The 134,932-nt window shown below is 42.7% G+C and overlaps 2 protein-coding genes across 7 annotated transcripts in view; both read left to right on the plus strand.

Moving 5' to 3' along the window:
* The first annotated feature begins 16,063 nt into the window (after positions 1 to 16,063).
* ptch1 (patched 1) lies at positions 16,064 to 81,674 on the plus strand. 3 transcript variants are annotated; one of them, XM_017714774.2, is made up of 24 exons: positions 16,070 to 16,769; positions 17,688 to 17,880; positions 34,757 to 34,946; positions 35,800 to 35,869; positions 35,990 to 36,081; positions 37,308 to 37,506; positions 37,750 to 37,871; positions 38,878 to 39,025; positions 40,444 to 40,575; positions 41,309 to 41,464; positions 41,841 to 41,939; positions 46,264 to 46,389; positions 53,282 to 53,400; positions 56,638 to 57,124; positions 58,088 to 58,397; positions 62,460 to 62,602; positions 66,519 to 66,702; positions 70,353 to 70,633; positions 72,670 to 72,807; positions 72,914 to 73,056; positions 78,166 to 78,265; positions 78,795 to 79,076; positions 79,763 to 80,330; positions 81,181 to 81,674. In XM_017714774.2, the coding sequence occupies exons 1-23, from the start codon at positions 16,602 to 16,604 to the stop codon at positions 80,327 to 80,329; spliced, it is 4,449 nt and encodes a 1,482-aa protein (XP_017570263.1). In that variant the 5' UTR covers positions 16,070 to 16,601; the 3' UTR covers position 80,330; positions 81,181 to 81,674. The 3 variants fall into 3 exon arrangements, 2 of the variants coding, with proteins under 2 accessions (XP_017570264.1, XP_017570263.1); XR_005129819.1 differs by lacking the exons at positions 79,763 to 80,330; positions 81,181 to 81,674 and having other exon boundaries at positions 16,064 to 16,769; positions 77,922 to 78,265; positions 78,795 to 78,844; XM_017714775.2 differs by lacking the exons at positions 78,795 to 79,076; positions 79,763 to 80,330; positions 81,181 to 81,674 and adding an exon at positions 77,922 to 77,981 and having other exon boundaries at positions 16,064 to 16,769.
* Positions 81,675 to 117,643: 35,969 nt separating this feature from the next.
* Positions 117,644 to 134,932, plus strand: part of fancc (FA complementation group C) — a 39,191-nt gene continuing 21,902 nt past the window's right edge. For 2 of the 4 annotated variants that reach the window (XM_017714770.2, XM_017714773.2), the window contains exons 1-4: positions 119,333 to 119,618; positions 126,051 to 126,216; positions 130,936 to 131,023; positions 131,363 to 131,457. In XM_017714770.2, the coding sequence (XP_017570259.1) occupies positions 126,061 to 126,216; positions 130,936 to 131,023; positions 131,363 to 131,457 (339 nt within the window). In that variant the 5' untranslated portion in view covers positions 119,333 to 119,618; positions 126,051 to 126,060. Of the gene's footprint in view, positions 117,873 to 119,332; positions 119,619 to 126,050; positions 126,217 to 130,935; positions 131,024 to 131,362; positions 131,458 to 134,932 lie in introns of those variants that run through there. The other 2 variants (XM_017714771.2, XM_017714772.2) reach the window with 2 other exon arrangements.

Below are 134,932 nucleotides of genomic sequence, written 5' to 3' on the forward strand. Positions count from 1 at the left end.
ACCTTCATCATATCTGCTCATCCAGCTTCTTTCTCTCCCTTTCCTCATTTCTGTTTAGTAATATGTTAATTTATGTTTTTATTTTCTTTTTTGTTTTCTCAAAATCCCATCTGACTGGCCTTCAACAAAGCTGCTGTCTCTTAAATTCCACCCACAGTTTGAGGATCTGAAGAACACAAAATGAGTTATGATCAACATATTAAGATTACGTAACCCTTATTAGTCCCACAACGGGGAAATTTCACCTCCACAGTCTAACCCATCCGTGTAACAAGACACCGCATACACACTAATGAACACACACACACTACGGGGCAGTGAACACACTTACCCAGAGGGGTTTGCAGCCCTATCTCCAGTGCCCGGGGAGCAGTTAGGGGTTAGGCGTCTTGCTCAAGGGCACCTCAGTCATGAACGGTCGGCTCAGGGGACCGAACCAGTGACCTTCCTAGGCTGGTTCCCTGACCTCCAGCCATGATTGGCTCCGTACAACCTTTTCCTTGACATTAACTTACTGTAAACAACAATATATGACAAATACTGGTGTCGTTGATTCCCAATACAAAAGAAAAACATCAAAGCAAAAAATATGAAAGGCTGTAAATAGTTATTTCTATCTCTGCAGCTATACTGACTATTCACACTGTAACTACTTACTGATTCACTCTGAATATTATAGGTTTTAAATGAGGTCTAATGTGTATTTTAGTGAACTTTTAGCCAAAACCCTGTCACAGTTTCAGACGAGACCTCCACCAGGTCTGATATGATTGGCTTAATACTTATGAGGTGTGATATGTGATATGATTGGCTCGCAATTTATGAGGTCGGATATAATGGCCGAGCCGTTAGTTCCTCTTTCCGCATTAGTAAATCTCTGGTAGAACAGCAGGAGTATCTCTGCCTTAGAGCAGCAGCAGCAGCGCCTCTCTCAAAAGATGGAGGCTTGACAGCACAGGTCAATGATGAAGAGTGAATTAGAGTAAACTATTGATGATTTGAACCAGTAATGTACATTTTTGGGGAAGGAGGGGTGCTCAAGAACATTGGGGGAGTGGACTAAAGCCCCCCTAAAGCTGGTCTGCGGCCTGCCATGGACATAACGGAGTCAAAACACATTTCCAGACAAAGTCATTTAGAGTGGTTGATGTAAAATACGACTTTCTACAGAAACTTACCGAGTCAAAATCGTTCCGTGGTTTAGCGTTTGATGCCAGTTAAAGCTCCTCACAGAAAGTTATTACGTGAAATGGCTACATCGGCTGATGGCGGAGATATTGCTTTAGCACAGCCTGGAGAAGGTTTTGGCTCAAAACATATTTTTAAAAATCTATTCTTGGTGGAAGTGTTTATGCATATATATTGGTGTGTGTGATCCACTCAGACCAGCACAACACACACCACCACCACTACCATCATCGGTGTTACTGCAGCGCTGAGAATGATCCACCACCCAAATAGTACCTGCTCTGTGAGGGTCCATGGGGGTCCTGACCACTGAAGAACAGGGTAACAGAGTATCAGAGAAACAGATGGACTACAGTCTGTAACTGTAGAACTACAGAGAGCAGCTATACAGTAAGTGGAGCTGATAAAAACGGACAATGAGAGTAAAAACAAGGACGTGGTCTTAATGTTATGCCAGATTGGTGTATAGTTAGAATAAAGCATGGAATACAGAGTTACAGTACAACACAGTCTATATAGTTACAATAGAATATTGTGTATATAGTCACAATACAGCAGGGCATATATAGTTACAATATAGTGTAGTGTATATTCTTGTAATAGAGGTTAATATATATCCTTACAATAGAGCACAGTTACAATACAGCATAATAGTGTATACAGTTATAATAGTGGATACTATACAGTTACAATAGATCATAGCAAATAAAGCATCAACACAAGTCATCACACCAGCTTTGGATTCTGGACTGGTGAATTAAAATGGTCCAGTTGTGAGGATTTTCTGTCTCCCATGCACGTAGACGCTGTCTCAGCTGACATCCCTCTGTAAATACCACCACCTTTGAACAGAACTGTGTAACGTGAATTAAAAACATCAGTTTTATAGCGCTCTATAAGTGCCTTTCAACAAAGCCATCATCCATTAGTCTTTTTTCTCACTGACAGGGAGTGCTATGAAGAAAGGCTGACTGCACTGTTTCTCCAGTCACTGTTATATCAAGCAGAAAGCAGCAAACGGGAGATCATGAAAGACGGCAGGAGGACCTGGTGCCAACACTCTCTTTTTTTGTCATCCATGAGGCCCCTCCAGGACTCTCATTGTGCTTACAGAATGAAAAACGACAGGCATCTGCTTAACAAATACAAATGTAAGAAGTGTTTATTTTCCCAAGATTTTCCCCTCCGTTGCTGCACACGTGCGAGGGCCGCCAAAGCACATGTGGCCGTAAGTCTTCCAGAATGCTGTGTTTGACAGTTAGAAATAATCACTTTTATAATACAAACACTTTCTGGCACTGGCTTGCTCTCTGTGTAAAATTTGCCTGAAAGACAAAGGGTACTTTCTGCGATGAAGCTTTCCAGGTTTTTCAGTCATTCGTGAGCAGAGCAGAATCTGTGTCAGATTTAGAACCCACAAATTAGCTGTGGATGATAGGAAGCACTTGAACAGGAAGGAATGAAAGCTCAGATTCATAAGTTGTTGTCATCAGTTGTAATGAAAATAGTAGCTTCCGTTCAAAAAAGTTGGACTAGTATGTGAAATTAAGAAACAAAGTAAGATGCGAATAAAAACACAAAGCAGTGATGTGTAAATCCACCGTGACGTATTTTTTTTAAAGCACAAAGACAAGATATTCGTTTACTTTATTGGTTTTATTATTATTTATTTTTTTGTAAATATGCGCTCATTCTGAAATCGATGCCTATAACACGATGCCTGACAATTTAAGATGAGACACGCGGTGAAATGTAAAAAAAAAACAAAAAAACATCTTGAACAGGTGATGCAAACATGCTTGGGTATAAAAGGAGCGTAGAGGAAAGGTTTAGTCCTTTATGAGCAAGGATGGGTCAAGGCACTCCACCTTGCCAAAAAAATACAAAAGAGAACAGTCCAATGTTCCTCAAAATATCATGGATAATATCACCAAAAGATTCAGGGAATCTGGAGAAATCGCTGAGCACTGAGGGTAAGGTCACAAACCACAGCTGAATGCCTGTTACTTTCATGCCCTCAGATGGCAGTGCATTAAAATCCGGCATGTTTTTGTGACCACATGAGCTCTGGAATATCTTACCAAACTGCTATCGGTAACCCTGTTCATCGCTGCATCCACAAGTTCAAGTTAAAACTGTACTATGCACAGAGATGCCATATGTCAACAATGTCCAGAAACACTGCTGACTTCTCTGGGCTTGAGCTCATCTGAAACGGGCTGATGCCCAGTCGAGAGAGGAGAGAGGTTTTGTGGTCTGATGAGTCAACTTTTCAGACTGTTCATGAAAAAACACATGCCTTGTTCTCTAAGCTAAAGAAGAAAAGGACCATCCAGATTCTTACCAGCATGAAGATCAAACGTCAGGGTCTGTCATGGTATGGGGGCTTTTAGTGCCTATACCTTGGGTAGCCTGTACATCTGTGAAGGTATCATTAACAGCGAAACATGCATACACATTTTGGAACAACATGTTACCCTCAAGACAAAGTATTTTTCAAGGACATCCATGCTTATTTCAACATAACAAAATCAGGCCACATTCTGCATGTGTTACGACAGCATAGCTGTTTAATCAGAGAGTTCCGGTACAAGATTGGCCTGCCTGCAGTCCAGACCTGGCTGCCACAGAAGATGTGTTTCATTATGAAGCCCATATTTCAACAATGAAGGCCTCATAGGGTTGTAGAGGTGTAGAGTTGTATAACAAAGGGCTAGGGGAAAAATCTGCCCCCAAATGACCATTAATGTTCTTCAAAGGAAAGGTAATGTGCTAAATGTACCCAACCTTTTTGGGAATGTGTTGCAGGCATTAAATCTGGAATGGTACAACATCAAATATTCTGTTTTTGTACTGTTTTCAAAGTAAAACGGCATTTAGTGATCAATGTTTTCCATTTTTTTAGCATTTCACATAATATCCCAACCATTTTTTTTTGGAATTCTGTTTTGTACCTATACCAAAAAAATGGTGCAACTAAGCAGAAGTAACAGTAAAGATCTTCAAAGAAAGTTCCAGTCAAAAAGTGCCTTTGCTTTTGGAATAATGCTCACTCAAAGAGCTATTATGGCAGGCAGAATAAGGAGCTGAGTTTATGTCTTTACCTACAGTTTATGGTGTGTGTGGGTGGGTTTGAGAAGTGTGTGAGACTCTCCATTATGTTATGATCTATAGGTCTCTGTCGTTCCTTGAAAACCCAAAATATTTTTCCATATTCGCTGAGGTCCCACAACAGTGCAGGTCATCACTGCTTCATCATTTACCTGCTTCACTGCTTAATGGGATTGCCATCTGAGAGCATCCAATCATGTTTGCTTTCTCACATCTCACGTCTGTCATAATAGGAAATGACTGCAGCTGAAAAGACCGCCACCTCACAGGGTCAAAGGGACATGGGAATCCGAAACCAAATAGAAACGATGGAATAGGAATGTCTGTGCAAGAAATAATGTAAAGGTGTTTCTTTTTAGTTTAGTTTGGTTGACAGTAACACACAGAATGCCTCTTAACATGTTAACACAAGAAAGTCCCAGAACTGTTTCCACTGGGGTCCAGCATATGGTCAAAGAAAGACTGGGCTATTTTTCTAAAGCCACTTATTTATTTTCTTGCTAAAACTGGCAGGATTCGTTTTACATTTGGCCTTAACAGGCAGGCTGTTTCATTTAAACATGTCTGAATATTAGATTATTAATCTAATTATTAAAATTAGTTCTTTACTTCTTAGCCCCTTTCTGGTGGAATGGAAATCAACTTGGATATTTTCAATTAATATAATCAAACACAATATTTTTCTCCATGACTCTGTTGTCAGATTAACTAGGACACTCTTGGCTCTTTGTGCATGAAATGTGACTCTGTGTTGAGCTGCTAATGAGCAATGGGGGCGAAAAGGGAGGGATGTGAACCCCCAGCTGTGAAAACAGTTCACACCTCTCCACAGAACTGCCATGCTGAGGTCGAATGTACAGCACAGCCGCAGCTGCAAAAATAGAGGGACCCCCCTAAAACAGGCGGGGCCAGCGTTTACTGACTCCGCCCGTTAACTCGACCTAAGTGATATTTAAAAACCCAGCAGATAAACGAGTCGGCTGTATGTCATGACCGGTTCAGAATTCTTTTCCAAAAATGTTTTTTGGTCTTGGGGTCATATTTTCTGTTAATTGTGTGAATTGTGTAATAAAAAGTTCTTCTAACTTATAAACTTCTTAATTAGTTACTCTGTAGCTTCACATCTGCTTATATATGGATCATTCTACCGAACTGCTGCGAAGTCAGGGTTCAAATCTCATTTCTGTCTTTTAAACTCAGGATACATCTAAACGTTTCAAATTCACTTAAAAATACTTTTTTAATTGTTAAAAAAAAAAAAACACCCTCCCCCCAAAACATTAAGTATTATTTCACAAGTTGAAATGTTAGGGTTTGGGACAGCAGCCTTCCCATAGAGAGTATCCCATACATGATGACTTTGTGTATAATTAGCTTATTACTATATCAACCCATGCCTTGGGTTTAAATAGATCATAACACAATGCTTGGAAATATCTAAGCTGAAACGTAATCTGAACCTTCAGTTTTTGTAAGTAATCTACACATTTTTGGAACCACTGTTGTACGTGGATGTTACGTGACTGATGGTAACCTGTGCTCATTCCTGTTATGTTTCAAGTGGCCTCTTTTATGAATGAGGTCTGACAACAGGGCAGGCGCTGTCGACATTTTGTGTATGTATATATAAACGCACACGTTCAAGTACGCATGTATGTATAAAGCTAAAGCATCTGATGCAGTGCAGGCCTGCACATTTTGTGCTTCAGGTTTATTTTCAAATATTTACATAAACATAATATTTTTTATGCATTCATAAATGACATCATGGTAGGAATAAAGATGAGTTTGCATGGAGCTCGTTTATCATGTTCTGTGTTGAGATTGCCTCTGTACTAAAGAATGCAGACCACCTTGTGGACATCAAAGAACACATAGCCATGTTTTTAGCCATATAGATGTGAGACAATAAAGCAGGGATCAGTGGTCAGCCTTACTCAATAGTTCTTTGACGGCTCTATTATTGTAATTGACGGACACTGTGGCTTCAATAACATCCTTCTTGTAAAAAGAGGTCTTGTAAAAAGTGTAAATCACATGAAGTCTGGATAATGTGCTGACTACAAGTCCGCTACTTGTAAACTTTCATCAAAAACTGATTCCAAACACAGATGACCACACCAGCATCTGCACCATAGCACAGTCCAGCCTCTCTCGCAACTGGCCAATCAGTGAATGGTGTACGTTTTGTCGGGGGTGACTTCATAAGTGTTAACAGGCACCGAGTGTCATCAGCCGCTGCGTTTATTGAGGACAGATTGGGCGAGCCATTAATCTTTTAAACACTGTAAACAGCGACTCAGGCGTCTGTCTGAAAGAACCTTGAGTCTTGTGTATAAACAATGCACATGCTGAAAGCCAAAGGGAAAGAGAAAGGTTGTGTACTTGAGGTTATATAAAATACCATGATGCAAATACTGGAATAAACACAATGTATCTGGCAATGAAGTTGAAGTAAATAAAACAGCAGAAATGAGGGATTTTTGCACAAATAACTGTTGTCTCTTTCACCGTCATGCCGTATTCCTTCAACATGGCCTGGGGTAAGGCACTACAGCTGTGTTCCAGTTCAGAAATATGGCCAAAGACAGATGAGAATACAGATAGTTTAGCATCAGGAAACAGTCAGGCATGTCTATATGTGTACAGGTCTCTTTCAAATTCGTACAATGTCTGTATGAATGTGATACAAACGGGTCTGTAGCAGTGTTTTGTAATAGGTAGCATACGGAATACCGATTGGTTCTGTTCTACGGATGCCGGGTCACAGAGTGCCTTCACTGTTTGAGGCGTTCTCCAACATGTAATGAAGGACTCTAGCCATTGCAACAAATCGACTGGAGATTTAATACAAATAAGCAGTTTAAGCAATTTTACAGTGCTTGGAAGCGGCACTCACAAGGGAATCCTTTTCATATCTTCGTCTGAGATCCATCGCGTAGCAGTTTTACCATTATCACACACTGTTAGACATGAAGGTACAGTGTGGGTACATGATTCGTTCATCAAGGTACAAACACTGTAAATGTTCCCTCAAAGGTGCAAAAGGTGGTTTTAAGGTCCAGTTGTGTACCCTGAAGAAGTTTTTCCCAGTGGAAAAGTAGATATTTGTATCTTTTTATAAACTAATGTTTTAAAACAGAACCATCTAGTAAAAAGCCTGGAGGTGAGATGGGGGGTGGTGGGGGGGGTGGAGTCAGTTAAAATTAGAACATATAATTTCAGTGGATTATGGTTCAGTTATGTTCCCTGACTAAAGGTACCACCGCAGTGACAAGAACGATACTGCCCCAGTGACTTTATTTCTGAGAGTGCAGTTTGGTGGCTTATTGAAGAATGAAGTACAACACAATACAACTTCCACAGCTGGCTGGCCATGTTTTGGTATCACTCCAGTCCCATTTCTTACTTTTACCTCTACTACTTGTTTTCCAGTGTCACACTGCCCCGTGGAACTGAGTGAAAAGGGGTCAAATCTTCCCTTATGAAATGGGGCAACATTAACAGGCTACTAGTGGTGCTCTGTGGACAACCTTGCCAGTCTGCAGCGACAGCGGTAAAGTTCAGTAACCTCGCTGCTGCTAGTTAGTTAACTTTAGGGCATCATATGCCATCAAAGAGATTATTATCGCCCACCCAGAATTCTTCAGTGATATAAAGCTGAAATGAGCTATTCACCTAGCTATTTAGCTAGCTAGGTACTGAGGCATTAGCATACTATGAGTGATTTTTATACTTGTTATGAGAAAAAGAACCAAAATACACTGAAATGACACTAAACTAAGATAATGCAACGGTTATCTTGATGTTTAACGGAGAAGATATTCACATTTGTGGGTTTCTTTGGTCGCTCACACAGCCATCTTCCGGTTTTTCTTTTTTCTCATAGCACTCCGTTCGGAGTGTACCTCTGAAAAATCTCCGTTTGGTGTCACGATTGGTCCCAGTCCTGTCCATGAGCTCGTGTTGTGTTTTGATCTTGAATGTGCATTTGTTTTGGTTTCCTAGTCCGCCCCCTTGTTTTGGTGACAGCTCCCCTGATTATTCTCACCCTCGTTGATGGTCTTTGCTTGAACCTCGGTCTGTATTGTTGGTGTTATCTGCTGTGGTGTTTGTTCTGTTCTGCTTGTTCTGGGAATTCTGGTGTCTGTCATGTCCGCCCCACGATCTCTCCGTATTGGCTACTTGAACCTGGACTGTTATGACTATGACCCTGGATTTGCCCTTAATAAATCTCGCTTATCTCAGCACGTGCGTCCGCCTCCTCGCTCCCCGTTACATTTGGAGGGCCATGTAGCCCAAACGCTTCAACCTACCCCCCTATCTCAACAAAATTGGGACACCTTACACCTTACAATGCGCAAAACAGAGGGCTAAGGGCTAAGTGGTAGGGGTGATGGTGAAATTGGATTGGTCCTAATTCTGCTATATTATGCATGAAACAACATGTTTAACACTTTTAATGTTATAATATATGCCAAAGGTAGAGATCACCCTCCATATATTTAATTTTCAGACAAAATGGCCATTAAGTTCCACATTTTTCAGATGTTTCTGAAGGGATTTGATATCAGATAATCTATTTGCATAAGGAAATGGGACAGGCAGAGGAAAATAACTGAAAAACAACTGAAAAGCTCCTGATAATCGTGCAAGACCTGGTAGACCACCAAACCCGTCACGGTCAGATAAACAGTAATTAAAGCTTTCGTCTTTGAGAGATCAAGCTCCGTTCTTGATTCAGATCTTAAAGGATGCAACGCTGAAAGGATGAGCAGCTGTAAAAGTGGTTACAGAGAAAAGGAAACAGAAGACAAAGAACATTTGCACTTAAACTGAAACTGGATGTCTGACATGTGGAGTAAGGTTTTATGAAATGGGTTTAAATTGGCAGTTGGATCACGAGAAGCAGAAAATGCAACAAACGTCTTGGACGAAACTTTGGAGGTGTCTACAAGAAGCATGGAAAATACTTCTTTTAAAAACTGAAAGCAAGCACACTGAACAGAACAGAAGCTGTAATAAATGCAGAGGGTGGATACTGGTGGAGAGAATGGATACACACTAAATACTGAAAATGATGTTATATTTAATTGATGAGACTTCTGTATAATTTTCTGTTACGTATGTTTTCTGAGGCTGAAAAATGTAGGTATTTAATTGGTTTTCACTGGAAATGAAATGAATGAAGGGTGGTCTCTGCCATTTGCACAGTATTGTATAATCCTACGCTGGTAAAATTGTTCAGAATTAAACAACTCTGGCACAATAACTTCAAGCACTGCCATGTTTTGAAGAACTTTCCACGAGAATATAGTTCTGTCAAACCTACAACGCAAACCTGTCCATACAAAACATCCATTCATTTTTTTTGACAATAAAAGCTCCTTGTCAGAGACAATATGCCATTCAGACACTCAGTCAACTTCACAACCTTGTATACATAACACATTTTTGGCCGTGGAATTGAAGTCAAAGCAATAATTATGATGCGGCCAATGAATTCACTTATATTACCGCCAGCTGTGTTTACATTATAATTGCCAATCTGAGGATGTGAAGGAGTTTGAGGAACAGAAAGTTCTTTTGGACTGGTAAAGCTCCGGCCTGACTGAGAGTGGCTCGCGTACTGTGCCGTGTTAGATACATAAAGGGCTCGATGTCATCAGCTTAGGAAGCTTCGATGTCCTTACTAAGTATATTTTGCATAATATAGATGGTCATAAACAAAAGATTGCCTGGGGAACACATGTGCTTGAAGAATTTACGTTCATGAAGACCTCACCAAAAAAGCCATATCGACTATTACGGCTGTTTCGCGAGACAATGCTGCAGCCCTCTGAGGCTTCAAATCTCTTGTGTGGCACAGAAATTATACTGTGAACATAATTATCTGTAATGAATGTCTGAACTGCAGACAGTGAGCGCTTCAACAGCACATCACAAACATGTTCTTGCTCTGTAAGAAGAACTGAAATAGGCCTACTAAAAGAAGCAGTAGGACAATAGTGCTACAGTCTTTAAGCTTATACAATCCCATCTGTATGATATGGAATAAGTGATACACCACATTTTCGATTGACACTGCAACTACACTTATTAAAATAGGCAGCGTTGAATTAAATCAAATATTGAGTATGAATGTTACACACACACACACACACACACACACACACATACACACACACACCCACATCTTATCTAAGCCTTATCCTTCTGGTACATGGGGAGTGCTGGAGCCCATCCCAGCAGTCATTGGGCGAAAGGCAGGAAATGCCCTGGACAGGCTGAAAGTTATATATCGCTGCTGTCGGGAGAAAACCTCTTATCTCCGTTTTTGTCATTTTCCAGTTTTTGACATAATTTGAAAATGCATGTTGCCCTTTATGTTGCTTGTACTTTTCATGACGGATAGACCGAAAGAAACAGCCCAAAATGACTTGGAAAAAATTCTGGTTCCATTGACTTACATTAAAATACACTGCCCTAAAAGTATTCTGTAATGCATCCTGTTACAATAGGTGAAACAATAATGCATTTAGAATACATCTTGACAAGGCACATGGAGAAAACTGCAGCTGTGGTTTTATTTAATGCACGCTGTTTCTAGCTGTTACTGGTTTGCAGATTTTTTATTATTATTATTTAATAACTCCGCTGCTCCCACACTCGTGGGAAATAGCAGTAATTTTGTGCAGGGCAACAAAACATTTAACCAAATAACTAGACTGGACAGTTTTACTCTAATTCTTGTGAAGAAAATGGGAAGCTATACGATGTTTAGTTAATGACATATAGGTAACACGGCATAAGACGTACGAGAGTCAAGCACAACACTGATGCTGCGCTATTACTTGGATACATGTCCACTACTGAGAAGACCACTCAATTCAATCACCCCTCAAAAGAGTTCAGTTACACTGAGATAAATGACTGGCTCATCGCATTGATTTATCTACTCACGCTTTGGCAGCAACTTCAGTGTTTATCAAAAAGACGTTTAGAGTCCATCTACATGCTGATTTGAAAATCACTAATAAACGAACGTTGGTGGTGTTTCTTTTAATGATTGTATGTTTTCTATGGAGGGTAAGTGTGGTAAGTTTTCTGAACACTGCATTTTCAGAACATAATTTAGAAATTTCATCATTTCTGTATTCGAAATATATATTCTGACTGCTTCTATTCTATTACATTTACGGCATTTGGCTGACGCTCTTATCCAGAGCGACTTACAATTTGATTATTTTACACAGGTAGGCCAAGGTGGCGTTAGGAGCCCTGCCCAAGGACTCTTATTGGTGTAGTGTAGGGTGCTTGCCCTGGTGAGTATTGAACCCCAGTCTACAGTGTGGAAGGCAGAGGTTTTACCCACTACACTATCCAACCACTATTATAGTTCAGCCTCATTGCACTGCAGTGTCAGTGTATTCTTTTTTGTTTTACGACAATGTATATACTGTGAATAACCTTCCGGTTTCTAGACAAGCGCTGAGGCTGTTCGGGCTGCACATATTACTTTCTTTTCGTTATTTAATCCACCTTATTGCAGACAGGCCTCCCACGGAATTAATGGGCATGTTTATAAAGGAGCGTACCAGCCGTGTAGGTTAGAAAAAGAATGTGTGTTATTCGTATTTCCGCGATTGAACATTTCCAGTTTGAGAACCAAAGTAAATAGTTCTCTTTTTTTTGGTGGAGTGTTCTACTTTCCCCAGTGTCACTCTGATTATACAAGAGTCGCACGATCGCAGAGGAAATTGGAGAGTGTAAACACTGGCAGAGCAGTGCTCATGGCTGTCAAACACATCCACATGATTGAGCACAACCTTGTGCTGCAGAGTAAACATAAAGGGAGAAGGCATGGGTGCGTCGGCCATGATGGACCTTGGGAGCGCCAGGAGTAACTGGGTAAGAAGGAGTGTTTAAGAGAGATCGTATAACTCAAAGGAATCCAAACTATGATGAAGGCTTAGAGTTCAGGGTGTTCCTACGAATAAAGAAGATTATTCAAATTTTCTATAAACAGGGGAACTTTGTTCGGAGGCTATTCTTTTTAGACTGATGAAGAACGGAAGACGACTATTTAGGAGGCTTTGGTTAAGCGTGTTAAAAGACCAAGAAGCCATGAAGAACGCAGCTACAACATCTAATTTATGAAGAACACCGTTTGGCTGACACAACGCATGGGCTGGGAAGGCAGTGGGTGTTGAGCATTACATAAGAGTTCATTCAAAGTTCCCAAGTGGGGAAGATACAGCTTGGTTAACATATGCATACAACCTGTGATTCTGATATGAACATATCCTACAAACATGTAGTTTGTAGGGCCACTCAAAATCTTGTCCAAGAGAAAGTTTAATTTGGCCCCTGTAAAGCCCTAACCAACCCCCCCACCCCCCCCCACCCCCACCCACCCAACCCAGTGAGAGAACAAACACACTTTTATACTATATATCTTACTGGATTTTCTTTTTCTTTTAAAATTGTATAAAAATAGAGCAATGCTGTAAAATACTTTTTTTCTACCTTCTTTATTTGTCGTTTTGGCCCTTGGGCCACCTCAAACGTTGCACTGTGCCCCTGACCCTCCCAGACAAGAACTTTGGGCAGCCCCAGTATCTACAGTGTTTCACAGAACTATGATGAAGGCTCTGAATTCAGGTTGTTCCTATGAAAGAAGAAGTTGGATATTTTCTGTAGAAAGGAAAATGTTTTTCTGAAGCTTGGAAAGAGGAACTTTGCTCTGGAATGATCCCTTTTTGTTGTTGTTGTTTTTGCTGTTTCCCTGTAACTCTTCTTGGTGATAACTGATGAACACTGGTCTGTGAGCTGAACTGTATCTGTACCGTTTTTATGCTTTGTTATACACGCACCGGCCACAATATTAGGTACACCTATTCAATTGCTTGTTAACACAAATAGCTAATCAGCCAATTACACGGCTGCAACTCACCGCATTTAGGCATGTAGAGGTGGTCAAGACAACTTGCTGAAGTGCAGACAGAGCATCAGAACGGGGAAGAAAGGGGATTTAAGGGGCTTTGAACGTGGCGTGGTTGTTGGTGCCAGACGGGCTGGTCTGAGTATTTCAGAAACTGCTGATCTACTGGGATTTTCACGCACAACCATCTCTAGGGTTTACAGAGAACGGTCCGAAAAAGAGGAAATATCCAGTGAGCGGTCAGTTGTGTGGATGAAAATGCCTTGTTGATGTGAGAGGTCAGAGGATAATGGGCAGACTGGTTCCAGATGATAGAAAAGCAGCAGGAACTCAAATAACCAACCAGAATCTCTGAGGAACGTTTCCAACACCTTGTTGAAACTATGCCACGAAGAAGTTGGTGGGCCTAATAAAGTGGCCAGTTTACAAGTTAAAAAGAGATTGGTGAAAACAGAAGACGACTTAGAAGCTTCTGGTTAAGCATGTAAAAACTCCACCTGAGGATCAAGAATCCATGAAGAACCCAACTACAACATCTAACTCAATCCACACATGAAGAACTCCATTTGTTATGAAACAACAGAGGTGCTGAGGAGGCCGCACAGGCATGGGTGTAAACTATTGCTTTGTTATGCATTACATATGAAGTGGGCAATGCTTGGAATGATCGGTTTAATGAAAAAATACAATGAATTCTCATGTTTTGGCATGACCTTGGCATGAGAACTGTAATCCACCTGCGGACCATAAAAGACAGCACTCATTAAGTGCTTTTCTCTTTTCCCCCCCGGAGCCAGTACTCCAAGAACGGCATAGCTCCAGACTCCAGACTGCCCAGGTGGGAAAGATACAGGATGCACACAACCTATGATTCTGATATGAACATATGCTGTAAACATGCAGTTTATCCCAGTGCATCAGAATCCACTTATAAAAGCTGTTTGAGGCTATAATAGGGCTGCCAACACTGTGTCTGTATTTGGCCCAAGAGAATGTTTAATTTGGCCCCTGAAGAGCTGGTCTATCCCCATCCCCATCCCAATGACAGAACAAACATACTTTATACTAGCTATATATCTTATTGGACTTTTATTTGCTTTCAATTTTTTTAAATAGTGCAATTTTATTATTATTTTTTGTGTCATTTTGGCCCTTGGGTCACCACAAAGAGATGCACTTTGGCCCCCAAAGACAAAAACCTTGGGCAGCCCCATAAATACAGCAGTTTTCATTCAGAGCACAAACGAAAAAGGTTTTTTTTTTTTTTACCTCAAATTGTTCACTCATACATGCATGTGACGTTCAAGTATTAATTCATTAACCAGAGCTGGACGAAGTTCACAAATCATGTCCTTGAGTTAAAGTAGAGACCCCCAAGGTAAAATATTCCTCCAGTAAAAGTAGAAGTTCCTCCCTTTAGACCTCCACTTGAGTAAAAGTACTAAAGTATTTACCTTCAAATGTACTTAAGTATAAAGTAAAAGTACTAAAAGAGTAATTCTGGCTCTGATCTGGTCCTGTTATCATTTTTATAACCAGACTGGCTTCATGAACTCATTTCAGGTGAAAGTCCTCCAGCGTCTCTCTTGGTAAACCAGTCTTTTAATAGAACGTCATTAATTAGTGACGCTGACGTCTATTAAAATGATCAGAAGCACAAAACACTGAAGGTAAACAGTTTCCATCAGGGAGAACCGAGTGGCTCTGAAATCACTTTTTACACACAAGCAAAGTTTCAGTTTCAGATTTATTTACAACTTAGTTCCAAGTTTAAGTTGAATAAAACCTGCTTTAAACTCAGGATCACAGATGAGCTCCTTTACTATGTTGATCTGTAGGCGTCTGTTCATAAACATAAACCAGCCCAAACTCATTTACTATAAAATGAACTGGTGTTTGTAGAAATTCAGAAAAAAGCCGCGTCAGTCTCGACTGCATATGTGGACATATTTCTATATTGAGCTCTATTTACACAAAGTTAGGTTAGTTCATCATTTATGTTGAACAGACTCTCCCAAAGTTTTACGCTGCTGCGCTGATGTTGAACCGCGTGCTGCACTGGGTCGGTATGACCAACAGGTCAAAACCAGCTCTAAACAAAGTGACCGCTGGGCCCTGATTGGTGCTCTGGCTTTGCGCTTCTTTCGTTTTGACATGTTACGTTTTTATACACACAGAAACCAAAAGGAACGACAGATTTCTCAAAATGTAGGAGGAAAAAGTCGATATTAGACTCTGAAATGTAGTGGAGTGAAAGGAAAAAGTCGCCCAGTAATTGAAATACTTAAGTACAGATACACGAAAAAAATACTAAAGTACAGAAACTAATTACATTTACTCAGTTACTCAGTTACTGTCCACCACTGCCTCTAACTGGCCGTTAGCACATGGCCACACAGGCTCGGCTTTGAGCCGAGAACTTCGCTGCCTTCAACTCTCACGACCACGAACGCTGGAGCTACTGCGTGGAAGCCGTCGGCGGCGTTACGGGGAGAGCAGAGCGAACAGCAGCGTCGCTTTAAGAGACGGGAGAAGACCCCCAGTAGCCCCCCGCGTACCGTCTTAACACACTTATTAGCGTCGCTCATGAAATAATGAAGAAAGCCGCCGCTAAATAGGTCAGCTCGCTCCTCGAAACCAGCCTGGGAAGGCGTCCGAGCTGGAGCCGAGCGCTAGCGGCGCTAACCCGGAGAGGGGCCGGGCTTCTTTGAGGCTCCCCTGAAGTTTGAGACGCACACGCGAGAGTTTCTCTGCTTGGGTGGTCTCTCTACTTTGGTGAGCTGTTGCTAAGCAGCTAATAATAGTCGTGTTTGCTGAGTAATTTTTGCCCTTCTGGAACCAATCAGAAGCGAGAAACCGCGGCCATCTGACAGAGCTGGAGGCGGGCTCTCGAGCCTTTTCTCTTTTTTTCCCCTCGGCCTTACCCCTCCTCCTCTGTCTCCGAATGGAGAGTGCTCTTTTTTCTCATCTATTCAATCTCAGAGATCGCCGTGTCCCGCGGCCTGAGCCACACCGCGCAGAGCCCGCAGAATGCGCCGAGCGCAGAGCGACCGAGCCCGCCGCCGCCGCCGCCGTTCGCCCAGAGAGCGCCGCCTCCGCCTCCGCCTCGCCTTCTGAGCCCAGAGCGTGTGGAGAGGGAACGCGGTGGATGCGGGAGTCGCAGGAGAGGAACCTCCGGATCGCGAAATGTTGGAATGGAAGGCGCACACTGTGACTCGCCGTCCCAAACAGGAGTATGAAGTGCTTTGTGGCTCCGGGAACGCCAAACGAGAAACCCCGCTTCCTTCGGATAGCCAGACGCGCTTACGGGGGGATATACTAACGTGGATAGCGAGAAGCCCAGCGCAGACCGTGCAACATGGCCTCGGCTGTTAATGTCTCCTCCGAGCAGGAAAACAGGGACCCCGATCGGCCGAGGGTAGCGCGGAGGAACAGGGGCAGCAGTCGCGCAGCCGCCTTGGATTTGGAGTACTTGCAGCGGCCGAGCTACTGCGATGCCGCGTTCGCGCTGGATCAGATCTCGGAGGTGCATTTGTTTGCCTGGCTCTGTGTTTTTTCATGTCTTTGCTGCGGAGACGGGTCGCTGGGGGACAGCCCTGAAAACTCACCCAACCTCGGTGAAGTCTCTGTGGGTGACGGTGTAGCGAGGGAGCCGACAGGGCAGCCCCACACCACCACCACCCCCCCTCTGAGATGAGGACGCCGAATAGCCGCTTATCCCCGCTGTTTTCGCTCCGTGGCGCCTCCGAACAGACGTTCATTCAGGTTTTCTACGAGCCCAACTGTCAGACAGGCGCGAGCTACACTCCGCTGCCCGTTAGCCCCACCTAGCAGCCCGTGTGCTGGTCAGCGCGAGACCACGCTAAACACACTCCACACACACATACACACACACACACACGCCTAGTCAAAGAAGCCCAGACGCTTTTTTTTCCGCGATAGTGTCTACGCGGGGAGTACTTTCCCCTCCCGTGAATCCACGCGGCTGCCCTCTTCCGTTCGCGGATATTGTCGAAACTCCCCCCGCGATGGCCGCTTCGCTTCCCCCTTACACGGCGTCGCGCGGCTCTATGGCAATGAGCGTAACCCACGTGCACCTCCGCCTTTACACGGTCCAGCTCGCAGCCAGCGCCGTTAACACGTACAGAGTGGCCGTAGAGAGGGGTGCCCAGACCGTGTGTGTGTGTGTGTGTGGGGCACAAGCCGCCCTCTCTCCCTCCACGCTGGAACACGAGAGCTGAGCCCGGCCCCCGTGTGTGGAGTCGGGCTCGCAGCTCCGAGCTCGCCGTAAACAAAACACGCGTTAAACAGCCTCAGCGGTTCGCTGGGCGCTCGGACCGCCAGTCCTGTCACCGCCGACCGAACCTCTCAGGTGTTTCACACTGATTTACAGCCACTGTCCAGTGAAATGGAGCATTAATGTTGTTTTCTTGTCTCGTCGCAGGGCAAGGCGACTGGAAGGAAAGCGCCGCTGTGGCTGAGGGCTCAGTTTCAGAGACTTTTCTTTAAACTTGGCTGCTACATACAAAAGAACTGCGGGAAGTTTTTGGTCGTGGGCCTTATAATATTCGGAGCTTTCGCCGTTGGTTTAAGGGCAGCTAATCTGGAGACGGACGTGGAGAAACTCTGGGTGGAAGGTAAGCGCTCCCCTCCTCTTTCACTCTGGTCTTTGCCCGGGTTGGTTTCAGCGCAGCGCCGCGCCGCGCCGCGCCAGCGGGCGCAGGGCTGGAGCCGTGGGTGGGATGGTGGTGAGGGTCCTAAGTCGTGCGCACTGTTTGTTGTGTAGGAGCGCTGGCGGAGCTCCAGGGGAAGCGTGGAAAAGCGCCCGCTTTGTTTTGGTCCGCGCACCGGCGCTTCGCCGTAAACCGCCGCGCTCGGGCGAGAGGGGTCGGTGGGCGCGCGAAGCCCGGCGGCGGCGTTTCCTCCACGGCTCCTCGGAAAGTCGCGATATCGCGTGTTTTTTTGTTTTTTTTAAGGGGAGAAAAGTTTGTCAAAGCCGCCATTTTGTGAGTGTGTGCGAGTGTGTGTGCGCCTCCAGCAGCGGAGTGTGTGTGAGCCGCGCTGCTCGCTGCCTGTGTGTGGTCCTGTTTTTTTGGACAGCTTTCAAACCTTTCCACAAAGATTTGTCTGAGGGTTGAAGGAGGAAGAGAGGAACGCGGGCTCAACGCGCAGCCCCCCCCCCGCCTCCCCGCCTCCCCTCACCCAGCAGAGAGAACGGTGTGAAGTGTGTGTGTGTGTGTGTGTGTGTTGTGAGGGGGCTTCGGGCCCCGTAGTGCGGGTGGTGGTGATTTCTTCGCGAGGGGAGGGGCGAGCTGCTCCTTTGATCCACATTCCAGCGTTTCTGAGAACTTTCAACAGCGCCGATCGGTCAAAACGTGGAAACGCATTTTCTGAAAACACCCCCGTTTTAGTGGGACTCACACTCTGCGTCCAAATCCGCGCAGTATCACACCAAAAACGTCCAAACACACTTCTCCATCTCCAGGGTACCTACTGTGTGTGTGTGTGTGTGTGTGTGTGTGTGTGTGTGTGTTAGGGCTGGGCGATAGGACCGTGTGTATATCGTTATCGTGATAAATGATGTAACATCATTTCTCAGCATATCGTGCACATTGTTAGTACCTGTAGAGCTCTGACCAGCGGCTTGTTTCATCCTGAGGATAGCCTGATTTCTTCCGTTTACGGCAACACGGAACACCAGATATTCAATAAAAATCGTTGTTTTTCGTGGTGTTTTTTAAAATAATGCTTCTTTTCTTCGTTTTACGCGGATCACGTCTGAATATCGTGTTGCGTGTAGTCATGGCAGTATGTTTTGGCCGTATCGCCCAGCTCTGCTGTATTCCATGGTTTTGAACCCAGTCGTCTCACACAGCGGTAAACAGTAGAGGTGTAAATAATATGAGGAGCGTGGGCCAAAACAGAATTCCAGGATTTTCCATGTACACATCTGTCAATGCCGATACGTAAGAATTTATAAAGTGTAGAAATTGGGACGACGTCTGTTTAGCAGGACTGCGCGATATGGAATCTGGGAATAATTTCGGATATGCTGACATTTTAGCCGGTCCGAATGCATGGCTGCACGAGTCACACACACACACACACACACAAAAATCAGTCTGGTTTAAGCGCGAGAAATTGTTTCCATTGTTTTGAAGTCTGTAAATGTGCACATATGAGGAAATACTGCTGTCGCTGGTGTACTGAGCGCGTGCAGTGGCTTTGCTCTAAGATGCGCTTTCAGCTGATGGGCGAGGGCTGCTGGACACACGCGCGCTGCCCCTCAGAGATCCAGGTTGGGAGATGCAAGAGCTGCCAGATGCAGGAACACTGAAATCTGTTTGGATGGAACTCCACAGCTGAGGGATAGATCAGCCCTGGCTGTCCAGGGTTTTGGGCTGGGAGACGTCGGCGCTGCGTCCATTAGGATGCATGTTTATGTTTCGTTTGGAACAGTCTCGCTGGCGACCTCCGAATGACCCTGCAACGGAGCTTTGTCTCGTACCTTCCCCTTAAGTTCAGGTTGAATGGGATTCAGTGTGATCTCATCTTGGCTTTCATCACTTGCCATTTAGGGCTGTGTGGTCCAAGAAATATAATTAGTTTGGTTGCTTTACAAATTTCACAGCTCAGATTGATGTGATTTGTGCCTTCGCGGTGTTATCGGCTCGTCCGCTCGTCCTCATCCACTCGCACCCTCTAAGAAGATCAGAGGAGCGTGTTTGTTGTTTGTTCCAGCTTCTGAGGTTGGCGTGAGCGGATGACAGGGATACCGTAGGCTGAAAGACAGGAGCAAATCGTGGACCACGTCCTGTAACCCCTTGTGATACATATGACGATTGCGCTGTTCTGCTTTGTGTTGGGAATGAGATTCATTGTGGAGATTGTTGGTGCATGGATTTTTACATACATCATCTAGAAAAATAGATTCCACATGCACGACTGCAAGATCTCCAGAAAGGAAGGTTTATTGGTGCGTCTCAAATGCACCAATGTTCAGTGTTCACGTAGACGTGTTATGAGCGTCTGTTAAAGCAGAATAACGATGTCTCCGACAGCATCGGCTTTTAAGAAGGCTGCACCTTTTGTTCGCAGCAGGAAGGCTTGTGAAGACTGTCTGAACCAGCTGATAGAGAACTTCAGAAAGATGGAAATCAGACATCGCCACCTGACATTTGGGGGTTTTTCTCTGCCTGATGAGCTTCTTTCATACGAGATGGAGTGGAAGTTGTTTTTGACTTTGCCGCATCACAAGGACTAGTTAACGCTTACGGAATTTTAAATGGAATAGCTGGATTAGACATCCTGAGTGCTCACATTCTTCAGATTGTCAGTTTTACAAGCTTGTAGAGTGATCCAACAATCCATAAATGTCATCCAGAGCTGGAAACAAGGATGTTGTGGAACAGTGGAGTTGTGGCAAACACTGGAGCTCAAGATTATATGAGCAGCAGCCATATTTGTGCTTTCCAAGTTTACAAAAACACAGGCTCGTTTTTTTTTTTGTTTTTTTTAAAGAAAAAACGGTGCCGTCTGAATTTAATTAAAACAGTTTTACATAAACATTTGCCTTCCTGTAGGCCACCCCCCCCCCTTGGTCAGTTGGTGGAAAGGAACTCCCCCTGCAGTGAAATCATTGAGATATTGAGGCTTGGGCTGTCCCATTCTCTTCTAAACGGGAGAGGGGGCCACGAGGCTGTGTCCCTCAGGGCCCGAGGTCGTCAAGTGGAGTCTCCACTATGTAGAAGCTAATCTGATACTGGCTGAAAGAGCCTGGTGCAGAGTGAGGGGTTCCAGCATAGGCCAGAGATGGATCGAGAGAAAACCATGAAGAAGAAACAAGCGCCATTATACAATATCTGCTTAATTGTTGAATGACCTTTATAATTAAGAGCAGCCAGCAAAGTATTAGATGTACCCAGCAGAGGGCAGTATGATTTTGTTAGTGATTATGATCAATATGACTGTCACAGATTTCAGAACCGACCACGGATTGCCCCGAGTCAGTGTGGTTTGGCTTTTAAACCTGGTGGGTTCCAGCAGGACTAAAAGCCCACCTCTTGCAGTCCTGCAACCTACTGCTCCTGTATTTGACAGGTGGCGAGGAGAGCATCCGCGAGCCTTTTCCGCTTCTCCATTCAAAACATGATGGCGAGTGATGGCTGGCTTGTTTTCCTGGTATTACTTGAGTGTTTGAAATATGATGCATATGGTTAAGAAAAAACATGTTCTCTTTTAATGTGGATGAAGCAGCCCAAGAATGCAGCCTCCCCATTCTGTGGCGAGGAGAGTGGGATCCGATTGAATTATCCCTGTTTTGATGTGCACGGGAAAGCTTCGCCACACATGGTTGAACTGGAAGAGAAGTATGCAGAGCCCTCGGGCCTTCAGGTCTTAAGCCCGGCAAGGAGGAAGTTGAGGAGGAGGCTGGAGCAGCCTGAAGCTGGGTGGCCCCCGACTTGGTGGGTTTGTGGGTGTATAGTCTGCTTATGTCCTTGACTCACCCGTTTGGCTGTGCTGACATTAAGCGCTGCTCTCTCTTTTGGAGTGGGTGGCGAAGGGTTCTTTGCGTAGTGAATGGTCTTCTCCAGGAATACACTCGATTCCTTAAACGGCAAGGTCTAATACAAAGGCCAGTTCAGTTCCTCAGTCTCAAAGTTACACATCAGTTTCATGGTAGTTGCAGAATAATTCATAGTAGATAACACGGATATAATTCATAGTAGATAACATAATTACACGGACAATAATCTCTATACTTGAGAAAGAGCGAGGGGTTATTTTTGGTGCTAAATCTGCTGCAAATAAGGGTCAACACTCTCTAAAACCCACCCCCTAATTCCATGTTCTTATTACCTATAGAGTAATCAATAACATTGTTGAGTGATTCCTGATATTGTCTGCAAATGTAGGACACGTCTATACTTACTGTAGTTGGTGCATTTTAGCCGTGCTAACTTAGGTTCTGCCCTGCGATGGACTGGCGACCTGTCCAGGGTGTATCCTGCCTTCCGCACCAAGACTGCTGGGATAGGCTCCAGCACCCCCCACCCCCCCGCGACCCTGACGGAGAAGCGGCTTAGAAAATGGATGGATATCTTAGGTTCATCAGTGGGCTAACGACAGGCCCGTTGTTTATCAGACGGTGTGGACGAGCGCATCGTCGCCCCTTACTTTGAGCTCCACATTCACTGGGCATTGGACTGGTTTAGAATTTTACACCCAGTTTGTCCTCACCCTATTAAGACTAGTCCAAACCACATTCATCCCAAAATTCTCCTGGTTGTCTCTGGTCTGCGAGATTTATGCTGATGTAGGTTCCCAATGACTTCAATTACGAGGCGGTTTTGTGTCAACAGGCTTTCTGTTCTTTTACTAGAGCTCTCTTCTGTGGTTCAAACCCATGCAACAGCTGTGGCACGGAGCTATAATGCTGAGAAACCGTAGTGTTTTTCTATGATTAATACATGAGTAATAAGCCTTGAATTACCAGTTTAATACAGTGCAATGTTGATAGTAGACTCAAGAGTTTGACCTGCAGCATTTATTGCCATCCCTCACCGGCATAGCAGACTGGTGTGGTCTCCACAGGTGATATTGTATTTGGTATTGGTTTGTTTTCATGACTTCCCTTCCAGCGTGTTTATTAAAGTTTTGCCCAAAAGTGGATGAAATAGTTTTAAAAAGATTCCAGTGTGGAAGACAGGGACAAATGTAGCAGTCCCCATTCACAACCGGCATCCTGACAAGCCTCCAAGTCCTGTGTTTATGTTCTGCATACCTCCGCCTGGTGTTATTCAAAAACCAGAGACACCAGAATGTCTCTCTCTCTCTCTCTCTCTCTCTCTCTCTCTCTCTCTCTCTCTCTCTCTCTCTCTCTCTCTCTCTCGCTCTCTCTCTCTCGCTCTCTCGCTCTCTCTCTTTCGTTCGCTCTCTCTCTCTCTCTCTCTCTCTCTCTCTCGCTCTCGCTCTCTCTTTCGCTCTCGCTCTCCTTCCCTCTCTCTCTCTCTCTCTCTCTCTCTCTCACCTACCCCTGCCTCCCACCTCCCCTTCTCCTCGCTTTTCTTCCGAAACGTTTCCCCACACTAAACACCCTCCCCCTATTCCCCTCCCCTTGTGCACCCTTCACCCCCCCTAAAACCCTCCTCCCACCCCTCCTCTCTTGGGAGTCCAGCCCTGGGATGCCAGATGTATTACAGAGTGAAGCACAGCAATGTAAACACTGTGTCTTGCCACGGATGCCGGGTGGTCCAGCCCTCCCCCTCTCCTCCCTCCTTCTCGTGGCGGTCAAGGGGCGGAGGGGTTAGGCAAGAGGGAGAGAGTGAGAGAGAGTGAGAGCATGAGCGAGAGGGGGAGGGTAGTGGAAGGAGCATACTAGCTATAGTGTTATGTGTTTTGGCTACATGGCTAGCTTTTCCAATCTGGTACTTGACTTAATACTTCACACCGTGCAGAATGGGTCAAGACGAGAAGATAGCGAGGCGGTGAAGTGGAACTAGTGGATGAAGACCCGTCTTAAGCATTCCATTCACGTGTTTTGATATTGTGCGTCCAGTGTGAACAGACGTGCAGTTCAGATGTTGATGTGGAACCATAAACCATGGAGCTCAGGAACTTTTTTTCATGAGCAAAACAGTTAACATTGTTGGTGAAAGTCGACCTCGTCTGACTTTGTGGTGCGTTTGTGACAATTGGTGTTTCTGTCTTGCTGAAAAGGAGCTGTTTAATCGTCAGGTTGCAGCTCGAATAATTAAGCAGCATAAGAAGATCTGAAGAAGATCTCTATGTGCCTATTGAGCTGAAACCTGGGCAACTCAGAGATTAAACAAAACAAAACAAAAAAAAATGATGTGTTCTGTTTGGGTTTTGTTTTGATGAAGTGGGTACGATGATAAGGTATTATGCAAATGAAGGGCTGATAGCTAATTACACTAAAGTATCTTACTTTTGTCAGTTCCAGGACGTTCGGATGCCTGCTGCTCCAAATGATATCTTATTTTGCTGGAACTCGCGGAGTGTTTGGGTAGGTGCACACTCGGAATCCTCAGTAGTTGGGGCACACACACATTCTCTCCCTACTTTTCTTTTTGGGATGCGGTGCGATCTGGTTCATTTGAATAGTTTTTTTCTTCAGGGTAAGGGACCTGAATGAAGCCAGCAACGTGGAAAAATCTGGCCATTCAGGCTGCTCTGAATGTACATCTCTGGATTGCAGTAAGCTTCATTTGTAGGCAGCGGACTGCTAAATACACCCATTTTTTTGGGCGCAGAGCTGGACAGGTGATTAGCATAATTAGGGGAGAGCAGGCCATACATATGGTAATGCAGTGTGGAGTAAATGGCAGCTGCGGTGTAAAATTTGTGTCAGGGGTCGAGCAGGCTGCTTGGGGGCATTGTGCCACAGCTGCGGGTCAGGAACTCTCTCTCTCTCTCTCTCTCTCTCTCTCTCTCTCTCTCTCTCTCGTTCTTACACTCTTTCACTCCCTCATTCGCTAATATCGCATCCCTTCCTTCCCCTCTTAGCATCAGAAAGCTGTGGTGTGTGGGCAGTGGGTACAGGACTTGGTATGCAAGGTTGGTTCGCTGTGAGCGCCACTTTCAATTGAATTGAAACTCTAATTACTCAGCATAACATTAGCAAGAGGTCTTTAGCACATGCTTATGGACACAAATAAAAAAAACTGGATTTCTCACAGTTAATTAGCTGTATTATAAAAGTTTTATTGGTCAGGAAGAAGTTTACTGAATGTTATCAACTTACTGTATACGCTTCAGTTATCTGTTTAATGTACCAAAAGCATTTAGTCATATTTTATTTTGCAGCATTATACTTGATTAACTTCATTGGGGATCAACGAACGTTGTTTAGGAGCTTGCTGTTATCGGGATCTGCTGAAAAATGGTGTTGGAAGTTAAGATGATTTAAGCCAGCTGCGTGAATGAAAACGAAGGTCCCAGAATAGGTTTTCTGCTCAGTGGCACTTTTGATTGCTTCACAAACAATCCACTTCATGGGGGGTTTCTGTACTAATTCCTAGAACTGCGCATCCCAACCAAGAACCATTCAGGAAGAGATGTAGTGTGGAAGCAGGTGCTGCGGCAGCGCCACGCAGAAATCAACCGTGTGCAGTGTAGTATTGGTTCGTGGAGTGGAGTGGGCCTGTTGGAGGGAGAGGGGAGTTGGTTCGCGGCACTCTGACCCCGCTCGGGGACTTCCGTGTGACCGCAGGGGGTCTCTCTGAGTTGGGGTCTAATCCAGCTAATCCCGCCCGCAACACAGTCATAAAAAGTGCTTCCCTGTGCCGCCACTGCCACACACACTCCCTCCCTGCCTCGGCAGCCCCCAGAAAGAAACCAAGCCACCTCAGCGCCAGGCAACCGGCAATCCAGAGCCTCCAGGCTACAGGATTGGCCAGAGCGGGCATAGTCACCAGGGCTGGGTGGAGGGAGGCGGAGGGGGAGTGGTGTGGAGCTATGATGTGATATAGTAGGGGGGGTTGTGGGGGCTTCCTTTTGTGAGGAGCCCCATGCACCCCTCATGGGCAGGCCAATCAAAAGCCACTCTGAAGCTCAATGGTGAGAATGGCTGTGCAAAGCTTGAAAAACCAGGGGGCGATGGCAGGCCCCTTCCAATCCGTGCTCCCCCATCGGTGAAAAGGGAGGTTCAGGGGTTAATGTTATGCAACAAAGTGAATGGGCCTGGTTCAGGCTCAAACACACACTGACATGCACACCCAGTTCACTTGCAGTTCTCCCTCTACTGCATTACTGAACGTGCACGTCTAAAACAGAACATTTTTATACCTGTATATGTTTATTTACATTTGTACATCAAATCTGATTTCACATTTCTCAGTATTTAGTGTGTCCACCCTTTGCCTTTATTGCAGCTTCCGTTCATTTCAAGGGACTTTTTTTCACTTGTTTTTCCACACTTCCAAAGTTCAGTCTTAGAAGTTGGTTGTATTTTCTGCCTCTCACAATCCAAATAATCCCAACACATTCAGTGATGTTGTATCTGGACACCAGCAGCCTCTTAGTTCAACTCGCATTTTATTAGTTGGCTCTATTTTCTTTTCTCACCAACAGCTTCTTGACAGCCGCACATCCTTTCTGACTAACTTCTGACAGTGCAAAGATGGACAGAAATGATGGATCTGAAGAAAGAATGGTGTTGATTTTCTTCTGTCTCTAAAAGATGAAAGTACTGTTTATATGATGGTGGTAGGTGTGGTGGTCTACCAGGTCTTGCATGGTTGGTAGTTGTCCCATTTTCTCTAGATCTCTATATATACTCATACCATGGATAACTGGCCATTTAGACCTTTTCCCAATATGACAGACAGACAGACAGTTAGAAAATAAAGCCTGGACAAAAGCTGTTTGATTATTTTGCTCCAGTTTTCTCCCAAGTTAGTCATAATCAGTTTCCAGTGCAGTAGGTTTGTGCCATATCACATGGCAGCACTGCTAGTGTGCCAGGACAAAGGCTCTCTGAAGGTGGCCACCAGATCTTTTTTGAAAGAGTTGGTGGCATTATCAAGTGCCTCAACACTCAAGTGACCAAGCAACTATGCAGACACCTGACCAACTCCGGGCAGGGTTGGGTATCATTTGAAACCTGCAGTTTCTGACAGCACTTCCCTGAAAATGGCCAAATGTTTTGAAAAATGATTATAGAGGGAAATAAAACAACAGCAGCTGGAGGAACATAAGGCATTATACATGTTTATTATCAACGCATAACAAAAATCTGAGGATTTAATCAGGACAAAACAGCAATCTTAGAAATGTAAACTTTGACTCGTCTTGTTCTGACATTAGCATCTTAAGAAATAATTTGCTTATGTAATGAAATCATAGCATTTCTTCCATGAACGTAATCAAATCAAATCAATTTTATTTGTAGCGCTTTTTCCAACGGATTTTGTCACAAAGCAGCTTTACATAATTCCAGAAAAGACAAAGTTTTAACAAGAAACTAAAAAATGTAAAAAACCCCCCCGGTGAGCAAGCCAGGGGCAACAGTGGCAAGGAAAATCTCCCTCAGAACTGAGGAAGAAACCTTGGGAGGAACCAGGCTCACCAGTGGGGACCCGTCCTCCTCTGGTCAAACTACCTACAGAGTTATTATATTACTAATATTAATAGCAGTAGTATTAGTAGTAGTAATAGCTGGGAGTCCATGAGAACATCAGCGTAGGGTGGGCAGCTCGTCCAAGGCAGGTGGTGGTAGCTGGGGCGTGGGCAGCTGGTCTGAAGTGGGCAGCACGAGTGCTCGGCAGTCGGTCGTCCTTCAGTGTCCAGCCGGACATGTGGGTGATTGTATACTCGGAAAGAAAGCAGGGAGAGGGAATTAGTTTTATTCTATCCGTTTGTACATAAACAGGGAATGTGAACATTTCCAGAGTGTGGCTAACGACTCCGGCAGATCTGACTATGACAGCTTAACTAACAGGAGAGAACCAGAAGGACACACAGACACGGCAGCACTCTGAAACAGTTCGGCATCCCTCCGCTCCACCGTCCACAAACCTGAGTGACCGCGTGCGAGCAGCGGGACGACAGCACCAGCGTCTCAGTTTACTATAATTTCCATGGAATTCCCTGGAAAGCAAACAAAAATGACATACATGCAGTGTTTCTTTTACAGTAAATCTGGAAATTGCTTTGCTGTGTTCTTCAGTTTTCCTCTGCACTGCCATTGTAAAGGGGCTTTACCCCTAAATAATGGCCTGACACTCTGATAACAAGATTGGTCTCATAGCTAAATGAGTTTTAGTAAAACTGACATTAACAGTGGCTGTGCTTAAGGATAAAATAGCCCTGGTGTCGCCCGACTGTATGTACTCCTTGGCCAACCCGGTCTCAAGCAGTCTGCCCTCAGGGTTATGCTGTGTTGTAATACGTGTTGTCATGCTAGATGTTGCGTGATATTGCTCGAGGACACCTTCATTCTGCTTTTCTGCTGCATTTTTTCTGCTGTATTCATCCTTCTCAGCTAGGCTAGTGTGTAGCTCACGGTATCACCACAGCATGGAGGTGTATGTGTGAACATGCACTGCACTGCCTGACACACAGAAATAACATCTGAAATGCATAAAATAATCTGCTTCTACTCCAGTTTAAGTTTTGGACTTGCATCAAATTTGTGAAGCTAGGGCTGCGCGATGATGTCAGAATCATATCGTTATCGGCCGATATTTCGATATTATCGATGTTTTTACTTAAAAACATTTTGGAGGTGTTTAGATTTGACTAATATTTCAAAATGACACTTGATGTAGAAGAAAGTTTAAGCAATGCTGGTCATCTCTAGGTGGATATGGTCTCAATATCCATTGTTTAAATGCTTGTGTATTGACATCAGTATTGGCATTGACATGCACTCACTGGAAAATGTGTTAGGTACACCTTGCTAGTAAAAGACTGGACCCCCTTTTGCCTTCAGAACCAGATTTTGGTTGATTATTTGAGTTCCTGCTGTCTTTCTATCATCTGGAACCAGTCTGCCCATTCTCCTCTGACCTCTCACACCAACAAGGCGTTTTCGTCCACACAACTGACCGCTCACTGGATCTTTCCTCTTTTTCGGACCGTTCTCCTAGAGATGGTTGAGCGTGAAAATCCCAGCAGATCAGCAGTTTCTGAAATACTCAGACCAGCCCGTCTGGCACCAACAACCACGCCACGTTCAAAGCCCCTTAAATCCCCTTTCTTCCCCGTTCTGATGCTCGGCCTGCACTTCAGCAAGTCGTCTTGACCACCTCTACAGGCCTAAATGCACTGAGTTGCAGCCATGTGATTGGCTGATCAGCTATTTGTGTTAACAAGCAATTGAACACAAAACCCTATATCGATGGCTACCTAAAGCTGCTGTGAAGTCATAATTGAGAGTCAGACCTACGTACCTACCTGGGTCATCTTGCCAAAACCAATACAGACATTTTTGAGACAGTGGTAGTTTTTGAAAGGATAGTATAATTTCTGATATACTGTGTAGAGAAATGAGGTTCGGGTTTGTTTTGTGTTCATAGCATTTGAATAGTTTTTTGTTGTGTGTTTGTGTTTAGAGTGAATACAGTCATATACTAAAGTTTGAATCAGATCCAAGTTTGACAAGTTTTGTTCATTTGCGTGAAAAAAAAGTTGCCCCCCCGCAACAGTAAGGGTCATTTTAAAGATGACCTTTGCTTCCATTGGTCTTCCATAAGCCTGCTTAATTGACAGAATGAGATTTAACAGAACAGGATTCGTATCTCTTCTTTAAAAATAGACAAAGGAGTGAAGAAATTCTGTTCCCTGTTCCGTCTGATCTTTGCTTCCTCTCTCTTTCTCGTTCTCGTTTTTGCTGCGACGGCGCAGGGGTGTTAATTTCACACCTGAGGCTCGGCCGTTTTGACCCCAGACTCTGCGCCCCTCCAGACGAGTATAGAATTCTCCTGGGTTCCAGCCATAATGTGACGTTTCCTGTAATACGGACCTCATCCCTGTAAATTGAGTGATGTGCATTGTTGTGGGCCCTTCCTGTTTCCTGGGTAAATCTTGGCCAACATCTGAGGAGCCTTTCACCGTTTGAAGGCTACTCAGCTCACATTCATCCAGTGAGGAGATCTCTGCTGTACGTTCATGGCTTTCTTGTTGACATCTAAAGCCGTTTCTTCTCCAAAAATCTGTTGGTGTTCCCTGGGCCTCTAAATAGGGAACATGCTAAGCCATTTTAAGATGTAATGGACCTGGCCCCAATATCCATGTTGAAGCCGAGTTCGGGCTTGGTCAAAGCTGCTATTAATGATGGATATTATAAACATGCCCCTAAAACAAGATCAGATGTGAGCGTGTTTTGGGCCTAGGAAGAAAGACTTCACTGCATTGTCCTAATGCTTGTAGACATTTTCCTCCCGCTAGTCTTTCTTCACTGACTGGGTGGTCTGGCCTCAGAGAAACACATGGTTATTTTCATGTTTAATTCACTCACAATGGCTTCAAAAAGCACAACTTATGTCTCTCTTGTGAAATGAAAGCCATTGTTAAATTGAATTAAAGTTTATAAATTGTAGCGTATTCTTTCCAGCCCGCCCAAAAAATCCCGAAGTGAAGCAGGTTGATCTGAAAACATTTTGTACTCCCGTTTCTTCTATCAAGGTCCATGAAGCATGTCGAAGATGTCAGGATGTTTATCCACTATAAAGATAAAAACACAAAACACAAGCTTGCCTTTTGCCATAAATTGCTGTTGTGAAACATGTTAATGGTTAAAATGGCACAGCATAGTCGACATATAAAAGATATACACTATATTTCCAAAAGTGTTCGCTCGCCTTCGCACGCATATGAACTTGAGTGACATCCCGTTCTTAATCCATAGGGTTTAATATGATGTCGGCCCACCCTTTGCAGCTATAACAGCTTCAACCCTTATGACAAGGCTTTCCACAAGGGCTAGGAGTGTGTTTATGGGAATTTTTGACCGTTCCTCCAGAAGCGCGTTTGTGAGGTCAGACGCTGATGTTGGACGAGAAGGCCTGGCTCACAGTCTCCGCTCTAATTCATCCCAAAGGTGTTCTATGGGGTTGAGGTCAGGACTCTGTGCAGGCCAGTCAAGTTCTTCCACACCAAACTGGCTCATCCACGTCTTTATGGACCTGCTTTGTGCACTGGTGCGCAGTCATGTTGGAACAGGAAGGGGCCGTCCCCAAACTGTTCCCACAAAGTTGGGAGCCTGAAATTTGGTGTTGGTTGAAACTTGGTGCTGAAGCTTTAAGAGTTCCTTTCACTGGAACTAAGTGGCCGAGCCCAACTCCTGAAAAACAGCCCCACACCATGATCCCCCCTCCACCAAACTTTACACTCGGCACAATGCAGTCAGACAAGTACCGTCTCCTGGCAACCGCCAAACCCAAACTGGTCCATCAGATTGCCAGACAGAGAAGCGTGATTGGTCACTCCAGAGAACACGTCTCCACTGCTCTAGTCCAGTAGTGGAGCTTTACACCACTGCATTCCACGCTTTGCACTGCGCTTGGTGATGTAAGGCTTGGATGCAGCTGCTCAGCCATGGAAACCCATTCCATGAAGCTCTCTACGCTGTTCTTGAGCTGATCTGAAGGCCACATGAAGTTTGGAGGTCTGTAGTGATTGACTCTGCAGAAAGTTGGTGACCTCTGCGCAGTGCGCACTATGCCCCTCAGCATCCGCTGACCCCGCTCTGTCATTTTACGTGGCCGACCACTTCGTGGCTGAGTTGCTGTCGTTCCCAATCGCTTCCACTTTGTTATAATCCCACTGACAGTGGACTGTGGAATATTTAGTAGTGAGGAAATTTCACGACTGGACTTGCTGCACAGGTGGCGTCCGATCACGGTACCACGCTGGAATTCTCTGAGCTCCTGAGAGCGACCCATTCTTTCACTAATGTCTGTAGAAGCAGTCTGCAGGCCTAGGGGCTCGGCTTTATACACCTGTGACCATGGAAGTGACTGGAACACCTGAGTTCAATGATTTGGATGAGTGAGTGAAGACTTTTGGCAAAATAGTGTATATTTATTATTTTGATATTAGAGAGAATCAGTCTTATTCTCTACCAATTGAATAATCTTAGTGCAGAGCAAACCTGAAGGAATTTGCATGAATCAGCAAGCATGAATAGTTCCGAACAATTTTGCTTAGCGCTAGGAGCGATTTTAGTGGTAACACACTTTCCTTACAACATCTTTTGTACAAAATCCAGCAAAATTGCCCTCATAGATATAATTTCTAGTCTTTGTGATGTCAAGTTGATTCATCCTTTTCCAAAACCATTTAAAGTAATTTAGCTGTGATAGGTTTGAGTAAGTAAGTAACTGTGGGTAGGTCTGCTGCAGCATCATACCATACAGATTTCACAATGTAGTATGTTTTATGTTTGTTTTTTTATGCACCACAATATAATATAATACATTTTCAATACAGAAGTTAAAAACAGATGGCATCATTCATTTTGCTTGACTTTTTTTGGTCCGTGAGATTCCCAAAATAAGACAGCACGGGGTGTTGAATGCATAATTAACTTAAAGAAGCAGTTTTCCTAAAAGACAAATAAACAGCACACACCCACATTGTGTGGTATTGTTAGCTGTGCATTGTTTCTGTGGGGTAGATTGATAGTCTACTTTTAGATGCACATCTTGAGTGAAGTGATTCAGTTAAAAAAGGCTAATTCCAAAGCTTGGAACTTGGTATTGGTATCGCAAAATTCTCAGTATATTAGTTTGAGTATATTGGGAATATATTTTTATTCTTACTTTCATGTTCATCTCCATTAGAGATATCATGAAGCATGGAAACCGGTTCAATTCGTGTCAGTATGTCCAGTATCGTAAATAGCACGAAGTCTAGCTGTATTGTTGTCTCGCCGTCCCAATATCCACAGAAATGAATATCATTTGTAACACCCCTTCAGGATGTCAATTCAAATAAATATCAGTCAGAGTTTTTAGAATCGGTAATGGATCTGCCGTATTTGATTACAGTGAATTGGCCCGGTTTCTGGTGTGATTGCTCTGCGGTGAGTAACTGGGACGCCCGTGTGAGCCATATTGCCAGCTTCTCTGAGGTCCTTGATCCTGGAAATGGAGAAGTTTTATTTTCTCTGTGGGGAGGTAGAGAGAGCATGAAGAATCGACAGCTTTGAGAGGCAGACTTGGACCGCGTTCAGCAGGACTCTTTGAAAGGCGGCTTTTGTAGCAGTGTGGGCTGCGCATTCGTGTACCAGTCTTAGGTGTGCCACATGAGGACTTCTCTGCCCAAGCCTAATTAAGCATCTCACATACACATGCATGCGCGCACACACACACACACACACACACTCAGACATACACACACACAGACATACACATGCATATGCATACACATAGGCTCAGTTCCACTGATTACACTCATCAATCATGTGTGTCTGTTTGAGATCTGGCTACCTGTGTATGTGTGTGTGTGTGTGTGTGTGTGTGTGTGTGTGAAGCTTTTAAAAGTCAGGCTGTATGTTCCGTTTGCCCTGGAATAGTTTGTGCTTGTACTTGCGATGCACCAAAATGAATATTTTCTGAAACCTAGAAGCTCGAATAGCTCAATCAATAACTTCATGCTAGGAATCGACTTTCCTTTCTGCTTCTGTTGTTCTGCTCTTATTCTGCATCCCATCTGTAGTGGAGATGCTGTAGTACATGATACCCTCCTTTCATACTTATGAACAGGTGTAAACAGTGATTACTTAACTCCTGTTCCTTGTGCAAACTGTGAAATAGTTTCACACGCCGGTCATTTCGACTCTTGTTCTGCCGCTGCCCGGTCGGTTTAAACTCCGGCCTGCGGCTTTTCTAGCTGAGGAGTGGAGAGCAGGAGAGTGAAAGGAGCAAACAGCGTCTTTATCACTTGTTTTCACTAGTCTGAGATTTTTTGACACTTCTTTGTAGACTTAATTTTTTTTCACCTTTCTCTTTCAGCTAAAAACCGAAAGTGGCATCTGCAGCTGTTTTCGGCCAAAGATGCCAGCGGCTGAAATGTCAGCGCATCGTTAATCGGAGAGTGACGTGTCTTTTTATTTTGCCCGTCTGTGTGGCTTTATAAACCTTTGTAATATGTTCCATGTTAACAAAATCGATCCACAGAATATTTAATATTTAAATATATTTAGTTAATGATGTGGCCTTGAACCTTTGCAATACTGATATGTTGAAGGGCTCCAACATGCAAATGAGCTCTCCAGCCACAAAATTTTCGCTGTGTGCCGTGAGCATTGTTGAGCGTCGGAGATGGGTTTTTATGGGTGTTGGGATGAATCAGGGCAACTGCGTATTTCAACATAACAATTTGCTGAGAAGTAATGCAGGAGCTATACGTCACAGCAATTGTTCATCTGTGTGTTTTTGATGCGTTGTGAGGCAAATCTTAATGGCAGTATACAGTCATGTAATTACAGCCTCTATATATTGTGCAACCCAAGTTGATAAGGGTGCAGCAGTTTTAAGATGCACCCTGTGGTCTCTTCTGAGGGCCTGTCCTTTGCTTTTGTTGCACGGTATGAAATAGAAAGAAACAGTATCTAAGTGATAGTCGCTCTGTGCTTTTCTCGATGTTTATATTGCAGTTTTTGTGTAGTTTGTAATTCAGTTGCGCTCTTTATCTCTCGCACGATGACATGTTACTTTGCCGTTTGTTCTATTTGTCAGAACAGAGGTACCCTCTTTCATTTATTCTGTAATTCCTGCGCATAACGGCAGCTTTCAGTTTCAGAATTCATGTTGGATTACGGTCTTTATCTTTGTATGTTGTCACTAGTTTGCTGTAACTTGTTATTGAAATGTTTGTATTATAACAAGAGATTCCTGTACTTGGTTTAGGAACAGGTTTGTTTTGAAATTGGAAAAAAAAAAACATGGATAAGCTGTTCGCTGTAATATATCGAGCTCCGGCCGCATGCGTCTCATACGTTTTGCCTCGCTGTCCTTCTCTCTCTCTCTCCCCTACTCTCTACAGTGGGTGGCAGGGTGAATCAGGAGCTGAAGTACACGCGACAGAAGATCGGGGAAGAGGCCATGTTTAACCCTCAGCTTATGATCCAGACGCCGCGCTATCAGGGTGCAAACATCCTGACTGTGGAGGCACTGAAACAGCACCTGGACTCTGCCATCAAAGCCAGCAGAGTGCATGTTTCAATGTACAACAGGTACCGTGCAGCCACTTGCTGTTATCTGTCATCTAGATCTGATCTCAATATAGCGCTGAGCCTGCAGCCCAGACCTTCTACTGCAGGCCTTATATTTCACTTTGACTTCCCAATATCCAGGGTTTTTCTTAACAAGCATAGCTATTTGGGGTAGATTCAGCAGCGCTCAGTTCATGTTCATAACATTTTTTTCCTTGGTATGAAGAGCAGTTTTGCCTAAATGACGATTTTAAGTGTTTTGTTTTGTCCAAATTATGAAAAGCACATACTGGAAATTTCTTAACACAGAGGTAGTTTAAGCCTAAACTATTTTCTTTTCAGTTCTCTACAAAGGCGAAAAGACCCAAATAGTTTTCTGTGTAATATGCAGCTGTATGCAAAAGGGCACCCCTATTCAAATGAACACATCCCCTACAAAGAAAACACATCAGCACATTTTAATGCACAATTACTGTTTATTTGCTGAATTTAACACAACATAAATGTGGAAAAGATTTCAGCACCTTTGATATTTTATGCTAAAACTGTGATATTGTACACAAAAACGTGCAGAAAGGTTTCGTGTAGAGGATGAGTTAACTTATTTTCACTTAGAAAATCAGCAAAAACATGTTATTTGACCGGGGTCACGGGGGCTGTTCAGATGTCTGCATGCAACAGTATTAAGTTGATTATTGCAAACCTACAAAGCCGTCGTGCTCACAAAACCCGGTTAGTGAATCTCCGATGTGTCCAAACTTCTGACTGTCCGCCTACATACATTCCAGGCATAATTCATGTTTTTTATATTCCTGAGCAAGGTTCGATGTCCATGTGATGCTAACTGTATTGTTTTGCTTGTCGTTCATCGTAGGAAATGGAAATTAGAACATTTATGCTACAAATCAGGAGAATTCGTTACAGAAAACAATTTTGCTTACCAGGTGAGGGAGGCGCTTGAAATATTATTAAAATTATTATTATTATCGAATGTAGCGTGCTAGATGGGCGCTGAGAATAAAGCTGAGCTGAATAAAGCCCTTGTTTTTTTTTTTCCCCCCCAGATAATTGAAAATCTACATCCCTGCCTCATCATTACACCTCTGGACTGCTTCTGGGAAGGTGCCAAGCTACATTCGGGCATAGCCTATCTCCCGTAAGTGGCATTCACACATCTTTTAATGTTGCTCCAAGAACATCTGTTTTAGGTCGCTTTTTCAAAGTTGTTCTATGAGGAAATGACACATCAAGGTGATGACAAAATCTCTGAAAACATGCTTCAGCTCAAATAATGGAATGTGCTTATGAGTGAGCAGCGACGGTGGTAGGAGGATAAACGGTGATTTGGCTGGATTGCTTTGTTGTGTTTGTGCATGAGACTCGCTGAAGGCATCCATTGTGATGGCTCTCTGGCCTGGCCAAACTGCTCTGGGCCCCCACGCAATTGTTCCCCTTCTGCTTCTAATAGCTCCTTGCAACAGTTACACTCAGCAGACTTCCCTCCATTCCAGCAAAAGCAGAGCTCTCTGTTGCGGTCTCTCTCTCTCTCTCTCTCCCTCCCTCCCTTCCTTTTTCTCTCTCCATTGCGGATGGTAAATAAGGATTTTACTGTGTTCTGGTTGGGGAACTTGGAATAATGACCCAAGCCTGGTTAGGCACATACAATGTGGTCTCAGCCATGAAGGGCCAGCCAGAGAAGCCTGCTCTGAAAGGAGGGAGAGTTGGACATACAGAGAAATAAAGAGAGAGATGCAGCAGAGATGGAAGGACAGCTGGTTTGGTGGAGAGTTGACAGGGGGCCGGACGGCGTGGTAGGAGTGGAAGAACGATAGCACAAGGTTGAAAGGAGAGAGGGAGTGGGGATTCTGGGAGCAGGGGAGGACATGTGAGGATAGCATGTGGACAGATTTACTGAGGAAACAGGAGGGATCTGGCAAGGCCAGCCAGCAAGAGCAGGGCAGCAAGGAGACCAAAAGGGAGAAGATGGCATTAAAAAGTACTGGAGGTCTGTGAAATGACTCAGAAGACGCTTAGTTGTGGGGAGGTGGCAGGCCATAAGCTCGACCAGCAGCATGGTATAATTAGTGCGGATTTTCCTCAGATGATTGGGCTGATGCCGCGGTGCAGGGCTGTCATTATAGTGGCAGGCTGAAACTCAATCTCTGCTTTAATGGTGCCACCGCTGTATGAGGCAGAAGCTAGCCTTAAAAAATTCCATCAGTTGCCCTTTATTTGTTCAGTTTCCTGTGGCCAAGAGTGGTCCGTCTTCAGAAGGCTCAGTTCTCCTGCATTCTCGAGTCAGATGCTTTTCAGGCATGCTAAATAGGTGTTTGTGTGAAATGCATGTAGAGCCCTCTTTGATTTAAGGCTGGCTTCCCGCAGTGGTGAACCCCCTCTGCAGTGGGTCAACTTTGACCCTATGGCGCTGATTGCTAAGCTGAAGGCAGTGACCAACCTGGTGGACAGTTGGGAGGAGATGCTGGTGAAGGCTGAGGTAGGACATGGCTACATGGATCGACCCTGCATCAACCCCGCAGACCCAGACTGTCCTGTATCTGCTCCCAACAAGAACTCTTCACGGGTAAACCTAACAAACGCAACACAGACCTTTTAGAAATCTTTCTGTAATCCCAATAAACTGGTTAAAAGCCCCATATGTTGGTACTGTATATGATATATTACTACATAATATTGTCTTATTGCCTCAGTTATGTGCAAGACCCCATAAATCCCGTAGTATTCATTGCCTGATTTTAGTTTGTCAAAGATTCTAATCTTGAGGTGCTGTCACATTGTTCTAAGACGTCACTCTTGTTTCTACTAGCCGTTGGATATTACCCGTGTCCTTACCGGCGGCTGCTATGGAGTCTCCAGAAAGTACATGCACTGGCAGGAGGAGCTCATCATCGGAGGGACCAAGAAGAACAACAGTGGGAGACTTCTTAGGTAAGACCAACCACATGCAGATATATCACAGAGAGAATCAGCAACACAGGCTGTGTAGATATGGAGAAGAAATAAGTCGATTCATTTGGCAGAAATATTAACAAGCTTGTTTTGGCTGGTCAGGGTCATTAGTGATGCATGTACATGTATTAGCAAGGCACAATGAAACTGATGTGTTTACCTTCACATGCCGTTTCCAGACGGTGGTGATTTTGCAGGCATAGCTTGATCCATGCTATGACAGAGAGTTGGATTAATGCAGATAGTATAGAGATAATATAAGCTGGTGGTTTGGTGGGAATTAGTCAAGGTGTTTGCAAGTATCTTTTCACCTCTTCTCTGGGTGAAAGGAGATGCAAAACCAAGGAGTGGTTCTGATTAGAGCTGGGTTAGCCATCTCTAATGAGAGTACACTTGAGGGAGCCTGTACTATGTGCTCCAGGAGATAAAGGCTTTGTTTTTGGCTTGTTTTTACATTTGAGAAGTTTGAATGAACCCAAGATAAGCTGTTCCGTGTAGTGTTTTAGGCCTGAACCAAAGTTTCAGGCGAAGGGTGAAGGGTCAAAAATATGTAAAGGATATGTAAAGATTTTCTTTAAAAAACAAAAAGACTTTACAAAAAAATTGAATTGTAGTGAAAATTAAAAGTAGTGGTTAAAATAATGTTTTTTTTTCTCCTCTGCTGGTTCAAGGAGTTTGAGCTGCAGGAAATCAGCACCATCAGCGTTGATGCCATCTCTAGCCACATGTTTTGAAATGCCAAAAAAATGACAACAGAGTGCAAATCTGAGTATAAGTAAAAAATACTAATAATTCATTGCCCTGGGTGACCAGCTGTTCTCTGCAGTTGAAGACGTTTGATTTCCTGGCGCATACTGTAGTCGTTTTTACGTGAACCGTGTCTTGTTTATTGTCAGCTTTATTTCAGTTTTCAGTGTTTCTGCCGTCTGTATCCTTCATTTTGGTTTCAGGTGCTATATTGCATACACTTTTCTCTGTCTCTCAGTGCCAAGGCTCTGCAGACCATGTTCCAGCTCATGACCCCCAAGCAGATGTACGAGCACTTAAAGGGCTATGAAGCAGTCTCTCACATGAACTGGAACGAGGACAAAGCAGCTGCCATCCTGGAGGCCTGGCAGAGGAGGTACTCCGAGGTAAATTCTTGCTTTTACTATGCATAACTCTTAAGACAGAGCAAGTTCAGCTGATCAAGTCCGTAAAGCTTCTGGAGTTTCTGTAGCTTATTTGTGGGGGGGTCTCAAAAAGACGAATAAAGAAGAGACCGCTGCAATTTTGATATGGCATTGATGAGAGCTGAATAGCGAGAATATAGCCATGGGCTTTTTGCTCACGCAGTCACGTGAGTTTCACCACGTACAAACGTAGGAAAAGTCTTTCCCATGTGACATATGAATTATTCTGACATATTGTGACATGAATGCTTTTGGAAGCCTTCACCAAGCATGACCCCACCTGGAACTAATATGCAAATGGGATTTTATTGACCTACATCAAAGCCTCTCACACCACACTCCATGCCCTGACGCGCACACACACACACACACTCACTCACACATATACAAGCTGAGTGTGAGGTAAGGCATTCCTCCGTCATAAGTAAAGTACACATTCCTCAGTCTCTCTCTCTCTCTCTCTCTCTCTCTCTCTCTCTCTCCCCCCTTTTCTGAAGGTTAGAGCCCAGCTGTTTGGGGCTTCAAAAGGAAATCCAGCCCCCTTTTTCTCCTCCATATTTAAATGCCCGCATTATGTGTGAACTTGGGGAGGTGCATCTGTAAGGCCAGGAAAGGTCACATTTACATCCTGTAGAGCTCTAGCGCCTGTGCTTAAGGCCGGCCACTCTTTTATAGGAAATGACAGCATTATGTTGCGCTCCTCTGGGCATGCGGATAGAATATACATGCCACGTCAGTGCCAGAGAGTATATGATTTATAGGGAAATTTTTAGAGGAGACGAGTCAGTTTTGTGCTTAATTTTAGTCGACTATGGACCTAAAATATGTGCCTCTTTATTGCAAAAGCAGAACAAGTTCTATCAGATACAAAAAGGGACCCCAACGAAGATATAAGCTCTTAGCAGTGGTGGCCCCAACCCAGCAATGTGTGTGAATTACCAGTGTATGCGTAATGTGGGCCTGTCTGGAACACATTAACCCGCACAGAGCTCAATCTCTTTCACAGCTGCCGTCCCATTGGTGGTTTCTGTGTGACATCATCTGGTCAATGTTATTTAGACCCTGACCTCTGCTTGGCATTGGGTTACCCCTTAATGTGTGTCTGCGTGGGCGCCTGTATTTCTGTGCGTGTGTGTGTGTGTGTGTGTTAGTGCAGCCACTTATTGAGGTGAAAAACAGACTGATATTGTGTTTCATTCTAATTTACAGCAGGTGAAAATCTAAAAGTTAATTGTAGAATATTGTTAAGCTACTGCTGTTGGTCTGTGATATACTGTAACCTCAACAATAGAGGAGCTTGATTGCAGTCATGACATTGTTTAGATTGCTATGAAAGTGAAAACAGGTTTTTAACCCTCTCACCATAATCTTGTCTTCAGGTGGTCCAGCAGAGTGTGTCCATCAACTCTTCTCAGAAGGTGCTGACATTTACCACCACCACTCTAGAAGACATCCTTAAATCCTTCTCCAGTGTTAGTGGCATCAGGATTGCCAGTGGCTACTTGCTCATGGTACATAAATACACAGTGTTTCCTTTGTCTGACTTTACTAATAGAGGTTTTCAGTCCTTATTACATATAAACTGACATTTTTTACACCAGCCACAAAAAAGGTTGTGGAGCATGTAATGAAAGACAGTACGGTTAGAGCTCAAATCATCAGTTACCGTGTAGTGACTGTTACTGCTGTGATTGGATCAGGGATAAATAAAACACATCAAATAATATGGTATAATAATCAGTTGTCTAGAATTAAGTTGAAATCCAGCTTTAACAAATTTCTTCATCAAGCAATGCTTTTGAACATTTTATACATTTTGCATAAAAGTAATATTTTCTCAACGAGTTACTCTCGTTGTGCAGTGCTGATATACCAGGATGGTGGCCTTAGCCTCCCTTTCTTCACATAGAACATGTTATTATAACATATTGAACATAAAAAGTACTTCAGAATATCAGTGCATCAGTCTGAAGGGGGCAGTTCTGCCATTGGTTATTGAATGCTAGAATCAACTGATTTGAGCCAAATGATCCTTAACCTGTTATAATAATATTCACTTATTATAATATATTATGTTACTGTATGTATGTATATCTATATTATTTGTTCATAAATATTTTCCAATCATACCAGAATAATGTAACTGAACTGAATCATCGTCAATCTAATTGACTTATTCTGAGAAAAGAGACTGTCACTCCAAATACTGATCCTTGTACTGGTATGTCTGTCACTTGTGTGCAGCTTGCCTATGCGTGTCTGACCATGCTGCGCTGGGACTGCGCTAAGTCCCAGGGGGCAGTGGGGCTGGCCGGAGTGCTGCTGGTCACTCTGTCTGTCGCAGCTGGACTGGGCCTTTGCTCTCTTATTGGCATCTCCTTCAATGCCGCTACTACTCAGGTACGCAACAAGCAACACAGTGTACATGTGCAAATATTGTTACCTCAAGTGTCAACATTGGGCCTTATATGCCAACATATATATATATTTTTTTTTATTTATTTTTTTTTTTTTCTTGAATGTGTTCTTGAGAAACATCCTCAGGGTTCTTAAACCGCAGAATTGCTTAGATCTTTGTGCTCTTCTGTGTGTGGAGATTCTATTCTTACCTAAGACCAAACCCTAAACAAGAACACATTGTTGAATGTCAGAATCCTCATGAAGACTGATTAAGTGGGTTTTAAGAAGCAGTCTTCTTAGGAACAATTGGTGAATGAGACCCATTGTTTTTAAACTTTGTTGATGTTTTCTCATCATGATGTTTATCTGTGCAAAGGTGCTACCATTCCTTGCCCTAGGTGTGGGAGTGGATGATGTCTTTCTTCTTGCTCACGCCTTCAGTGAAACTGGCCAGAATAAGAGAATCCCATTTGAGGTGAGTGAACCTTCCCTCTCTCTCTCTCTCTCTCTCCCTCTCTATCACTATCATACCCTCATATTCCCTAGAAAACAGATTAAACATCTCTCGCTCGATCTCTAACAGTTTTCATTGTTGGCTGTACATAACTTTCGGACAACAGATTGTGTTGAGACAAGATCGTGCTCTGCTGTAGGAGAAAGCTGAGTTGATATCGTGGGGGAAGGGCCGTGCTTTGCCCTCATGCTATCCCTCACGTAAAGGAATGTGTGTGTACCTGCCCTGGCCTGTGATGTAAGTTCAAAAAAGCCCCCCACTCGGCTTTGATGTGCGGCAGCATCACAGAGAGGCTCCTGGGGGCTCTTGGGGACCACTACCAGAAGTGTGTGACTGTGGAAGAGCTTGAGAGTGGGGATGAGAGGATGCAGTTGATGACAAACCCACACTCGCAGCAGAGTGTATGCAGACGTCCATGCGTGTGCATATGTGACTTTTTCTCTCATTATTTGAGCATCTCTGCTTTAAGAAATAGCTGTGAGGCTAATGTAGGTGACAAGTACTGGGACTGTTCAGCCTATTGATTAGTATGAGTACAAAGTCTGTGTAATCAGTATCTGATTATGGATTTGCTCTTAATAAAAGTCGCTTATCAACCATTGGTGGCAGGTCTTTCTGTAACGCTGGGGAGCGAGGAGGCGAACGCACACGCTGAGGTAAGCGACTTTAATTAAGGGCAAATCCATAATCAGGGTCAGAGAGCCAATACGGAAAGCAGGAGGAACAGACATGACAAAAATTTAAACAGAACTCCAAACAGGCCAGAAAACACTTCAAACACAAACCTTACATCAAACAAAAACCTGCAAACACACAGGGGAAAACACAGGGCTTAAATACATGAGGGGAAACAAGGGACAGGTGGAAACTCAGGTGGAGACAATCAGGGGTGGAGTCATGAAAACCAAAACAGGAGCACCTGGACAGGACTTGGAGGGGCCGATCATGACAACTGTGTTGCTTTCCTATATTCTTCCATCAGAATGTAATGATTTTGGCCCACATCAAGTGTTTGATTATGTCACTGTCCACCTGCTTTTTGCAGCATAATTCTGTCCATTTTTATAGAGGAAGGTAGGTCATATAGCGTCAACCACATAAGCAAATCTGCTTTTGCTCATAAATCCTTTGTGAACTCTTGCATGTCATTGCTGCATTTGCAAAACCTTGTATCTAGTTTTATGACTGCTGCCCTTTTCATTGTGTTAAAATATCAATCAATCAATCAATCAATCAACCTTTATTTTGACTCGGAAGTACATTGAGGGCAACCCTCATTTTCAATGTAGCCGAGCGTTTACAAAAACAGGGATTGACATGACAAAGAAAATAATAACTACATTTAATCATTTTAAATTAAAAGAAAATTGAAAATAACAGTGAATAAAAGATAAAAGTAGATAAAAATAGAACTTGAGATTTAAATGGTAAGAAATTAAGATCAAAAATAGATAAGAAATTAGTAAGGTAATAGTACAATGTCACAAAAAAAAAAGGAATGATAAAATATATATATATATATATATATATATATATATATATATATATAATATAATAAACGGACCAGTGAAAATAGTCCAAAATTACTTGGAATAAATCATTTCAGTGAAAGTTAATGCAGTAGACAGGAGCTTGGTCTCGTATGAATGGAAATAACTGCCGGGCGGCATTGCTAGATTGCCATCAAGTGGACAGACTTTCCTGTAAGGACTTTGGTTAAAGTTGCACAGTTAGCTGTTGCAGGTAGGGCATGCATAGAACAGATAATCTATATAGAGGAAACGTGTATGTTAAATACATTGCATGTAATAAATATTGCTCTGTTACAGAGAAATGAGTCACAGTAGAAATTAAATTCTTACTAAGTCACTAACTGTAATGTGATTACAGCTGTACTGGGTTACACTGCTTTGTGACAGGCAAAGTAATTACATTACCTACAATATATTGTACCACATTTTTCCCAACACTGACTGTATATACGTCTTGTAGTTATGAGAGTAAGTGTGTGTGAGTGTTCAGGTTGTTGTGGTGGTGGAGGTGGGAGGGATGGGGTGGTGTTGAGGCATGTATTTGCTTGTGTTTGTGTGCGATTGCGCAGTGCTGGGTGCTTTTTGTGCAGAAAGTAAACAGCGCGCTGTGGGGGGAGAGCGCAGAGCCGTCTTGACTTAAAACACACTCTGTGTGGTCCTGCACGTCCTCAGAGCTTCACACACAGCCCGCACTGCTTTCCCTCCCTCTCCCTCTCTCTCTCTCTTGCTCTCTCATTTTTTTTCTTCTCTCAAACTGAATTTTTTCCTTCCTTTCCCACTACACCACCCCCCCCCCCACCTTACTCTCGCTCTCCACCTCCGTATGCGTGCGTGTGTGTGTGGAGGTGGAGTTTGGAACAGTTTCTTATCCTTCTCAACACTCTGAATGGCTTTGAAATGAAGAGGGAGAGCTTATCCTAACAAGACAATGAGCCAATCATGTTTCGGTGGCCCCAAGCGGCTTTGTTTAAAAGGATATCTCCTGCCTTTGATGGAAAATATTTCTGCGTGAGCGAGGGATAAGGAGAGGGAGGGAAATAAATCTCTTTTCTTTTTTTTTTTTCCTTTTTTTTCTTTCTCTTTTTTTTGCTCTCCTTCAGAGAAAGCCACATAATAGTGGATTAGAAAGGAAAAGCTTTTCATCAGGACTTCAGCTCATTAAGTTGTCATGGCAGATTCAGTGATTGCAGACTCTCTCGCTTGGAAATAGCAGCTACACAGCTTTCACAAGTTGGGTCTTAAACAGGGAAAGATAAAGCGGGATCCCTTAGCAGCACTCGTGGTAGATAATGTGCCTTTGATAGAGCGAGGCTTGTTTATGACGGAGGTTTAGTAAATCTTGTTTTCATACGAGCGATGCCCTTTCAGTGCTATTTGGGCTGTTTAGGGCTGTTTAGAGAGCGTTACACGATCCTCTGTTGTCATGTGCATGATGTCCATTGCAGAGAGCGCCATGAATATTTATGATGATGTACTGATCATATGTAAATATTTTGTCCAGCAGGAAAAAGACATTTTTGTCATACTTTGTTCAGTGTATTCAGACGTATAGACTGCGATGTATACTTTATTGAATATCATTATACTCAATTTCAGTCCATGGCCTCCATAATAACAGGGGTGATCAAGTATCTGAACCACCACAGATGCACCACCACTTTTTGACTGATCTCCAGCTGCTTATTTTGAAAAAGAAAACTACTACTGATCTATAGATTTTGCCTCACCTCTTTTGGAAGTGTTTGGCCAGCCCTGTTATCAGTTTTAACATTACATAATCCGTGAAAAAGAACCTTCAGATTGATGCATTATGCTTTGATCCAGTCACCTTCACTCTGGGTTTGTATTTGCAGGCTAGAGAGAAACAGGTGACCAGTCATTTCCTAAGGAAGTTGGCAGTTTGTAGCTGCAGCAGCTCCAGTTAATTCCCAAACCAGTCATACTCGGGGATCGGAGATCTCCACCCTGTGCTTTCTGAACTTTCTGTTCCACATAGCATCACACAAATGATGGAAGAGAATCGTATAAACCTGTAACCTTATAACCGTATTTCTTATTTTAAACCAAACGGCAATACATAGAGAACATGCAAGATGCTCACGAGATGTAAATTTGTCATCAGTGACTTCTAACCTCCTAATGTGAACATACAGTTGGTGAGTATATGAAAAGGTTTAGGTGCTGCTGGTCAAATGACGACATGTTTTGTTTTGTTGATTTTCCAAGTGAAAGTAAGTTCACATGTTCTCTACAAGGAACACCCTTCTGCACATTTATTACTGTTTATTGCTGAAAACAAAAAAAAACAGTGCAAACGTTACGGCACATTTTATATTTTGTTGTTTTATTTTTGCCAGTGCGTTAAACTTTAATTTGTGAATCACTGAAATTTGCAGAAATATTATGGTCATATTTAAGTTTGTTGAGGACTTACTTTCAGAATCAGAATCAGAAGAAGTTTTATTGCCATTGTCAATGAACAGGATTCACAGACTAGGAATTTGCTTCGGCATGAAGATGCAACATAAAAAACAAGTAGTAATAGCCATGCAAAATTAAGTCCACATAAATAAATACTCTAAGCAAATATAAAATATAGATAGAATGAATAAAAATAAAAATACAACAAAACGTGTAATTTTTCTTTCAGCCATACAGGCTGAATATGCAGGGAAGCTCAGGTTTGACTCTGTCCACTAGTAGGAGAGTGCTTGTGTGAGCTCACATGCTCATTATGTCTCTGTCCACTACAGGACCGTACAGGCGAATGTTTGAAGAGAACCGGGGCCAGTGTGGCTTTGACCTCCATCAGTAATATCACTGCTTTCTTCATGGCTGCCCTCATCCCAATCCCAGCACTGCGGGCCTTCTCCCTACAGGTATGTAGAGTGTATGAGCGCCTGCTTTGTTTATGTGAATGTCCCTGTTCTTTAGTTCTGTTGGAGGTTTCTGTATCCCTGTTAGACCTGTGGGTTTTTTGTGTGAACAGAGGTGCCTGTGCTTGTGGGGCCTTGCGCTTTTTCTTCAGCCTTCATTGGCTCCAGATTTCTCCGGGTGACTTTTATTGATTTCATTCATCAAACTGAGCGTGTGACAGGTTGAGGGTTGGCGTGGCCCGTAACCCCCCCACTGAGCCTGATTAGTGGTACGGCCCCCGTGTGTCCAGATTGCGGCCTGAGTACACGTAACTCAATCCTGGAGGGGGGTGACGCTCTGTGGCATCTGTGTGGGAGGTTGTTAGAGGCTGGGGCTTGGCAGGGGTTAGGGTGCGTATGTGTGTATGCACGTGCGTTCAAACAGCTGTGGTTGATTTGTGTGGGCCTGGCCGTGGAAGTGGGGCAGGATCAGGGCCGAGTAGGGGAGCTGCCCACAGCCTGTTACTGAATTGGACTAGGTGAGGTTGCCCTGTCCCACTCTGCAGCAGCAGCAGCTGGAAGCTACACAGCCTGAATCAGCCTGAATCAGCGCTCAGCATGGTGGCTGCATACCAGCCACGAATGATCATGTTCATTCAGATATGCGTGTGTCACATTAAGCGATATAGTGACACTGTGACACTGTAGAAATAAACACTTTTCTACACTTTAAAATAGTGCGACTGAGTTGTTTATGTTAAATTACATGTGCTTAAAGCAAAGTTACCATATCAGAGCTGACCCTGTGACCGGAAGGTCGCCGGTTCGATCCCCAGGGCCGACAGTCCATGAATGAGGTGTCCTTGAGCAAGACACCTAACCCCCAACTGCTCCCCGGGCGCCGTGGATAGGGCTGCCCACCGCTCCGGGCAAGTGTGCTCACTGCCCCCTAGTGTGTGTGTTCACTAGTGTGTATGTGGTGTTTCACTTCACTGATGGGTTAAATGCGGAGGTGGAATTTCCCCAGTTGTGGGATCAAAAAAGCATCACTTAAAGTTTTTTATACATAAAATAATTGTTTTTGTTTTTATGTGTCAGTATTCAGAATAAGTGTATCTGTATATTGGAGTATTATTCTTTTGGACTCAAATCTAAAACTGAACACAAGTCAAATTTAGATGGAATTAATGAAGGCAAGACTCTTCAGTTGATTTTGGTCAAAAATGATTTGGTCATTTTTTTAGATTTCTTGATAGATAAATGTGTTTTAGCGTTTGCAAGTGTTTGCTCTTAATCTTTGATTGTAAAAATGTCTAAGCTTATGGCCAAACACGCAGATATGTTCATATTGGCATATTTTGTTGATTCACGTTGCATTATGTCTAATATTTTCTAAAAGTTGGCTAGTTTAATGAAGGCTTAGCTCCATCCAAAACTTTCTACAGTCAACTTGTGTTATATATCACTGTAATGACAACAGTGCATGTTGTTTTCTTAGTTAAATGCTAAAACAGTGATTTTAACTGCAGCTTATAAAGGGCCTTTTTTTTTTTTTTAATATGCAAATCGGTGCATATTTAATGTGAGATATCTGCTTATATAAATGTGGGTTTTTTGGAAAGTTTTAAATGAAACAATGTGTGTAGAGTTGTCAGCAATCAGTTGGCAGAAATGTGTTGTGATGTCTGTTGTTTTGAAGTTACACTAGATTCACCTGTAGTCTGTAAGAAATTCACTATGTAAATAACTGGTATCGCGTTTAAATATTTACATAATATAAATCACACACTCTCACCTTGCTAACCTTTTCAGTTTAATCCTGCATGTGGGCCCAGCCTACACACTGACTCACACACACACCCACACACACACACACACACACACACACACACACACACACAACCTACAAATGCACACATGCTACTTAACCCCTGACCTTTAGGTGAAGTAATGTTGCTGTTGTCAGTTTGCGCAGCTGTGTGAAGCATAGATTTGTGCTCTCCCTCCTCACTGTGCTCAATAACAGCTTTCATATAGCTATCAGCATCACACCTGGAGGAACACACCTGGTGCACTCCCCCTCTAACCCACAGCAAGGACCACCTGCTTACCCTGGTGCTGCAGTTTGTGTCATACGCTCTAGGCCTTCACCCAGCACCTCAACTGTAAGCAGTGGTGTCTTAGGATGAACTGATAATAGACTTTTATATAGAATTTTATAATAGATAAAAGCATAAAAGAAACAAATTCATTCATTATTTTTTAAATATTATTATTAAATAAAATATTAATAAAATAATAATAATAAATAAAATATAAAAAATATAATTTTTTAAATATTATTATTTTTATTAATATATATATTTTTTCTGTACATTACATGTTCGCTGCTGCTCAGACTGTTTGAACACATCTACACTGACCAGTACAGGAGGTCCAAAGAAATGAACAGTTTTTAAGTTTATTTAAGTCTTAAATTTTGACACTTCATAAATGACCTATTTAACCTTTGAGTTTTTTCAGCCAAACTTTTAGGCTGGTTTTCTCTTTAAGGCAAAAACTGAAAGTGCCAGTTACAGTTGCTATTTATTGGAGGAGTAGATGGGAAAACTGGTTGTGCCCCTTTGATTGAACTAATTTATGACGTTTTCTTTGGTAGTGATGCACCAAAATGAAAATTCCGACACTATGTTTTTCAATTTGTTTTTAAAGAAACATATTAAATCAAACTAATAATGAAAATACACTTTCAGTTGGACAGCACTACTGACAGTAAATGAAAACAAATGTGCAATTCGTCAGTTTAACGGTATTTTACAGTAACGATTGACTGTTTGTCGGCTGCATTATGTGCCACAACATAAAACTTTCTCAATAACACAATGGCTGGTCATCCCAGACATTTCCATTTTTTAATTTAATTAGTTTGATTTTTGCTCTTTAGTGATGACATCAATTTTTTTTTTCATCAATTAAAAAACTAGCAGGAAATTTCTGCTTTCGTGGTTTTGCTAAATTCAGTGTATCACGTGGGATGGCATGTTTTTAAATGGTATCAAGCCTGTAATGGAGGCGTTGCTGGGCATTCGTTTCCTCTCTTAATTATAGGCATGAACAGAGATCATCAGTAGCTTGTCTAATGAGAAAGCAATAAATACAGCAGTTCCACACAGTTGAGGTGTTCATAGTTGATCTGCTGCTGCTCACACTGTTTGAACTTGTGCACAGGCCCAGGAAAGCTAAGGGAATAAACGTGTTTTTTTTATTATTTCTCATTTTTAAATTTAACGTAGGCCTGCTTAATCCTGAAATCGGTGCATTCCCAGTTTATGGTAATGTGCGTTATGAAGACCAAATGGCTGGATGGCAAAAACTGGTTGTGCCTTTGTGGTTGAATTGATGTTTGGCCGTTTTCTTGCATTCCCTTTGGTGGGTTTATATGTGTGTGTGAGCTTGAGCTCGCTGTATTAGAATACGTGGGATCTGGCAACAGCATATGCGAAATGTGTAGCGCACACACATAGAGTAAATCTGGTATTAGCATCTGTGGATGGATGGATCGCACAACGTCTGTCAAACTCCGCACTGTTTATGCCTGCAGTGCAGTCCAACTGGCATCTATTCGGCAGCACACACACAAACACGCTGTTCCCAAGTCTCTAAAAGCTTCCAACAGCCTCCAAAAGATTTAAAGATTTCTCGCTCTTACTAGAATGCTGGAATTCAGAGCTTTTTTCCCTCCGCTTCACCTGCATGCTGGAGAGAAACCAAGAAACCAATACATGACATGTAAGAATGCACTGTTTTTAGAGATGCTCACCTGCCTGTATATACGAGTTCATTGCTGCGATGGACTTGGAGTCAAAACACTCGTCCCTATCTCCCTGTAGTGTTTTCCTCTCGCTCTCTTTCCCTCTGGCTGTCTGTCTTTCTCACCCTGCGGTCTCGGCCTTATCTGTTTCCTCCTGTCCGGATAGGCGAGAGATAAGGCAGAGTCAGAGCCGCGCTATCGATCTATGACGACTTTGTTCAGGAGTGAGATGAATTGTCCACATGACTTGGCCTGTCAGAGTTGCCTTTACAACAGACTCCACCATAGCGTGAGAACCCTTCCTCTAATGCAGTCGATCAGCCTACGTTCCAGAGTGTGCTTTGCTTTTAAGCTTTGCACTTAGGCTAGTTGTGAAACAATCTCAAATAGACTTACATTCTGACCGTTTTCAAGGACTCAACCAGAGGACCCAGAGGACTTTTGCGCATGTCACCCAAAGAAATAACTACACGTTGTTTTAAAAAGCCATTTAAATGTTTTGCAAATGATACGCGCCGCTGTTTCTGTAGTTGCATCTCTGTTTAACTGGATCTAAATTGAATACAGTTGTTCGCTCACGGGATTGCACTTAATTACAGGCAAATGAGAGTTTTGCCTGCTATGTCAGATCATTCACATCAGTGTTTTGCCAGCTTATTCACATCAACAGTGTGTTCTCTGTCAAGTTTCATGCACCAATGTGACAAAATGGCTTCGGTATACTGTTCTATTTTGCATTAAGTAATACAAACGAAGAGCCTTCATAGGACAGTGCCACTGAGCATCCACCTTTTTGCTGCAGCCTAGCTATTGGAATATAGCTTGTATGCCCACAAATGTCCAGCCTACTACAGAGTAAATTCAGCTATGCTGACAAAGGTGCCCAATAGTGCGCACATAGCTTATGGCCAGTGCCAAGAAGGGTGAAAATTCCCTCCCTGGAGTGCCATCCAGTACCTTTGGGATATGCGGGAGAACTAATTATCCAACATCAGTACCTGACCTCACTAATGTTGAATGCAGTTGGGTCGTCACAAAGTGTTCCAGCATCTAATGTGAAGCCTTTCCAGAAGAGCCGAGGCTGTTGCTGCAGCACGCTGCTTGTTAATGGGGCTGAATGATTTGAGGGAAATCTTCTGATTATTGTCTCTAAATTAAGGCCTCTTTCCAGGCCACTTTTTTGCAAATTATGATGTATAATACATTTGGACTTGCTGAATGTAATGTGCCAGGCTGCTAGTTCACAAGCTCTGCATTATAGCACATATAGCACATGCTGCCGCCTCTCTGCATTGCCTCCTGTGCGGCCGTGGCCGAACGAGCCAGTAGCAGGATGCCACAATGGAAAAAGCACTGGATGAGCAGGTGTGTACATGTGTTTAGGTATGTAGTGTAGCAAACAATGTCAGAAACCACATAAACAAGTCTATTTTATAGTATTACCTGTTACTATAATCTCATGTAAAAAGGAGACGCAGTTGAAGTCCACATGCTACACTCCACTCTGTGTGGATCAGTAAGAGAGAGAGAGCGAGAGAGAATGTGTGTGTGTGTGTGTGTGTGTGTGTGTGTGTGTGTGTGTGTGTGTGTGTGTGTGTGTGTGTGTGCCAGCCTTCACAGAGCCTCCTCTGTAGAGCTGTTCTCTTGCAGACAGACTCGTTCTTTATCCTCCGTCTCTCTCTGGATCCCTTCATTAGTCATTTAGCCGCTCTCTTATTCAGCGTAAAACAGACACGTTCCTCACACGTCAGTTCAGCGTTTTAAGAGCCTGGGAAGACGTATGATTTGCTGTTGATGTGTGCGGCCGGGGAAGTTAAATGAGAGATGGAGAGAGATGAGTAAGGCATTGAGGATGTTGCGTGGTGTGTGTCTGGCAGTGGTGAGCAGGCTGGGAGGTGTGTGCTGAAACGCAGACCGCTCTCAGCACCTTCAGGCTGTGCTGGGCCGCTGCGCTCGCTGGGTGGTCTGGCAGTCAACCACACAGCCAATCTCCACCCAGGAACAAAAAAACAAGCTAACCAGACCAGGCATGCTACAGTGTGTGTTCACTCTTTCTCTCGCCTCTCTCTCTCTCTCTCTCTCTCTCTCTCTCTCTCTCACCCCTTCTCTTCTTTTGATTTCTTTCCTTCTTTCTTACATTCTTTGACACACACACACATATATATACACATATATATTCCTATCCATCCTTCAACCACGAGAAGAGAAGGTGATGGCTGAGAAGAAAAATGGTTTTGTAGAGTTTTGTGTTGTGACGAGTCTAAATTTGTAATCGCAGCCTCTTCTAAGACCGAATTTTAGAGGTGTGGAAAAATATATCCCTGATTTCTTTCACTGGCAGTAAGCCTCCCAAAAAGAAAGAAAGGTAAACAGCAGACGTAATAAAAGCTGGAAAATGGGGAATTATATTTAATTGTTGAGTCTGTTGTCAGATATATGGTTTTCTGAGTAACTTTGTTTTTGGGTACAGGAGTAGCTTGTACTTTATGGCTGTTTTAACTGATGAATAAATACATGAAAAGGTTGTCTTGGACTTTTGCACAGTACTCTTTACATTCTCTATGCTATGGAAGTTGCACATAATGGCATGGATGCATAAACCTCCTGTGTTTTCATTCTTGTACTTTCTCTTGGAGAACCTTCCATACGTATACATATACGTATACATATGTGTATATATAGAGAAAGAAAGAATTTCCACACCAGATCTAAACACTGGTTTTGCGTGCAGCTCTGTAAAGCTGTGGGATCTTATCTGAATGTGCGCCTCGGGCTCCAGTGCAATATTTCGTTGTCTCCGCATTTGTTTAATAGTTGATTGCCAACTCTTTTGAATTAAAGCGCTGTCACCCGAGGAGTTCCAAAGGAAGCCTGGGTGGTGCGTGTGTTGTGTTTTTTATTTGTGTATAGTTTTTCACTTTAGACTAAGGCAGTTGTTTTGAAACTGAATTTGTTCAGTCCTTGTGGTTTTGGCATTGACTGTGACCCAGATGTGTGGTTTTTTGTTTGAATGCGTCTTTGGGTTGATGCGAGTGTGCATTCGTCTAACTCTGTGTGTGTGTGTGTTTTTGTGTGTGTTTGTGTGTGTGTGTGTGTGTCTCTCAGGCTGCTGTTGTGGTGGTGTTTAACTTCGCCATGGTGTTGCTCATCTTCCCTGCCATACTAAGCATGGACCTGTACCGCAGAGAGGACCGCCGCTTCGACATCTTCTGCTGCTTCGTCAGGTGACACACACACACACACACACACACACACACACACAGGCGCACATTCATAATCCACTGTCACTTCCAGCCATCCCTCCATTAATCTCTCGTTGCTCCAAGACATTGTGGTATTGCTTGGAAATTCTCATTAGCTCCAGCTGTAGGAGCTTCATTTCAACAGTGTGCATTAAAGCAGAGCTGCACAACTACACAGCAAGCAACGTTTATTGTTTCAATGATATATTTCATTCAATCATACGTTTCAAATTGAACTACATCTTTTTTTAAAAGTCTCTCACGATATTGGAAGTGAAAAGGTTGATAAAGCTGTCAGATATCGCCATGACAGAATTTCTATTAAAGTACTGCGTCTCTGACTGGAAGTGATTTTTTTTATTGGATGCTTAAACAGAAATCAACCTCTCCTTTAAGCACAGGAAGGCTGAGAAACAGCTTTTTCAGTAAAGACTATGCACATAAATTTATGGGCCACATATGGGGCAGTCGTGGCCTGGAGGTTAGGGGTCCAGCCTCATGACCGGAAGGTCGCCGGTTCGATCCCCAGAGCCGATAACACATGACTGAGGTGTCCTTGAGCAAGACACCTAACCCCCAACTGCTCCCCGGGCAAGTGTGCTCACTGCCCCCTAGTGTGTGTATTCACTAGTGTGTATGTGGTGTTTCACTGCCCAGATGGGTTAAATGCAGAGGTAAAATTTCCCCGTTGTGGGACTAATAAGGGTCTCTTAATCTTATTTTTAATTAGGCACACAATGTTTTTTTTTTTTTTTGCTGTATTATTGAATGTTTGTTGTGACAGTAGCCGTTACTGCTTTGCACACTTATTGCACACTACTCGACGTGAGAATATTCCTAATGCCTGTCATCGCTGCTCTGAAGACATGTTCGTTGTGGAAACAATATCACAATCTGAATACAAATCTGATTTATCGTACACCCCTAAATGGAAGTAAAAATTCTGTCACTACAGCCAAGTGCAAGTCATGCACCAGCAATATGCATGTTTATAGTTATATTCTGAGCTGTAAACCGTAGTAGTGCTGGTGATCATTTCATATTTATTTCAATTTTAGCTGCTTTTTCCTATTATAAGCAAATACATAAGGGTCAGTAAAAAAGTACCAATATCATACATGTAAGGCAATGATTTCAGTATAGATTGGTGCTTTTTATAGGTTTGAGGTAAACATGTAATGACACACAGTGGCGTCTCAGTAAATGTTTGATACAGCAAGAAAAAAAGGAATGCCTTAATATGTGTCTAGTGTTCCTGTGTTGAGATGTTGATGTTTGCACCGTGCACACAACTGACATGAATGCGCGCTTAAGGGTTTAACAGTGCACCTGTTTTCAGGTTTGATGTGATTCTTAAGTCAAGATATTATTCGATTTTTGTTATTTTGTTTGTTAAAAGTGTCTTGAATCTACAGAGCTCTGCATAAAGTACACAGATAGGTTTGGCTTAGGTAAATAAAAGTTCGCAAATAGAACTTTTTTAACACCTGCCGCACCACCTTGTAACAAAATAAGCCCCCCCAAAATCACAGCCTGTACCCTTATAATTAAAATGAACACATAAGACCTCGTGGTGCAACAGTAGCGCGTCTGACTCCAGATCAGAAGGTTGCGTGTTCATATCACATCGGGGTCAAGCGTTTCTTGAGGGGGGCAGTCGTGGGCTGGAGGTTAGGGATCTGGCCCTGTGACCGGAAGGTCGCCGGTTTGATCCCCAGGGCCGACAGTCCATGACTGAGGTGTTCTTGAGCAAGACACCAAACCCCCAACTGCTCCCTGGGCGCCATGGATTGGGCTGCCCACCGCTCCAGGCAAGTGTGCTCACTGCCCCCTAGTGTGTGTGTGTTCACTAGTGTGTATGTGGTGTTTCACTTCACAGATGGGTTAAATGCAGAGGTGGGATTTCCCCGTTTGTGGGATCAAAAAAGTATCACTTAACTTAACTGAGTGTGTTTGTATGCATAACATAAGACCCACCCACTATACATTATACTATGATAGGCGGCACCCAGATACCTGGTATTGATCATTGGGTGTGGCTTCTGCATAGAGGATGGTGATATGGTAAAAATGTAATGTAATGAAAATTGAAGAAGTTTTCACAACACACAATACATCACGATATTCATTCATCTGGCATCTGATGAGCTGAAACAAAGTAATATTTTAAGAATACTATTGAAGCTATGAAACCCGTCATTTTTCTTCAACATTTTTACATGCTATCCTGCAGTAAATCCAATTAAACAGGGCTAATTATGCTCTCTTTTTAGTTAAACAAGCAGTTGGGAAGTGTGTAAGTGCTGATGATATCCACAGCATGCTCAGAAAAGCATGTTGTGACACTTCATTTATTACAATAATTACAAACATTGTTCATATTGCTCAGCTCTGTTTTCACAACAGATGATAAATGTGAGCCCCTCGGATATAGATATAACTTTTGATATAGTTTCAAATTCGATTTTTCAGTATATTGAAATAGTTACAGCCTTAATTTCAGTTATACTGATAGAAAAGCTGATTTTTTGGACACTGAGAAATTGTCACACTGTGTAAAACCTTGTTTTGATAATTGTTTGGCGTCTTTCCTGCATTTATTTTCAGAATGTGGGTTATTTTACGGGTTATTGCTTCATGCCGTTTGAAGGTGTCGTAATCTTCAGCGTGTGTGTATTTGTGTGGTTATCTACGTCTGGGGCCCTCACGGAGGGCATGCTTTTGGCTTCTTCTTCATGCCGCTTTAACATTCTTTGTGTGTTGTGAGGGAGGGAAAGCAAGAGAGAGAGAGACTCTTAAGCTTATGCACGCACTATACTCTCTTCGTCATGGTCCCAAACTCATGCAGGAAATTGAACCTGAAGCCTCAACTTTAACCATAGCTGAAAAGCTTGCCTCCCAGTCAGTAACGTTAGCTGCTTTCCGCCTTTTAATTGCTCCCGACTGGCATTTGATTGCCATCAGTTTTGCATACATTTGTACAACTGCTCAGAAGCACCAATCGGAAACACCGGCAAAAAGCGTCCATGCAAAAGTAGATAAGGGGAATACAGATGTGCTTCCCAGAAGTCACGCAATGGCACAGACACATACATATTTTATGAGACTGCATTCTCCCTAGCCCTCCGTGCAACAATATAACATTGCATTGTATAAATAATAAATATTGCATTGTTTGGCTCTGCTGTTTATCTTACTCTCTCTCTCTCTCCTCTGCAGTCCGTGTGCTAACCGGGTCATCCAGCTGGAGCCCCAGGCAGCATACGGTGACCCATCAAGTGAGGCGGGCCACTACAGCCCCCCTCCATCCTACAGCAGCCATGGCTTCTCCCAGCAGACGCAGATCACAATGCAGTCCACGGTGCAGCTTCGCACGGAGTACGACCCACGCACACAGGCCTATTACACTACAGCCGAGCCGCGCTCACGCATCTCCGTCCAGCCTTTCCCCCCAACCACCACCAATGTCAACCACCACAATAACAACAACAGCTGGGCTGGCGCCGGGCCGGGGGTCGTGCGGGGAAACCCGGCAGGTGACACAGCGTCCTGCCGGAGCACGGAGGGCGCCAGCTCCACCAGGGACCTCCTGTCCCACAGTGGGGAGACAGGGCCGAGCTGCGCAGAACCGGCCTGCTCCCGCTGGACCTTTGCCTCTTTCGCCGAGAAGCACTATGCGCCTTTCTTGTTGCAGCCAACCACGAAGGTGAGAGAGTTGGACTGGGTGATTGTTTTTGTGTTATTGTGTTATTTGTGTATGTATTTGTGATCAATTACATCACTGTATGCTTTCCTGAGCTTACCTGAAGGAATCCTCAGTATTTATAGAACCCTGGCCAGTAAGAATGTAAACAACAGTCAGTGGTGTGACAGTTAACCAATTAAAAGCACACAAAGAAGCTAATTGGGTGTTTGCTTATTACACCAGTACCTATTTTAGTTTTGCACTTGTTCCTGATTAAATAGAGACATTGCTTATTTAAAATACATTGACTCTTGGTTGCATAAACGGAATTAGAATGCTCTTTAATCTTTATGATTAATGCAGTACAATATAGCACTCGTTACGGGTCACACTACTTCTGTCATTTCAGTCCTCCATAGTTGCAGAACCTTGAATGATGGGCAAAAAGAGATGAACTGAAGAACGCCTTATATTTAGATAAACTGATCGTTCATTTGGGTAGCAGATTGCAGAAATAGCCATTAGTTGTAGCCCTTGCTTTGTTTGAACTCCAGTCAGAATGTCGTTTTTCCCCTTACCAACATGCATGAGATCGTTCTGCTGCCTTTGATTACTTCAATCAAGTGTGCTAGAGTAGAATGTATGAACCAAAAATACAATAGAACATCCGAATAGACCAACACTGTGAATTGGCTAGAGGGGGGTCTCTTAAGGGAGCTGTCTTGGCCGTCTTTGGGAATGGACATACTAAGACTCAGCTTACTTTGCCAGGTTGGAGAGGGACAGAGGGAGAGAGGTGAATGGAAAGCAGCTGAGGTTTTTAGCACTTGTGCAACTGTTCTCTGAGTCAGACCCTTCTACAAAAACCGCAAACACCTTTTGAGTCAGAGGGCCAGTCATAAAGGTGCAGTGAGAGCCACAGCTCTGATTACAGCCAAATCCTGACTCATCCATCTCTCTGTGTGTGTATGTGTGTGGTCCCAGGCAGTGGTGATTCTCCTCTTCTTGGCCCTGCTGGGCATCAGCCTGTACGGGACCACCTGCGTGCGAGATGGTCTGGAGCTGACGGACATCGTGCCGCGGGAGACGGCTGAGTACGACTTCCTGGGCGCTCAGTTTCAATACTTCTCCTTCTACAACATGTACGTGGTGACGCAGCAAGCGGAGTACGCCCAGGCCCAGCCACTACTCTATGAGATGCACCAGCGCTTTGGTGCAGTCAAGTACGTCCTTCGTGAGGACAACGGCCAGCTGCCTCTCATGTGGCTGCACTACTTCCGTGACTGGCTGCAAGGTAGTACACAATTACACTCAAATTCAGAAATTGTGGTTCAAAAATAGTCTCTTTACCAGTGTGGTTAGTGCTTGGTATTATTTGCAGGTGTAAAAATGCGTTCATGTATTACAATTCCCCGACCTGATGTTGCCAATACAAGTGCATCAATTTTAGAGTGATAGAAATAATGAGAATCATGATTACATAATGATTATGATTATGGTAGTGTTCACCAGAGTGTCCACTCAATTCTCTGGCTATTTTCAAATGTAAGATTCTGCATTGCCTGTTTAGTAATTGTACCAAAACAATTGAATCATGGAAAATTTTGAGTCAGACCCTGTCAGAATTTTACACCCCTAGAAATCAGTGATGCAGTGAAAGTTCACAAACTGGCCGTCCAAGGCATCGAATTACTTTTAAACTTTTAGATAAACTTTACACTTTGATTTTTTTTTTTACTTTTATTTATTTATTTATTTATTTTATTACATTTATAAAATTTTATGTATTTATTTTTCACATTTCAAAAATGGGGTACGCAGATGGCGTCTAAGCGCTAGCTGAGACTTTCCTTTCAGCTTCTTTTCTGCGATATTCGGAATAATTTAGCAGGATGTCTTGTTTCCAAGTGTTGATGGACCTGATGGAGTGTTGTCTTAATACTTGGTATTAACAGTGCTAATAAATTGTTCCTTGTAGAAACCTTAAAGTGGCTGTACACAGCCAGTGTTTTCACTGTTGATCTGCTGCCATTCACACTGTTTGAATGTGAAAGCAGAGAGCAAATAGCATTTAAAATGTTTTGCATTTTCATTACTCAAAAAATGATTTGTAAAGTCTTTGATTTTTACGGTTCATTGTGCTGTTTAATCTTTGCTTTTTCTGGCAATTTTTTTGCCTTTCTGCACCTTCCTTTCCAGCTGAAAAGTTAAAAGGTCACTTTTAAAAAGGGCTGAACTTTCTGTGCATCCTTACTGGAACTTATTCACTATTGAAATCCACAGTGTTTGTTTGTTCTCACTCTTGGCTGTCAGGTGCTGTTTGCTGCTTGACTGTTGTCACTGTGTAAATGCCTGAAGGTCATCACTTAACGTTTCTTAGATAACTGACAGCCCAGACTGCAGACGTTGTCTCACTCTGTTAGTGTGCGAGTGTGTGTGTGTGTGTGTGTGTGTGTGTGTGTGTGTGTGTGTGGGGGGGGGGGGGGGGGGGGGAAGAGAGAGCGGCTTTTGGAGAGATCCCTCCTTCAGTCTGCCATCATTAGCTCATCTGTTTTTCACAAATATCAATCACCCTCCAAAGCCTCAAATCCGTGACACGTTTAATGTCTTACCAAAGATAGATTAATATTTCAGAGAGAGGAGGAGAGAGACAAAAAGAGGAGAGGGAAAGTGAAAAAGAGGGGACTGTCAGTTAAGGAGAAAGGAAAAATGGTGCACTCTTAGAAAATCTTTCAATTAAATTAAATTAAATTGTCACTACGGTGGCAGACCCCCTTTAGTTAGAGGACATTATTGCACCATATTCTGTAGAAATTATATATTTTTTAAGTTTCATTGATTCCGTATGCCCCGTCGTGACTCCAGGCTTTTTATTTTATTTTTCTAATTTACATGAGATTTACATAACTAAGTTATGAAAATATGCACCTGTCCTCTGGGAAAGTGATCACAGTATACCTTTAAAACGAAGGTACACTATTAGAGTGAAACTTCCACAGACTTATCCACAAAATGTACATAATAATTCATTGGTTGAGATGTAAACACATCATAACCATTTATGAAGCACATTCATAACCATTTCATGTAATAGCTTGATGTGAGCTTTTAGAGGCGGATGTCCGGTTCCTCTCGCCATCACTGTGCACTGTTCTGACTCTGTCCATTTCTGTAGACCTGAGTATTTCACATCAAACCAATCTCACTGGTTTTATTTACATTTGAACCTTTTGCTTCTGCGTGCATGTTGAGAAATTGGTCGAATTCCCCTTTAAGGACAATGGTGTATCGTTTGAGCATTTGTGTGTACGTTTGTGAACAAAAATATTCCTAAACAGTACCTTTTCCAACAATGTTTTGAGAGGGAAAGTGAGAGAAGAAAGGAAAACAGAGGGAGAGAGTCAGAGAGAGAGAGATGGCAAGATAGAGGGCATGTCCCTACAGCTGCTGTGCTTTGTGAAAATGTTCCCAGACGCTCTTTGCAGCCACATTGTGTATGTGTGTGTGTGTGTGTGTGTGTGTGTGTGTGTGTGTGTGTGTGTGTGTGTGTGCGCGTTTGTCTGGCTTTTAGCATTCCAGGTAATCCTAGGTGGGACGCATTCAAAGCTGTACCCCATTCTATTTTCCTTTCTTTCTTTTATTCTGTAAAGCCCTATGAGTCAGTGTCTCTGTGATAATAGCATACCTGCCTATAAAGCCTGGGCTGTTTGCTCAGAGCCTGACTGGCATCGCGCCTTTTAGCTTCATCGTCCATAAAGTTAACCATCATTCATGGTTTTGATTCCCCACTTTATGGTCCCTCTGCTGAGCTATTTTATTCGAGCCTGTGTTTCCATTGGGTGTATGGCGATGGGTGCGTGCATGTGTATGTCTGTGTGTGTGCTGTGTGAAGGCCGTTCCAGATAGGGTGGAGAGAGCTGTCTTTAATATTGTGGTTTGAAATGGCTCGACAAATTTTACACAGACAGTGAGGCGAGGGAGAGAACGAAAACAATGTGTCCCAGAAATGGGCTGCTGCCGATGGGGGGGGGGGAGGGGAAAGAGAGAGAAAGAGAAGGACAGGAGGAGTACAGTAAGGAGGAGAGAGAAAAAAGTAAGGCGAGGTAGACGTAGGGCTGCATGAATGGATCAGGGCAAGCCCTCAAAGCCTTACTCAAAGAACAAGAGGAGTTTAGAGAACCTGGTAAGTCTCTGGGCAGTCAAGCAGTGTCGTTTAATTCCCAGCACACCCAGCCCACTTTCTTACCCATCCAGCTCTAACAAACAAGAGATTCAGGGACCCGTAGAAGGATTCAGTTTGGTTCAGTTCAGCTTTATTATAATTAAGCCAAAAGCTTTGATACTGTTCTTTTTTTTTATAGATTCATGTTATAGATTTCAATAGGAAAATTACTAGGCAGTACACAGAGTGCAGTGCAATGCTGGACAGTATATGTTGCATAAGCTCACAATAACAAAATCATGATGCATCCTTCTTGTATTTTCCTTATAGTTCATTGAAAATCCTCTCAGAATTAGGTCATTTTTTTCAAACCACGTTTGTATTCATAAACAGAAAAGTTTCAGCACGCTAGCGATGTCCTCATAAAAATTAGAGAAAGGCTCATTTTTATACACCTCATGGATTAGTCCGTCCAGCTTAACCACGTTATGATGAAGGGCATCTGGCTTAACTGCAGCATTTAAGGTGGAGCCCAGCGCACTGTGACAGAGCATCTGTCAACGACCGAGCAAAAACTGTCACTCACTTGTGTGAACAGCTCATTTTAAACACAATGGGAGCATTTTGGTTGGTCATTGTCCCTTGCCTGGGTTGCTTGCTGCCGTTATAGCTCTCTTTAGCAGGATTATTACTTGTAATAAAGTCGTGGCAGTTTTTTTGCTAGTATGTTGCAGGCAAATAAATCAAATAGATTCGGAATATATCGGCACTCATAGAATGCCTGTCAATCACTTTGTAAGGTAAGAGCTTCCTGTGGTGTAATTTATTATGATAACGCTTTGATTCAAAGTTATTGTTAGATGTGGGGGGGGGGGGGGGGTGATGGGGGAGGTTGTTGGGGGGGGGGGGGGGGTACCTGGAAGCGCATGACATGACATGTAATTAAAGTCAACCTGAAATTTTTATTTACATTACAATGCTTGAGTGAGCAGGAAAATAATCAATAATATTATGCATTGCCTCTTACTCCCACCAGCCCCACCAACTGGCTAGGTCGGGGACCCTCCCTAATACCTTGTTCCACTCAGAGAGTAATAATTCTAGACCTGTAAGAATTAAGAAGTATAGATTAGTTGCTAGTAGTTTTAAGTTGCATTCTGAGTTGTTGTTATTGTTGTTGTTGTGTTTGTGCAGGTCTGCAGGAGGCTTTTGATAAAGACTGGGAGGCGGGCAGGATCACTCAGGGGAACTACAAGAACGCCTCTGATGACGGAGTCCTGGCCTACAAGCTCCTGGTGCAGACCGGCCGCAGAGACAAGCCCATTAACTACAACCTGGTGAGCAGTTAACCAATCAAAGTTCAGCTACTTCTCCATTTCCCTGTAGGCTCAACCTATAGAGTAAAGAGAGAACCGCCCCTAGATATCCAGGCCACGCGGCGGGTCTTCAGAAAAACGCGGTGGAACTTTTCAGCAGCCGCCCGGACTGGAACCCCATTCATCCGTGTCTCTTTAACTGGAGCATTACTTTCCACAAGAAGCGCTGACAGCATGAAAGCACCTCTCCCCACTGAGCTTTAGAGAGAAAATAAAACTCCTATATATCTGTCTTTATGGTGCAGCATGTGGCTGTGCGTGGAGAGGAACTCTAGAAGAACGTAAGACCATACCGCTACCCTGAGCATATTTCGCACATAAGACTGCAACTTAGAAATCCTATAAGTTTTAAACTGTGCTCAGTAGAGTCAGTTGGGGTATTTACATCCTACATGTTGCATCTGGACATATGGTGAGAGTATTTGTATTCTAGCTGTTTGAATAGTGTTTAGCGTATCTTGTCCCTCTCCCAATGGTCCCAATGTGATGTAGAACCATCTGTGCTGGAGGTTCGATGATGGGTTGCGTATATTATTGCATAGACCAGTGGTTCCCGAACCTTTTACAGCCCCTTACCCCCTTAGACATTAAACTTCCTGCTGTGTATCCCCTCTCTGTCACACGTACACACACTTATATTGCGTGATGGATATAAGACATGGAGGTGTCTATCAGTCCACCATAACACATTATGACGTGATGACACAACACACCAGATGTACACATTGAGGGTACATTTACATTGTGCCTTGTACCTTGGTGAACAGATGTGCACTTTTATAGCATCTTTTTTTTTGGACAATATTAATGTTTACCTTAAAATGGACAACACTAGATAAATAAACAATAGTAGGGATGTTAATATGCTGCTGTATTATAGGTGTGGGCCAGTCCCCGTCCTGTTAGAGCTCAGGGTGGCAGAGGACACTAAAAGGTCACTAAAACTGCACTCTAAAACGCATCGGCGAAAGAAACCAACTCATCTACTCGACTTACAAGCATCATACAGGCCTTAAAAACAGTCAGTAAAGGATGCACACTATAATCACGCATCACAGCAGCACGTAATAAACTGAAATAACTCCTGAACTCTCAGAAGTGGCAGGAGTGGTAAAATGATTTGTGATAAAAGGCTAAAATACCAAACTGTTAGAGCATGAGTTTTGCAATATGCTTGAAGCTGTTTGTGTCGCTCCTATCAGAAGTACCTGTGTGACTGTGCAGCCGGCTTTATAAATAAAATGAAGTATAAATGAGTGCAGGAACGTTATTTGACCAAGTCCCAGTGTCATTCAGTATAACCTTGAGGGTATGCATACCACAGTTTGGGAAACACTGGCATAGATGAAGCAAATATTTTTGCTTTTAGCGCAAGTGTTGGACTTATGAATGCCTAGTTCTCCATATATGTCTCTCCCTCCCTCTCTCTCTCTCTCTCTCTCTCTCTCTCTCCCTCCCTCTCTCTCTCTCTCTCTCTCTCTCTCTCTCTCTCTCTCTCTCTCACGCTGATTGCTTTACCGAACACAGGAATTTGAAGCCCTCCATGGGGCCACAACCCGCCTCTGAAAAAGCAATTAGCCCTTCATTTAAAGCATTTTGTCCCTCTCGCTCGGCGCAGGCATGCGATCCCACCTATAAGAGGCAGCACAGGCTCCTACATCATCAGATGCTTCTCTTCCCGCATAAACACGCACAGCACAACATTTAGAACGCTTCTAGTCACTGCTCAGCATGAAATAGCAGGCGAAAGGCAAATGTAAACAGGAGATGTCAAGAGAGTCTGATACGCCGGAGGGTCTGGATGGGTGGGTGGCGAGGGGTCGAGGGGGCAATTGAGCAGACACTCTTGCGCACCGTCCTGTCTGTCTGCCGACTCCTCTGCAAAACACAGGCTGGAACAGTCCACTTTTTTTCTCATTTTCGAGTGCAATCGTCGTACTGAGCACTCGCCAGAGAAGCAGAGGGGGTAGGGGAAAAAAAGAAAAGGCAGCCGGCCTGTGTTGGTGTGCGGCCCCGTGATGTCATTTCCTGTGCTTGTGAGGGAAGAGGGACGGCAGCCGGCCAGAAGGCCGCCGGCCTCGCACTGTGGGCTTCCCATGACAGCTTGAAGACATACAGTTGTTGCGTATCCTGCTGCTTAATTCAATCCAGATCTTTGGAATCCAAGTTCACTTTTTTTGCCTTTTTTCCCTCCCCCAGCCCCCCCACACACCCCCCCTCCTCCCAATCTCTCTTCTCTTCTATTGGAACTGCTGCCATGTCCTCTTTGAGTGGACAGAGCAGTTGTGCTCTTTTCTTTTTTACTCGGCAGTTTTATTTCACTCAAAGTAATACATAATAATGCAGATTATAGCTATAATTTATTGTTTCTTTTCCTTCTGTTTTAAGGGTATTTTATAGTTTTTATTTCTATATTTTAATGTGTATTTTAAAACTGATTTTTGTTTTGATTTTTGATTTGATTGAATTTTGACTGGTATTTTTTCCTCTTATGCTTCACCTTAAAAATTTCCCAAATTGCTCAGATTTTCCCTAAAACTGAACATGTAACATTTTCCATTCACCTTAAACGTGGTGTAGGGATTTTTCAAATGATTTTTTGCATCTTGAGCTTTCGTAAAATGTCTTAGGTCATTTTATAATGGCTATCAGGAGCCCCCTTTCCGTCCTCCAGGCAGGAACCGTCTGTGGCGCCGGGCATTGTAAGTATCCGTAGGGGTCAGGAGAAGCAAGTGTTAGCAACATTTGTACAGATGTTGTGTTATTTTTATAGCTCTCCTCCATTTGCTGGGTGGCATTTCCTCCTGTGTTAACAGCGAGGTTAACTGCACACAGGCGCGCCCAGGGACTCCGGCCAATTTTTTTATTGTTACGCTAACTCAAGCAAATTTCTCTCTCTCCCTCTCTCCACCCCCACCCACCGTACATATACACACGCGCATGCCGAGCCAACCCACCTCCTGACTGAGAAACTGTGGATTTATTGTCCTGAAAAGTGCGTATGGCACAGAGCATCATACCATAATGGTTTTACCTTCACAGGAGGTGGCTGACTGGGGCCCCCTGTAAGGAGGGAGGAAGAAAGTAGAGATTAGTTTAGAGCTGGTGGGCATTCTTAACCTATATAAAACGAAGCACAGTGGTTCATTTGTTTGCCTCACATTTCATTATTTCTTAATTGAAAATGTCAGTATTTACGTAGTACTTAGTGCTGTGCAATTGTAAACGTCTCTGGATACTATTATTAACTATTATTAGTACTATTATTAACAGTGGATCTCTGACCCCTGAGTCTTTGACGCCAGTGTTATACGATTATATACTTATACTTTTGGAAGCAGTGCATGAAATTTTGCCTTGATTTTTTTTCCATATTGGTGTGATTCAGGTTTTTGTTTAAAGATGCTGTGTATCATAACTGTCACGCAAAAGTATTGTATTTCCATTTTTGTGGATTTTTACTTTTTCGTGCAATTCTAGTTCCCCTTTTCATGTATAAGAATTCCTTCATGGACCAATAGAAATGGTTTGGCATAACTCTGAAAAATATTGTTACATTAGCATCCATAGCAAGTTAATAATATTAACATAATATTTTTTTCTTTCTCCTGTAAAGTTAAAATTTTGAAAAGGTTTTGTTCCCACGATGACGACATCAAATAGTAACAATGTGTAGAATAAAACAAGAAACTAATATTGTACATATTGTATATTGTTACTTGAGTAGTTGTAAATATCATACATTGTAAAATTTCTAGTAATGCTATTTGTGAGTTGGTTAAAAACAGTTTTGTGATGCTGTTTTATTTCTTAAGCATGAGTAATTTCTTTTCTGCTGTTGATATTGAAGCCTCTCATGTCCCGTTCACCCCACCAGCTCACCAAACATAGACTGGTGGATGCAGATGGGATCATCAACCCCAGCGCCTTCTACATCTACTTGACCGCCTGGGTCAGCAATGACCCGGTCGCCTATGCTGCCTCTCAGGCCAACATCCGTCCTCATCCTCCAGAGTGGATCCATGACCGCACTGATTCTATCCCCATCAACAGCTTCACCAGTCAGTATACCTTATGATTCGATACTGTTTGTGCTGGCACTGGACCAGTGAATGAGTTTAATTTATCATTATTATTATTATTATTAAAAATAAGAAGAAGAATAATATTATGTGTTGTATTATTGTCTTTTAGCTGTACATATTAAATGCAATTAATATGTACATAATTACATCATTAACTGAATATTAAATTTTTCTTTAATATATACTTACTTCATTACTTCATTAATTAGTTATTCATGCTTTTTTCTTTTTTCTCATGCCAAAAAAGGACAAAATCATAGCTTTTGTTTTTATATTTCCACAAAGACTTTATATATAAAAATGGCTTTTCACCAAATTCAGATCATAATAATATCCCCCCTTCTAAACAGCAAAGCTAGACAGCTGTATTACTGTATTGGAGGCTCGGTTCAAGTATTGAAAGATACATATTATTGGAGTATTAGGAAATATTAGGCTTTGATTTTCAACATTTCCATATGCTAAAAAGTGAAACATGAATTTTCATTTTGGATTGGATGGATGGATGGATGAGGAAAGATGCCCATCCTTGGAATATTGTAATATTTCATTCTAGCATTGAGAATTTCAAATGTATATATTATGTCATGTGGAAAATCTTTACATTTAAAAGAAAACATCTCATCTTTAAAGAGTGATTCATTGAAAAGTCGTTTTGGGAACCAAATGTGTGTTTTTTTTGTGGCATCGCTCCAGAAAACCCACTTTGGCACCTTTATTTGTGATTTGAGGACTGGCCTCAGGTTTGTAGGTTAACTGAGAGCTGCAGTGTTAGTGTAGTAGAGTGTGGATGTGGGTAGCGAGTGGGCTGTGCACAGGGGGTGCTCAGGAGTACATGATTGGATAACAAGCCGAGACGGCTTCTCCATGTCGGAGCTCCTGCAGCACGGCTGGCTGCCGTCCAACTCCCGTCTTAATGGAAATTTATAGTGGAGATTATAATGGGGCAAAACCATGTTTTAGCAAGTGGTCCTGCATGACCCTGTGCGGAACACACACTAACCTACTCCCCAGACACGCGCTCGCACACACCTCCATGAGAGGTAGTTATTCTGGGTCACATTCTTGCGATTTTATTTGTGGTTTTAAGACCGCCACTTATCCCAGTCCAGCAGTAGCAGTGATGAGTCATCGGTGGGGAAGCTGATGAAAGCTCCGCGGTGGAGAGAAGCTTCAGTGACAGGTGATAGACTTAAGTGTCAGGGCAAATCCTCTTCAGTGTTTTCAGACACGTATGAGGAGTCTCGGCCTTGGCTGGGAATCAAAGAATAAACGTTTATGACGCTAAAGGACGTGTGCGGCGTACGGGCCGTCATTGTTGGGCACGCTGAGATGTGGTTAGCAGAGCTCTGAGTGATTGACAGGCTGTACGGGTGTGTGTTCTGAGGAGTAGTGAAGGGGGTTGATTTTGACAGCGTAATTACAGCAGATCACTGTCAGGGATGACAGTCAGCTGCAAGTTGAGATTTGATAGCTGCTAATTTGCCCCCCTTTTTCCCCCCAAGGCTGTGAGGAAACCATTGTGTTTAAAAGCCGTCACCCCCGAAATAAAGGTTTTTGGGCTGCTCATTGACTGTAGAGGTACAGTGTAGAAAACTGGTGTAAAATCGTTGCAGGAATTTATTGTTTTCCTTAAATACAAAATATTGCTATGCAATAAGGATTCCTGATCCTGATCCTGGAGATCTACCAGCCCGGAGAGTTCAGATCCAACACGCCTGGCGCTTATATTCCGATGCTCCTTAAGGCATTCATTACCTGAGTCAGGCATGTTAGATTAGGGGTGGAGCTAAACTCAGTCGGCTGGCAGCACGAAGTCAGCCTTTGTGTCTAGGAAGGTAAATAATGGGATTTTACTTTATTTAGTATTTAGTTTTTATTTGCTAAGCATATTGGGAAAGTGAGGAGTACTTTGTACTCGAGTGGGGCTGAAAGATCTGAGGAAAATACCAACATTGTGGCTGTGATTATTTTCTTTAACTTGCGCTGCCAGAAGACTAGAATATCCACTTTTTCTATAATGCGTCTAGTTCCTGCCAGTTAGTTGTGGTTGTGCTGGATGTTTGGTTGCTCACTGGTCTCCACACCTCCTCCTGTAGATCTGCTTTCCTGCAGAGTTTAGTCCCAACCTGATCTGACACCCCCCCCATTACCGGGTAATGCATCTGGTCACTCAAGCCAGTCAAGGATTTCTGAAGAAGTTAATTAGCAGGAACAAGTGCAGCAGTGCAGTGGTTGGGACTACAGTCTGCAGGAGGGTAGATTGGCTTTACACCCTGAGTGCGATTTATTCATTCGGTTTCTTTCTTTGTTGGTCCCTTGTCTGATTTTTTGCGAACTTGCCTGCGACATCAACTTACTGACCAAACAGTGTCGTTGGCACGACGACAATTAAGGTGATGAATTGGCTGAAACTGGAACATCCTGCACAATGTCAAGACCACTTCGTGAGAAGCAAAGGACTTTGCCGAAATGTAAAATCCATTGTGTGAAAAAAATCAAGTCTGAATATTTCGCATAATATTTTCTTGTCCGTTTTTTCTTGTTGCATTTGGTGTGTAACACATTTTCTGTTATGATGTTAAACATCCCACTTAAAACACATGACTACGTTGTTGACGTAAGGGCCAAAATTAAAATAACATTTCTTACAATTTGAGAAATGGACTCAAATAGCAACTCTCTCTGCTTGGTGTTGTGATGGGGGTGGAGCTTCCAAACATTTCTTGCGGTTTGTTAGTTTGAAGGTGTGTTTGATTCCACTTGACTTGTTCAGGTATTCCAACCATGATGGTGTTTCGTGTTTCAGTTAACCCGTTAAATGGCCTGGGCCCACCCACGAGCCTAAACGTCTTATTACACATTTCTGTAACCTCAGAATAGCTCAACCCGTTTGCATTGAAGTCCCTGTAGTTACTGACTAATAAGCCTTTGTAAGTACTTACTTACTTAAGTACCTTTGTAAGTTACTGCCTTATTTGTGGTCTTTATGTCTCACTGTAATGACTGATAAGCAATACTAGACTGTTGAAAATATATATGCGGTCTGCACATTGAAACATCTGCTATGAAAATACAGCTAGATGGATTTGCTGTTTTCCTATGTCTCTACATGTTGTACTGCATAATGTATCAAATCTTAGCGTCCTTGGGCAGTGGTGGGAGCACATCTGTAGCACGTATGAGTTGTACGTTAGAAAAGCAAAGAATTATAATTGTGTAGGACCAAATATGAACGCTGAAAATAGTAATTCACTGCAGAAATTGCCAGTTAATTACAATAATTTAGTAATTATAGTAGTTATACACAAAAAGGTTTTACTGTGTAGTCAAAAAGAAAGTGAAGTTTGCCCCAGTTTGGCATCGTAGATCGCCTGTTCGGTTCTCGGATACTTTTGTCCTGGTATCGTTTTAGAATAGTTTTAATGTATACATCAGTTAAATAGCAGTGAAAACATGAAGGGATAGCACTTTATTTTGATGCTCTGTGGAGGCTTTGTAAATGCTCACCTGTGGTGGAAGATATCTGATTATAAGAACAAACAGAACAATAATTAAATAAATTCACAGTAGAAAACGTGAGAAGCTTCAGAGGCTAAAGGCACTGCTATTATTTTGCCTTGCAGTTCCTGCCGCAGAGCCCATCGAATATGCACAGTTTCCCTTCTACCTCAATGGGCTGCGCGAGACGCCCCAGTTTGTGGAGGCCATTGAGAGTGTGCGCTCCATCTGCAGCAACTACAGCCGGCAGGGTCTGCCCAGCTACCCCAACGGTTACCCATTCCTGTTCTGGGAGCAGTATGTGGGCCTGCGCCACTGGCTGCTGCTCTTCATCAGCGTGGTGCTAGCCAGCACCTTCCTGGTGTGTGCTATCTTCCTGCTCAACCCCTGGACTGCTGGGATCATCGTGAGTTTACATCTTTAAACCGTTTTACACTGTTGTTGTGTGTTGTTGTTTTACATGTTTACATATTTACAAATCTCTTTACTCCTTTACACCTTACTTTACTTTGGCTTTTCTAAGAACTTTTTTCTACCACTTTACGTTATTTTTTTAAAACCTTCACATTTTTTGTATCATTATAGTCCATATTCCACTTTAGCCTTACACCACTTTACACTTTACATTGTTTATTATTGCCTTCACATCTTTACACTGCTTTCCCGTGTTTTTTGCACCATGATATTCTACTTTGACTTTGTAGTTTTGCAAACAAATCTTTTTTTTTTTTTTTTTTTTTTTTTTGCACATTCACACTGCTTTACATTGCTTTATTCACTCGAGTCTTATTTGTAACACTTTGCTTCTTAACACTGTTTTCTTACCTCTTTTTGTGTAAGATTTGTCCTACAAATGTAAGTCGTATCCTGATTACTTCTGACAGATTAAGCAGCATGTTTGGTATCATGCTGTATTTAGGCCTTGAGGGGTGGAGCTTCTGCTGAAGGTCTAAGAAATAAACATTAAAAAGATGTTCAATAGGCCTATTGCACCAAAGAGCTTCTTTTCTCTGTCTGTTTCCCTCTTGTTCTCCCATGAGGGAATGTCATGGTTGGAAGTTGGGGAGTAATTGAAGTGCATTTTATAAGGCAACGCGAAGCAGGGAGGGGAGCCAGGCTCGGTCCAACAGAACCTGTGTTTTTACAGCCCTCTTCTGTGTTTATCTTATACTGTCAGAGCCAGTTTGTTTAGTCTATATGGAGCTTTTTGGGACATTTCTGTAAAATAAATGAGTGGGGGACAGAGAGGTTACCACGGCAACCACAACACTGTATAAAATCGGCCTAGTGCTTGCTTTTCCTTCTCCGCGCTGTGTCTGTGTCTCTGTACATGCGTGTCGGTGAGGAAGCAAGTGTACCTTTCTTTCCCACACCCCTCCCCTTCCCTGCTGGCTGCTGTTTTACTACAGCTTGTGTTTTAGCCATCTAGTCTCTCTAGCCAGGTGCGACAGGACAGCCGCTTCATCCTCCTGCTTTACAGGACAGATGAAAGAGAAAGTTACTGCACCGCTTCCACTTTTACTGCCTAGCTTTTGTCCGGGGCCACCAGTGGCCCCCTTAAGCCCATCTCCCCATATGTCCCCTGTTTCCGGCCCCCTCTCTCTCTCTCTCTCTCTCTCTCACTCTCTCTCTCTCTCTCTCTCTCCTGTCCTCTCCAAAACCCTCCCCCAATCATTCTTCAAAGGCAGCAGGGCCCCCCAGTAACATGAGCCTCATCAGCTGATTATGGCATCTACTCTCCTCTTTCTAAGTACAATTTAAGCTCCACACGGACGAAGTGAGCCAGCCCACTTTTAAGGTCGATATGTTTTCCAGGATTCCAAAGTGCTCACCTCATTCTTCACCGGATTGAAAGCGTTGAAAGCGGTGATCTTCACCCCCAAGAAACACTGATTTAGTTTCATGCCGAAACCAAAATCTGTCATCTGTCGCACATCTTAAAAGACCGCATGACAGTTAGTCTAAAAACCTGGAGACAGGTATAACATTTATTTCATTCAGTTGATCGATAAAATCGAATATGAATAGAATTTGAATTGTTATTGTTATACTGCACTAAGTGCTAATAAAATATTGAGCATCGATGTTTAAAAGGCCTTTTGCCTGTCGTACTGAGTCAATATTATTATTTATTAGCATAATTAATGAAATAGCTATGAAATGGCTGAAATTCAAAATTACATTCTGCATTGACAAGTTGGCAAGAATTGTTTCCATTTGTTTTGATGTCAATGAAAAAAAAAAGTTTGAACACAGATGTAATGCAGGCTGAGAGTTAATGATCCGCGCATTGACTGTCTTCCCTGGTTTTAAAAAGCAACAAGTTAGAAATAATTAAATAAAACATGAGCCGCGTCCGGGTGTATCCGCAGTTTAATGATCGATCTAAATCTTTTTGGAACATGAATGACGTTTTTAATGTGTTTGGGGGGGCTTTGGCAGGTGCTGGTGCTGTCTCTGATGACTGTAGAGCTGTTTGGTATGATGGGACTGATTGGAATCAAGCTGAGCGCTGTGCCTGTGGTCATCCTCATCGCTTCAGTGGGCATTGGTGTGGAGTTCACTGTCCACGTGGCCCTGGTGAGTCCCTCCCTCCCTCCCTCCCGTCTATCAGTGATTCACTTGCAATCCCTGAGAGCATTGGTGTGGGTCTGGATGTGTTCTAACAGTAGTGTGCTCCCTGCAGGCCTTCCTCACTGCTATAGGGGACAGGAACAAGCGGGCAGTGCTGGCCCTGGAGCACATGTTTGCGCCTGTGCTGGACGGAGCCTTCTCCACCCTGCTGGGAGTGCTGATGTTGGCAGGCTCCGAGTTCGACTTTATAGTTAGGTAAGGACAGATAGCCAGGATTATTCCGGAACATGTGCTCCATCGCATGTATCAGAAAGTGTGCTTTGAATCTGAACAGTGCCAGTTAAATCAGGCTGTAGAGTCTACAGTTATCACTGCCGTTGTGCTTTAACATCATCATTAATTATGTAATGAAGTGCATCATTAGTTATGTACTGAACTGCATTTACATGTGATTTACATTCTGTTTGTTTCAATATCACGAAATGATAAAAACATGACAAACAAGACTGTACACACCATATTTTATCAGATTCTAATCATAACATAATGTCTGCAGTTCTGCTTACAAGCACAAGTTATATAAAAGTATATAACGCATACTTTGAACAGGTGGGACATATTTAAGTTAACATAAATGTTTTGTTAGTGATAATACTAATAATACTGCTGGAGCTGCTCTGCTTGCTCTAACCACTTTCCTTTAATCAACTTCTTTCATCCTCCTTTCCTGATATGTGAAGTGTCAAGCTTTAGCCTTTGTTTGTCCATCTGCCTGTTTTCTTCCCCACCTCTTTTTTTTTCCTTCCAGTAATATCTCAGTCTCCTTGTCCTGGTTCTGTTTCACATTTTTATTAAGCGTTATAATTAAGGCGCTAGTGTGGTGACCAAAAACTACTTACAAGGCATGTTTTAGTCTTCATCCAGCAGTCCATGAATCCTTGGCAGCAATAACATCCTCTGAACAAATTACTACTTTTTTTTATGAGAGGAAGAATTGTTTATTGTGAATATTATTAATTCTAACTTGGAGTATTTATTGAAAGGTTGTGCATTTATAAAATTTTATATTGTCACTGTTTTATTGAAGCAATGAGCCACATGAGGCCACGCTTTACAGTGATTTTGCCGCGGGGGGGGGGGGTTACGTATTCCTTACCTGTGATAAAACCACACGGCCTCTCATGGATAGTTGCTTTAATAGACTTACCTGTGTGGTTCCTGACACAGTGGGTGTATAGTTGTATGCAAAAGTTTGGGCGCTCTTGGTAAAAGTGTATTTTGTTGATTTTCTAAGTGAAAATAAGTAACACATCCTGTACAGAGAACACACCTCTGCATATTTTGCTGAATTGGACCATGTAGAGCATAACCTTTTCCAGTGAAATTCAGCATATAAATAGAAATAGTGCAGTAACGTTTTCAAATTGTGAGTATTTAAGTATGTTTTCTGCAGAGGATGTCCGTGTAAGTACGTAAGTACTGGGGTATTCAGACTTTTGCATACGACTGTACATATGTAGCTAAAAACATTGCTAGGAACCCCTCCTGAAGCCTGAGTTTTGTCCAAACTTTTGAGCAAAATTGTGTAAAGTTGCTGTTTTTTCCCTTTTTTTTTTTGCTGAACTAAATCTTTAACGCTGGCATGCCTGAGGTCATGCAGTGCTGGAGAATGATGTGGTGCAGTGTAGTAGGTGCTGATATTGGAGTAAGGCAGTAGCAGTGATTGCCTTTAGAAAGGCACAGACAGTCACCCCAGCCTTCTGCTCTCAGATCACTCTGGATTTAAGTAGCGTGCCAGTGAATGAAAGCGCACACAAGTTCAGAGCACGCAGCCCCCCACACACACTATCCACCTCTCTCCACAGACCGCACTGGCGCTCAGTGACTCTCACAAGCTCCCACTGAAACACAACCACTGTTTTTTCACCAAACAAACACCCCCCCCAACACACACACACACACACACACACAGCCCCCACCGATAAGGAAAAAAACAAAGAAAAAAAGCATGGGCTGTATTTTTCTAGCCTTGCAGAAATAAATGTTTCCCTGACTTTCCCCTGTCAGGGCTGCGAATGTTTTGAGTCCAAACAGTTTGGGACGTGTAGCTCGGAGAGGTATGCTCGCGCTCGCTTTCCGCTGGGGAACCGCGGCTCTGGAGCGCCCGCTAACCCACAGCCCAGGAACACTCTGGTCCACGTTTCGTTAAAGAGAACCTTCGCAGTTTACGACATAAAAGGTCTTTGTCGTTTGACTCCATCTGTGGGAATAGCACTCATCTATGGAAAAATCACACTCTGAAGTAAATCACTCCTCATGCCTCGCGTTCACTCAGGGGGCACTGACCTTCTGACCGCCTCAGAGAAGGCTTCCATTTTTCAGTCCTGAACGTTTGGGCTCGTCAGTCGTTTTGATCTTTGTCGTAATGCTGGGTGAACTCGCCGAGGCGCAGACGCTTGTCCGGGTGTCTAATTCGAGGCAGTGTTTAGTTCGGTTGAATAAATAGTAAAGGTCAAAGATTCGGAGCACTTCCGTAAAACTTGGTTTCCTCTGAAATAAAGGCCCGTATGTCCTCCTCTTCACCCTTCAAGAAAAAAAAAATGAAACCCAAATGTATTTGATCTGACAAAACTTGTTTGGTTTCGGAAGTTTACTTCCGTAGTTTCGTGCTGTATCAATGAGGCCAATGTAGCTAACAAATGAAAGAGGTTTATAGCTTCCACTTAGCATTGTGCAAGCTGCATGCCTAAAGCTGGGGTAAGACATGGTATGAAACACGTCTGTGTGCAGAAATGGACAGTAGTATGTTGTATAGCTAATAACAGTGGAGTTTCCTAAACAAACAAAAACACTAAATGAAATATAACACCTGCATTAAAGCAGCACTGTACTTCAAATGACCGAACTACTTGTAAATATACTTAATAAGAACTCGGTCATGAATTACAACTTGATCGGGATTGCGGTCAGTGGCAAGGTCTTAATTGCAGTCAGTGGCAAGGTCTTAATTGCGGTCAGTGGCGAGGTCTCAGAATGGACAATGTGGCGATTAGGACCAATCGCAGTCAGGGGACATCTCACAATGATTGACAGGGTGATTAGGAGTTCTGTAGTGCAGAAACTGCATAATATGTCTAATAAATAGCCATTTGGGATTTGGGACATGTGCACAGTTCTTTGCAAGACAAATAGTCCAAATAGTAGAAATCAAAACTTCATATCTGACTGTGGTGTGTAGGGAGCCATTTATTGAGATTCAGACATTTTTCTTCAAAAGGGTTTTTGTTTAAAGCATACTGCAGCTGAAATAGCACGTTGTGTGGTTCTAGCTAAATCCACTCTTATACAGTGTTGCTTCTTGGCCACATATATTTCAGCAGTTTCTCATAACATAAATTATTTATATGATACCGAAACTTAAAAAAAAAATAACTTCACACGCTGACAGATCGTCGATATGAAATATCTTTTTAAAAGTGCTTTTTTCTGAGGAGATGCTGAGACATGTCATCTACACACCGTGCCATGCAAAAACAGGGTTTAAAATGCCCACCAAGAGAAAGTCTGACCAGGTCAAGCTTTTTGTGTCGTGTCATTGTAAACTGAGGAAAACAGGTTGGTTAGCCTGGGGCAGCAGAGGGTTATATGGTGTGTGTCATATGCAAGCAGTTGGGCATCGCTGGTGAAAGGATTTGTTGACTTTCTAAGTGAAAATGAGTTTAATCACCTTGTACATTTTAATGTACAGTTTATTTTAAAGGTTATGGGAGCAAATACAAAGGAATTGCGTAGTAAAATCTGAAAGAATTTAAGTTTGTTCCCTGCAGAGGATGTGTTAATTTGGTTAATCTGACTGTAGATGTTCTGGCTTGTGGGTATGATTATAAGCTTCCATTGTGTGGCCTTGTAACTCCAGTGCAAATGTAAATAAGCGAAGCCCAGACACCAAAATGTCTTGCCTGACTATATTTGTTTGAAACTGTGTACCTTAGAGCAGCCACCAAGGCCTGTGAAGTCTCCTGCAGGGTCAAAAATAAAGTCATCTCACAGATGGGTACACCCAGGGCCCATCTTGTGTGGCTGTGAATAGACATTGTTTCGAGAGCGAGAGCCTGGTAGTAGAATGCTGGTGGCGGAGGCCAGCACTGCAGAGCCGCATCAGTTAGAAAATGTGTCCGTGAGTTTAGTCTGAGGCCCAGCTGTGCTGCATACCAGCTGGCAGGAGATTACACACACACACACACACACACACACTCAGGCTTGTGAAAATATGTTCTAAACACACATTCATTCTCTTGCTGAACCCCACTGATGTTTCTGGCTCGGTGTCACCAATTCCTCAATGGTTTGCTTTAGAGACCGTGGAGAAGCCTTTACCTTTACGCATCCAAGCTTGGGATGGTAAAGGAGGGAGGGAGGAGAGTAAGGCCCAAATCCGCTCCCCTCCTCTCAAATTGGGCAGATTCTTTTTTAAAAAAAGCTTCTTGTGGGTCCCTACATTTCTTTAATGAGGTAAAAGATGGCAGCTGCAATTTGAGCTGCTGCAATTTGCACAGATGCATTTCTGGCCTGGCGAAAGGAGGGAGCGCTAGCCATAATGAGGGGGGGTTTGTCAAGGAGATCGGGGGGGGCGGGGGGGGTTCTTACCTGATACTCTAGAGATTTAATTAGACCGAGGGATTGTGAAAGGCAGGAAAATTTCACAGGGGCTTAGAGAGAGAGGAGAGCGAGAGAGAATGAGCTTGAGGCCAGGCGAGAGGGGCCTGTAGTTTTTCCTCCTCTCTTCCTTCTAGACTAAATTGTTTAAATTCTATACCCTTCACTTCATTTGTTTGCTTCTGCTTTCTTTCGTTCTTTCTCTTTCTTTCTTTCGTTCTTTCTCTTTTTTCTTTCTTTCTTTTTTTAAGAGCGAGGGAGAGGCCCCTGTCCCTTTGTGATTCATCTCTCTCCTCTCCTCTCTCCCAAGCCCCCTACTCCACATTCCTTCCCGCTTTGCTTTAGCCTGTGTTTGCTTGTACTCTGCTCACCCCTCGAAAAAAAAAAAGGAAAAGAAAACTCTGCCTCTTTCCTTCCCCCCTTTTTTCCATGCCTTTGAATTAACCAACTAATTATGTCTCCAGCTTTTCTGTGCTGCTCTCTTAAAAGACTAGCCTTCTTTGGAGACTTTTGTCTGGCACAAGGTAAAACTAGTTTTCAAACTTAATGAATTCTTCTTGTGTGTGTGTGTGTGTGTGTGTGTGTGTGTGTGTGTGTGTTTGGTGCAGGTGCTCAGGTGTGTTTTGCAGATTGGAATGTTTTCATTAAACACTTACTTTGTGTGAATTCTTTACTAATTGCTACATTTAAAAACATTTTTTTCCCCAGATATTTCTTTGCTGTATTGGCCATCCTCACCGTATTGGGGGTCCTAAATGGCCTGGTGCTGCTCCCAGTCTTGTTGTCCTACTTCGGCCCTTATCCTGAGGTAAGAGGTTTGCTCCTGTTGAGTTATCCTCTGTGGCACCACCGCATACCACAGACACAACTATGCAGAGCTAGCAGACAGAGACGTCCTCAGTAAACAGAGCTCAGCCCCGTCTAAAAGACTCTTCCCAAATCAGCCCATGCCCCCTACCCCTAACGACCTGTTCATCCTTTTCATGTCTGCTAGAGGAAAGTCCACACCATATTCTTAGTTGCCATATTATTATTATTATTATTATTATTAGTTGTTATATTAATTCTAATGCGCACTGAGTTTCAAGGAGTCTGTATGGCTTGATCGTGTTTTCTAAAACCCCTACATTATAAACCCATTTCAGTTCCTTGCGCTCGTAAGATTACTTCCATATTAGTTTCAGAGTCACTTGAAAGAATAGTTATTCCTTCATAAGCCTTAGTATTAATAACTGAATAATAAGCATGAAGTTTAGAGGGAAAAAATGCTAAAAACAATAAATACATAAATAAATAAATAAATCCAAAAAAAAAAAAACATTTTCTTGTGTATTAAGGTGTCTCCGGTGGATGGGCGTAGCCGACTGCCCACTCCATCTCCAGAGCCTTTTCCACCAGTGGTGCACTTCACCATGCGGCCCAGCCACACCACCCCTGGGACAGGCTCAGACTCCTCCGACTCAGAGTACAGCTCTAACTCCACATTCTCAGGCATCAGCCAGGAGCTCCAGCACTATGACCTCCAGGCCAGCAGGGGGCGACCCACCAGGCCTGAGGAGGTGCGAATTTCCACTGGGCCGAGACAAGGCGGTCATCATGTGGAGCCGCCCAACTACTCAGTAAGTGAAGTTGGGTTTTTTCTTTGTTTGTTTGTTTTTGTTTTTTTCTGAGGTTTAAATCTCCAGGCATCTTTATGCAGGCCTACAGTTCAGTTCGTCACTCTTACAACTATGTTATTTTGTTATATACTAGTTTCTGAATAGTTTGTAGTAATTACAGTATTAAATCTTAAGCTCAGTAACTGAATAGCACGCCAAATGTCTAATGGGCTAAAATACTTTAGAATTTGTTTAATATTAGCTTTTACAGTAATGGTAATTTCAGAACATTATTCATTTATGTTCTGAATGGTGGTTGGTTAGTGTAGTGGTTAACACCTCTGCCTTCTACACTGTAGACTGGGGTTCAATCCCCACCTGGGTAAGCACCCTACACTACACCAATAAGAGTCCTTGGGCAAGACTCCTAACACCGCCTTCGCCTACCTGTGTGAAATGATCAAACTGTAAGTCGCTCTGGATAAGAGCGTCTGCCAAATGCCGTAAATGTCATTTAAGCACAATATTAGGACAGGGAAAGGGTGCAGATTGTCACCATTATTTGTTCATATTTAACCCCTAAAACACATATAGACCCATACTTCACCTTCATAAGTTACTCATTAGTTTAATCATAGTTACCAGATGAGTCCTAACAGTCAATGAATAATAAGGCTTAAGGTTAATCTGTGTCATCTCTTTCTCAGACTGGGCCAGCTGATGCCAGGCAGCAGCAGCGTCAGCAGCATCGTTATCGCTCCGGTCATCCTCCTCGCTCTCAGGATGTAGGACCTCAGTCTTCCCGTCGACAAAGCAACAGGGACCCTAAGAGGGAAGCGGGAAGTGGACACCCCCCTCCGCCTCAGAGGCCGCGAACGGACGCTTTTGAAACCGCTAATGAGGCTGGTGGCCACTTCGGCCCCAGAGAACGTTTGGCTGGGCGCCGGCCTCGCTCCCACAACCCTTACCCTCACCCCACCCACTCTGCCTCAGGCCCTGTCTACTGCCAGCCCATCACCACGGTGACGGCCTCAGCCTCCGTGACGGTGGCCGTTCATTCAGGGATGGCCGGCCAAAGCCCTGGCTACCCCTGCTACCCCTCCAACGACAGCTATCGCACTTCAGAAGAAACCTACCCCGACACCCACTTCCCTGACCCGCATGTGCCCTTCGATGAGAGCTGCCACAGTGCAGATCCCAAGGCGGAGGGCATGGAGCTGCAGGACCTAGAGTTCCACTCTCCCAGCGATTGCCACACAAGACCTTCCAGCTGAGGTAGAATTCACTTCTTTCATTCTTTTAATGCTTCATTTAATTTCTATGACCCTTAAAATTTCATAGTTTTGCCAAGAAATTCCAAAATTAGGGCAAAAATGTTTCCACAAAACAAAACTCTACACACAGTGACCCTAAATTCAAACCATGATAATAATAATGTTAAGCTCTTGTATATAGCTGTGTGCAAACGTTTGAACACCCACAGTCAAGAGTACAAATAAAAAAACGCATCTGGTGCGAGAAACAAACATATTGGGGGGAAAACATAAAATATAAAATTTGCCAAAACTTTTTTTTTTATGTTTAATTTGTTTTCGCAATGTGTTAACTTTAGCGAGTAAACAGTAATTGTGTAATAAAATTAGCAGAAGTGTGTTCTCTATAGAACGTGTACTTATTTTCTCTCAGAAAATCATCAAAACGTATAACACAAACAGCAGCGCTCAAACTTTTGCTTACGACTTTACATAAACAAATGGATTGAAACTGTTTTTAATATGCCATAAAATTTCGACAGAATTTCCTTAATTGTTTTCAGAAGCAATGTGTGAGCAAAAAACGTTAGACGGGAACTTTTGCTTTTATCACCGTGACTCTTAAGCACCGATGGAACTACTACCTTAAAGATGGAAGCAACTCTTACAAGCGTTTAGAAGTTTTAAAGCACGATTCTGTGTTTAATGATCTGAGGCGCTTGATTCAGTTGAATGAGCGATTTAGCAAGCTGGTGTCACGATGCAGACACAAATGCGTACATGCACATAAAGTAATGACAGCATTAACATATGTCCTAATCATGCGCTGTTGACAATATAGCTAACTGTGCTTTCACTCTTCCTCCCCGCAGTGGTTGAATGTTGAAGCACAAATGGCCAAAGATGGGACATCGCCGTCTGCTAGTGTGGAAGAGACATGGTGCTGCAGGGTGGGGGCACTTGGACCAGCAGCGCCTCTGTGGTGCTTGACTCTGTTACTGTATAGCTCTAATGTATGTCTGTCTTAGATATTTCTATAAGTATTTAAAAAGAAACGTGTACACAAGTGTAAATATGAATGAGAGTAGCTATAATTGGACCAGTCTGGGGGTCATCAGACTGGTGTCCATGTGTATGATTTTGTGATTACTGTCCACCCATCATCTGTGTATCTGTGCCATGAGGAAGCTTCATGTTTGACATACTTATCAGCATACAGATGTTGCTGCTTAAGATGTTGTAATGTACCTGTATTATTCTATGCAATTATTTTGATGTTAGTGTGTGTGTGTGTGTGTGTGTGTGTGTGTGTGTGTGTGTGTGTGTGTGTGTGTGTGTGTGTGTGTGTGTGTGAGCGAGTGAGAGTGTACATATGTGTGTGTGTGTGTGTGTGTGTGTGCGAGCGAGTGAGTGTGTACATATATGTGTGTGTGTGTGTGTGTGTGTGTGTGTGTGTGTGTGTGTGTGTGTGTGTGTGTGTGTGAGCGAGTGAGAGTGTACATATGTGTGTGTGTGTGTGTGTGTGTGTGTGCGTGTGTGTGTGCGTGTGAGAGCGAGTGAGTGTGTACATATATTTGTGTGTGTGTGTGTGTGTGTGTGTGTGTGTGTGTGTGTGTGTGTGTGCACGCACCCTGTACAAACATGATGGGTCACTCCAGACCCCACAGGTTCATGTCAAGTCCTTTGAAGTTCGACTATGGAACAAACCAGGTGTCATCTTCACCTCTTCATCTGTATCATTTTCACTTTTTTGCGTTTTCTGCAGCTCCTACATTTTAATATGAATATACTTCTCTTTAGGAGTTTTATTTGGGGCCTGGCCGATAAGACAATTTTGTGGATGATATCGATATTTTGATACCAGTGCAGATTTTCTGACACCGCTTTTGCAATACAGATAACTGATAATATCAGCTGATAGAATTGTGTATTCATATTTTTGATAAATAGTTTATTGACAGATATGATTGTCACTTCTCACTTCTCACAATTCTTAACAACAGACGCATGATCTAACGTATTGTAGCCCTGGTGCAGAGCTGCCCAGAATGTTTGCATTTTTGGTACTTTTTGATATTTTTCTTTAGTTCTCATCATAAAAAAGTGTGTGTGTGTGTTTTATGACGTTATTCTTGTGCTGAGGATTAAGTTTGGATGCATGGTCTGTGCTTTTGTAATACTTTTATATTTTGTGTTCAGCTTAACCAGTTCAGCCCGTATTTTTAATAATAATATTTCAGAGAGTGACTCATATTGAGCTGTTTAACGTTTTGCTTTATCACCAGGAGGTCACAAATTTGACTTGACGGCATATTATCGGCCAATGCCGATAACGCTGCAGGTTGCTTATACCAGTCAGGCCCTAATTGTATTAGTAGGTTTTGGCTTTATAGAGCATATTCAGTGTTTTAAGTTGTACAGTTATACAAGTGATCAGGTCTTTCCATGCATTAATGTGTGGAAGCTGCAGACAAGCACCGTGTGTTTGTGTAGGTGTGCGTGCGTGACAGTGTGATTTGTGTATACTGAAGTAAAATGTATGCTTTATTCAGATGTTAATTTGCTTATCACAAACCTGTGGTAGTTGAAAAGGAAAAAAACGATTACTGTTTAACGTTGAACCACGCTATGCGTGAAAATTTAGATATGAAGAAAGTGTAGGGAGCGTTTGCGTGTGGCTCTGCTGTTCTTGCTCTACGTGGGAACTATGCTTTGCTCTTCTAGCTCGATTCGAGTTATTTTACTGTAAAACGGCCATTTAGTGTCAACCCTTGTTTGCTCTCAATACTCATAAGCGGATAAGTGGGTAACAGTTACACGGTACGGGCGGTGTTTTCTCGTGACTGGCGCTGGTGCTGTTTTATCAGTTCTGGGGTTTACTAGGTGAACCTGTTGGCCTCTGTAGCATCACTCTCTTATCTTTTACATCAGAATGGCATTATTTTTTACTTTTACTTCCAAGCTAACAGGACGGTCTGTTAAGACCAAAACGGCGAAACCTCTCATTGTAGCTACGCAGCTGACGTCTTCCCTCACTTCACACGTTTTGATAAGCTACGTTGACGAGCAGGCCGAAGGGTTCACCGCTAAATGGCCAAAGGAGACCAGCGTTTTCTGTCTCAAGGTCCGTCGACCTCCTCACTGACAGGCCGCAACTACTGGCCCCAATTTAGCACGAGCAGTTTTCTCCTCTGACCTCACCTCATAAAGTTCCACAACACAACGCCATGACACTAATTGGAAGTTCCCCCTCGACTGCCAAATGGTGCATGCGAGTGCTTCTAGGGTCAAGGGTCACAGAGCCCCCACTTCACTCTGAGTCTGGTGTGTGTGTGTGTGTGTGTGTGTGCGCGTGTGTGTGTGTGTGTCTGCCTGTAAGTAGGTCTATTTGTGTGTACGCCTGACCGTGTGTGGTTCTTTTTGCCAGCGCCCCAACGCCCCCCCCCCCCCCAACCACCCCACTTCCCCACCCCCCACCCCACATCCCCCCAAGTCTGACTTCCTGTCAGACACATGGAGTTCTGTCTCTTTACTCTCTTTGTTTCTTCGCTGAGGTTGCTGTCCTTCTGTCCACTGCTTGTGTGAGCTGTTTGTTTGTTTGTTTGTTTGTTTGTTTGTTTTTGTTTTGTGTTCTCCTAAATGTCACATTGGCAGAAACAGGAGAGAAACATGGCTGGCAACTATTGTTATTCGTTTTTATATTCTATTATTTTTTTACATTTGTTTTGCAATATTTATATTTTTGTATTATAAGATGTTTTCTTGTTCAATAATGGTCATAATGCCAGTTGTTAACAATGCAGGGATTTTTATGTCTGTCTAAAAACACTATTACAGTTTTTTTTTGTTTTTTGTTTTTTTTGGTGTTCTTACATTAATGGATTTTGATGTGTATAAAGTGCTTACTAATGTTAAATAGGAAAAAAAGAGTATATAACATTTACATTACAGATTCATCACAGCTCTTAGAGGATTTGAAAAGGAAAATGATCAGTGGTTTTTACAGGCTGCCCTTTTTTTTCCTCAGTTGGCGTGGATGTATGTCGTTTTCAGTTACAAAGATAAATGTATGCCATATAATTTATTTATATGAAAATTTATTTTTGTAGTGTACATAGTAGGTGTCAAGCTACTTGACAGAAGTATATTTTTAAAGAGTTTATATGTAATGCTACCATCTTTGTTCTGGTTTTTGTGAGAACATAACAGAGACATTAAGTCATTTGAGGTGCACACTTTCATTGCTAACTTGTTCTCAGACTAAAGTCCCCCTTTTTACAGTGTTACCACAGAAGAGAGTGAGAACTCTGCGAAGACTGTGCTTCGGGTTTTGTGAAAAGCTAGCCATGAAAGTAGAGAAAAAGATGTACTAGCTCTCGAAATAATAATGTTCAAACACTGATAGAATTCTAACAAATAAAAAATATTATAACTTATTTGTCTCTTTGTTCTAAATAAACGAATCTGAAAGATGTACAGTAGCTCCTGGTGGCTGAGTCTGTGACCGAGCAGCGCTGTGACTGCGTTCTCCACTCAGGAGTCAGAAACCCCTGAGCGTTTTCATCACTGAGCATACAAATTGCAAACATACTGGCCTTAAAAGTCCGGTCCTTTTTGCGTGAGATGAAGATTAAAAGCGAGGTCCACAGCATTATCTTTCTCCGGCTTTTCCTCTCTCTGACATCTGGCTGCAAACCCAGTCGTCGCCCCCCCCCCCCCCCCCCCCCCCCTTAGCAGCGGGCTGCTCCTGCGCCCCCCTCTCCTTTATGATTCTGATTGACAGTTTTATAGACTGCAAGGAAATTGGTTGTAGTTACAATACAGCTGGTGTGCTCTAAGTAATGAAAAGGGGCATATGGCCTCGAAAAACACGGTGATGGAAACTGATTCAGGCTGACCCCTCGTAACTTGGCTGCATGGGTGGTGGCCATTTATTATTCATACGCCCTGCTTTGTTTCTCCCTACTGTACCCTGTGATACGCTGTCTGAATGGGCTGCGGCCTGCCTAATTGCCCTTAATAGCCAATGGGGACGTTGGCAGCCAATCGGCGCTGACAGGCAGGTCATGTGGTGTGAGATGTATGAATAGATATTACAGAGAACTGACTGTTTATAACACCGAGCGGGCCTGTCAGACTTGCAGCTCACACTACCCCACAGCCTGACTATCACAAGCATTTTACAAACGATTATTATTAAATGATTATTAATTGCTCAAGGACCAATAAGAGTCCTTGGGCAAGACTCCTAACACTACCTTGGCCTCCCTGTGTAAAGTGATCCAATTGTAAGTTGCTCTGGATAAGAGCGTCAGCCAAATGGCGTAAATGTAAATGTAATGATTATTATTTTTAAAAAAGATGAGATACTCAGTGCAGACACACACGTGATTAGACCATGTTTACATTAGTCCTTTAGCCACTAGGCAGGTTTTCCTGATGTTGGAGCGACGGAAGCGTCCCTTCAGTTTAGCTAACGCTGACCCTGTAGCTGTGTGCAGAGCCACAATGACCCTGAAAAGGAATCGTCGTCTTGCACAAATGATGCTTTAGCGAATTTTAATGCCGTTCTCACCGCAGGTTCGTTGTAGGGAGTTCTTTCAAGAGTATTTCCTTCACTTGATAGAGGAAAGAGCCCGTAGACACAATTATGATTGGCTTAGAGGCGAATAATTATTTTACAGTTCAAGTGAGTTTTGTGTCAAGTTTTGTGTTTATTAGACATTATTTCACTTTAATCATTTATACCGCTGTGCCGCATCACTTTAAACAGCCTTTCTTCAAAATGCTACATAAATCCGAACACTTGGTGTTCACTCAGCTAGCTTGAGTGAATACTAGAAACGGTAGGTAAACCAAAACTACAGCTGAAGCACAAGACTGCTATGTCTTGATACCATCTTCTGAATAATAGGCTGCTAGATTGTAAGATAGTTGTTGTCGACTGCATGCTACTATGATCTGCTCAATTGACTAGGTAGCAAATGGCTGTGACATGTCTACAAAGTTTTGGGGACATGGAGATGTGGAGAGCTCCGGAAGAAATGTGCAACAGCAAACAATGTGGAAGAACGTTTTGTGACAGGGGTTGCGCCTCGGACCCCCTCCCCAAGTGGATGAATTTGGTCTAGTGTTGAAAAAGTGTTCAAAGACAAGATTAGAAATGAGCAGATCAGAGGGACAGTGAAGGTGGAGCAGTTTGGAGATAAAGCCAGAGAGGCCAGGTTGAGATGGTTTGGACATGTGTTGAGGAGGAATAGTGGATATATTGGGCAAAGAATGTTGGAGATGGAGCTGCCGGGTAGAAGGAGAAGAGGTAGACCTCAGAGAAGGTTTGTGGATGTAGTGAAGGTGGACATGGAGATGGTTGGTGTGAAAGTAGAGGAGGCAGTGGAGAGGGCAAGACGGAGGCAGATGATCCGCTGTGGCGACCCCTAAAGGGAGCAGCCGAAAGAAGAAGAAAAAGTTGAAAAAGTGTTCAAAGAGAACGAGAGAAACTTGGTGAAGAGCATGTCTTTGGAAAATGTAAGTAAATTACCTGGTATTGTCATCATATCTTCATCAGTACAATGCCGATTTTTGCTTTTGAGACCTTTACCTTTTTTTTTGAGCCTGGGCGTGTGACATTAATACATGAAGACATGATGTAGTTCGATAAAAAGTAATAGAATTTCTTCATGTCACCAAAAATCTTTTTGGGTGACAGACTTCTATTATATTAGTCCTGTAGCTTCACTGCAACGATGACAGAAACAAACCTTGGCCGATCTACTGCTTTTGGGGTCTGTGAAATCTGCAGATGTGCTCTCTGTTAAATCCTCTTATTATGAGGATACTCTGTGCACATCTCCCTAAAATGGATTAAACTCCTGGTAGCTTCCAGGCTCCAGCAGTGCGTCTATCTCTGTGCTAGACAGCTGTGCAGAATGAGCTCGGAGGCTCCCTCTCGCCTGCCTCCCAGCACAAAGCTGGGAACCATTAATGGAGGAATTCAGAGGCCCTGAAATCACACATCTCATCACTCAGAGAAAGAGAAAGAAAGTGAGAGAGAGAGAGTGAAAAGAACAGACAGCGGAAGAAGAAGGAGAAGGTGTTTATTTTTCAGCGTTGGAAGCTGCGGTCCAGCTGTTTGGCAGCGGCAGGCCGAGATTTGAATAGGAACGCCCAGAGGAGCATTACAGCCACTGCCGCAATCAGCCAGCGAGTGAAGTCAAGTCACCGCTGAATGCTTCAGAGCCAAAGCCCACTGCCAGAAAGTGATGGTATGACATGCATCCTCTGAATCCGCAAGGCTAAGACAGACGTAATGTGTGAGGAACAAAGAAGCATTGTTAGTAGTGTATGATGTATTAGTAGTATTTGGAGCAGTTACTGGTGCATTTAGCAGCAGCAAGCAATCATGCAATTTGCTGTAGGTCTGGCAAAACCCTTGAGAAGGTTCCAATTATGGACATCCCTCATGGGCCCTGGAAGTGCTGCGAACCAATCAGAGATAAGCAGCCTGTTTCAACGTCAACACTTGTAGTTTGTGGTTAACGTGTAGTATGTACACAGTCGTTAAGTCTTGGGATATGCATGTATGTGTTGATATGTGGATATAAACAAGTTTCCCTGATATTTCTGAAACCCCACGTTAGAACTTCAAACTCATGCTATACTGTGAGACATATATCTACCTAAATTTGCTTCAGTGCAATCTTGAGGAAAGGGAGGTCTTACGGAGGTCGAATGATGCAAAATACCAATTGGTCAAATGCAGTCTCCACAGTACCGTCACGTGCAGACCCGGATCATCCATTGAGCCGCACGCCAGGGACCCGAGCCACTAGGAGGCCTCCTTGAGCAGTTATGGGAAAATCTCAACAGCAGTTTTGACTCATGGTGGGAACTTTACTAGCAGCACAGTGGGAAACATTGACCTAATAACGATCATGATCCCCTCGCTTTCCTTGTCGTTCCTCAATGTCCGCTGTATTTTCTCCAGTCACTGCTTAATAACTGTTACACTCTCCAGTGTTGTATTAGAATTTTTAGCAGCGAGCTAAAGCTACATTGAGTTTGAAGCTCTCGGTATTTAAAAAGGTGCCTGGGGGATCCGTAAAAAGGCTAAACCTGACCCCGACAGTAGAGGATGCCGATTTCAAAGCCATATATAAAACATCAGCCACCCAACTGGAAGAATAAAAAGTGGGTTTGTCTTTGCAGTGATCTGCGTCATCAGAGGTAAGATACAAATAAAAAAAACAGCACCACCGTCCTGGCAGTATGCTTTAGCTGGAATGCTTGATGGCTCGGGTCTTTAAGTTTGCCGTTATTTTCTTTGGGCACATTGCACCTGTCCAGTTATTTATCGCCATTATTGGGGTAAAGTGATTGGACACATGCCTGCGATGGACTGGCGACCTGTCCAGGGTGTATCCTGCCTTCCGCACGAAGACTGCTGGGATAGGCTCCAGCACCGCCCCGCGACCCTGACGGAGAAGCGGCTTAGAAGATGGATGGATGGATGGATGGATGGATGAATGGATGGCTGGATGGATGGATGGATGGATGGATGGATGATTGGACACATGCTTTGTGTATAAGTGTTGCATTGGTTGCTGGGTTTCTGTTAACCTGTGTTCTCATTCATATGTAAGCAGTCTTGCTATTGGTGTGTCTCAAGTGAGAAAACGTATCTCACAGTGAAGCATATAAAACTGAGACAGACCTGTACTGAGCTGCTTAGAGCTGTACACACACTAAATTACACAGTTTATTGAATAGATGAGCTGTTAGCCTATTGCTATGCTACCACTATAAAAGCAGCAGGGACAGAGGTTGATTTGAAGTGTTTGTGATATTTGCACTGATAGAAACAGTTTGTTCACAAACTGTTATTTCGCTTTGCTTTATTTCAACCTTTTGGATGAATTTGACAAATAAACCAGTTGAATTTGACAAATAAACCAGATGAATTTGACAAATAAACCAGTTGAATTTGACAAATAAACCAGTTGAATTTGACAAATAAACCAGTTGAATTTGATAAATAAACCAGTTGAATTTGACAAATAAACCAGATGAATTTGACAAATAAACCAGTTGAATTTGACAAATAAACCAGTTGAATTTGACAAATAAACCAGATGAATTTGACAAATAAACCAGATGAATTTCACAAACAAACCAGATGAATTTGATAAATAAACCAGATGAATTTGACAAACAAACCAGATGAATTTGATAAATAAACCAGATGAATTTGATAAATAAACCAGATGAATTTGACAAATAAACCAGATGAATTTGACAAATAAACCAGATGAATTTGACAAATAAACCAGTTGAATTTGACAAATAAACCAAACGAATATGACAAATAAACCAGATGAATTTGATAAATAAACCAGTTGAATTTGACAAATAAACCAGATGAATTTGATAAATAAACCAGTTGAATTTGACAAATAAACCAGATGAATTTGATAAATAAACCAGTTGAATTTGACAAATAAACCAGATGAATTTGATAAATAAACCAGTTGAATTTGACAAATAAACCAGATGAATTTGACAAATAAACCAGATGAATTTGACAAATAAACCAGATGAATTTGACAAACAAAACTGCTGGCTGAACTGATGAAGTATTTTTCACTGTGAATGACCAAGTCCACTGGGATGTGGAAGGATTTTAAGCTTCCCTGCAGTTCTAATCACAGGATGGAGACCTGGACAATCTGCAAGTGATCATACACACATACACAATATGTAGCTCTCTGCTGTGTTTGCAAACTTCAAAATGGCCATTTCCTTCTAAAGACACCACCTATACGACAAAACGTCACCTCTCATCAATTTGTTATAAGTAGGGCTAAATACTTTGGCGTGCGTAGACGCACAAGCAAGGCACGGGAACGTGGGGCCCCAGCAGCACGAGAATGATTACACTGACTGACGTTGTTTACTTTGATTTCCTCTCGCATCATTTATTTTGCTGCGCTGGTAAACCAAACCGTTATTTACATTTCGGCTCCAGTGATTGTGGAGCGCGGGCCAAGGCCAAGGCTTCTCGTAATGCTTACACAGAACTCACTCAGCTCCTCTGGAGCTGCTTTTTCTCTTTCTCCTCGCCTTCCAAGCCCAACCACATACCAGCTCTCACCCCCCCCACCCCCCCATCCCCTCCACCCCACACTATATTTTTTTTCGGAACAGTCGCCACATGTTTCCATGAGAGTGATGTACATGTGTTTATTGTGAAGACGACAAACACGAGTTGAATTGCGCTTCTTTTTTCTCCTCTGCCTCTGACTAACGTGCCTTCTTCCTCTTTTGTTTAAACTATAGACTGTTTGTCCTCGCCAGCAAACACGCAACAATCTATGGAAACATATACGTCATCTGAAGCGCGAGGGAGAGAAGGAGAGAGAGGGAGAAGTTAAATGCTTTCATGTGTATTTGGGAGTGTTGCGTGAACACAATATTCTGCTAATCCAAATAAAATTACAGCATCTGATTTCACACGCGCTGGATGGAGGAGGGAAAAAATCCTGCTGTTGCTTTCTGCCATGCTGCAGGGGCCCCATGGCTGGCCCCTGGTCAATCAAGCAAGAGGAACTCTATCATAGCCCAGAGAGAGAGAGAGAGAGAGAGAGAGAGAGAGAGAGAGAGAGAGAGAGAGAGAGAGAGAGAGATGAGAAGAGGCCCATGTTTGTAAACAGTTTGGAATTCGCTAATGCTCTACCCATTCATGAATGGCGTCCTGATTTTTTTTCCGAACATCACAGTGCTTTGACTCTGGCACAGGGACAGCGGACTAATGAAGAGCAGGTGCCGAAGAGCCCCCACGAGGAGTGACCGTCCACCTCACCGTCTCTCGCTCTCGGCCTCCTCCTCCCAGAGACTGCACCTCAGGAATCCGCACCTACAGTAATAGCAGACCCAGAGGCTTACATTGGCAATCTGTTGTTACACAGTGTCATGGACCCAGTGGTTAAAGTCCACCCTGTTCCTGGTGATCTACCACACTCCAGAGTTTACTCCCTAATCCAGTAAACAGTTGAGTGCTTGCAATTTGTTGCTGTATCGCTGCTGTTGGAACAAAACCATGTATCTTCAGTAAATGGTAGCTTTACAGTAGAAGGTAAAAACATGCTTTACTCTCAAGTCAGTGGAACCAGACTTTTGTCCAAGTCATCTGAGGCCCGTTTCTTTTGGTTAGTTCATTCTAAAATTGACATACCATGTAAAGGGCAACAGGCGTTTTCAAATTATGTCAAAAACTAAAAAATGACCAGAATGGAGATTGTACACCGATCAGGTATGACCACCTCCCTGCTTCTACACTCATTGTCCATTTTATCAGCTCCACTTACTATATAGGTGGACTTGTTAGCCCCGTTTTACCCTGTTCTTCAGTGGTCAGGACTCCATGCACCTTATCGCCGTCTTTGGCGATGTTGATGTGGTGTTAAGGACCTGCGTCGCACAGCCGTCTGCCAAAGGTGCTGGCAGTAACAGGATGACTCGCGGGTGGCGTCACAGCTCACTGATTGTCTGCAGTCGTGGCTGTTGGGTCACTCCACGCATGTCAAACAATCTGTCAGCTTCATTGTTTTCAGCTTCATAATGTGGCCTATTGTTATCGGATTCATTGTTTTTTTTTTGCAATTATATGCTCATTCTGAAATTGATGCCTACAACATGTTCCAAAAGAGGCGCTGAGCCTTGATCACTCAGAGTCAGAGGTGAACAAAAGTAATGACCGAGAAAACCAGCCCTAAACATACACACAGATGATGGAAAAACTGAAGACAGGACAAACAAGCAAAAACGTTTAACAAAACAATAAACAGAGCAATAATACACCCCCCCTAAAAAAATTTCATTAGTTCTCAATATAGTGTCAAAATTGAGACCAGGTTTCCTCGAATTATTTTGCATTATTTTTGAGATTTGTGTTCTTTTTAACATTGTTCCTAAACTGTTGGAATATTCAAGCCTCGATCCACCCTCGCTCATATAGGACGAGGCCTTTCTTAGACTTCTAGCCTTAAATAGTCACTTTTTTTGGAACATGTGGCAGACACCAGTTTCAGAAAGAGCGTATATTTACAACAAACATTAACAAAGCGAGCTTGACGTTAGATTTGGTTAAGGTGAAGCTAAAGCTTCTCTGTGGAGCTTAAATGATCACTAAACAGCTCAGTTTGTGGGCTTGACTTTAACTCAGAAATGTGATGTGGTTAGTTTTTTGGAACTGACGTTTGTACATTTTCAAGAGAAAAAAAACATACAAGTTTTACTCCCTACATTTATTTGGACCTTCAGAGTATTCGAGGAGATTTTTCTCTCACTTTTTTAACCAGTTGCCTTGCTGCATATTTTATTATTATTAGATACACATGAAATGAAACTGCCCACAACTTTGCTAATTTGTCTTTGTCCACATTGCTGAGGACCAGGGGTGCAGTGTGTGCTGTGTGGTGGTTACAACAGAATCCTCCTCTATATGCATAGAAAAATTCATTTATTAAAGTGAGATATTTCATTGCCTTCACTTTTTGCCTTTGTATGCTTGAGTGTGTTTAAATTGTGATGCTTTTTTCCTCTCACTCAAGTTTTTCTCTACACTTCCGCTTTCAATTGCATACAGTTTTGACACAGTTCCCATACTTTTACTTTTAAGTACAAATAGTCAGAGCTAGATGTTTTGGACCTAAATTCCCCCCCACCCCCCATGCTAAACACACCTAATTCAGTTCTTGAAGGACTCTAGTTGGCCCCAATCTTGCTCCTGATCTATTCACCCTGCAGAGTTTAGTTCCTGTCCTATTCCAATACACCTCACCCACCTAATCAATGGCAGAAGCTTGAGAACATTAGAGGCAGGTTTGTTAAGTTTGTCGTAGGGTAGATCCCTAGGAGTAGCACAGGGTCGCCCTAATCGAACGATATGACTCTAGTTTATTGAAAACATGAAGTGGTATAGTACAGGTGGGCCTGGACTGGACATAGTGAGCTATATCTACCTAACTTTAGAGGTCAGCTGAGTATTCTCTAACAAGATTACAGCTCCGCTCTTGATAGTCCAGCACCTTCCTTTCAGGCAAAACCCACTCCTGCATGCCTAAAGATAAGAGTCGTGCGCTGATTGGCTGAACATGACCATGTGGTTTGGCTGGACTTGAGCATGTGCTGGCCAAGGGCAGGAAACAGCAGCGGCGGCCATGGTGGCCTAGTGCCAGAGGTGAACAGAAGTAATGACTGAGAAAATCAGCCCAAAACGCTGCACCTGAGAGACCGGAGCACGCTGAGCCAGCAGTGTTTGTCAAACACACCCTTATTTCCCCCGCTCAGCCGTACGTGTCATTTAGCCAGTATTAATTCACTCTGTTTAAACTTGGGTAGTGGAGTAAGAGCGTGTGTGTGTGTGTGTGTGTGTGTGTGTGTGTGTGTGTTCCACGAGTGAGGCAGGGCTGTGAATGAGGGTGTCAGATACTCCTATATAATCCGCCTTGAATCCTCTGCACTAATTGAAAGCACGCCTCAGTCAAAGCCTCAGTCAGTTACAGATGGAAGAAGCAGGCCTATCTGCTGCAATCAGGGCGCGCCTCTAGAATCTGACACCCACAGACAAAGCGAGCTTGACGTTAGATTTGGTTGAGGTAGAGCTAAAGCTTCTCTGTGGAGCTTAAATGATCGCCGGACAACAGCTCAGTTCGTGGGCTTGACTTTCGCTGAGAAATGTGATGCGGTTGGTTTTTCCCGAAATAAGGCACGCTCTAGCTTGGATAAAAAATGTAACCTCCTTTGTTGTAAACAGGCTTACTCACATCCCACAGCAGCGTTGCAGTAGTCTCTAGAGCAGGATTTTCCTGTTTAAAGATTAGGAAAACCCCCTTCTGATTACATATCTTGACGGTGGGAGGGACTTTTGAAAAACCATTGCTTTGGGTGGGTTTTTTTGGGGGGCTGTGGTTCTTTCATTCTAGCTGGCTAATGCCGAAGGAAGCCACATAGCTGATATTTCTGCTAGAAGGCCAAACGTCTTACTGCAACTTGTGTTAAGTGTCTTTAAATAATCATTTCAATGGAAAGAATGGATTACTCTAACCATCTAAATCACCTGTCAGGACAACATGCTAAAGCTAAAGTTAGGAAGAAAGGTACCAGACACCTGGGCCTGGATTATTATCTCTGGCTAAACGGGTAAAAAACCTCAGTGCCCACTTTGTGCTGAATAAAGACAGAATCACTGTTTTCTTCATACGTTTGTTCAACAACTGGGAAAAAGAGCAGTAGCTTATTAGCCTATAGATCAGTGGCCAGCAGAGCTGGACGAAGTTCACAGATCATGTACTTGAGTTAAAGTAGAGACCCCCAAGGTAAAATATTCCTCCAGTAAAAGTAGAAGTTCCTCCCTTTAGACCTCCACTTGAGTAAAAGTACTAAAGTATTTACCTTCAAATGTACTTAAGTATAAAGTAAAAGTACTAAAAGAGTAATTCTGGCTCTGATCTGGTCCTGTTATCATTTTTATAACCAGACTGGCTTCATGAACTCATTTCAGGTGAAAGTCCTCCAGCGTCTCTCTTGGTAAACCAGTCTTTTAATAGAACGTCATTAATTAGTGACGCTGACGTCTATTAAAATGATCAGAAGCACAAAACACTGAAGGTAAACAGTTTCCATCAGGGAGAACCGAGTGGCTCTGAAATCAATTTTTACACACAAGCAAAGTTTCAGTTTCAGATTTATTTACAACTTAGTTCCAAGTTTAAGTTGAATAAAAACTGGCTTTAAACTCAGGATCACAGATGAGCTCCTTTACTATGTTGATCTGTAGGCGTCTGTTCATAAACATAAACCAGCCCAAACTCATTTACTATAAAATGAACTGGTGTTTGTAGAAATTCAGAAAAAAGCCGCGTCAGTCTCGACTGCATATGTGGACATATTTCTATATTGAGCTCTATTTACACAAAGTTAGGTTAGTTCATCATTTATGTTGAACAGACTCTCCCAAAGTTTTACGCTGCTGCGCTGACGTTGAACCGCGTGCTGCACTGGGTCGGTATGACCAACAGGTCAAAACCAGCTCTAAACAAAGTGACCGCTGGGCCCTGATTGGTGCTCTGGCTTTGCGCTTCTTTCGTTTTGACATGTTACGTTTTTATACACACAGAAACCAAAAGGAACGACAGATTTCTCAAAATGTAGGAGGAGAAAGTCGGATATTAGACTCTGAAATGTAGTGGAGTGAAAGGAAAAAGTCGCCCAGTAATTGAAATACTTAAGTACAGATACAGGAATAAAATACTAAAGTACAGAAACTAATTACATTTACTCAGTTACTCAGTTACTGTCCACTGGTTGACACTGCAGGGATTCTATGGGTTTTATGATGCATCTGCATCATGCCTGCTGGGTATTGTAGTGAAGTTATCTCTTCAATGATTTAGACTTTGACCACAATCAACATGATAAGCACGGCAGTCAGTGAATGTACTGACATCACTTCTTGATCATCGGGATTCATGCTAATAAAGTGTTCATATTACCATTATTAGTGATTCTTTCACCTTCCACATCAGCAAAATGTTATTTTTCAATACGTGTTTCAGAAACTGTGATGAATTATTCGAGACCTAGCGGAGGGTGGAGCTGGATCTGAGCGTTACGACGGCATTCAGACAGATATTTCTCACGATTCTCAAGAAAAGTAACTTTTTTACTGATCATAATTGTTTGTTGATTACTGAGTTGTGTACTATTCATGAATTCTCACCTGTATTATTTTGATCACCCTCTTGATGGCTGCAAAACAGCACCATTTTGAAGCATTTGAAGCATCGCATTGACAGCTAGCCAGGCTAAAGTACACATTGCAAGGTTAGTTTTAACACCCAGTTACGAGTGTCTTCCAAAGACAATAAGAGAAAAACAGATTTCCTATATAAATTCAAAATTTAAAAAAAAAAGGAATTTTTTTAGAACTTTTCTACTAATCAAAACCAAAATTTCCAGCTTCTGTTCACTAATCATACTTTTTTCATACATACTTGTTTATGTATTCAGTTTCAAAAGCTCCTTTGGTTCAACAAGGGATTGTATTGAATGGCTTGTGCTTGTATCAGTTTAACAGAATCATTTCTAACGAGCTTTTACAACTAGCCCCTCCATCTGTTACAATTAAGCCTGTTACAGTTATATTTGTGTTGCTTTCAGCTAAATTGTTCACAAATGGTGGACACTCGAAGCAGAGTTTGCATATTTGCGTTTGAGATGTGTAGGTTTCTTGTATAAAATATCATTACTGCTCAAATATTTTTATTATTTTATTGTTATTATTATTATTTTATCTAGCAGAAACTGTGGCAGATTTACTAATTGCTCTTTTCTAACACTTTGTGCTGTTGTGGATGACCAGTTTAGCACGTCATCTACCAAGAACGTCCATGCAAATGAACACAGATTCTATTAAAAATAAATAAATGTGTTTGAAAAAACACAGTCACCCTTAGTAAACTGGAAAATATTATCATAATCATATCTTAGTCATAATCTCTCCACGGTTTAGCGCTTTGAGACTATTATAAATACACATGCCATGATGCAAAAGCACAAAAGAGCACTGACAACCTCTTTGACCTAATTTCTACTAATTAACTAGATGACTATTTGTGTCCAGAAATAAAATATTAAGGCCGCGTCCAAAACCACATACTACTATACTTGCATATTGAGTTAATGCATACGGGCAGTCGTGGGCTGGAGGTTAGGGATCCAGCCTCGTGACCGGAAGGTCGCCGGTTTCATCCCCAGAGCCAATAACACATGACTGAGGTGTCCTTGAGCAAGACACCTAACCCCCAACTGCTCCCCAGGTGCTGCGGATTGGGTTGCCCACCGCTCCGGGCAAGTGTGCTCACTGCCCCCTGGTGTGCATGTGGTGTTTCACTGCCCAGATGGGTTAAATGCAGAGGTGGAATTTCCCTGTTGTGGGACTCATAAGGGTCGTTTAATATTAAGTTGATTAATCTGTTGCCAATGGTGGCACTATTTTTGGACATACTGTTTAGTATGGCAGTATGGGGTTCTGGACACAGCCTAAGTTTCATTAAAGATGCACTACATAAGATTTGGGGATTTGAACATTTTCCAATGTTGGTCTGAGCAGATGTATATGATGGTTGTCAAAGAGAACACAGTCAAAATTTGGTGAAGGATGTGTCTTCTGAGGATATAAGTGAATGATCTATTATCTATCATCATATCTTCATCAGTATAATGTTGACTTCACATTTTAGACCTAAACATCAAGCCGGACCCTCTTTTGGAGCCTGTGCGCGTGATGTTAACATGTAAAGGCATATGACGTTTTCAGAAAAGCTCCTGCAAAATCCGACTCATTGTCTCAGACTTTTAAATTTTAAACTTTTAAAAACAGACCATTTCAGGTTTTAGAGGGTGACTCAATAATGCTACGTTTATTTTTAACAAAAGTGCAGCTTTAAATCAGTAAAAGTAGTGCAGTCTTTCCTGGTCCAGTCTTTAGGGATGGCCAACACGTTCATATTTGTGCTCCATCCCAGCTGCCAACACAGTGGGCAATCAAGAATAATGAATAATTGCTACAGCTGTACTGTAAAATAACAAAACTGAGGACTTTCTGGGGGTCCTTGACTTTGAAGCACTGTTCTAGTGCTGTAGCAGGATTCAGGACCAATGCACATGCCTCAAAGGCATGTTGATGAGCAACATCAGTGGTCTGATGGTTGGTCTGGTCTTTGCGTGATTGCTCTGTTAGCTCTGTATTTGGGCTATTGTTCTTGCACCACGCTTGTTTATATTAAGCTTGTAAATTTTCTTTAATCAAACTCCAGCTTCACTGATTGATCCATCCAATCCCTCAGCTATTCAAACTATATGTGCCTACAGTACACACACTTACATACAAGACCTGTTGGGTACAGAACTCCCCACATTTTGGTTCTTGTTCAAGCCTTCATAATATGAGACGGCACACTTGAACTCCTTAGGTGTAATGGGGGTAATGTTCCTATTTATGATCAAACCACATGTACATGTGGTGCAGTTGCATTCCCTTAATCAGAGGTGGACGAAGTACACAAGCCTTACTTTAACTTGAGTTAAAGTAGAGATACCCAAGGTAAAATATCACTCCAGTAAAAGTAAAACTTCCCACTAGACCTCCACTTGAATAAAAGTACAAAAGTATTTGCCTTCAAATGTACTTAAGTATCAAAAGTAAAAGTACTAAAACAGTAATTATGGCTTTAACATCCTATTATTGTAACGGGGAGCGAGGTTGCGGACGCATATGCAGAGATAAGCGACTTATTGTGGGCAAATCCAAAATCAAGGTCAAGACAGTTCAGGTTCATGCAGCCAACACGGATGGATTCGGGTACAGACATGACGAGAAACACACCAAATCCTGAACATCAAACACCAAACATCCAAACAGGTCAAACAACAAAGAACAGCGACAACTAGAGGCAAACACATGGCTTAAATAATCACAAGGTAAATGAGGAACAGGCAGGAACACAGGTGGAAACAATGGGGGGTGTAGTCACGAAACGAGGGGGCTGGACTAAAAAACCAAAACAAAGAACACATAGACAGGAAAAAAATTATCATTTTTATAACCAGACTGGATTCATGAACTCATTTCAGGTGAAAGTCCTCCAGCGTCTCTCTTGGTAAACCAGTCTTTTAATAGAACGTCATTAATTAGTGACGCTGACGTCTATTAAAATGATCAGAAGCACAAAACACTGAAGGTAAACAGTTTCCATCAGGGAGAACCGAGTGGCTCTGAAATCACTTTTTACACACAAGCAAAGTTTCAGTTTCAGATTTATTTACAACTTAGTTCCAAGTTTAAGTTGAATAAAAACTGGCTTTAAACTCAGGATCACAGATGAGCTTCTTTACTATGTTGATCTGTAGGCGTCTGTTCATAAACATAAACCAGCCCAAACTCATTTACTATAAAATGAAATGGTGTTTGTAGAAATTCAGAAAAAAGCCGCGTCAGTCTCGACTGCATATGTGGACATATTTCTATATTGTGCTCCATTTACACAAAGTTAGGTTAGTTCATCATTTATGTTGAACAGACTCTCCCAAAGTTTTACGCTGCTGCGCTGACGTTGAACCGCGTGCTGCACTGGGTCGGTATGACCAACAGGTCAAAACCAGCTCTAAACAAAGTGACCGCTGGGCCCTGATTGGTGCTCTGGCTTTGCGCTTCTTTCGTTTTGACATGTTACGTTTTTATACACACAGAAACCAAAAGGAACGACAGATTTCTCAAAATGTAGGAGGAAAAAGTCAGATATTAGACTCTGAAATGTAGTGGAGTGAAAGGAAAAAGTCGCCCAGTAATTGAAATACTTAAGTACAGATACAGGAATAAAATACTAAAGTACAGAAACTAATTACATTTACTCAGTTACTGTCCACCACTGCCCTTGATCATATAAAAGGGGTCAGTACCACAAGTTCTAGGTAAGTGTGAGTTTCAAACTGAAACTAAAGTCCTAGGTGATTATTTTGTGTTACTTGATGGTAAGTTCCAAAACTAAATTGCACAGAAAAGCCCAAAAGTTTCTACTACATAACACGCCCTCACCCGCTTCAACTCAGTGAAGCTCCAGGTTTTCACTCCAACAAAGCAGGAGGTCACCTGATAAAATGTTTGAAGCCTGAAGATCAACTGATTAAACAAGTGGAGTGAGGTGTGCTCCAGCTTGTTTGGAGTGAAAACTTACAGCCACTCTGGCCCTTCGCAGATTGGAAATTTGGACCCCCCTGCTTTTTTCAACTGGAACGCAGTCCCCCTCAACAGGCTAGTCAGAGCAGGCTAAATGACTACGCAATGGAAATGCTTTCTTTTTTTTTTTTTTGAGAATTTTTTTTGACATTCAGCTGACCTCAGTGGGGGTCTCACATTATTGTCTGCAATGCTATGTACAAGAAAAGGATCTATGTCTTTGTGTCTTATGTGATATATCAGGACTTTCAAGCTGTTAATTCTTTTGAATTATAGGAAATAATTTGTAAATGCGAATGGGAGAGTTCTTCACTGTTTCAGATTGGTCACAGAGCATTTCCTCCCTCTCCAATGAATCCCTTGCTTCCTCACCAAGCAATAAAGGCCTGCCTGGCAAAAAATGTCTGGAATTGCTGTAAACTGCCCGAGAAGGCGAGTAGCCCTTGCTATGAAACCTTAGGCTTTCTCAATAACTAACATTGGTATGCCGACTCGAGCCACACATTGAGACCGTCGAGGCTTACAAATAGCCTCAGTAAAATTTGAAGGGCTATGTAAAATATTTATGGTTACAGAAGTGGCTCTCTTAAAAGCACCCTTTCTGAAGTCTTACATTTTGGACCTGTTCACTATTCTGACCGTTACCGGTAAACAGATAAAGAAATCAATGGTGTCCAAAGAGTCTTTTTCTTGTTACCCATATAAAAATGTAATATAATTAAAACTAACATTTACATTTATGGCATTTTGCAGATGCTCTTATCCATTGTGGCTTACAAAAGTGTTTGTTTTTTTTTTGCCTACTCAGGGAATCCATTCTTAGCTAGTACAAATAGCTAAAGGGCTTGAAGTGTGGAGCAGGCTATTGCCATTGTCATAAAGTGGGGGTGGGGGGGAGGGGGGGGGGCAGGTCTATGTTTAGCTTTGCCCCTGAGCATTGAGGTCTTACATCTGATGCGAGGGAACAGCAGAGGAGCCACCTAAGTGAACTTTGGAAGACTGAGGACAAGCCATGCTGCCGCATTCCAGGTCAGTTGTAAGAAGAGCAAGGTGCAGCAGTCAAGCCTCAAGATGACACGAGACTAAACAAGTATGTAGGTGGTCTCCCTAGACAGGTTGGCAACATGAACTGAGTGGTCATCCGGAGTTGATGACCATAACACTAAGGCTTCAAACAGAATGACTTATAGTTCCAGATATGTATAGCAACTAGATCTTGCTGGACTTCAGCTTCAGGTATTGGGCTGCTATCAGTGATTGTCAGGCAGGCAGCCAAAATGCTACTGAAAACCTGAGTGGGAAAAAGTCTATTAAGGTATATTTTATATGGTCATTTAAAAAAAAAAAAAAAAGACATACACATTATCTAAGCCGTTTAGCCTTCTGGGTCATGTGGGGTGTTGGAGCCTATCCCAGCAGTATTTGGGCAGAAGGCAAGAAAACAACCTGGACAGGTCACCAGTCCATCTCAGGGCAGACACACAGATATACACATTCACACCTAGGGACAATTTAGTGTTCAATTGGCCTCCACGTCTTTGGACTGAGGGAGGAAACCCACGCAGACAAACATGCACAGAAAGGACCCTGGTTGCCCGGCTGGGGAATCAAACCCAGACCCCTCTTGTGAAACAACAGCGCTCCATAAAAAAGATATAGATAAATGAAAAAGTAGCCCAATTTTGCCCTGACCTGCCTTTAAGCACTGTTGGCTTTCTCTTATGCAGCTTCATAAGTTTCAATTTTTCGTTAAAGCTTATATTTTGGAAATGAATTCATAGAAAAGCACGACATGCACTAATATTTGTTTAGATAACATATCAAGTGTTTCAGAGTAAGCCTGCATGTCTTTAATTTCAAGAAAAGCATACATTCAATCAGGTAACTGTTGACTGGCACTGTAGCTTTCCGAATATATGCACATCATTTTGTAATATATTTGATTTTGATATGAGCAGACCTGAAGCTAAAGAGAAAAGCGCTATACTGGGATGGGATGTCAAAAACTGAGGTGGCTGGTCCTGATGCTGTTTCTTTCTTGTTGCAAAAATAAGCATTTCTAAAAATGCTTATGTGCATTGCAGCTCCTTCCACTTCAATAAACTTGTTACAGATTCACACCCAAATCTAGAAAAGTCCATGAGAAAGTCCCTAACACTGTGGTGGTAGCACGCGAAGAAGGAGAGAGAAGTGAGTGTTAAGCAAGGCAAGATACAGAGCATCATCTGAAGCACATTAACCCAAATCTGAAGACTGATGAGCGGAACTCAGAGTCATGCACAGATGTGAGCTAAATGAGGAGCGAAGAGGCCCATCATCTTTCATTCCAGTATGCTTGCAATTAGCGTTGCCCAAGCAAACCCTATGCTTCTCAGATGAGATCTTTCCTTAATGAAGACAAACAGAGAACATGACCTTCAAGTAAACACATAAACAGGAACCTTATTCGGGCCAGTCTGTACTCAAGAAGAAGCCGAGCCCACCATCTTCTGTTTTTGGTCTCAATTACAGCTGCCACCCTGGGGCGTCATGTTAATTCCACATCCTCTCCCTCCACCCAGAGATCTCCCAGTGCACTCCTGCTATCCTTTTGCTGGCCTCGCAGCATCCCTGTCACTAACAATGAGTTTGAAGCACAAGCTCACACGCATGGCTGAGAAACGAGCGGCGCGTAGCAGATCCAGCAGAAACAGACGGCACATTCCTGCACAAAAGATTTATGAATTGTAAGCAAGACAGGACATCTGTTTTTTCATCCCCCTGCTGAAAGATGTCCTGGTCTCCTGGTACCATTTTTTACCGTCCTAATTGCTTTTGCTCTCTTCGGGCAGAACTTGGATATCACTTTCCTCGTTTGGGGCTGTTAAACATTTGTTTTGCTTCCATTTCTGATTTGTCATCAAACCCGTAAGCCGTCACAATGCAGCTTTATTGCACTGCACCTTGCAGAATTCAAAGGAATACGCCAGCCAAAAATCAAATTTACACAATTTTCCCATCACTGCAAATTTAGTTGATCAGCTACGGTCATGTTTGGTACCTGCACGACCTATTATAGGCTTATAGACTGCTACGGCTGTTCTTGGCTGACAGTTTTTCATCCATTTGTATAGACAACTGTGTGTCATCCAGCATCAGAAACAACATGACAAGTCTATTTAAGATCGCTCGACAACTCTTGACAACAACTGATTTGAGGTGAGGTGATTTGAGGTGCAGTGAGCTTCCATTACTTGTTACCTACATCAGTTTCGAAGCTCCATTTCAGAACTAAAGAAGCAAGCTTAGCTTGCTGGTTGACAGTGAGACTGTCTACATATACAGTATCTGGATATACTTTGGCTGGATTCTATTGACGCTTTTCACTAAAATGCAGCCCCATTGTGGCCAAATGAGATCACATACTTCGTTTAGTACTTCTGTTTTCTGCAAGCTCGACTTGGACACTTTCGTCGGCCTTGAGAGCAAGAAGGCACCGGTTTCTCAGCCTTGTGCGTCCTCCATCCCGCATTCCCTTGTTTATCTTCTCATTTGCCAGTCACTTCTCACGATGCGCCCTGGGGGTGTGTAGACCTGGCTTTTTTCAATGCAGTCGAGTGAAATCAGAATATGATTGAACCACCAAAAACGCATGTTGATGCGAGGTGTTAACAGCCTTTACCTGACAGTTTAACATGACCAACTACACTTGGGGTAAGGGAAAAACAGATTTCTTGCCCAACTTTAAATTCAACCTGAAATAAAAATGGACCAGTTTCATCTTCATATCACTGCTCGTATTAAGCATGATTCATCATGACATTTCATTTAAAACAAATAGTTCTTGTTTTCCTTTAATCTTTGATTGACACAGTGCACTAGTGGGCTATAGGGTCGCCGCCTCAGTCCTGTGGAATTTCTAGACATGCAATCAGTGGCTTAATTTATTTGTATTAAATTCAGTCTAAAAAGCTCTAATGCAGATAAATTGCTGTTCAGATACAGGATCTAATCGCGCTGCAGTGCTGCCTAGTGCCTAAAATATGTCACCAGCGCTGGACCTCTGTCAAACAAATGAAGGTAATCTGAACCAATCAAAGCCATTCTTCACATGCGCATGATTTGACTGGATAAAAAGAAGCAATAGCAAACTTCATAAGTATTTTCGTATGAAAATTCATTTTTTCCTGGACAGGCGACCAAAAGCCGGCCAATCCAGGGAATCCTGGATGAGTGGTAATCTTAGTGGATGGGGAAAAATATCAGCCAATAACATCATGCTTTACCACCCTCTTCTTCCACGCAAACATATCACGAGACCTCGAGACTGTGCTGCTGTAAACTAAACTGTTTGAAGTGTGAAGAGAAACTGTCATTGGAAATTCGCAGGCAGATAAACATGAGTGTTATTACCTGGACAAATGTGAGCACCGTGACTTCACTGAAAGCCCTACAACTGAAGAGGAGACACACACAAGATTCCTGGGCTCTTTTGCTCAGGAGAAACATCTCAGGAGAAGTGGCAAGAGGCAACTTATCCCATTGTGGTCTGTGAGAAACTACAGAGATCTCTTTTTTTTATTTTTCTTTCCCACACTCTTTCTCTTCCTAATGTGCCCAGCCTTACATACAGCCAGCCAAGCGAAATTAAACTCATCTTTTTAACTTCACTGTGAAGCCATTGATGCTGGTGCGGTTTCTACAAGAGCATTGAGAGTCGGATTCATCTCGCACCATATGTTCAGCGTCTTCAGCGCTTTCCCCTTGACGATTTACTGTGGCCAACAGCTTAATCCACATTAAGGATATGGGAGGATAGCGGAGAAAAAGCCTTTCTTCCTGTCCGTGTTTAACCTGAGCAGGGCCTGGGTTGGTCTGGCCACACCTTGTCTGTGTGCTTCTGTTCTCGGCGAGTTGGAGGCCAGCTCAGGGGGCCAGCTGGCTTGGGCCTCTGGTTTATGTGGGCGGCAGCAATGCAGGCAGCCAGCACATTTTCATTCAGGATAAATAAAGAGATCGGAGGGAGCTTTGAACGCTCGTATATTCAATGTGCCATCGCCTGGCCTGCAGCAACTGCAAACAGCCGGGTGTTGGAAATGGAAATGAAATATTCGGCTGAGAGAGGAGAAAGAAGAGATAGCTCTGTCGCTGCTTGGTCAGCGCTGCCAGGTACAAAAATGAAACGGGGCCTGGAGCCGAGCTGAACTAATTTGTCAGCACTACCATCTGTGCTTCTCTTGGCCTCCTTGGCCCGTGGACAGGCCTCGGCGGTTGACATCCTACCCCAGTCAAACTGCTTGGAAGATATGAGTGTTTCTCATGGTTTGGCCTACAGACAGTTTGCTCCTGCCACCCACTTAGTGATCTCAGTAGCTGGACACGACGGCTTTCTGCCAATCCCCCGTACTTCACCGTCCAAGGCTCGCTCTTGCTCCTTCTCTCGCCCTCCCTCCCTCAATTTTTTCCTCACGATCACCCATTTTGAGTTAGTTAAATCACATATGGTTGCTAGCCCAGGCATTAAACCACACTTTTTTTCCTCCTCTATGTTTTTGTTCCTATTTGTATGACTAAATAAGTTCATCTTAGCCCACATGCCTTTTTTTTATGTAACGACCAATGGAATCTGACCTGAACTGACCTAAATTTACATTAATGACAGAATGAACCCATTTGTACTCACCTTGGCCTGCAATAAATAGTCTATTCATTTCATTTTCCTTTCGCCGGGTTTATACTGAGTGCTTCAGCACAAAGCTGCTGCTTCCTTCGTTTCCTAATACAATGCACATGAAGTGAGTTTTGATCACTGTTAAGCTGTTCAAAATTAGACGCATGAGGTCAGGGCGATTGTGTTGTTCTTGAGCCGCATTCGCATTAAAACTCTGATGATTATATGTGTTATTGAAAATAAATATTTGCTTTGCTTGGTACTGCGCTTAGAGGTTTTTCTGTGCAACTTTTCCATTTGGCGAAGGAGCCAGAGGCACCACCCTGCACTGAAGAAAGCATAAGCGCGTGCGTGCACACACATATACACACACACACACACACAGACACACATACATACAAACACAGTCTCACACACACACACACACAACACACACCAGTGCAGAAACCACAGGGGTGGTGAGCTCTAATCTGGAGCCATTAGCCCACTTTAAACACATTCCCCAAGTTATAGCCTGCTTCGGCAACCTCTCCAAAGCACACAGAGTCTCTCTCAGTTCTCTTTCCCTTTCACTTTCTCCAGTGCAAGAGCACAATACACTAAATTAAAGCACACAAATAGAAGCGCATGCATTTACTCATGCATATCGACATGGTCACACTTGTCTGACCTTGTTATATACACTCACATACATGTACTGTTTTGCTACAGTGTCAGGATGTGGGGTCAGATATTTTATAGGATCCATATATATTATATGTATGTACAGACCTACACCGTATAGTGCAGAAGGCCACTATTTCATTTGTGCATTTTCCAGTCAAAACAGCGAGTAAGCACGTTATTCATCTTTCAGGCCTCAGTAAAAAAAAAACAGAAAACGACTCAAAAGCCTCAACAGCTAAATATAATATCAGATGGCTCTGTATTTAGTGTGTTCACACTTTACCTTTATCAGGGCTTCCATTTTTAAGGAAACTTTGCTATAAGTTTTATGGTAAGGGATATTTTTCCACATGTCCAAAGTTCAGTCTTAGAAGTTGGTTGCATTTTCTGCTTCTGATGATCCAAGTCAACTTTAGACTCAGTCCATAAAACCTTACTCCACGTATCAGTTGTCCAGCTGCAGTGTCAAATTGCTCAGTCAAATTCTCTTCTTGTTTTTCTACATCCTTTTCCCAGTATTGGCTTCTTGGCAGTTACACATCCTTTCAGACTCATAGTGTCATGATGGTCTTCTCACAGTGGAAGGATGGACAGAAACACAGAAATACCTACTGAAAATGAATAGCTTGTTTCAAATGGATGCTTTGAGGGAAATTAATTATGACCCCATTTCCCAAAAAGTTGGGATGCTGTGCAGAGACTTTTAACTGTGTTCACAGACCAGTGGTTTTCAGGTGTTTCTGAGCCCATGCAGTCATTTCCTCTACAGAGTCTTATCTGTTGTTGAAATGTTGTTCTTGAGTTGTTGCACTATTTGATTCACAGAGTGGTGAACCCCTCCTCGCCTTTACCTCTGAAAGATTCAGCCTCTCTGGGATGCTTTTTTTATACCTAATCATGTTACTGACTTGTTGCCTATTAACCGCCAGGCATTTTTTAGCATTGCACAGCTTTATCAGCCTTTTGTTGCCCCCATTCCAAATTTTTACAACATGCTGTTCAAAATTCAAAATGGATATATATTTCTAAAAAACATTTCTCATTTTCAGCATTTGATATATGGCCTTAAACATTTGAGCATTCTTTACATCGTGTAAAAAAAATTAATAATGAACTATCAAATTGCTCCAAAATCACATTAAAGGTTCAGAGAGTTTTGAAATAAATGATAAAACATTAATAATCATATGAATAATATATGTATTATTATCTTACATATATATTTGTATATACATATATGTATCTCTCTCTCTCTCTCTCTCTCTCTCTCTCTCTCTCTATATATATATATATATATATATATATATATAAAGTATTCACTCACCCATCCAAATCATTGAATTCAATGGATCCAATCCGATGGATGACTCTGGTCTGACCACCATTACTATCTAGCACTGCCTGAATGCTCTTGGACATGGAATTCACCAGAGCTGCACAGGTTGCTACTGGAATCCTCTTACACTCCTCCGTGATGACATCACGGAGCTGGTGGATGTTAGACACCTTGCACTCCTCCACCTTCCACTTGAAGATGCCTCACAGGTGCTCAATTGGGTTTAGGACTGGAGACATACTTAGCCAGTCCATCACCTTTACCTTCGGCTTGCTCAGCAAAGCAGTTGTCATCTTGAAGGTGTGTTTAGGGTCTTTATCCCGCTGTAAAACTGCCATGTGACACAGTTTCCAAAGGGATGGGATCATGCTCTGCCTCGGAATGTCATAGTACATGTTGGAATTCATGTTTCCTTCAGTGAACCACAGCTCCCAGTGCCAGCAGCACTCATGCAGCCCAATACCATGATGCTACCACCACCATGCTTGACTTTAGGCAAGAGACAGTGGCCTTGGTACTCCTCACCAGGGTGCCGCCACACATCAAGTCAAGTCAAGAGGCTTTTATTGTCATTTCATCTACATACAAGTACACAGTAGAGTGAAATTACGTTCCTCCAGGAACATCACGGTGCAACAAAGTGTGAACGTGCAGACATGGTGTGCAAACAACAAATTAAGCTAGAAACAATACAATAAATATGATAAATTAAACAGACATTAGACACAGTAAACAGACAGGACAGTGCAGCACTGACACAGCGCACATTTCTGGACATGAGGTAGTGAGAATAAGGTGCAGAGATATTTAACATGCTGTGATCTGTGAGCAACATACATAAACACAGCAGTAACTGAGATAGGAAAACTTGAGTAAACAGCGTAAACACATGTTAGCAGCAATGTTCCAGCATCAAAAGATGTGTGTGTACAGAGTATGTGTGTGAGGGGGGGGTGGGGCTTAGTTCAGTCCTTGTGAGTTTTAAAAACTGATCGCTTTAGGAATAAAGCTGTTGCAGAGTCTGGCAGTGGTGGCACGGATGGGGTCATCCATAATGCTAGTGGCTTTATGGATACAACGTGTGGTGTAGATGGCCTTGATGGAGAGGAGAGAGACCCCAATGATCTTTCAACTGTCTTCATTATATGCTGCAGGGTCTTGCAGTCCAAGGCAGTGCAATTCCCAAACCAAGCGATGATGCAGCTGCTCTGGATGCTCTCCACAGTCCCCCTGTAGAACATGGTGAGGATGGGAGGGGGAAGATGAGCCTTCTTCAGTCTCCGCAGGAAGTAGAGACACTGCTGGGCTCTCTTGGCTAAGGGGTTGGTGTTGAGGGACCAGGTAAGGTTATCTGTGATGTGGACACCAAAGTGCTTGGTGCTCCTGACGATTTCCACAGCAGAGCCAGTGATGTTCAGTGGGGGGTGGTCACCTCGCACTCTTTGAAAGTCAACAACCATCTCCTTAGTTTTGTCCACATTCAGAGACAGGTTGTTGGTTCTGCACCAGTCCGTTAGCCGCTGTACCTCCTCCCTGTACGCTGACTCATCATTCTTGCTGATCAGACTCACAACAGTCGTGTCATCAGCAAACTTCATGATGTGGTTTGAGTTGAACTTTGCAGTGCAGTCATGAGTCAGCAGAGTAAACAGCAGTGGACTAAGCACACAGCCCTGAGGGGCACCAGTGCTCAGTGTGGTGGTGCTGGAGGTGTGATTACCTATCCTGACTAACTGAGGTCTCTCAGTCAGGAAATCCAGGACCCAGTTACAGAGGGAGGCGTTCAGGCACAGCAGGCTCAGTTTTCCAATAAGCTGCTGAGGAATGAGGTGTTGAATGCTGAACTGAAGTCTATGAACCGCATTCTGACATAGGTGTCTTTATTGTGCAGGTGGGTGAGAGTCAGGTGGAGTGTAGTGGAGATGGTGTCATCTGTTGAGCAGTTGGGTATGCAAATTGCAGTGGGTCCAGTGAAGGAGGAAGCTGATCTTAATGTACCTCATGACAAGGCTCTCGAAGCACTTCATGATGATGGGAGTGAGTGCAATGGGACGGTAGTCATTGAGGCAGGACACTGGAGACTATTTCAACGGTGATGGTGAAGCATGTTGGAACGACTGCTTTGCTCAGAGAGATGTTGAATATGTCTGCGAGAACATCAGCCAGCTGTTCGGCGCATTCTCTGAGCACTCTGCCCGGTATGCTGTCGGATCCTGGTGCTTTTAGTGGGTTGACTCTGTGTAGAGTTCTCCGCACATCAGCAGTGGACAGACACAGTACCTGTTCACTTGGAGGAGGTGTGGTTTTCCTCACTGTTGTGCCGAGGATAGAAGTTATTAAGCACATCTGGTAGAGAGGGATTACTGTCACAAGCAGGTGGAGGTGACTTGTAGTTGGTGATGGTCTGGATGTCCAGCCACATGCGCCGTGTGTCAGCAGTGTTTTGAAAATGATCATGGATTTTCTTTGAATAGGCATGCTTAGCCTCTTTAATGGCCCAGGAAAGCTTGCCTCTTGCTATCCTGAGGCTTGCTTTGTCCCTTGACTTGAAAGCCTTGTCGCAGGTTCTTAGCAGTACGCGTACCTTTGCAGTCATCCATGGTTTCTGGTTGGGTGAGTTATGACGAGTTTGGAGACAGTAACATCATTAATGCACTTGCTAATGTAGCCAGTCACTGATTCTGTGTACTCCTCCAGGTTGATGGAGTCACCGGTAGCTGCTGCTACTCTGAACATCTCCCAGTCAGTGTGCTCAAAACAGTCCTGAAGAGCAGAGAGAGCTCCTGGCAACCAGGTTCTCAATTGCTTCTGGTCTGATTTCGCACATCTGATGAGTGGTCTGTATGCTGGGATGAGCATCACAGAGATGTGGTCTGAGCTCTCTTGGCAAATAAAATGGCCTGGCTCTGACCATCGCAAACTCCACCAGCGGTGAGCAATGCTTAGAGACTAGTGCTGGTGTTTTTACACCATTCAGTGTTGATGTAAACACACAGTCCCCCACCTCGAGTCTTACCGCACAGCTCAGCATCCCTGTCCACACGGAAGCACAACAGGCCATTCAGCTGAACGGCTAAGTCCGGAGTGGAGCTCATCATCCATGTCTCCATAAAAACAAAAACACAGCAGTCTCTGAACTCACGCTGGGTAGCCCGCTGAATCCAGAGGTAGTCCAGTTTATTCTCCAAGGAACAAACGTTTGAGAGAAGAAGCGATGGAACAGCTGGTTGTCTGGGATTAGCCATTAGCCTAGCGTGCAGCCCCGGCTTGATTGCCTCATTTCTGCCTTCTTATGCATCACTTTCGGCCAGCGGGCTCATGCAGCGCCGTGAATCGTAGCAGGCCTAGTCCACGCAGCTCTTACCACAGGTCATTTGTGAGCAGAGATTGTGGCTGATTTCTCAGCTGTAGCAGGCTCTGGCGTTGGCAGATACTGGTGCCAGTTTTGGTCAGGTTACACGACAGACAGTAAACAAAAATAGCAAAAAAGCACCGTTTTGCTGTTCCTGAAGTGGCCACTGGAGCTACCTGCCATGCCGCCGAAAGTAGTAGACTTCTATCTGACACTATCTGACAAACAAGTTTATCTTGGTCTCATCAGACCGCAGGATATGGTTCCAGTAATCCATGTTTTTGGACTGCCTGTCTTCAGCAAACTGTAAGCTTTCTTGTGCATCAGCTTCAGAAAAGGCTTCTTTCTGGAACAACGGCCATGCAAACGGAGTTGATTCATTGTGCGTTGTATGGTCTGTGCACTGACAGGCTGACCTCCCACTTCTTCAACCTCTGCAGCAATGCTGGCAGCGCTGAACACATGGATTCAACTTCTTTGGTCGACCCTGGCGAGGCATGTGGTTCCTGGAAAACCGCTGTATGACCTTGGCCGCTGTGCTATAGCTCAGTTTCAGGGTGCCAGCAATCTTCTTATAGCCTAGACCATCTTTGTGGAGAGCAACACTTCTATTTCTCACATCCTCAGAGAGTTCTTTGCCATGAGGTGCCATGTCAAATATCCAGATATTAGACATTAATGGCTGTGAGTTGAGTTTTTTCAGAGGACAGTAAATCTGCACTGCTATACAAGCTGTGCACTGACTACTTTAAGTCATATTCAAGTTTCATTTCTATAGTGTTTTACCATGAAAAGATAAAAGATACAATACAATATTTGCAGAAATGTGAGAGGTGTACTTACTTTTGTATGTATGTATGTATGTATATATACATACATACATACATACATATATATATGGTAATTGTATATCAAATGTAATGGCATGATGTGACACTAACACGTGCAGAAATATTCTGCTCTGAGGTGTTCTAAGCTCTCACAACCATTTTTTAAAAAATCTCCTGACATTTTTGTCCTCAAAACGTACACACACACACACACACACACACACACACACACACACACACACACACACACACACAAATCACTCTCATGCTGAGGCAATCTGGAAGCATTACCAGGTTCCATGGGGACGGCCTCATAGCCCCTGAATTCCCACCGCTGTTCTGCAGTACAATCCATATCCTGCTCCTTATAGCCTTTAAACAGTCTTCCCATTGTGCAAGGCTTACACCCCTATACCTCACAGCGATTGCTCACTTACTGCACTAGAGGCTGTACGCACATAACATCAGTTAAGTGTCCAGAGTGAGGTCCAGCCTGTGCCGTGGCTGAGCTACTGCTGACGCTACATCCATGTGGAGGAAGAAAATGGGGTTATTTTTAAAACAAGTCTCCGTGCAGAGGTTCACACCACTGCTGCTGAGTGTGTAGAGTTTGGTGCCCCTGGTTCAATGACATGTTATGTTGATTTTGAAAGTGATAATAAGTTACACATCCTCTACAGAGAACACACTTCAGTACATTTTCATACACGATTACCATTTATAAAACATAATATAAAGCATAATATATGGCCTGTGTAAAAAGTTATGGCACCTTTTATATTTTATGTTTATTTTTTTTGTTTTTTCACATGTCATGTTCAATCTCATTGCATGAGATTGCATATGGCTGTATATCTACTAGTGTGATAATGTTAATAAATTACATTTGTAAAGCACATTTCTTAAACCCAAACCAGTGGTTAAAACAATATAGAACAAAATCTAAATAAATCTAAGCTAGTAATTAACGTGTGTATATATATATATATATATATATATGTACACACACACACACACACACACACACACACACACACACTATGTTTCCAAAAGTAATCGCTCATCTGTCTTCATACGCATATGAACTTGAGTGACGTCCCTTTCTTAATCCATAGGGTTTCATATGATGTCGGCCCACCCTTTGCAGCTATAACAGCTTCAGCTCTTCTGGGAAGGCTTTCCACAAGGGTTAGGAGTGTGTTTATGGGAATTTTTGACCGTTCTTCCAGAAGCATTTGATCAGGCACTGATGTTGGACGAGAAGGCCTGGCTCACAGTCTCCGCTCTGATTCATCCCACCGGACTGACATCTACCGGGTTGAGGTCAGGACTCTGCAGGCCAATCAAGTTCTTCCACACTAAACTCGCTCATCCATGTCTTTATGGACCTTGTTGCACTGGTGCGCAGTCATGTTGGAACAGTGTTTGAGGTACATATTCTCTTGTTTGATGGGTGTGTCAATGGTGTTACTCAGTCAGGAGCCATATTATATATATATATATATCCCACAATATTAAAAAGCAGTGCACACAATGGATTAAACCACCAGAAAATTGAACCACCTTCTCTTTTCGTGGCAAAATGCAGTTTTTTGTAAGTTTCATACAATTTTATAGCAGACGTTTACATTAAAAGAACAGTCCTGCACAGTTTTATAATTGCATCACTTCTCCTTTTCGTCAGATAAACATACTCGGATTTACTCATCACCAAAACAGACTAAAAGCTAGTTTGTGTAAGGGTTTCACAATGGATATTTGTGCTCTCCTGAAAACAGCAGCTTCCTGCCTAGTTTAGCAAGTGATGCATGACTGTGCTCAGATAACCTCAGATAATCTAGTTGAGCTTGCAGAAAAGATTTTGCATGTTCGAAGAAAAAGAACAGAAAAAGGTGAATAATGAACCGTGTGCATTGAATGTGTGAAACTTCTTTAAAATAGACATTCTAATGCCCATGTGTCAAACTCAAGGCCCGCTGGGCAAGTCAGGCCCGTTGCGCCACCCTCTTCGGCCCGCAAAATTATTTTAATTTTCTATTAGCATCAGCCGGTTTCACCCTGAGCTGCACTACAGTCCCCAGCATGCACTAAAACATAATGTCTGTTCTAACCTCCTTTCTCCAACAACAATCTACTGACCAGCGGTTACACAAAAACAACATGCCTGGTGTCCAGTTCAAGCAACCATGCAGTTTAGAAGACCTACCTCCTAGGGACGTTTAAAGAGGGTTTAACTATTATCTGTAGCTATTGTGGCCTATTGTTTTATGAAAATATTGTTTTATTTTGTATTTTATATGATTTTTTAATAGTTCAGTGCTTATTTTGCTGTTGCAGTTTCGGCATATTTTGAACAATGACCAGTTTGGCTCGAAAAACACAGCTGAGAATCAAAAATAAAGCCTGTTTTAGTGGTTGAGTCTGACACCCCTGTTTTAGTGCATGTCACTTATATAGGGGTGGGCAAAACGATAAATGTTTTATTGTTATTGTCATAACTTATGTCACAATACCCTTTTCTGAGTATGCGGAGTATCGTCAGTACTTAAATAACACTGAGTAACTACAGGTTTCTTTGCAAAGTAAGTGTGTTCAGTTGGATTTAGTGCAGCGCAGTTTGTAAAACACTGAATAAAATACATCGAAGGCACTACAGGTTCCACTTTGTCTGTCTCAAAAAAGTTAAATATCGTGATACTTATTTAGTACTGTGAAATTGTCTTGGAGTATTGTGATATAATCCTTTTGCTATAATGCCCACCCCTACACTTATACCACTCAATGGGTCAACAAATTTACCGTATGATCTTAGTCTTTAAAAAACCTTTTTAAAGACTTTTTTTTATGTTATCTAGAACTGGAGCATCATCTTTCAAACAGATGAGCTCTTAATGCTGAATTATGAATCGTGAGCATCACAGTTAAGTGAACTGTAGCTGCTGCAGAAGTGATAATGCCTGTTGGCAGTGCTAAGACTCAACACCCGCCTCCCACTGAAAGAGAAAAAGGGCTTTCTCCTTTAAGCAGTGCCACCTAATGGTCATTTATAAAAAGGAAACAAGTTAGTTTTCTGCATAATTTCAGCTCAGCAGCTCAGCAGCTCAGCAGCTGTCCTTCACAATGCGCAAACATTTCATGATGACTGAACCAATAGAAATGCTGACTGAGTTTAATTTACCCAGTTTTATGTAAATAAGTAAAATTTTCATTCTTACTTTTCAGAGTATTTAGAAATGATACATCTCTCTGTACTTAAGTACCTTTGTGAGGAAAGGGCTCCCCTTTGTACTCAGTTTCAATTTTTTGGGTTCGTTTTAAAGGGAAATTCCAAATGTATGCATAATTCAATCATTGAGATGTAAACAGATTCAGTCAGCGTGGTTTGATGTGAAATGGTTCACTGTAGACAGACGTACCCACTCAGATTTCCTTACAGCGGTGGTGATAGGAACCAGGGGTCACTATTCAAAACCACCAGTGAACTATACGTGTCTCCTGAGCATTATATGTAAAATAGGGGTAAATCTAGAAACAAAACGTTTTATTGGGGACTACTTTGCTTTATTATACCCTACATCTCCAACCGCGGTCCTGGAGAGCTACCCTATTGCAGAGTTTAGTTCCAACCTGCCTCTAGTACATCTGATCCAGCCAATCAGGGACTTGGGAAGATTAGCATGTGTGACCTCAACAATTGACGTTTGGAGAAATTTAGAAATGAAAATAGTGAAATTCCCCTTTTCATTGTTCTGCTGTGGACAGTGCTTTACTGTTGATCACACCTCTTTCAAACTGAACCACTTCATTAGCAAGCAAGAGAAGAATGGTGCCTATTTAACTTTAGCTCCTGTAGTGATCGATGATGGATGTACTCAGAAGTTTTGCTGCATCTTTGTCTGCAACAATAATGTTTTTACCTGAACCTTTTTAGTCCTACTTGTCAGGTTTTGGTAGTTTGAATATTTTATTGACGTTACAAAACCTATTTATTTAAGGATGGTTTGAAAATGCTTTTCTGACTTCTGTTTGTTACAGGTCTTAAATTTGGGAATCTGGCCCATGGAGAAAAGCATTACTTTTTAAATTGATTCGATCAGTGAATAGTTTGGGCTTTATAATCATCCATCCATCCATCCATTTTCTAAGCCGCTTCTCCGTCAGGGTCGTGGGGGGGGTGCTGGTGCCTATCCCAGCAGTCTTCGGGCGGAAAGCAGGATACACCCTGGACAGGTCGCCAGTCCAGGCTTTATAATCAATGAATTTTATATGTATAGCCTTGCAAACATAGTGTCACGATTGGCCCCTCCCAGTCCTGTCTGTGTGTTCCTGTTGTTTTGGTTTAGCCCGCGTGTTCTTTGTTTTGTTTTTTTAGTCCAGCCCCCTTGTTTCGTGACTCCACTGATTGCTTCCACCTGTGTTCCCGCCTGTTCCTCATGTATTTAAAACCTGTGTTCTCCTGTCTGGTCGCTGGTCTTTGTACTTTTGTTTGAACTGTTTGACCGTGTTTGATGTTAGATGTTCTGATTGTTTGGTGTCTTTGATTCAGTCTTCATTTCATGTCTGCCCCCCCCTTCTATCCATGTTGACTCTATGACCCTGGACCATCTCCGCATATCCATCCACCTCCTCGCTCCCCGGCATTACCGAAAGACCAGCCGCCGATGGACGCAGCGGATAAGCAATATACTGGCATGTGGCTTTTCTGTCCCAACGCTGCCGAGCATCTCGTCGGTCCTGTAGGAAGGTGAAGGACCATCCCGTCTTCGGTTTGGACAACGAGACCTCAGATGAGCAACACTGCAGGAGGAGCGACCTGCAGCGCAAGACGTGGTCAGATGGAAGGAGCATTCAGAAAACCCTTACTGTGGTACTCGGCTCGTTCGCAAGTGCCAATGCGAGCTGCCTATCGCTCGAGTGAGCCTTGGGCTCGCCTGCCGCCGTGGATATCGCAGCCCCTTTGTTCTCACCCGTGTCTGTTTCCCGTGGGCTTCCTGTTCCTGTGTCAGGTGTTCCCCGTGGGTCTCCCGTGTCTGCTGTTCCCCGTTGGCCTCCTGTTCCTTCGGTCTCCTGTTTGTTCCTTCGTTTTTGTCCTGGTGTGGTCTTGTTCCCGTCTGTCGCGCCTGTTCCCATTCCTGTTGTGGTGTCTGTCTTGGTTCCTGTTCCCCTGTCTTTTGCGTGGTCTGTGGTCCCTTCTTGTTTTCCTCATCCTGTTCCTCCGGTCATCTCTCATTCGGCGTCATGTTGTGTTGTGCCTCCTCGTTCTCCCTCCGTGTTTCGTCCTCATTCTGTCACGATTGGCCCCTCCCAGTCCTCTCCGTGTGTTCCTGTTTTGGTTCCTCCTGTCCGCGTGTTCTTTGTTTTGGTTTTTTAGTCCAGCCCCCTTGTTTCGTGACTCCACCCCTGATTGCTTCCACCTGTGTTCCCGCCTGTCCCTCATGTATTTAAAGCCTGTGTTTTTGCCCTGTCTGGTCGCTGGTCTTTGTACTGTTTGAACTGTTTGATCGTGTTTCTTAGATGTTCTGATTGTTTGTTTGGTGTTTGATTCAGTGTGCATCCCCCCCCCCCCCCCCACGTTCTATCCGTGTTGGCTCTATGACCCTGGCCGGTTTAGACTATGACCCTGGATTTGTCCTGAATAAACGTCGCTTATCACTGAATATGTGTCCGCCTCCTCGCTCCCGGCGCTTCTACACCAAAGCCTTGATTATTCGCATTTGAGATATTTTGAACGTCATTTTCAAACAACATCACACAAAAAAAAATCTGTTTTTATTTATTTATTTACTGCTAATCTGCTCTCTGACCGTTTTGAGCCGCTGAACTGTGGCATTAATCGTGTTTTGCGAATTCTGCAATAGATTTGGAACTACTGGTTCAAATACTGACTTTAAAAGGTGGTGTGGATCTATTCCTGATGGTCTACTTTGCTTACTTAAAGGTAATTACAAGATTTCAGATGCCTTTTCTTTAATAACATTATTTCTTTAAATGGGGTTAATATAGTAGATAAGAAGTGTAACAGTGATTTTATTAGGAAGCTCTTATCTCATAAATCTACTCCTTTAGTAATCTTCAAGTGGTCAGCTCAACAAAGGACAAGCAGTCGTTTCATTTGGACTCAAATTTGGACTCTTCCTTACAAATATAATATGTTCTCAGTAACAAAATAAAAGAGAGGCTCTATAAATTTAGCATAGGTGCCTGGCTAAAGCTGTTTTCAGTACATTTTATGATGTAAGTGATGCTTGTGTTTTTTGTAAATGAGCTACTGAATCCACTGAACACTTTTTTTTTATTGTGTATTTTCCTTACACACACACACACACACACACACACACACACACATTTTCTAAGCCGCTTCTTCCTCAGGGTGCCTATCCCAGCGGTCACTGGACAGGTCGCCAGTCCATCGCAGGGCAGACAGACAAACACATTCACACACACACTCGCAACTTGGGGTGATGGAGCGTGTCCAGCTGGCCTGACTGCATGTCTTTGGACTGTGGGAGGAAACCGGAGAACCTAAAGAAACATTTATAATACATTTCATTACAATTTTAGGAAAATATTATACACACAAAATCAAATTTGCTAAAAATATACCAAACATTCGTTTATTCACATCTGAACACTTATATACACACCTCGGTAAACTTTCGACAGATGAAAATTAAGAAATGTCATAAATCCGTTGATACTTTGAAGCTTATCAATTTTATTTGAATCCCACCATACACACACACACACACACACACACACACACACACACACACATATATATATATATATATATATATATATACACATATAAATGTATATATAATATATAAAATATTGTTGCTGTCAGAAGAAAACCTTGTATCTCCATTTTTGGCATTTTTCAGTTTTTCACATAATTTGAAAGTATGTTTCTCTTTACATTGTTTGTAAATTTTATGATGAGTTGCCTAAAAGAAATGACCCAAAATGACATAGGGAAAAATTCTGGTTCCATTGACTTACACACACACACACACACACACACACACACACACACACACACACACACACACACACACACACACACACACATATACACACACACACACACACACTTTCTAAGCCGCTTCTCCCTCAGTGTTTTATATATTTATATATATATATATATATATATATATATATATATATATACATATATATATATATATATATTTTTTTTTTTAGTTTATTATAATTTTGTTGGGTATATGAATCGTGGAATTGACCTATTGCTGTTTTGTTTACATTTGATGAACTGTATTAAGTGCGCACAAATCAAATCAAATCACATTCAAATAAATAAATTAATAAATAAATAATCGCGTTTTCTCGGCTGTTCCGGGATCAGCGCTGCAGATGACAACATCCGGGTGATGTGAGAGAGCGGGAGGTTCAGGAAGACGTGTCGGCGGACATTCTCGGGGCTGCGGCTTAAAACAGGTCGCTTCACTCACACGGCGGTGTTCATTCCCGGCGCTGAAGTCCGGCGCTGTGAGTTAAGCTCGCCGGTCAGCTCCGCGCTCGTCGCTGCTGCGGGCGCTGCGGGTTTGTAGCGGAGCTCAGTCTGAGCTCCACACCGAGTCCAGCAGAGAAGCGACACCGGCCGGTCAGAGGACGAAGCCCAGGGCTCCGCTGTCCGCGCCGCGGGAGGAGGACGCGCTTTACTGTACGTCCTTTTCGTAGCTCAGTAGTTCTGCGTTGTTGTCAGTGCAGGACGCTTGTCTAAAATAGCCGTTAGATTTGGAGCAGCCAGAACCTCGTATCTCCATTTTTGTCGATTTTCAGTTTTTGGCCTGATTTGAAAACGCGCGTGGGCCTTTATATTGTGTGTAAATCCCATGAAGGATGGAGCAACATAAACAGCCAAAAACGACTTGGAAATAATTCTGGTTCCATTGACTTACATTGAAAGTAATGGAAGTTTTTTCCTTCTCCTGTAAAGTTACCATTTTGGAGATATGAGGTTTTGCAGCGAAAAGTGAAGTACTTCTAACGACTCAGGTAAAGGTGATCAAATCTAACCTGTTTTACTCGGGCTGCTTCTTTCGGAGTTTGTGGGTAACTAAACTGGCTGAGATGTAAATAAAGTCATTCAGAGAGATTTGATTTGAAACGACCCGCTTACCGGGTTGGAACTGTTCACAGTGGTGGTGATAGGAACCAGACGTCCGGATCCTCTGAAACAGCTATATATGTACAGTGTTGTGAGGTAAATAGGCCCCGAAGAATTCCCAGATTTACCACCGTGTTACTGTGATCAGCATCAAAATCAGAAAATCAGAGTCATGTTGGATAACGAATACACCTTTTCATCGTGGACATACGGACCCCTGGTCCGTATCACCGCCGCTCAAGTTTCTCTACAGTGGATCTCACCTCAAATGTCTCTGAATGGTGGTTAACACCTCTGCCTTCTACCCTGTAGACTGGGGTTCAATCCCCCACCTGGGCAAACACCCTACACTATACCAATCAGAGTCCTTGGGCAAGACTCCCAACACCACCTTGGCCTCCCTGTGTAAAGTGATCAGATTGTAAGTCGCTCTGGATAAGAGTGTCAGCCAAATGAATGACTTGTGTCTGATTGACTGAATTATACAGAGATTTTGGAAAAAATTGGTAGAATTTCCCTTTAGATTCAGATTCAGATTCCTTTATTGATCCCAGGGGGAAATTGCAGTTGTTACAGTTGCAGCCACTTATGGAAAAATAAACACTTTACTAATAATTTAAGACAATATAGAGAAATTTCCAGTATGTGAGTGAGTCTTAGAGAATGCCGGTGAAACGTTTCACAGTTATCACCAACAAAACTCGAAGGGAAGCACCAAAGCCCTTCAGTAATAAGTGTAAATGGCTGAGTACTCGGTATAACTGAAAGAATTGAAGTTGATCTGCCAGTAAGAAGGATGGGTGCGCTGGCAGCAGTGTGGCGTTCACTCTGAGGAAAGCTTTAAATGTTTTTTTAGACGTATATTAAACAGCAGATGCACAACGTGCTGCTGAATATCTGCATGTTATGAAATAACTAGTGTTTCTGTACAACAGTCATTTTAGACTTTCATATTATAGGAGAGGCGAGAGACGGAGGCTGACGTGGAGTATCTGTAGGTGAACTCTGTGTTCTCATACACTCGCTGGCCACTTTATTAGGTACACCTGTTCAGTTGCTTAACACAAACAGCTGATCAGCCAATCACACGGCCGCAGCTCACTGCATTCAGGCGTGTAGAGGTGGTCAAGACAACTTGCTGAAGTGCAGACCGAGCATCAGAACGGGGAAGAAAGGGGATTTAAGGGGCTTTGAACGTGGCGTGGTTGTTGGTGACAGACGGGCTGGTCTGAGTATTTCAGAAACTGCTGATCTGCTGGGATTTTCACCCTCAACCATCTCTAGGGTTTACAGAGAACGGTCCGAAAAAGAGGAAATGTCCAGTGAGCGGTCAGTTGTGTGGACGAAAATGCCTTGTTGATGTGAGAGGTCAGAGGAGAACGGGCAGACTGGTTCCAGATGATAGAAAGACAACAGGAACTCAAATAATCAACCAGAATCTCTGAGGAACGTTTCCAACACCTTGTTGAAAGTCTGGCATGAAGAATTAAGACAGTTCTAAAGGCAAAAGGGGGTCCAAGCTTTTACTAGCAAGGGGTACCTAATAAAGTGACCGGTGAGTGTACATCTTCTGGGTGTAATGGATGGAGGGACAGGAGTAACTTGGGGAAAGTAGCTGTCTCTGTATTGCTGAGCTACCAAAAATGTGAAATTAATATTTATTTTTAAACAAAAGTAAAATGCAGAATGGTGGCACCCAGTGGTCAGCGGGAGTACCACAGATTAAACAGGTGATGTTGATGATGAGCAGATTATTTGTTTTAAAGATGGTTAAGGTTTTAAGTTAAAACCTCTGTCAGTAAAACTTTTAAAGATGTGATAACAGCGTGTATAAATGGTGAAGCTCTGCTGTATGTGCAGCTCTTACTCTTTGATACGAATAAATAAACTAGCTAGGATGTAAATATTCTGACCAGTGGGAAGTCATGCGTCCTCCCTGCTGTTGTATTGTGGGCAGTTATGAGTTTGTTTAAAAAAAAAAAAAAAAGTTTACTTAAGAATTGAAGAAATTTCTCAGACTCGGCAGTGCAGGCCGTTTTCTGGAAACCTGGTGTTTTCTTCACTTAAACCAGGAAATAATCAACAGAAAGATTTTTGGAGCGTTATAAAACTCAGAAAAGTTCAGTTGAATTAAATCTTGAACATTTTTTTCAATTGAATATTAAAATGTAACCGTATTTGTGACGCTGAGCAGATTAAAGCCTTTGGGGATTTTTTTTATTTTTTATTCTTTTGTTGCCGTTAAAATCCGCCTTAAAGGTTCTTTCTTACGTCTGTGGAAGTTTTAAACGTTCATTTTTAAAGGTGATATTTTTGTGTAGTTTTGCGTGGCATGCGCTCTGTTTTTCACAGGTGGGGAAGAGTAAGACTCACCCTGCCGCTCATCTGCGGCTGCCGTTACCTTTTTTTTTTGTTGACATGCCCTCAATTCAGAAAGTTAGGTCTCTTTGAAAAACTGAGAGTTCCTCCACTAGCATTTACAAACTGTGGTGGCGCTGATGTGCACTCATCTCATAAATTTGATATTTCCGACTCTAAGGCAGCATCATCATTTCCAGTGAATGGAGCCCATAATCAGAGCATTTGAGTCCTAGTGCAAGTACTGTGATGTCCCTGTTGCTGAGGTAAAGAGGGTAGAGGAGCTAAAGGAAACTAAAGTAAGGGGCTGAGGCGAGGGATGCGCTGCCATGGGAGTTGTGGGCTGAAAACAATTTTTGATCTGCCCCACTACTACAACCCCAATTCCGATGAAGTTGGGACGTTGTGTAAAACATAAATAAAGACAGAATACGATGATTTGCAAATCCTTTTCAATCTATATTCATCTGAATACACTACAAAGACAAGATATTTAATGTTCAAACGTATAAACTTTATTGTTTTTTGCAAATATTCACTCATTTTGAATTTGATGCCTGCAACACGTTCCAGAGAAGTTGGGACAGGGGTGTGTTTACCACTGAGTTACATCACCTTTCCTTTTAACACTCAATAAGCGTTTGGGAACTGAGGACACTGATTGTTGAAGCTTTGTAGGTGGAATTCTTTCCCATTCCTGCTTGATGTCCAGCTTCAGCTGCTCAGCAGTCCGGGGGCTCCGCTGTCGTATTTTGTTCTTCATAATGTGCCACACATTTTCAATGGGAGACGGTCTGGACTGCAGACAGGCCAGTCTAGTACCCGCACTCTTTTACTACGAAGCCACGCTGCTGTAACACGTGCAGAATGTGGCTCGGCATCGTCTTGCTGAAATAAGCAGGACGTCCCTGAAAAAGACGCTGCTTGGATGGCAGCAGATGTTGCTCCAAAACCTGTATGTACCTTTCAGCATTAATGGTGCCTTCACAGATGTGCCAGTTACCCCTGCCATGGGCACTAACTCACCCCCCCACACCATCAGAGATGCCTACTTTTGAACTTTGCGCTGAAAACAATCCGGACAGTCCTTTTCCTCTTTGGCCCGGAGGACACGACGTCCATGATTTCCAGAAACAGTGTGAAATGTGGACGCGTCAGACCACAGGACACTTTTCCACTCCGCGTCAGTCCATCTCAGATGAGCTCGGCCCAGAGAAGCCGGCGGCGTTTCTGGGTGGTGTTGATATGTGGCTTCGCTTTGCATGGCAGAGTTTTAACTTGCACTTGTAGATGGAGCGACGAACTGAGTTCACTGACAGTGGTTTTCCGAAGTGTTCCTGAGCCCATGTGGGAATATCCGTTACAGAATGATGTGGGTTTTTAATGCCGTGCCACCTGAGGGGTCGAAGGTCACGGGCATTCAGTGTTGGTTTTCTGCCTTGCCACTTACCTGCAGAGATTTCTCCAGATTCTCTGAATCTTTTGATGATATTATGGACTGTAGATGATGAAATCCCTAAATTCCTGCAGTTGCACGTTGAGAAACGTTGTTCTTAAACTGTTGGACTATTTTCTCACGCAGTTCTTCACAAAGTGGTGAACTTCGCCCGTCCTTGCTTGTGAACGACTGAGCCTTTCAGGGATGCTCCCTTTATACCCAATCATGACCCTCACCTGCTTCCAATTAACCTGTTCACCTGTGGAATGTTCCAAACAGGTGGTTTTTGAGCATTCCTCAACTTTCCCAGTGTTTTGTTGCCCCTGTCCCAACTTCTTTGGAACGTGCTGCAGGCATCAAATTCAAAATGAGTGAATATTTGCAAAAAACAATAAAGTTTATCCATTTGAACATTAAATATCTTGTCTTTGTAGTGTATTCAGTTGAATATCGGTTGAAAAGGATTTGCAAATCATCGTATTCTGTTTTTATTTATGTTTTACACAACGTCCCAACTTCATTGGAATTGAGGTTGTACATTCAAACAATATTTATGTACACATCTGCCGATGCCATTACATAAGCATTTATAACATGTAGAAACTGGGACTAGATTCACTTTGATTAGTATTACAGAGAAATGTGCCTTTTTTTTCTTTTCTATATAATTACAAATGCAGTAAATAAAGTACAGGTGTTGTAGGGTCACCTGAATGTCCTGGTCCTCCAGACCACAGTACATACATCATCAAGTCTGCGTTTGAAATATTGACTCATTCTAAACTTCTGCCCAATGCTCATCAATCATTTTTTCTCAATTAGAGGAGTTTGAGCTAATTTTCTGTTAAGTGGGCCGATTTAAATGTACTTGGATTTTAAATTGGATATAAGGAATTAGGATTTCAGACGACGTCGGTTGAAGTAAATCTTTGTTCCCGGTGTACTTCACCGTATAAATATATTTCACGTTAAAATTGAACGAACGCATTCGAACCAGAGTGGGTGACAGTGGGGTTGCTTACAGAACCAACAGTGTTATGTTATATTTTGAAGTTTCTCAGTTTATCTGGGAACAGCACTGACCTGTCCAGGGTGTTTTTCGATCACGGAATCTGTTAAACAAATCCTGTCTTCAAAACGAAAAAGCCCCAGCTAATTGGATTGGAATATATAAATATAAATAAATATAAATATATATATATATATATATATATATATATATATATATATATATATATATATATATATATATATATATATATAAACCTGAGGCGCTATTTTAGATCATGCTTCAAAGTTTTAACTGTATTGCTCTGTCTGCCAAAGCTACTTCTTTTTGACTCATCATCTCGACGTGTTTGTTCGTTATTTTGGTTTAATGATGCTAAAAAAAAACTGCATGTAATTACATGGTCGCCTGACCCACGGGGGCTTTCCAGCAGGGGTGATGGCAAGACATTAAACAACTCGACGTTACGAGGCGATCATAAAAACAGCCTTTTGTTGTGTCCTTCGCAGACCTGTCATTAAACCTAAAAACAAAATGATCCACAATCACCAGCTCCTGCGCTCACAAGTTCAAGGCCTCTTTCTTCACAGCCGTTTTCTTCCCGACAGAAAGGATGCGGGAGCCTTGCGGCACAGCGGGACTCCGCAGTGTCGCTGTCCTCCTCGTCGGGCTTTGTTAATTTGTTAGAAATGCTTGTGCGCCGAGTTCGGAGGCTGCTGGAAGTTTAGCGCAGAGTCCAGCAGACTTTATTGCGCTGCCCAGTGCTGGGGTATTAAAGAGTCCCTTCTTTTTTTACTGCCCTGCTAATGAAATACAAGGTGATGACAAATTCAGAGAGCCCAGCTGGGCCACACATTTTCAACTCTTAATTTTCTGATTATGGCCCCTGTCACTTTAGAACCTGCATAAAGACATCATTCTTATAGTCCTGCTCCCCCAGCTCCTCTCTCGTGGTGGGTAATGACCTGTTGAAGCTAGCTGTGCTGTCACTGAATGACCTTTTTGAGAATCCATAACCCCCCCACCAATCATGCTCACACGTCTGAAAGCGAGGTCAGACCACACCGTGCGGTGTTCCACTCGAGAAACGGGGCAATGATTTAAACTTCCCGTTATGGCTCGGGTCTTGGCTCAGATTGCGAGCTTGAACGCTAATCTGAGTTTATTTGTGCTCCTACAGACATTAAGCCATGACTGCTCTCCCGGAGCATCAGGTGTCCTTCTGGATGGACAAAGCAGTGAAGTGGGGCCAGGCTACATCGCACTCTGTTCAGCTGGACACAACCAGGCACATGGACTCTCTGAAGAGCTTCCTTCAGCAGCTCCTACGGACACTGCAGCCGATGGTAGTGCCATAAAGCCGTAATGCATTACCTACACGATTAACAATGAAGGTGCCAAAAAAAAAAAGTGGGGTGATGCCAAAGAAAGAAGTTTTCAATGAATGGTACTTTAAAGAACCATTTTAGTAAATGGAATCAGAAGCCCCACCTCCGTTTTATGGTTCTGTGCCTGTTAAAGGGAAATTTACGGAATTTACGCATAATCCAGTTGTTGAGATGTAAACAAAATCATTGAGTTGGGTGAAGCTAAATGGTGCGTGCGGTTGAGCGGATGTAGGTATTAAACGCTTTGGGCATCTGGTTCCTATCGCCACTCTGCAAGTTTTCCCAGAACGAATAACTTTTTTAACAGCAATGTAATTAAACCGGACTATTATAAATAGAATCGCTGGAATTCCCATTTACAGATTCTTCCTAGGACTATACATCCAAACCGAGAAACATTTAGGAATCTTTTTTTTTTGGTTGGTTTGGGCAATTTTGTGCCAGAATGTCTGAAAAGTGGAAGTCTTCTCACTGCCAAACCTCTTGGGGCAGGTCTTGGAGCAATTAGCGATTTATTCTTGTTAGGAGTTTTTGGATTGCTTGTACTGTTTTAACTGCTACAGTGATTTCAAGAAGGGAGGTTTGCTGATATGAAAATCATGTTGAATCAGCAGATAGTTTTTATTAGATTGTTATTTATTTATTTAGTTGTATTTATTTTATTCTAGAAAAGTTGAATCTTTTTAAATCTGATTGAATTATTTATTTATTAAGTTAGACTCAGCATATTGATGAAAATCGTCTGTCTATCAAGTTGGTTTCTTAGATTTATCTGAACTTGCACAAATGCTAAGGTGAAATGAACAACTGTATAATATTCTTGTGTTTTTGAGTAAACAAAGACTGACTGTATGGTGAGGTGTAGTAGAATTCTCCCATCAGTCTTCAGCATTGAGCTTACGATATGCTCCTTCAGCCGAGAGGCTCAAGCGGACTGTGACTGCACTCTGGAGACCGTGGCCCTAACAGAAGCCTCTCTGTGCTGGCCCACGCAGGCCACTGGCAAGGCCACAGTGTTGAGTTAGTGGGCTAATAGCCACCGAGGGACTGGCAGCGTTAACCTAATGTATCCCTGCATCAAGTGTTTGGATCAGAATTTGGACGAGAAAGCAAAGGAAGGGGGGGTGGGTCGTAGGTCTCTCTGAAGGTCCAGTGTTCAGAAAAAGTCCTGCCTCACACAGTCCATGTTCACCTTGAAAGGAGCTCTTTCTTTGGCCTGTAGCAGCTTAGCACCCCAGGAGCTCTCTCCGCTGTATACGTCCGTGTTGCCTCAGCGCCTGCCGCCTTGGGAAGGGAAACAAGTTTGCCGTTGTCAGGCTTTCTAATTTCACCCGTTACAATGACAGCCCTGCCAAGATGCAGTTATACGGTTATAATCCCCCCCCACCCCTCCGTTTTCATCACTCAGCATGGGTCAGCCCAACGTGACCGGGTTTGGGATCTGTTAATTGGGCAGAGAGCCTCTTCCCGGCACAGGCTTGTAAAGACGGAGACCGAATCGACTGTTCCTCAGCTGTGCCGCTTTTGATGAATTAAAGACGTTCTTGTAGCTCTTGCCTGAGGAAGAGAAAACTTATATATTCCATTTTCTATCAGTTTCCTCATTTGCATTCCATGAGGGCCGGGGGACTATGGCAGTTTAGTTTTTCCCTGCTGTGGAGAAGGAAGGTCCGCAAGCATCCCCCCCCCCCCCCAGCTCTCCACTGCACGCCCCCCCCAGCTTCAGCTCAGTGGGTGCTTGTTGGCCGAGGGCCTGCGTCAATGAGCCTGGAGCAGACCATGAGAGTCATGTGTACTGTATGTGTGTGTTTCATGTTTGCCGATTTGCTAATGTGCTTACGCGACACCCCACCCCCCACACCCCCCCCGTAATAAGATTTGTGTGGGCTACATGTACTGTAGGGATTATGTCAACAGTTTGGCATGTATACACATTTATTTATAATTCATCCAAAACTAATTGCAACTATAATAATTATCTGACTAACCTTGGTTTACTGGAGTTTTGGAAGATGTTTCTGGCATCATAACCTTTCCATCACCTAATTTTTTTATGGGCTGTATGGTTGGGCAGTACTACAGTGTTTATCATTGCTGTGATAAATTACATTACAGTTGCAAAATACTCCTCGGAGCGTATCGCTGATGTCATTAGTACTTGACTGATTGCTTGTTTCATTGTAAAGAGGGCATAATTCGTCCTGTTTAACTAGATTTAATGCAGTGTAGTCTGTTGGTCATTCAGTGAAAATCATTGGATTCATAATTTCTGATAGAATTTCTTTATATCGCTTCTGTCAGAACAAAACCTTGGATCTCCATCCTTGTATATCGATTTTCAGTTTTTGACATCATTTGAAATTTCATGAAGAATGGACCAAAATAAATGGCTCAGCATTACTTGGAAACATGTCTGGTTCCACTGATTTACATTAAAAGTTATCAGTTTGGAGATACGAGGTTTTGTTCCAACAGCAGTGATGTGCAGTAGGGATGCACAGTGATATTGGAATCACATCGGTATCCACAGATATTTGCTTATAATGAAAAATGTTTGCATCAGAAAGGTTAGAAAATGTTAGATTTGTCTAAAATGCGGATCCAAGTAAATTTAGTCCCAGTTTCTGCGTCTTGTTTGTGTGTATTGGTCTATAGATATGTACTTGAAAGATATTGGATATTGGGGCAGTCGTGGGCTGGAGGTTAGGGATCCAGCCTCGTGACTGGAAGGTTGCCGGTTCGATCCCCAGGGCTGACAGTCCATGACTGAGGTGTCCTTGAGCAAGACTCCTAACCCCCAACTGCTCCCCGGGCGCCGTGGATAGGGCCGCTCACCGCTCCGGGCAAGTGTGCTCACTGCCCCCTAGTGTGTGTGTGTTCACTAGTGTGTATGTGGTGTTTCACTTCACGGATGGGTTAAATGCGGAGGTGGAATTTCCCCGTTTGTGGGATTTAAAAATTATCACTTAACTTATTAGTGTCAGCTCCAATTTTCATGTTGGCTCTGACCTAAAATGTGGCACAATCAGTGTTTTTTTTTTTTTTTTTTTTTTGTCTGTACCAAATTATCAAACCCGTTAAAAATGAAATGTTGTGATGCTTGTCATGTATTTGTGGAAATATCTTAGTGTGGTCATGTCCTCGACCTGTCGCCCCCCCTATACTTACAGACTGATTAAACACTGTGAAGTAACTAAAGACATCACTGGTACCCGGTATGTTCTCAAAAGTGCTGGGTGTGATTTTAGAAGAAGGGAAAAAAGTGTAATCCTGTAACTGATCTATTTTCATTTGAATAATAAAATCAGTGGTTTTGTGGAGGAGTATATGATTGGAATTAGATTGCAGTATCAGAATCAACAGTTTTATGCTCTTAAAACACTGGCCAATGTATTGTTTGATTGTTTTATGAAGTAAATTATAATTTGGCCAATAAATTTTGTGAAGTATATAATGTGAGACAGTGCCATATACATTTGCATATAAGTTATAAGACTCAATGTTCCAAATAAGAGGCCAGTTGCCTCTTTCTTTTGATGTGGCACTTTTGATTCATTGATTTCTATTTGATTCATGTTATTTAAATTGGCAACATATTTTTCATGTAATGATTCAAATGCTAGTTTAGCCCATTAAAAAGCAAATGTTATTTATATTGTGGCTTTGTTAATAGGAAGTTGTGAAAGCGTGCTTGTGTTTTTATGCGCTCATTTATCTCACACGGTGTGATGCTTCAGGTTAAAAACAAAGGCTTATAAAAATGGGCCAAACATTGTCCAATTTGGCTGTAATGAAGTTGGAATCAACAGAAAAACTGACCTCTAATTTTGGGGACGTTGCCTGTGCATTTCTTCCTGTGGGGTAGGAGTGTGTTTGAGTACTTTTGACATGATGGTCCGCTTGTAGATGCCCATCTTAAATGAACTGATTATTAGAAAGTAGATCATTTTAAAGTTTTTAAAGTTGGTATTGCAAACAAAAAATCCGTGTAATCTTCTGATTGCCAGGCATTCGGTGCTTTTCTACCCACGACCATTTTATAAGTTGATGTTAATAAAGCTAAACATTCTTTTGAGGTTTTATCATTCGGTTCACACACACACACATCAGTCAGCATCACACGGTGTGTGTGTGTGTGTGTGTGTGTGTATATGCATAAGGTGTGATTAAAAAAGAGGCCCCTTCCTTTGAATGGGTTCCAATATACAGTAAATTAGCAGCACACATCTTGAACTCATGCAGAAAGCTGCGATCCTCGAGATTCCTCAGTGTTAGTGAGCTGGTTTTCATTAATTACGTAACTGTCTTTAAAGAAGTGATCAGTGACTCTATCCGTCTGGCTGCGTGGGAATAGTTTTATAAAGCCTATCAAAAGCCCTTTGTTGGCTCTAGCAATCCTGACGGGAAATTAGGATTAATTGTTCTTATTAGTAGTTGGTATGTGTCTTATTCAGCTAAAACTGAAAATAACACGCATCTCTGTAATTTATCAGATATATGGCTTTGTTACTTTGTCTGATTTCCCGGAAAAAATACAATAAATCAACATCAGAAGCCGGTCACGGTGATGTAAGTGCGCGAATGGACGTCTGTGTGGAAGTGAGCGGATTAGTCTTGCCATTGTCACCATGTTGTTGTTACTGTTGCATGGGTTCATAAGATGTGTCTGTGTTTCAGAGCTCTACCACGGAGGCCATGAAGAGCCTTCCCTTTGTGGGCCAGTTCCTGGGAAGACTTTGCTGGAACCCATATGTTACTGCGGATGGTAAATTTACGACTCTCCTACTTGCTAGGGGTGTGTTTCCCATTTGGGACGAAGAAATGGGTCTGCAGGGGTTGGGTATTTACACTCATTTTCCAATGAGCCCTGTAGCAGCCTGCTGGGCATTTCTTCCCATTTTTACTCTCTTTTTCATTCTCTCTCTCTCTCTTTGAGTCTCTCGCTCTCTCTCGCTCTATTTCTCTTTCATCCAACATCCATACATTTTCCTCCATTTATGTCCATTATCACTCTGAACACATGAACTTGGTATTTAAGCCGTAACGTTTGTGTGAAGAGCAAGACACGTTTGCAGCTTTTTAACGCATCTTTTTTGTCATTCAGGAGAAAGCCAGAGGCTTCTGCTACAGTGTGTGGGGTGTTTGTATAGTGCGGAGCCAAAAAATGCAGTGGAGCGCCGGGCCAACGACTGGATACGGGTACAGTTCTCTAGTCTTAAGTAACTAATCACATTAGGGCCAAACTGATATAACATTGACCAACATTGAGATCGTGTGAATCTCTTGTTCCAGCCAACAAAGCACTGGTAAATAGTGGCTTATATCGTAACCATTAATGTGAAGAAAGATGTTCAGCGTCTGACACTTTCTCACCAGTCTTTTTAGAGACTCTTGAAGTGTCAAGCATCATCTGCTCAGCCAGTAAAGCCCTGTTTAGTCAAAGCCAGTTTTATTGTCATTCTTTCTCCCTGCTGACATTAAGTACCGAACGAAAGATAGCTCCTCCAGGACACGATGCTACTGATAACTTTAGACAGCAGCTGACGAGCAAAGTAATTAATACACTAAAAACGGGCAATAAACTATAGAAAACACTACAGCAAACTATACCACACAATATACAAGCCATACAGCCAATGAGCACAGGGCAGTGGATGTTAGGCAGTTGATAGTGGATGATATGCTGGGGGGATTCCTGTTGTCCGTGTGTTCTTACCAGTGCACGCTGATAACTCCTGTAAAGTGGTTGGGTTTAGTACAACCAGTGGTTTTCAGTACATAAATGATTTTTTTAGAGAATAAAACACACCCGATTGTCCATTACTGTTTCCAAACCAAATTTACACACACACAAATAAGATTAGGGGGCAAAAGGACTAAAGGCAAAAACAACAGGCTTTTTAAAGTTCACACAGATGGTTGACCATAAGCAGTATGGAACCTTTCACCTATGCCAGATTGATTGATTTATTTATTATTTTTTTTAATCTAATAAAACATTGGGCTAATTAAAGCAGGTCTTTTAACGTAAACTCCTAATTTGCCAGATGTTTTTTGACCTATACAAAAGGAAGTGGAGATGGAGGGATGTGTGGATGCTCTGTGAGGGGCTGTGCTGTGGTGTTTACAGTATTTATTTGCTTAGCTGACGCTCTTGTGCCACAGTAGGTAGAATGCAGCATGTGGGGGGAAAAAGGCCTGCGGCATTACGGAGCGAATGGGTAAAGGCACGGGATTAGCTGCGTGTCTGGAAATTCTAAATGTCTGTCTTGGTAGAATCGTACATGCAGAGGGTTGTTTTGGTCGTTAGACTCGGGACCTCATGTATTTGAGCAAGAGAGGACTGAACAGACACTGTCCTGCTGATCTTGGTGCCTTTGTGGTGACTGGTCATGTTTATTTTCTCCTTCTGCTTTAGAGTTGTCAGTAAGATCACAATCTTACAAGATCTCACAACAACACAATACAGTAAGAAACATATTCAAAACCTATTAAACACAGAACAATAGAAAATATATAAGGGTATAGAAACTTTCCGTACAAGGTAAAGAACTTTCTGTAGATGGAGCAGTGCAGTAGATTTTGCTAACAGCCAATAAATAAATTCACAGAGCAAAGTGCAAACAACAGTGGTTATAAAAGTGACTGATGTGCCATAGAATTATTAATATGTACATGTAAAAAATATAGTTCTGTAAAGTGAATATGTGAATATATGAATGCCACACCATGAGTAAATGTACTTGAGTGTAAAAGAGGTTGAGGAAGTGTAATTGTGAATAAATAATTAAGTAATTAAGCGGTTGAGTAGTTGAATAATGTCCATCTAGCGTAGTCAGATTCTGCAAGTTTTGTCTCAAATTGTGATCAACGGTCAACCGATTTAATATTTTTTGTTCAATCTATGTTGCAAATGCATGACATACTATGAAGGAAAACAAGTATTCAGGCACTTTTTGTTGTATAACATGCATCCGGTGCATATGTAAACTTCAAAGTTACACACAAATGTCTTTTGACTGTAATTATCAATTTGAACAGAAGCAACAGAAGTGAACAAAGGTATTTTTGCAAAAACTATATATAGAGAGGGAGAAAGAACCCATGAGTGAATAATATTAGTACTTTTTTTGCAAAGCTGGTCATTGGCTTACTTTCCCGTTTCCAATGTAATGAGCTTTTTTTTTACGAACTGTTTTGAGTTCTCCAAAGTTTTGAGTTCCTCAGACCGACTTTTAATTTCAAAATCCTCCATAAACTTTCAGTGGACTCAAGTCAGGAGATGGACTAGGCCAGGGGTTGCAGGGTACAGCTCTGGAGCTGCATGCAGCCCTTTTACTGGCCTGTTGCAGCTCCACAACACAGTTGGATTTTTAGGTAAAAATAAAATCATCCTCCTAGCAGTAACGTTCAGCTTTGCTCATCGTTCTAAACAATCAATACATGGTCTTAAACGTTAGATAACATTTGGAGAACGCTGCCTGTTCCACCATTTAAGGTGGAATGGAAACATTCAGACAAGATGCTGACTTCAGCCTCACAAAAAGCCAAATGAATGACTCTTCATATTAGATAAGTGACCCTTATTAGTCCCACAAACAGGGAAATTTCACCTTCACCTTTTAGCCCATGCATGCAGTGAAATGCACTAGTCACGCACACTTGAGGGCAGTGAACACACTTGCCTGGAGCGGTGAGCAACCCTATTCACGGCGAATGGGGAGCAGTTGGGAGTTAGGTGCCTTGCTCAAAGGCTCAGGTGATCGAACTGGCGACCTTCCAGTCATAAGGCTGCTTCCCTAACTTCCAGCCACGACTGCCTCAACCCAACACTTGGGTTGCCGATCTTTGGGCGAGGCTATGTAAACTTCTTCACCTTCTTTTTTTTTTTTTACAAACCAGTCTTTGAGTTATGTTTGCTGTATATTTGGGGTTGTCTATCTTCCCTCCAGATTAGTTTTTCTTTTGGCCAGTCAGATAAAATTTTCCCTTAGTATACTGTGCTACATCACTCCATTCACTCCGCTTGTTTCCTTCAGCAACATGTAAAGTAAGTGCTGTAGAGAATCAGGCCCATATCACAATACTCCCATTATACTCCTATTATAGATGCAGTGTTCTTACATTTACATTTACAGTATTTAGCAGACGCTCTTATCCAGAGCGACTTACAAGAAGTGCTTTGTCTGTCTAGAGAAAGTATCTTTGCTAGTTACCAACAGCTTAGAGAAAAAGACGGTCCTGAGCTCAAATACTGCTAGAAACAAATATGTCACTGCAGACACCAAGAGAAAAAGAAACAGAGTTGAACACAGAACTCTGAGCCATTCAATGCAATACAATAACAATAAGATACAATAAACTACACTACAATACAGAGTGCAGTGCAATAAAATAAAATAGAATAGTATACGCAGTAGACATAATAGAAACCACTGGGAATGCACTATTATGTGTTTATTTAACCTATACTGTGTGATCTCAGTTTAATAAAAGGATTATAATCTGTTTATAACAGTGTAGTTAGTGCAGTGGTTAGTGTAGTGGGTAACACCTCTGCCTTCTACGCTGTAGACTGGGGTTCAATCCCTGACCAGGGCAAAACACCCTACACTACACCAATAAGAGTCCTTGGGCAAGACTCCTAACACCACCTTGGCCTCCCTGTGTAAAA

This window comes from Pygocentrus nattereri, chromosome 28, assembly GCF_015220715.1.
Source record: "Pygocentrus nattereri isolate fPygNat1 chromosome 28, fPygNat1.pri, whole genome shotgun sequence".
NCBI lineage: Eukaryota > Metazoa > Chordata > Actinopteri > Characiformes > Serrasalmidae > Pygocentrus > Pygocentrus nattereri.

Excerpts from the sequence above, each read along its gene's own strand:
- ptch1 (XM_017714774.2), top strand. The coding sequence starts at position 16,602 with ATGGCCTCGGCTGTTAATGTCTCCTCCGAGCAGGAAAACAGGGACCCC. Across the intron at positions 72,808-72,913 it reads TCACTGTCCACGTGGCCCTG|GCCTTCCTCACTGCTATAGG; the intron begins GTGAGTCCCTCC and ends TGCTCCCTGCAG. Across the intron at positions 73,057-78,165 it reads GAGTTCGACTTTATAGTTAG|ATATTTCTTTGCTGTATTGG; the intron begins GTAAGGACAGAT and ends TTTTTTCCCCAG.